The sequence below is a fragment of the Saccopteryx leptura genome, chromosome 8, assembly GCF_036850995.1.
Source record: "Saccopteryx leptura isolate mSacLep1 chromosome 8, mSacLep1_pri_phased_curated, whole genome shotgun sequence".
Classification (NCBI taxonomy): Eukaryota; Metazoa; Chordata; class Mammalia; order Chiroptera; family Emballonuridae; genus Saccopteryx; species Saccopteryx leptura.
In genome coordinates this window covers 6,983,979-7,126,187 of record NC_089510.1, presented here as the reverse complement: position 1 = coordinate 7,126,187, position 142,209 = coordinate 6,983,979, and the positions used below count along the sequence as shown (strand labels likewise).

Genomic DNA, 142,209 nt, shown 5'->3' with positions numbered 1-142,209 from the left:
ATCTTCGTCCGGGGCCTGGACTAGGATGAGCCCCCAGGCATCCCCGCTGCAAACCCACAGGAGACATGCGGTCTCGGGTACCAGCCTCGCACCCCCCGGAATCTGGCAATGGCTGCCTCCTGGAATGTGGCACCTGGTGGCCTCACTTGCCTCCTCCTTACCCAAGTCCCCGCTCTGCCCCCAGCTCCCAGGCCAGCTGCCCCTCTGCCTGGGCCGTAAGCTCAGTGTTCTTCCTCTGATCACCACCTAGAAGCCACGTGCTGGGGCCCCTCCCTCCCGAATGCCCACCCAGCCTCCCCTCTGCCCTCACCCCCCCAAGCCTTGCTCCTCTCTCCCTCAGCTAAGCGGCTAACGTCTGTCCAAGGAATCTATGGCTGAGTTTTAAACAGCCCACAACGAATGCTAAAGCTTAATCAGTAGTCCTAGGCCTCGTTTCAGGAAGACAAAAATCAAAGAAATTGCTAGGCTCTCAAACGACGAAGCCACATTTAGTGACATGCTGCCTCACAGCCCGAGCTGAGTTCTAGCCAAAGCAGATTTTTATCTAAGGGTGGGCTACCCTCTCACACGGCCCTTTCTAGTTGGCTGGTGAACAGCTTAGCTTAGTATTGGTTTAGGTTCCGGACTGAGGATTTCTGGAGCACACGGTGACGTCACAGAGGCACCTGCTAGGGGCTTCCGTCACCCAGAGCCATCCCATCTCCACACCCCCTCTCTTCCTTCCCCACGGACCACGCCCGTGAAGGGCAGGCGTGTGTCGTATCCCACAGTTGTGTTGAAAAGCATGGCTTTTTACTGAAGGTGGCCACATGACTTCGGGGGAACAGGATGACTTATGTCAACAAGGCTCCAGAGAGGTCCTGGTCCTGCAGGCAGGCCCGGGTGGCGGTCCGGCAGGGCTGTCCCTGCTCAGAGGCTCCTGGTCAGCACCGGCCTGGCGGCCCCTGTGGACACCCCGCTCTCCCCCACTCCTCTGGAAGCAGCCCCTGCATCCTGACCACGTTCTCCCCGGCCTCTTCGGACAGCAGAGCAGCACAAAAACACTGCGAGCGGCATCCTCACTGGTCAGGGTGTTGTTTTGTTTAATTTGCATTTATGGTTTAAAGCAGTGGTTCTCAACCTTTCTAATGCCGTGACCCCGCAATAGAGTTCCTCATGTTGTGGTGACCCCAAACCAAAAAATAATTTTGGTGGCTACTTCATAACTGTAATTTTGCTACAGTTATGATTTGGAATGTAAATACCTGATATGCATTATGTATTCTCATTGCTACAAATCAAACATAATTTAAACATAGTGATTAATCACAAAAACAATATTTAATTCTATATTGAGATATATTTATTATTAATTCCAATAAATAACATTTCACCATGGCATAGCATGGGTTTAAATATAACAACAATTGCAAATAAATAACATTTCACCATGGCATAGCATGGGTTTAAATATAACAACAGTAATATAACAGTAAACAACAGTGCAATATTTTGCAACAGCATGCTGCCAAATTCAGTGAGATGGTTGTGGTTGCTTCTTGCTTACCAATTCAGAAATTCTTGGGGCAGTCTTTGCAAGGGCACAGCGAAGATCATTTTCCACAACAAGTCTACTTTGGTATTCAGACTTGATTACCAGCAAGCTGGAAAACCCTGTTTCGCAAAGATATGTTGTTGGAAAAGGAAGAAGGCGCAGCACAGTCTCAGACAGAATAGGATATAACTGTAAACACTTAATCCAGAATTTTGTCAGTGGCATCGTAGAGAAATCTGTTCTCGCTGCATCATTGTTAATTAGGTCAATGAACTCTTCTTGCGCTGTCTCCAGAACATCTTCAACTTTCACTGTGAATGGACTTCTGGCAAGTGCAAATGGGGTGTCAGGTAGATTAGGAAAGTATGATGAAATTTCGTCTGCAAGCATGTGCAAATGTTCTTTCACAGAAGTCGAGCGCCTTAAACAGTCGGCTGTTTTGGCAACTGTGCAACGAGCTAGATGCGCCAAACAATGCTCTGTTATTTCACACTGAAGTCAGATGGTTGTCAAGAGGAAAAGTTTTTTTTTTTTTTTTTTTTGTTGTTGTTTTTTTAATTTTTATTTATTTTACAGAGACAGAGAGTGAGTCAGAGAGAGGGATAGACAGGGACAGACAGACAGGAATGGAGAGAGATGAGAAGCATCAATCATTAGTTTTTCCATTGCGCGTTGCAACACCTTAGTTGTTCATTGATTGCTTTCTCATATGTGCCTTGACCGTGGGCCTTCAGCAGACCGAGTAACCCCTTGCTTGAGCCAGCGACCTTGGGTCCAAGCTGGTGAGCTTTGCTCAAACCAGATGAGTCTACACTCAAGCTGGCGACCTCGGGGTCTCGAACCTGGGTCCTTCCGCATCCCAGTCCAATGCTCTATCCACTGCGCCACCTCCTGGTCAGGCAAGAGGAAAAGTTTTAAAACGTGTCTTTGAGCTTCGTGATGAACTGAAAACATTTTTTAATCAGAAAGCAAGACCGCAATTCGAAGCACTTTTTAGCGATAAAACTGAGCTGCAGAAAATAGCTTACTTGGTGGACATCTTTGTCATCTTGAATGACTTAAATTTATCACTGCAAGGACCAAATGCAACATGCCTTGATTTGTCCGAAAAAGTTAAATCATTCCAAATGAAACTTCAGCTTTGGAAAAATAAATTGGATAAAAATAAAATTTACATGTTTCCTACATTATCTGCCTTCTTTGAGGAACATGACATTGAGCCAGACTTCTATAGGAGGCAGATCTTTTACACTGCAGAATCCGCACAGCAGATTCCTCAGTGTGAGGCCTCTTTCAGTCTATTGGGGGTGGCGGATTCCACCTGTGGAATTTTTCTGCTCTAGGAAAAGTTCTAGCGTGAAAAAAATTAAGCTACATGCTCTATATTTGAGCAGAATCTGCTGCAGCCTCCCATTGACTTGAATAGGAGAGGAAGAAATGTGTCGGAAACTGTCATTTCTCCGCCTCTTATTGAAATCAAAAGGAGGCTGCGGTGGATTGTGTGGTAACCCGAGATTCTCGGGAGCTCTCTTCCACAAAATCCACCGCACTCCCAATGAAATCAATAGGAGGCGGATTCAATGCCGGAAACTGCTGATGATTTCAGCAGTTTCCCCATTCAGAATATGGGAAAATAGTGGGAGATATGGGAGGTAATTATTCATTGGGGAACAGTGTGAACTACATCTTATAGTGGTCTCTTATAGTATAAGACCGATGTAGTTCACACTGTGTAAATGTAGGGTGCTTTGTGTAAGTGTAAGCTGCTTTGTGTACTGTGTAATGGTTACACACAAAGCACCTTACACTTACACAGTATTGTGTGTATGGTGTGTGTACTGTTTTTACATTATTAACCTTTTTTACACCAGCAGGCTGTCTCGCAGGCTCTCCTGGCTCTCCGCCTCTTGCCTCTCTGCCTCCTAGGCTTCTGTCCTCCGGGGCTTGCTGTACCCGCCCACTGATGACGTCAGCAAGCGCTGGACACACGTAATGCGCTGCTATGGACTGTGGAGCATTCCCCCTGCTTTCCCCGCCCCTTAGGCCCTGGACGGATGATGCAATCACGTCTGCGCATGACCGCAGGCATTCAGTTTGGAACGCGCGTCCGTAACGGCGTGGGTTCAAGCTAAATAGCGCTGCTGCAGACGGTAGCGGCTTCTCAGCGGGAAATACATCCTGTTTGTTAATTTGCAGTAATACAAATAAATCATATGGCTTTCTGAATGACAGAGTCACTGTGACACCCGGCCAGCTACCCGGGACACCTTCTCCCTCCTCTTCCAGCAAGCTGCCATCATAGAATTTAACCTTGATGGCCCGTGAGCCCTATCCTCTGTTGCCCTCTAGTGGACAGAAGTGATACAGCAGCCAGCATGGTCCTGAATCCAGAGCTGCCTGGAGCCCTCATTCCAAAAATATAATAAACCCACAGAACAAACCGCCCCTTCCTCCGTGGCGTGGCATTGGAGTCATTATACCAACCGGTGGGACAATGAATGAGTTGTCACACTGTGGTTTTCTACTGTAGAAGTCTGCACTGCAGTAGAATAAGTAGGAGTCCCCGAGCCGTTGGTGAGATAGAAAGCAAGTAGGGATACTCCACGTCACGCAACAAACGTGTCATTCAAAAAAAGGAAAAAGCCCTGGCCGGTTGGCTCAGTGGTAGAGCATCGGCCTGGCGTGCGGAAGTCCCGGGTTCGATCCCCGGCCAGGGCACACAGGAGAAGCGCCCATCTGCTTCTCCACCCCTCCCCCTCTCCTTCCTCTCTGTCTCTCTCTTCCCCTCCCGCAGCCAAGGCTCCATTGGAGCAAAGATGGCCCGGGAGCTAAGGATGGCTCTGTGGCCTCTGCCTCAGGCGCTAGAATGGCTCTGGTTGCAACAGAGCGACACCCCAGATGGGCAGAGCATCCCCCCTGGTGGGCGTGCCGGGTGGATCCTGGTCGGGCACATGTGAGAGTCTGTCTGACTGCCTCCCTGTTTCCAGCTTCAGAAAAATACAAAAAAATAAAAATAAAAAAAGGAAAAAAAGGAAGATTTAGTGGTGTTTTTCTATAATAGACAAGTCTATAAACTTTACTGCCCGAGTTATTCAGGAGACAAGTAGGCGTTCATCCTAAGGAGGCAGATAAATAACGAAATAAAACAGAAAACAGCCTCCACTGAGCAACGCCCCCGGCCTCATGGGCCAGCTCATCCGAGATGTTACCACGCGCACACCTGAGCATGGGGTTTTGTTTTAACAAACAGAGGACTGCGTGCTGCATCTCGCTGCACAACCTGCTGCTGGGCGGAGCTGTTCTGAGGTCACAGCCGGGCGCATGCTTTCTGCCACCAGTTCTCCCGTGCATTTCGGTCACTCAGCGTGTGCGGCAGGCTTTGTGACCCGGCGGTCCAGGCGACCTTACCTGCGGGTCTTGTCTGCAGCCCCCGCTCACCTGAACTTCCCAGCTGGCTTAACTGAGCAAGTGACCCAGCGGAGCAAACCATGTGATCTCCCCACGTGGTGTTTGAGAGAATCAGTCTCAGCTACTGGAGAGGAAAGGACATGAACACTGTCTCGAAGGGAACGGCAGGCATCGTGGTGCCTGTGTAACTGTTTGAGACCCACGACAGGGCTGGATTCCAACTTGTGGCTGTGGCAATCCATCCCTGCGCTAATAAAGACACTTTTCAATTACGTCTCCAGGAAAGTCTTTCCCTAAAAGTGTGGAAGACGTTTAACTCTCAGAGGAAATTTCAGAAGCAACCAAGCTGCACTCCCTTAGAAACCACATGCAACCCTGGGCTTGCACAGTGCGCCCCATGCTGCACACACGGCCGGAAGGGGCCCGCACTGCACACACAGCTGGGAGAGGCTCGGGCTGCACACAGGGTCGGGAGAGCTGCACACAGGGCCGGGAGAGCTGCACACACGGCCGGGAGAGCTGCACACAGGGCCAGGAGAGGCTCGGGCTGCACACAGGGCCAGGAGAGCTGCACACAGGGCCAGGAGAGCTGCACACATGGCCAGGAGAGGCTCGGGCTGCACACAGGGCCGGGAGAGCTGCACACAGGGTCGGGAGAAGCAGCCCTCTTGAGCGAAAGCCCGGCAGGAGGCGTGCAGGGCCGCGCAGCTCGCCCGGATTCCAGGTTAGAGAAACACTGAAAACTTCAGAACAGTCGTTAAGTGAGCGTGATGGGGACGCATTGTTTCCTTGTAATGACTTTAAATGGAAATTGCAATTCAATCACAAATAAAAGTCCACTGTAGACAGCGAGGCGAACCAATCTGTTTCACTCGGATTCCCGGTGATTATCAAATTAGCGGCTCCTCGTTCACCACTAGCTGCGCTCAGTCTCTTTGGATCTAACAGCCCTGAACTGCAGCTTCGCGGGGACGTGACTGGGGCGGGGGTGGGGGTGGGCCGTTCATCAAGCCTGTGTTTTAGCTGTGCTTTTAGCTTTCCTGCTTCTTCCTTTCCACTGCCTGGCTAGGTAAAAGGGGGGGGGGGGAGCATCAGAGGAGTGAGAACTCACACCTGAACTGGTTCTCAAAATTGCACAACACCAGCGGAAGGCCTAACACCCACCTGGCTCCCAGGTGCCTCCCGCTGACCTGTCTCCTAGCCTGCTTCCCTCCTGGGCTCCTCTACAGCCACACCGTCCTGCCCACCGCCTCTCATACCAAGCACGCTCCTGCCTCAGGGCCTTTGCACCTGCTGTTCCTACCTACATCTGCAAGGTGACTGCTCCGCTTCCTTAGGGTCCGAGTGCAGATGTCCCCTCCTTGGAGAGGTTGGTTTTCCCCGGCTGACCCTGGTCTACAGTGGTCCCTCTTACCTCACTGTGCTTTGCTCTTTCTTCCCAAGATATCGGTACATGACCTATTTCTTGTTTTTTGTATGTTTGTTTGTGTTATTGAATGAACCCAACTTCACTCAGGGAATCCTGATGGAGAAGGTCCGGCGCGGGTCGGGTCTGGGGGTACCTGTGTACCTGGGAACACCTGGCACTCCCTATGAAAAGCTCACCGGGAGATTCCAGGGCACATCCGCGTTAAAAAACTTCTGGTTCAATGGATATTACAGCTTTTGGAGTCAGAGGGTCCCGATGAAAATCCCAGCTTGGCAGGCACGGGCAGTACAGCTATCGCTGAGTCAGAAACACGGCAGCAAAACCACCCGCCTCCCGAGGTTGTGCGAGGACAACCTCAGACCGTGGACGGGAGACAACCTCCCACGCTGGAGAACGCAACACAAACATCCGTCATTATTGACTTTTCTAGGCAGACGAACTTCTTCTTAGGGAAAGATGATTTTTTTTTTTAAATAATAAAATGCGGGGGGTTTTCACGAGAACCCCAATCTGTCTGAATCAGATTGTTGGTTTCTGGTAAACTCCAAACTGTACATCCCTTTTTTTTATTCCCAAAGGCAGTGCAAAAGAGAAATGAATAGCATGTATCGATCCGTAGGGAGTGACTTCTCATTCCAGCACACGGCCTAATATTCCCAACCCTCAGAACTGAGAAGAAGCTAGAAATCAGACTAAGTCAGAAGCAAAAGCTCTTCATTTAAAACGTCAGTAACAAATGAACACACGTGTTTATGTGAACAAAACAAGCTCTCCCTGCAGGTCCTTGCTCGGGACCAAGCATTGGCATTTTCCTCGTTAAATGCTCACTGATCAATGTAATATCATTTGGGAAACTCTGAAAATAAAATGATATGGTGGGGCCTGATCAGGAGGTGGTGCAGTGGATAGAGCGTCAGACTGGGATGCGGAGGGCCCAGGTTCGAGACCCCGAGGTCGCCAGCTTGAGCGCGGGCTCATCTGGTTTGAGCAAAGCTCACCAGCTTGGACCCAAGGTTGCTGGCTCGAGCAAGGGGTTACTTGGTCTGCTGAAGGACTTCGGTCAAGGCACATATGAGAAAGCAATCAATGGACAACTAAGGTGTCGCAACGAAAAAATAATGATTGATGCTTCTCATCTCTCTCCGTTTCTGTCTGTCTGTCCCTGTCTATCCCTCTCTCTCCGTCTCTGTAAAAATAAATAAATAAAATGATATGGTGAGGAAAAGTGTAACTTCTATCTGTCTTATACAAAGCCCACCTGATCCTCCCGTTTCTCTCTCGCCTTGTCCGTCCACGAACACGTTGCGCTGACCCCGTCTGCCTCTCTGTCCCGACCTCCCCAGCCCAGCCACACGGACCCAGGCAGACCCTGCTCCAGTGTGGGGTCCAGTTCTGACGTCTGCAATTAACGGGGGAGGGAGAGGGACCGGGGTCCATTCAAAAGAAAGCCACAGAAGAGGGTAGAGGTCGAGAAACAAAGGTTGGGACAAGTTAAAACAGCCAAGGTAATTCTGTTTAGAGGCCAGAGGGTTACAGGGTTAGCCAGCAAGGGTTTTCAAGTATATAAAAGGCCCATGTCTAGAACAGTAATGAGCTGCTCTCCCTACTGAGACAGAACAAGTGAAAACAGACTCCAAATGCAGCATGGGGACTTGGATGTCCCTTTTCCTAACATCATAATTATTTGTAAGGACTTTCTGTATTTGAATGAACCTTTACAGTGGAAAAGTTTTTTTTCATTCATTATCTCCCTTCTGGCTGTAACATTCTGTGATTCTAAAGAAAGTTCTGTTGGAAATGTTAATAATGAAAGGCTGAGTCATATGGTTAAAAAAAAATAAGGACCTTTATCTCCATAAGAAGACGGTGATGTGATGTTGCTCACTCGATGAAGAAAGAACACGCTATCTCTCGTTTCCCTAGGACATCCATTTCACACAGGAAGCGAGACCCAGATGACGTTGGTAACACGCTCAAGGCCACCGAGGGCTAGAAAGAGCCACGCTTCCTCCACGGCACATCCTACAGTTACATCTCAAGAAACTAGGTCTCCTCTAATAAATGAGAAAGGATGAGAAAAATATAATAGTGATCACACATGAACAACCTCTCTCCTCCCCTTTCCACCACTTCTCAACATCGTCCCTCTGTCCTCATATTGCCTAATTGTGGTTTTCTTCTTGTTGGACTTTAAAGGCGCTCGGTGTGGCAGTTTAATGTGACTAACCACTATGAATGAGAACCAGAGTAACTGTCAACACTAAACCGAAAAGACTGTATCTAAAGGGTTTGATAAGAGGAGGTTCTCCCACTTAATTACAGGCCAGCAATCGTCCCTGCACGCCTGGAATCAGGGACACGTACACAGGAATCAGCAAGACTGACGCTGGAAGAAGGTTTGGTTGAGAGCAAGACCTTGGAAATAGCTGCAGGGTCGACTTAACTTATTGCTGCTGTTTCTTCTGGTGCCGCCAGCTCCGTGCCACGTGCTTGGAGCCCCCCCACCCCGTTCCCCTTGTGCTCGCTGCTGCCCCCACCCCCGGGTTCCCTCGTGCTCGCTGCCACTCCCGCCCCTGCCGCCACCCCCCCACCCCTGTTCCCCTTGTGCCCGCAGCCGCCCCCACCCCCAACCCCCGGATTCCCTCATGCTCGCTGCCGCCCCCCCCCCTGGTTCCCTCGTGCTCGCTGTCCCCCCACCCCCGGGTTCCCTCGTGCTCGCTGCCCCCCCGCACCCCCGGGTTCCCTCGTGCTCGCTGCCGCCCCCCCCCCGGTTCCCTCGTGCTCGCTGCCCCCCCCCACCCCCGGGTTCCCTCGTGCTCGCTGCCGCCCCCCCCCCCCCGGTTCCCTCGTGCTCGCTGCCGTCCCCCCCCCCCCCCCCCCCCCCGGTTCCCTCGTGCTCGCAGCCGTCCTGCTCGTCTGCTGGCTGCCGTCTTGCTCTGTGCAGACGCATTGGGTTTCGTCCCGCTGGGTGCTGTCCCACTCGCTGCCGTCCTGCGGGTTCCGTCGTGCTCAGTCCTGTCCCGCAGAGCTCTGTCGTGCTTGGTGCCACCGTGCTCGGTGCTGACACACTTAGAACTGGCTTCAACAGCATAAAAATAGAGGATGAGGACATGGATCCTCTTCTCATGAGTAGAGATGACGCTATTTATCAGGGATTCTGTCGCAGAAACGTGGAGCCAGACAAGCCCAGGGTCAGCGCAGACTCTCCTGCTATGAGAACTTGTCCAAGAAGCGTCATCCCTATAATGAAGGTAAGAATATCAACCCCCGATGTTATTGTAAAAGTTAATTAACCTAAGACGTATGACACAAATAGTTTAGCACATAGTAAGCTTTTGACAAGTGGCAACTATTGCTACCATTAAAATAAGAACAACATCTCCACACCTGTAGCCTTCTCAAACACACACCTCCGTAGTCCAATCAAAGAAACTTAGCTTGAAAGGAGACATCTGCAACCTGGAATACGGTGGCAAAAGCCTTTCGGGAATTGTTTCAGGGATTGTACTTAGTGTCTCCCACAGAGACACAGAGGTGGGGTCATTGTATCCTGAGCAGCCCCCTCCTCACCTCACCTCCTACCACCTGGTCTCCTGGGTCTTCCTCCTGTGGAGAACGCCCACCCACATGTACCACCCTCTGCCCTGCCCAGTTACAGTGTAGCCACGTCCACGCAACTAATCTCTAGTTGGTAGATGAGGTGATATATTTTTTTATTTTTTTATTTATTTTTTTTTTTAGCAAGAGAGGAAGGGAGAAAGAGAGAGACAGGAACATCAACCTGTTCCTGTATGTGCCCTGACCAGGGATCGAACCCACAACCTCCTTGCTTCAGGACGGTGCTCCAACTGAGCTATCTGGCCAGGACAGTAGATGGGATATTTAAAGATACCCAGGAAAACTGGGTCATGGCCAGCCCACACACAACGGCCAGAGCAGCACTAAGCTCCTGACCACCCCACTGCTGAATGGTGGCCGGCCCCTGCCCTGCACACAAACATGGCTAGTGAATTAACATTAGCTTTACTGCCTGTCAAGTATGTGTACAGACCGTCCCAGGAAACGGAGGTCAGTGTCATCCTGGAGGGACCCTCTGATCAGAAGTCATAGTCTCAGGTTTATCAGAGAGATGATACATTCTAAGAACTGCCCGGGACACCCCAGGCTTCTGGCAACATCTACAGCATTCGGGCTGGGGTGACCTGACCTGAAGGTGGCACTTGGATGGTTGGTTTGTCAAGCAGGGGACTGTCCGGAGGACCGATGGCTCCATAAGAGCCTAGCGATGGGATGATGTACCTCGGATACACAGCTAGCGAGTCTACTCTCTGTGGATCACTTCCGGCAGGCGGCAATAAAGATAAAGTGCTTTATAATGTATCCATTCATTTCAATACAGTCAGTAGCGATGTCAGACGGTGGTTCCTATCGGAAAGGACTGAACTGCCTTTGGAAATGTGTTTTCTTACAGGGATTAGTTGGAGAACCAAAATGAGTGGGCAAGAGCTCCCTCCCTCCATTAAGTCATCAGTCAGCCTGGCAGGTGATCCTGACTCGCTCCAGGCAAAAGTGGGAAGTGCAACCGTGGAAACAAATGAGTTCCAGGTGTGCTGGGTCTCTGTGTTGGGTCTCCCTGCGGGCTTCCTCTGGGCTGCATCCAGTATATTTCAAAATGTTTGTAGCAGATCATGCAAACAAACAGGTTTGGAGTTTCTAGAAAGTATCGGATATGCACGGGACCGGCAGCCTGAGGAAGAGAATGTGGTTCCTGAGCTGTCCTCACGGAGGCCTCACAGGTGCCAGCTACGTCCCCTGTTCCAAAGCTGTTTTCCCTTCTCTTTCCCAGAAAAAAAAAAAGAGGGGGCGCCCAGCTGTCTCTCCTGCCTTAAACTCCCGCCCGCCACCATCCGCCACGCGTTCTCTTCTAGGACGGTCCACCGTTAGAGCTAGCTCATCATCTTCCTCCTCCCTCACTCCCCACATTAGCTCCTTTTTGAACTTTCTTGTTTCGTTCATTGAATTAGCATACATTTATTGGAAACCTACTGTGTGCCAGGTACTAAATAAGATAGTTTCTGTCTATGTTCTTTTACCTTCTTGTGAGGAAACAAATACTAACCAGACTAATGGCTAAATACTGACACACTGTCAGTTGCGGCAGGGTACGGGGGTGGAGGGGGAGGAGTGGGCTAGTGAGGGAAGGCGACTCAAACGCGGGTACACTTTAACAGTCGCTACAACTTCATCCCTCCACCTCTGAGTGCCTGCAAGAACTTCCGAGGACGGTAATATTCTCATTTCAACCAGTGTGCTCGTCGAAAATCTCAATGTTGACTCAGTGGTAGAGCATCAGTCCAGGCTGTGGATGTTCCAGGTTTGATTCCCAGTCAGGGCACCCAGGAGAAGTGACCATCTGCTTCTCCTCTCCTTCCTCTCCCTTTTCTCCCCTCCCCCAGCCACTGCTCAATTGGTTCAAGTACATTGGCCCCAGATGCTGAAGATGGCTCTGTGGAGCCTCTACCTCAGACACTAAAAATAGCTCGGTTGTGAGCATGGCCCCAGATGGACAGAGCATCGGCCCCAGATGGGGGTTTCTGGGTGGATCCCATTTGTGGCTCATGTGGGAGTCTATCTCTTCTCCTCTCATTTGGAAAAGAAGAAAGGGAAAGAAAGAGAGAGAGAGAGAGACAGAGAGAGAGAGAGAGGGAGGAAGAAAGAAAAGAAAGAAAGGAAGGGAGGGAGGGAGGGAGGGAGGGGAAGGAAGGGGAGGAAGGGTGGAGGGATGGAGGGGGGAAGGAGGGGAAAGGGGGAGGGGAAATGGAGGAGGAGAGGAGAGGAGAGAAGGAGGAAGGGAGGGGAGAGGGAGAGTGGAAGGGGGAGGGAGGGGGAGAGGGGAGGAGGGAAGGAAGGGAAAGAAAGACCCAATGTTTACTAAGTGGAGAGGGATAGGTAGGGATGAAGATGAAGCCACAGCCAGGCACACAGAGAGCAAGGACGATTAGGACAGAGGGACTGGCAGGTGTGAGGTCTAGAGGTGGGATTATGCTTCTTGTTCCAGGACCGGCCAGGACCCGATCCGTGCGCCTGGAGAAGGGTGGGCACGGTGGGTGAGGGGCAGGCAGGGCACAGTCTCTCGGCTCCTTAGTCCCTTCCAGGTTGGAAACGGCAGTGAAAACGCAGTATCTTCTAGGCGTCCCTCCCTTTCCTCGATCCAGCCATCACTGGGGATCTTTTCCCTTCCAAGTGCTAACCAGGCCCGACCCTGCTTAGCTTCCGAGAGCAGAGGAGATCGGGCGCGTTCAGGGTGGTGTGGCCGTAGACATTGGGGGTCTTCTCTAAAGGATGATTCTCTACACCCGCCCTCTGTGCTCCCCCGCCTCTCACCTGCGTCTGGGCTCTATCCCTTCAGCCTGGGTTACTCAAGAGCCTCCTAACTGGCTTTCCAGCCCCGCAGCTCCTGTGGTCTAACCGCTTTACTCTAAGCTTCCGGATTAATCTTCCCGGAGCATGGCTTTCGTGATGCCTCTCTCTCCCTGTACAAAGATGGCCTAGCATTTCCCCGCAGGCCAAGGCACAGGCCCCTCCGCCCTCACCTCCCCGTCCCTCCCTGCACCCCTCTGGCCAGCGAGCCATCCATCTAGCCATCACTCTCTCTCGGTTCCCACCTTCTCCATGCCGGAGACCACCACCCATTACGCTGTATTCCACAACCTCACTCTCAGCCCTTGAAGTGCGGCCCATGACCCCCGTTAAGCCTCCTCTGAGCAGCCCAGCCCAGACCGGACTGTCTCCTCTCGTGAGCACCCGGTGCACAAAGTCATTGATACCCCCACCTGATGTCGGGCTTCCTGCACGGCAGGACAGAAGGCCCCCTGTTCCTCCCCTCGTCCTGGCTCACTGGTTAGTCTGAACCCAGCGGGGGAAGGAGCAGGCCCTCTCCATCCGGTGCCTCGTCTGAGTGCTGCACACGCACAAGCTGTGACTCACACGATGGGCGAACAGGGAATATTAACAAAGAAGGATTGCGGGTTTGCCTGGCGTTGAACTGGGTGAGAAAAATGACATCAAATGATCCTGTTGTATCTACGAAGCCCTTCCTTTCTCCACAGGCAAAATGGGCTCTTAAGTGCAGGGTCACGTTCCTCTTTCTCGGAGGGACGGTGAGCCCAGCAGCATGGTCACAAAACATCTCATTTGGCCCGGCATGTGGATGTCCCAAGTTTGATACTTGGTCAGGGCACACGGGAGAAGCGCCCATCTGTTTCTCCACCTCTCTCTCCACCTCTTTTCTCTCTCTCTATCTTTCCCTCCTGTATCCAAGGCTCCATTGCAGCAAAAGTTGGCCTGGGCGCTGAGGATGGCTCCATGGCCTCCGCATCAGGTGCTAAAAAAATGGCTCTGGCTGCAACATTGCAAGGGCCCCATATTGGCAGAGCATTTCCCCCTGTCAGGCACATGTGGATGTCTGTCTCTGCCTCCCCTCCTCTCACTAAAAAAGAAAAAAAAAATCTCATTAACATCTCATTTTGCTCACGCCCTACACATCCACTCACTGGCCGTGCGAGCAGGTGTCTCGCGTGTTCATGTTGAGCGCTGGGCGCACCTAACTACAAACTCCCAGGAGTAACCCTGTCGGGGGTAGAACCCAATGTGAGCAGGTGCCCGTCTTCCTGGGCCGACGGTCACCAAAGCTGACACCCCGAGGAGCCCCGTAAGAGTGAGAACACAAAGACCTGTCCCTTAGTCTTGACCAACGTGGCAAGGCGTGGCGACGGCAATGCTCCGCCCACGGGGACAGGGCACACTGGAGCCGATGAAACGCAGGCAAGGTTTAAAAAGCCTGCATGGTTATGGAGAGAATTTAAAATCTCAATCTTAAATAGAAAGCTTTCCAGCAAGAAGCTAAAAAAACTTTTCCCCTTTGGAGGCCTGACGGAACTGAACGGTCCGGACGGTGTTTTATGTGAACTCTTTGAATTTAGCACCTACCGGCTCCTTTGGACTCTTAGCTTTCAAAATAATAATCCTGTTTCTTTCTTTTTTACAGCCAAGTAGTTTTCCACTGTGTACATGTCCTTCAGCTTTCTTATCAACGATGGAGACTCGGGCAGCTTCCAAACCTTGGCCGTTGTAAATAACGCTGCAGTGAACATAGAGGTGCACAGCTGAGTGGGACGGTAACGACTTCCCTTCCACTGCTCTCTCTCTTCCTCTCTTGTCTCTCTAAAAATCAATAAAAATTTAAAAATTTAAAAATTTTAAAATATAAATCAATAAAATTAAGCCCCGGCTGGATAGCGCAATGGGTTGGAGCGTCATCCCAGAGCATGGAGGTTGCTGGTTCGATTCCCCGGTCAGGGCACACACAGGAGCAGCTGGATGTTCCTGTCTCTCTCTTCCTGCCTCTCTCAAATAAAAAAAAATTAAAAAAGGAAAGGAACTTCTTTAAGCTTTTCTGTCTTACCATCTGGGGAACTCACTGTTGAGCTTCTCACCATTTTATCAACTAACGGACAGAAATGGAGACCGTGAGGTGTCATCACGTCCCCAGCCTCCAGAGTTCCATGTGGCTCATGACTGCAGGCGGTCTGTGTGTCGTGAAGGCGGGAAGCATGTCTAGGTCCAAATGTTGAAAGGTTTTTATTAAAACGAGTGCCGCTTGCTTTCAAAAGCGCTGACAAAGAGGCGACGCCACGTGAGGGGGTGACCCCTGAAGACGGGAATGAGGGAGGTCACGAGGAACTCTGGGCTGAGCTGAGCCTGTCTGTGCTCCTTGCCCTCGCTCCGTGACGTACTTCTGAAGTACATACTCTTATCTAATCTGGAGCAAATGGCGCAACTTTAAATCTCTTCCATCAGCCAAGAACAAATTCGTTCTTCAAGAGACATCTTGACCGGATCATCACAGTCCTCTTTCCAGAGAAACACTCAGCAAAAATCTCCTGCACATTGGCAAACACTTTAAAATCAGTCATTCCTCCCCATTGCGTTGCTAGCTCATTGCAGATAGGGATGTTTGTTGAGTCCGGTGGACATGCTGTGTCCCTAATGTCCCCATAGATGTCCAGATCTTTCACTGGGCCAAGGTACACCAAGTGGTTGCATCTAAAATAACTGCTTTGTTAAAAACCAGAGTCATTTACAGGTAGAATGGCTATTTCCTTAGAGCAAAGGAACGAAACCTGTTTCTCACCTGGGCCCACGTACGGTGTTAGCTCTACGGGCCCCCAACGCCATTTCTGAACGTAAGCCGTGTCAGCGTCTAGTGCTGAATGAAGCCGGGCTAATACACTGGCTCTTGTTCACTGGAGTATTAAGTACATTACCATTTAATGAAACGATTTTAACTTCAGCCACACACACACACACACACACACACACACACACACACACACAGTGCCTCTCCATCGACTCCCCAAAGGCAAACAACATAATTAAAAAGAAAAATAACTATGAAGCATCACTCAGTGCAGATGATTTTCACAGGACAGGTTAAATCCCAAAGTCCTGTCTCAGTGAAGGCCACGTGTGATTTTTCCTACAGAGATAAATCCAGACTGGCAAGCACCCTCTGCTCACCCTACCAAATGACCTCAGATGGACACACGGACATTTTCCTTACTACAATGCAATGTACTATAGAGTTAGCTAACATAATTTCACAAACAGTCCTAGTGGTCCATTTCAAAATTATGCTGTGACACATTAGCTTTAAAAAACATATCATGTTCATTGTTTTCTCTTTACAGCAGGCTCGAGTGAAATTATATTGACTTTGGCTTACATGATTAAGGTATAGACACGGAAGTCCTTGATAGAGACCTAACGATCACATTGCCACAGGGAACCGTGTATGAAACACAAACGAATCAAATTTCTCACTCAGTTGTGTGCTATTCGTTACCTTCCACACATACACACACTAGTTTAAACTGACGTCTGTTCTGAACCTTAACTCTGAATCCTTTCATAATACATTTTTTCCAAAGGCCTACTTTGAAAATTCTAAGGTAAAGAAAATTAAAATTTCCCTGGCTAGTTGGTTCCGTGGTAGAGCGTCAGCCCAGCATGTGGACGTCCTGGGTTTGATTCCCGGTCAGGGCACACAGGAGAAGCGACCATCTGCTTCTTCACCCCTCCCCCTTCTCTCTCTCTCCTCTTTCTCTCTCTCTCTCTCTTTCCCTCCTGCAGCCATGGCTCAAATGGTTTGAGCAAGTTGGCCCCAGTCACTGAGGGTGACTCCATGGCCTCGCCTCAGGAGCTGTAATAGCTCAGTTGCCAATCAACAAAACAGCGGCCCCAGATGGGCCGATCATCACCTGGTAAGAGAATTGCCACGTGGATCCCGGTCAGGGCGCATGCAGTAGTCTGTCTCTGCCTCCCCGTCTCTCACTTAATAAAAAATAAATTAGAAAATAAAAATTGACTCCCTAATCAAGCTTTTTAAAAAAATAATAAATTAATATATTTTTAGGCATGTTTCTTAGTGTGATGCTACTTTCTGGGCAATTCTAGCAACTTAACAAATCCATATCCATTCCTCCCAAATCTGACACCTTTGAAAACAGCTCTCCCTCAATAATTTTTTTCTTAAAGCCACAAACATCCATAACTTATTGTCATGTTTCTTGGTAAATATGTTTAATAATCTAATTTTTTTTTTTAAAAATCAGTCTTTTTTCTTTCTTTTTTTTTTTTTTTGCCTGACCAGGCAGTGGCACAGTGGATAGTGTTTCAAACTGGGACATGGAGGACCCAGGTTCAAATCCCTGAAAACCTCGAGGTCCTCAGCTTGAATGCAGACTCATCTGGTTTGAGTAAGGCTCACCAGCTTGAGCCCAAGGTCGTTGGCTTGAGCAAGGGGTCACTCACTGTGCTGTAGCCCCCGGTCAAGGCACATATGAGAAAACAATCAATGAACAACTAAGGAGCCATAAGAAAGAATTAATGCTTCTCATCTCCCTCCCTTTCGGTCTGTCTGTCTCTATCTGTCCCTCTCTCTGTCTCTGTCACCAAAAAATATATAAATAAAAAATAAATAAATCAGTCTTTTTTTTTTTCTTTTTAACCCCTGTCCTAAGAGACCTCAGAGACAGCCTCAGGGGTGTGAATGCCTCTGAGAAGCCTGACCGTGTGAAGCAGGGAACGGGCGGGACTTGGGCACAGACGCGCACGCGTGACAGTGGCAGGAGCTGTACCTGCCCCTCAGTGGGAAGCAGCCGTCCACAGACTTCAGAGCAAACGGCAGTTCATTATCCAGCTTCCCGCGCGGCCTGGACTCACCAGGCAGCTGTTAGGGGAGGACACGCGGGGCTCCGCCCCCACGGAACATCAGCTCCTGTCATTGTTCTGCTCGGCTCTCTTTGGGGAGAAATGCTCAGGGTCTCAGCTTGGTTCAATTCAAATTAGTCCCAGAGCCTTCCCAGAGGGCGTCTCAGCACAGGCTTTATTTCTCCCCCCGGAGCCTGCTTCGCCCTCAGCTCCGCGCGGAGCTCAGCATGCTGCTTGCTGTGGCGCAGGCTCTGCGTTGAGTGCCCCACGTGGGGCACGGCCATTTGAACTTTCTCTTCCCCGTCGTTATTGGGAATTCAACCTGGAGGTCTTCATACTCCAGTGGAAAAGGAAATGCTGCTGCTTTTTAATTCCCTCTCTCTCCCTCTCTCTCTCTCTCTCTCTTTCTTTCTCTCCCTCTCTCTCTCTCTCTCTCTCCACCCACCCATCTCACTTTTTAACTGATACAGAAGACTGTTTCTTCCTGGCACCGAGCAGGTGAGACGTCTGGAGTGTTCTCCGTGGCTGTGGCCAGCGGTCACTGCACGGGCGTGAATCCTAGCAGTGCTGGCTGGTCCCCAGTTTCCCAACCCAGCAGCTTCTGTCTCTAACTTCACCGGGTTCCAGAAGAGCCACAGAAAATGCCGAGAGGAACCAAATTTATTCTTGGCCCCCTAACACCACCTCCCCACCAGTGTGTGCGTGAGGGGGTCACCTCGTGCTCTTTGGGGCCCCGGGCCCCTTTCCTATACAGATGCGGAATCAGCCTCTTTGCACAGTGTCAGTGGTGCCTAAACGACAGGGAGGTCCCCTCCAGGAAAGAAGACGGAAGGGACAGAGCGATAGGGGTCAGGAAGCTGATCAGAAGAGTTGAGAGGAAGATAACTTTTATTTTATTTATTTTATTTTATTCTTTCAGTGAGAGGAGGGGAGGCAGAGAGACAGACTCCCGCATGCCCACTAGGGGGTAATGCTCTGCCCATCTGGGGCCCTTGCTCTGTTGCTCAGAAATGGAGTCATTATTTTTAGTGCCTGAGGCAGAGACCATGAAGCCATCCTCAGCACCCAGGGCCAACTTTGCTGGAACCAATTGAGCCATGGCTGTAGGAAGGGAAGAGAGAGAGAGAGAGAGAAGGGGGAGGGGTGTAGCAGATGGTCACTTATCCTGTGTGCCCTGACCAGGAATCGAACCCAGGACATCCATACACCAGGCGGACGCTCTTCCACTGAGTCAACCGGACAGGGCCACTATTTTTTCTAAAAAGGGAAAACAAAAATGGAAGTACAAAACTGTTTAATATGACCTTCAGTAACTTCATCCCCTCTAGAAAATGTCTGTCTTTAAGTACCCTAAGTTAGCAAGGTCTGACTCTTAAATTTGCAAAGTAAAAAAAAAAAAAGGCACTCGAACAAAACTCTTCTGCATTTGCTGACCGCTCATTGCCATTCACTTCAATCAGCCCACACTGTTCCTGGACGTGTCCAAAGCCCCAGATGAGGCCTTGCTGATTGGGAGCGGTTGGTGACCATGCACATTATATGCAAAGTCATTTTCTGGGGACTTCAAAACTCCAGGACTCTTGTTCCTGCACCTCCGGGAAGAGCTTTTATCGTTCTAGTGTGCAAAATGTTCTCAAGCTGCCTGCAACACCTTCCTGAGATGTGAGCACTCTGAAAAAGAAATTACAAAAATGTATCAATTTTCTTTAACATGTTTCTCTGCAATTTTCAGTTCATCTTGTATTATGTGCAGAAGGGGAATTTATTACCAAATTACTCAAGAGGCATAACTCTTTAGTGTTCTTGGTTTCCTTTAGTGACTTTGCTTTCTTCTAAAAGGGTCTGAATGCCTCTGAAAAGCATGCTGGATAAATTCCCAAGATGCCAGTCTGTGGCCAAAATGCTCAGAGGCGATCGCCCCAGCGGCTTCCTGTTTCCTGAGCCAGAGGGGCAAAGGTGCGGGTGCCTGGATTCCTGGCAAGCGTGCGATTGTCCAGTGTCCGGGCTCTGTCTTCGAGAGAGATGCTGAGGGGACGACGTTAGACTAAGCTGCTTTATGTGGAAAGGACAGAGGTCAGCAGACCTGGAGTCCCTGGTCCAGAAGACAGTGTTTAATCGGTGACTCATAAAAGCTGAAAATGGCAATGTCCTGGAGAGATTATAAGGTGCCGAGACCTGATCCAGGAATAGCTGCTATCGTACCCCTACCAAGTGATGGTATGTTCGAACAGTCTGGGGCAAAGAATCAACTCTGTGAATGTTCTCTGTGTGAAAATAGTCTATACACACATGCACAACTGTGATTCATATCCGACACATGGATAATCTCCACCATATGTGAGGAGCTGCCGTACTCCACTAAGAGAAAGAGCAATAGTCCAGTAGAAAAATGAGCAAAAGATGTGGGAGTAAAAGAAATATATATAAACGGGTAGATAAGACACTCAAGCTCACTATAGTAAGAGAAATGCAAGTCAAAACTGCAGTGACCTGACCAGGCAGTGGCACAGTGGACAGATCATCAGCCTGAATGTCGAGGTCCCAGGTGTGAAACCCTGAGGTCACCGGCTTAAGCTCGGTGTGGGCTTATCCTGCTTGAGCGCGTGGCCACCAGCTTGAACATGGATCAACATGATCTGACGGTCGCTGTCTTGAGCCCAAGGTCGCTGGCTTGAGCAAGGGCTCACTGGCTCGGCTGGAGCCCTCTGGTCAAGGCACATATGAGAAGCAGTCAAACTAAAGTGATGCAACTATATGAGTTGATGCTTCTCATCTCTCTCCCTTCCTGTCTATGTCAGTCTGTCTCTCTGTCTCATTAAAAAAAGCCTACACTGAGATGCAACTTTTCAAATATCTCATAATACCTATATGAGTATAAATTTTTACAATCCCTACAGAAGGAAATTTATTAATCAAAGTAACACATACATACACACACATATATATACATGTATATACATATATGCTTTTACTCACTACCTCAACTTTAGTGATTTTCACATATGCAAAATGTTCTTTATATATGGATACTCACTGCAGAATTATATTTGCTAACAAAAGATGTGGAAAAAAACTAAATACCCACCAAAGGAATCAGGTTAAATAAACTGTAGCATATCCATGCTTTAAAGAACTATGCAGTTGTAATAATAATAATAATAATAATAATAATAATGTAGGTCTTAATGTTCATAATAGAAAGTTCTCCAAACTAAATTAAGAGAAAAAAGAAAAAACAAGACACCCTCAGCAATCCAAGAATAGAGGAGAACTTCCTCAACTTGAACATGAATAATGCAAACAGCTGCACCTAACAGCATACTGAGTGGGGAGAAACTGAAAGCTTTCACACTAAGATCAGAAACAAGAGAAGCATGTCCGTTCTGACCACTGCTTTTCAACATCGTACTAGAAGTCCTAGCTGAAGCAATAAGACAAGAAAGAAAAGAAGAGGCGCACAGATAGGGAAGGAAGAAATAGTCTTTGTTTGAAGATGATGTAATCATCTTTGCAGAAAACCGAGAAAAAGACCCAAAAAACTCCAGAATTAATAAGCAAGCATACTATGGATTTGAATATGAAGTTAATTATACAGAAGTTGATCACTTCACTATACACCATCCATGAACCAGTGGAGCTGGAAATTTAAAAACACACTACTGTTTACATTAGTACCCCCAAAATGATACACTTAATTATAAATCTAACACAGTATGTGCAAGATCTATATGAAGAAAACAACAAAATTCTGGTGAAAGATATCAAAGAAAAGCTAAATAAATGCAGGAACATTTCACAGTCATGAATATATGGAAGAGTCAATAGTGTCAAGATGTCCATTCTTCCTAACATTGTCTATAGATTCACCACACCTCCTCAAAATCCCAGGAAGCTATTTTGTGGAAATTGGCAAACTGGGTATGAAGTTCAGAGGCAGAAGTAAAAGCTAACTCAGTATTAAAAGAGAAGAACAGCGTTGGAGGATTGACACTACCTGACTTCAAGACGTACTGTAAAGCTACAATAATCAAAACAGTATGGTATTGGCAAAAGAATAGACCAACTGATCAATGGAATCAGAACAGAGAGCCTAGAAATAGACCGACATTTAATATAGTTGATTTATCTTTGACAAAGAGGGAAAGGCATTATAATGCAGAAAAAACTCACGTCTGTTCTGAACCTTAACTCTGAATCCTTTCATAATACAATTTTTCCGAAGGCCTACTTTGAAAATTCTAAGGTAAAGAAAATTAAAATTTCCCTGGCTAGTTGGTTCCGTGGTAGAGCGTCAGCCCAGCATGTGGACGTCCTGGGTTTGATTCCCAATCAGGGCACACAGGAGAAGTGACCATCTGCTTCTTCACCCCTCCCCCTTCTCTCTCTCTCTCTCCTCTTTCTCTCTCTCTCTCTCTCTCTCTCTCTCTCTCTTTCCCTCCTGCAGCCATGGCTCAAATGGTTTGAGCAAGTTGCCCCGGTCACTGAGGGTGACTCCATGGGGCTAAAACTACTGGACATCAACATGCAAAAAAAAAAAAATATTCTAGATACAAATCTTGCATTTTTACCAAGCACTAACTCAAAATAAATCATAAACCTAAGTGTAAAATCCAAAACTGTAAAACTCTAACATAGGAGAAAATTTGCATGACCTTGGGTTTGGCAATGACTTTTTAGATAAAACACCAGAGGAACAATCCGTGAAAGAAAGAACTGATAAGCTGGATTTCATTAAAATTAAACCTTCCTGCTCTGTGAAAGGCTCGGTCCAGAGATAAGCCACAGCCTGGGAGAAACTTTTTGCAAAAGACGTATTTGGTAAGGGACTGTTACCCAGAATATACAGAGAACTCTTGAAACCAAACAGTAAGAACACAACAACTCAATAAATGGGCCAAACACCTTAACAGATACCTCAACAAAGAAGATATACAGATGCTAAATAAGAACATGAAAAGATGTTCCACATCATATGTCATCAGAGAAAGGCAAATTAGAACAACATGAGATACACATGTGTTAGCATGGCCAAAATCTGTAACCCTGACAACACCAAACACTGGCGCCTGGCGGGAATGCAAAATGGTACACACACTTTGGAATACAGTTTGGCGATCTCTTACAAAACTAAACACACTTTTACCATATGGTCCAGCAATTGCTCACCTTGCTGTTCACCCAAAGGAATTAACAACTTATATCCATGCCCTGGCCACGTAACTCAGTTGGTGAAAGCGTCGTCCGGAAGCATGGAAATTGCCGGTTCGATCCCCAGTCAGGGCACATACAGATACAGATCAATGTTCTTGCCACTCTCTCCCTCTCTCCTTTCCTCTCTTGCTAAAATCAATAGAGAAGTTTTTTAAAAGAAATAAATAAAAATAAACTTATGGGCCCTGGCCGGTTGGCTCAGCGGTAGAGCGTCGGCCTGGCGTGCGGGGGACCGGGGTTCGATTCCCAGCCAGGGCACATAGGAGAAGCGCCCATTTGCTTCTCCACCCCCCCCTTCCTCTCTGTCTCTCTCTTCCCCTCCTGCAGCCAAGGCTCCACTGGAGCAAAGATGGCCCGGGCATTGGGGATGGCTCCTTGGCCCCTGCCCCAGGCGCTAGAGTGGCTCTGGTCGCGGCAGAGCGACGCCCCAGATGGGCAGAGCGTCGCCCCTGGTGGGCGTGCCAGGTGGATCCCGGTCGGGCGCATGCGGGAGTCTGTCTGACTGTCTCTCCCCATTTCCAGCTTCAGAAAAATAAATAAATAAATAAATAAATAAATAAATAAATAAAATAAACTTATGTCCTTGTAAAAACCAGCACAGGAAAGTGTATATATGGCAACTTTATTCATAACTGCCAAGCTTGGAAGCAAACAAGATGTCTTTCAGTAGGTGAATGGATAATCTGTTGCACACCCCGACAATGGAATATTATTCATTGCTTAAAAGAAATGAGCCATTGAGCCCTGAAAAAAGACACGGAGGAACCTTACGTGCATATTACTAAGGGAAAGAAGTCAGTCTGAAAGTCTACATCCTGGGTGATTCCAACTATAGGACATCCTGCAAAAAGCAGAACTCTGGAGACAGTGGAAGAAGAGGGTTGGGGAGCCCAGGCTGGTTAGCTCCATCGGTTAGAGCATCAGAGCATCATCCCGAAACAACAAGGTTGTGGGTTCAATCCCCGGTCAGGGCACACACAGGAAGCAATCAATGAGTGCACGACTGAGTGGAACAAAAAATGGATGCTTTCCTTCCCCCCTTCCCCTTCTCTCCCTTCCTCTTACTGTCTCTCTCAAAAAAAAAATTAAGCAAACAATAAAAATTTAGTCCTGGATGGCTAGACAGTTCGATGGTTGGAGCTTCCAACCGAATTGCCGAGGTTGCCGGTTCGATCCTCAGTCAGGGCACATACAGGAATCTCCGTGTTCCTGTCTCTCTGTCTCTCTCTCCCTGCCTTTCTCTAACAACAACAACAAATAATGATAATAATAATAACTAAAGTGGGTGAAGGGAGGGGTGAATAGGCAGAGCACAGAGGAATTTTATAGCAGTGGAAACACTTCTGTGTAATACTACAATGATGGACACACGTTATTATATATTCACCTAAACCCATAGAATGTACAGTAAGCATGAACCCCAAGGGAAACGATGGATTTGGGGTGATGACCATGTGCCCGTGCAGGTTCGCTGATTGGAACAGATGTTCCACTGTGGTGAGGGACGCTGACGGTGGGCAGGCTGTGTGTCTGGGTGGGGTGGTGGGGGGCGGACACAGGCTCTATGGGAAGTCTCTGCACTTTCTGTTCAATTTGCTGTGAACCTAAAACTTCCCTAAAAAATAAAGTTTATTAATTTTTTAAAAGGTAGAGTACCAGCTATCGAGATGTTCAGGGGGTAGCATTTGCATAAAATGTATGAAACATGAAAATATGAACAGATCTGTTCATATTTCTTATATTTGCATTAAATGTCTATGTAAATAGCTGTGGGCAGCAGGGCAGGGGTTGGAAGAAGAGTTTCCACTATACGTCTTTTCAATCTCAGAAAGCAAGGGCAGGGTTGTGTGCTCAGGCGCCCCCTTGACCTGGACTTCCTACATGGGAAGCTCCCTTTCCCACAGCAAATCTTCATTTTCTCTCATCCGTCGTCCGAAGAAAATGCTTCTTTGATATTTCAAAGCATTCTCTGGTGAATTGGGCGAAATTGTGTTTTTAAGGAAATCTGTCCTTAAAAACCCAAAAAATGCCACCAGTGTCGGCTCAGCTCTTACTTTGAATGGCCCTGTTACTATTCAGTTTGAAAGTGGGACAAATTTTTTTGGGGGGGAGATAAATGTGGGGTAACAGGTTTGGGTGCCAAACAGTTCCGGGCCCCCATCTGCCTCTGCCACATAATTTCTGAGAGGTTCCCGAGGGCCCGTGTCCTCGCCTGTAGAAAGGGGTACGACTGCCTGCCTTGCTTGGTTTTTGCAAAGATAAAAGCAGTAACACCCCACAGCCCTGCAGTCCCTTTATCAGCTTCCTGAAGCCACTGGCAACACAAGCAAGGAAAGAGGAACATGTGAACAGTCAAGGACAAACGGTCTGAACCTCCCCTCACACCCCCTCCCCTCCCGGAGACACGAGGGGCCGTAGGTCTGCAGAAAGAAAAAAAAAAAAGGAAAAAGAAAAACAATTAGATGCTTTTCACATAAAAGCTGAAGCTGTAAAGGTCTATAAGACACGAAAAAGCCAACCTCGGGGAGCTGGTGACTTGGTGTCTATGAGGTCACGCTACTTTGCCAGCTAATCAGTCCTCTCCCTCCAGCACGTTGTCTGAAGGTCTTTGTCCTCCGGGAGTCGCTCCTTTGCTCCAGCAACACCAGCTGGTGAGGGGAGCTTCTCCACCATGTGTCCTCCCAGGAGTCATTTCAGTGGACGTCCAGCAGCCCTCTGAGACTGAGGTAGAGAGACTGGGGCTGTGGTCAAGCGTCCCGCTTGGGGTCAGGGGTGCCATCAGATGTTGATCTTCACTCTGCTGTTTTCTCCACCCCCCTGACTTCTTTCTTTCCCTCCGTAGCACTGACCGCTAGTCCTCGGTCTCACTCTCTATTGGTGTGTTGTTGGTCTCTGGAAAGCGCACTGGCAGCTAAGGAGGGTAGAGGCTCGCTGCTTTGTCCTCAGTGCTTAGCAACGGGCCCAGCACTGTTGGGTCCCTCAGTAATACTAATTAAATGAATGCACTGTTCAAACATCAGGGTACTTTCCCCTGTCCCACTCTAGTTCTTTCAACTCTATATACTCTCGGCGAAGACTAACGCATTGCACATTGCGGTACCCTAGAAGAAAAGTTTATCTTAGCACAAAATACGCACTGTTATCAGCATTTTCTTCAGCTAAGAAAAAGAAAACTGCCTCATATTTTTAACCAAATAAGTCACGACTAAAGACAGGGTATTAGAAAAAAAAGGGGGAGTCTTTTACTCTAAATTTCATGTCTATATCCAAGACAGAAATCCCAGGCTAATCAACAAGGCACTTCCTAGTATTTACCAAGATCACCCTTTGCTTTGGAAGACAGGTTGATTTATGTCTGATTTCTTTGAGGATTAAAACAGAATTATCCATGTCCAGTGTGCTCTGTCACTGGTTTGCATATAGCAATAGAAAATCATCTGTTAACTGTGTGTGCGGATGTGTCTCAGAGCTTATAAAATAGATCCATCCTTCACAACAAAAGCTTTCGTTTGGGAAACTTCCATCCGGTATGGTCAAGATCACACTTTTTTGTATCTTGATGTTGCAATTAAATATCGTCAGGCTTTTTGGAAGTAAAGAGCCCCGTGTTCTGACCCACTTTGCACAATTTTCAGCCTGGGTCATCAGAAGGTCCCAGTGTGCCGGGCATTGGACCGCACAGCGTACCGTCGGGGGACCACAAGGACCATGTAGTGATGGTCTCTGCCCCCTGGAATTTGCACAGCGAGAGGAAGCAGCACAGATTTACGGACACTCAGGTCCCCGCAGCAAGAACTGTTGACTTTTCATTTGTAATCGGAGAAGCTTGGCAGCAGAAACCTGTTTTCTCAGGGTTTACCAGAACTGAACTAAAGTGGAAAATGTTATTTGCTTTAACGAAACAATTTACTCTTATGCAACCTTAAATTGTGTCAATCAAGCAAATAAAGGAAGAAAGCCTCATTTATAAAACTGGCTGCGTCTGGTTTCACTTCATTGCTTCTGGAGCTCCAAGCGGTGGAGGAAAAAAAAAAAATGAAGATTTTGTTGCTGGGTATTTTTCTATTTTTCTGTAGTACCACAGCCTGGGCAAAAGATAAGCATTATTACATTGGAATTATTGAAACAGCTTGGAACTATGCCCCTGACAATGAGGGAAGGACACTTATTTCAGTTGACACGTAAGTCCCTGTTTTTATTGCTTATAGATCCAATTTATAAGTAATCAATTAAAAAATTAAACCAACACAATGAAATATTGATTTAATTTGTTTTATACAGAAACTGCACTGTGTGGACTTGAAACCCAAAACATTTTAATAAATGCCCTCTAAACTCCTGTTTTGTTTTGTTATTTTGGGTTTTTTTCTTTTGCTAGTCTGCCCTACGCCAACCCCCTTGGCCCTTGGGAACTGTGTGGGGCTTACACCCTCTGGGGTTGTTAGGGTATCTCCCATCAGGGGTCAGTCCTTTTGTTTGTTGATGCAGATATTTGGTTAATTTAAATAATGACCATATAAAATTCTATGCTTATTGTAGAGCATGTACTGATTATTAGTGGTGAGGATAAACATTTTAATCCTTTAAACATCATTTATACAAATCAAATACGAGTTGAACAAATAAGACAGTGCCTACTACTTGTTGGCTGACTGTGGACAGTTGATTGAATTGATCTCTCAGCTTCAGAATCCTACTCTGTAAAAGGAGGAAAATAAGGATACCTACTTAAGGTTGTTTGAAGAGTGGGTGCTAATCGAGCTCTTAATATTCAGTGCTTGGCACATGGTACATGTGCAAAAAGTGTGAGATATCTATTATGATAGCCCCCCAAACTCTGTGTGCTTAACTGTTCTGATGTTTCAGTTGAAAGCCTCTTATTCAAGCAGTGGTTACCACACAGAAAAACAAGGGTGGAATTGTGCACTTGAAACCTGTATCATTTTGTTAACCAGCGTCACCCTAATGAAGTCAATAAAAAAGAAGAACAAGCCAAAGTCTACTTCTCCTTGAAGTTTTTGTAATGCAAGTTTACCTACACTAAGGCCCTCGCTTTTAATGTTAATAAACATTTACCACCACATTGAAATTTTGCATTCCAAGACAATGTTCACTCCATTTTAAAATGTATTCCCATGACCATCAGCTGTTAAGATTGTATCTTTAAAAATAGCTTAACAAGGATGCCAAATTTTATCATTGTTGACTGTTGATGGGCAGATACTATTCTTATTAATTTTATGTATGTTTGAAACTTTTTACAGTAAAAAACAAGTGCATAGATGATAATACTATCTAATTGTTGTTATTAGTTTAGTAATATCTAGCAAGGAAAATTTCTGACCGAAAAACAACTCACTGTAAATAAAACTAATTCATCTTGCAATTATTTTTTTAAACCTAGTTTTGAGGTAGCGTTTTCTTCTTAGGACTATAGAGCATATTTTCACGGTTTCACCAAAACCATTATTTTGTATGGATTCAATATTTTCCCTGATTAAATATCATGTAAATTAGATGCAGTTTTTATTAGGAAACCAGACACATAAAAAAAAAAAAGTCAGACTCATTAGTAATAAAAAAAAAAGTACTGTCTTACTCCATACTCCCAACCACCATCCTTCTGCCATTATTCATGATCAAAAGTCAAATTAGCTTTGCTTTAATAAAGAAATTCCTAATTCTAGAAATTAAGAACAGAACAGGGAGGAAATTTGTTAAGAATTGTTTCTTGGGGGTGGGGGTGGGGATGGTAGGAAAAGAATTTCTTCGTCCTGTCTGTGCAAGGAAGGTTATGCAACATTGTATTGGTTTGATAATCCCCAGTGGCTTCAACAACAACCTAGAGTCACACAAACTCCAGAAGGCACTGTTTCCTCTGTGGTTTTTTTAAGAAATATATCTGAATAGTTCATATTGTCAACAAGAGCTTCAACAATGTTGCCAATATTATGTGGACAGCCAGCAAGGAAACAGGATTAATCCTGCAAACACAATGCCAACACCAAGGGTGAGCCAGGAAGTGAATTTTTCCAGGAGCCTCCGGACAAGCACCCAGCCCACACCTTGTGAAAACTTGAGCAGAGAACCCAGTCATGACCTGCCAGATTTCTGCCCCGCAGGGCTGTGCTGTAACAAATGAGTGTTGTTTTACGCTGCTGTGTAATAATTCGTGATGCAGCAATAGAAAACGCACCTGCTGTGTCTCGATTAGTGAAGCCAGGAATCCAGAAACGTTTCACATCTATTACCCACATTTTAGTAACTGTGTATAAGCATCAACCGAGGTCACTTGAGTGCACTTTGAATTTATGGGAGGGAGGAGCATTATCATTATCTTACTAATGGCAGGATAACATTTTTAAAAATTCCTCTACCATTAAAAATCAAAAACAAAAATACACACTCCTGGATTTGACCCTACTTGAAATGATAGGAGTTGGTTATACAGTTATAGAAATTGGGGGATGGAAAGGAAAGATGTGATTACTGAAAGGGGGACATATCTATTCTAATGAACAGAAAAGAGCATGTTACAGTGGTGGATAGGAAGAACTACAATGAATGTGAATTATTTCTTGGTTCAAAGAACAGCTATAATAGATTCTTTTGATGGAGTGTCTGACTGGCAAACTTCCTGCAAGCTTCCAGTAACTGACCCTTTGTCCCCAAGCTGTGCTCTTGTAATTAAATAGACATTTTCTAGTGACCCTTTGATGGTCATTGGGAGACAGACATTAGCAAACACACCTCCCCCAAAGTGTCACATGATATGAACTATTTCTCAATTTGGTTAAGCCTTTAATTTGTTTCACCTCAAAAGACAAGATGTGAAACATAGTCTGCATATTGCGAGGTATAGAAGAGCTCCACATTTTAAAAACCCTGAGGATACTATGACTTCAGACCGATTATTTGAAAATCATTGTAGACAAAAAAAATCCAAAAGCTTAGGCAACACTCCTTTTATTTCAAGAAATGAGAGAATTTCAGTGTGATAAAAGCATTTTATCAAAGCTGACTCTATCGAAACAGGATGAGACTAAGTGCTTGAAAGCCATGTTCAGTAAGTATAAATACATTATATATTATATAATAGTTGTATATATATATTATAGATAATATAGATAATTGGGACAGATCCCCTGGCAATAGAAGTGTGTATAGGCCCTAGAGACAAGTTTCTCTGGGGTTTAGACGCCCCTGTGAGACTGAGTGGTCCAGGCTCTCCTGCAGGGGCACCCAGCAGCCCTGCTCCTCGGCTCGGCTCCATGCTGAGGTTCAGTCTGATGCCCCATTCACCCCGCCGCAGGCCTGGTCCCTGCCAGCTGGGGAAACAGACCCTGCCATCCCTCTGTCTCACGCTCTCGAGGAATCTCACCACCTCCGGGGCTGCGCAGCTGGGAGCCTTTTCCTTCACCTGGAGCCCCCCTACCCCAGCTCCCACTGAGCCCGGAGCAGCATCAGAGCTCACGGGTGGGGATGACCTTCGTCAACACCATGCCTGAACCCTAGCTCAGATGCTCAGAACCAGGCTCTGTGGGTTTGGAGCTCAAGACCTTATTTTTAATTTTATTTATTTTTTTATTTTTCTTGTATTTTTCTGAAACTAGAAGCAGGGAGGCAGACAGACTCCCGCCTCTACCCGACCGGGATCCACCTGGCATGCCCACCGTGGGCGACGCTCTGCCCACCTGAGGCTGTTGCTCTGTTGCAACCGGAGATGTTCCAGTACCTGGGGCAGAGGCCATGGAGCCATCCTCAGCGCCCGGGCCAACTTTGCTCCAGTGGAGCCTTAGCTGCGGGAGGGGAAGAGAGAGACAGAGAGGAAGGAGGGGGGGAGGGGTGGAGAAGCAGATGGGCGCTTCTCCTGTGTGCCCTGGCCGGGAATCGAACCCGGGACTTCCAGATGCTGGGCCAACGCTGTACCACTGAGCCAACTGGCCAGGGCCAAAACCTGACATTTTATCAAGGTCTTCAGTAAATTCTTATGCACAAGAAACCTTAAGAAAAATTTAAGCTAGAGCCCTAGGTTTTTTAAAAACGAAGTTTTTTTAACTTGGCAGCAATGGAAGCCTGGAGCTCCCAGACTAGCTGTCTTCTCGTCTTGAGGAAAGGAAGGGAAAATACCTCTCACTCCTTCCAATGCCCGTACAGTGGAGGAAACAAGATGATGTTTGTTCCTCAGTCGGGTCATTTAGGGCCCCACAGGGGTTGAGTGGGAAGTGGAAAGGCGTCCGAGGTCCCTGAGACAAAGTGGTCAGTGCACACACACACCCATCTCATCAGCCTGAGTGCCGGCTGTCCCCTGCGGGGACCTTGGCTGACGGCTGTGGACGAGCTTGCCCAAGTCCAGGGCTGAAGTCGGACCCCGCACACCACTGGACGGCACTGCCCACTGAGCTCGTCCCGGCTTCTCTGAAGGACGGTAACTCGAGAATCAGTTCCAAGATTTGAATACCAAACTCACTTTCACTTTCCTTTCTTCTTCTTCTTCTTGTTTTTTTCCCTGGCTACTGTTTACCTTGGTGATATTTTGAATTGAATGTATTGGGGTGACATTGGTTAATAAAATTGTCGTATTTTTCACTCCATAAGATGCACCACCTGACCATAAGACACACCTAGGGTGTTAAAGAGGAAAATAAGAAAAAAAAAATATTCTGAACCAAATGATGTGTTAACATACATATTTAATAAAACACTGTATTTTTCGCTCCATAAGACGCACCTTTTTTCCCCCCAAAAGTGGATGGGAAAATGCCCATGCGTCTTATGGAACGAAAAATACGGTACCTAGATTTCAGGTGTGCAGTTCTTCTTTTTGAAAGATTTTATTTATTGATTTTAGAGAAAGGAGAGAGAGAAAGGGGGAGGAACAGAAAGTATCAACTCACGGTAGTTGCTTCTCGCATGTGCCTTGACCCGGCAAGCCCAGGGTTTTGAACCTGCAACCTCTATATTCCAGGTCGATACTTTATCCGCAGCGCCACCACAGGGGAGGCTCAGGCGCACCGTTCTAGAACACATCATCGCACATTCTGCTGTGTGCTCACCACCTCAGTCATCTCCTTCCATCACCGTTTATCCCCCCTGACCCTCTCCTACCTCCTTCTACCCCCCTTGTACTTCGCTAATATTTTTAGGAAAGTTTTAAGCACCTGTTCACCAGCCACTAATGAGAAGATAAACACTCAATGTTTAGGTATTCTTGGTAGCAAGGGACTTAAAAAGCACAAGGGTAATTTGAATCCAAAGGTAATTTTAAAACCCATACACATGGCACACATCCATTCCCACCGTGGTTTACTGCTATTGAAAGAAAGAAAAGTGATAGAATTAATTTAGCATCATTAATTTATTTTAATCTCAGAAAAATAGATACAGACATCCAAATGTCCAGACTGATTGCTTACAAGCTCAGACTCTTCTAGTAGCTGAGAGAGGGATATCGTCTGTGAGAAATGTTTTCACGGTTCCATCTTCATATTTCACTTTAGTTTTATGACCGAGTCCACAACGCTTCTGCGTCTTCATGTAAAAATCTTGTAGGAAGTACTCCGGTAAGATGCGTGGTATTTCTGCGGACCCTTTGCAGCTGGCTCTCTGCCCCACACCTGCGGTGGGACATCTGTCGTAAACATCACGGGGCCGAATGCCAGCTCCCTTCTTTGTCCTCTGAGGGCCACCACTACAACCACTAGTGTGATGATGGGGCCGGGTCATTCATTTCTCTTTGATTGTCGTGTTACCTTCTCCTTCGCCCCCAGAAGTTTTGGGTTCTGACAGAGTGGCTGCCTGCTCTTCCTCTACAGGGAACAGTCCAATATCTATCTGCAAAACGGCCCTGATCGAATTGGAAGATCGTACAAGAAGGCCCTTTACGTTCAGTACACGGACGCGACCTTTAAGACGATGATTGAGAAACCTGTGTGGCTGGGCTTCCTGGGCCCCGTGATCAAAGCAGAGACTGGAGACACCGTGTACGTTCACTTGAAGAACTCCGCCTCTCGGCCCTACACTTTCCATTCCCACGGGATCGTTTACTACAAGGAGCACGAGGGTAAGCTCAGCTCCGGGGCTATCTGGACTTTCCTCTCACTTTTAATTTTTTTTTTTTCTTTGTATTTTTCTGAAGCTAGAAACGGGGCGAGACAGTCAGACAGATTCCCGCATGCGCGGGACCGGGATCCTCCCGGCACGCCCACCAGGGGGCGACGCTCTGCCCACCAGGGGGCGACGCTCTGCCCACCAGGGGGCGACGCTCTGCCCACCAGGGGGCGATGCTCTGCCCCTCCAGGGCATCGCTCTATTGCGACCAGAGCCACTCTAGCGCCTGGGGCAGAGGCCGAGGAGCCATCCCCAGCGCCCGGGCCATCTTTGCTCCAATGGAGCCTCGGCTGCGGGAGGGGAAGAGAGAGACAGAGAGGAAGGAGAGGGGGAGGGGTGGAGAAGCAGATGGACGCTTCTCCTATGTGCCCTGGCCGGGAATCGAACCCGGGACTTCTGCACGCCAGGCCGACGCTCTACCACTGAGCCAACCGGCCAGGGCCCCTCTCACTTTTATAGGAGGAACACTTCTGAACCTCTAAGGTTATGGACTCCACTCCAACCCGGTGGAGTCCTCTGTGGTTTATCCCTGGAGTGTTTCATTCATAAGTGCTTTGGTTCCTCACAATAACGCTGTCTTCCTCGTGGGTGTGCTTGTGTGTGTGGAGTGTGGAGGTGATGGGATTTCTGGGTGGACACACACCGTGAGAGGCAGTGACAGTGGGACTGCCGTTCCAGTGCCAGCTTCTTCCCAGCCAAGACTCAGAAGAAGGCCAGCGAGCAGCGTGCACGGAGGCCAAGACAAGGCAGACACTCACAAGGGAGAAGCAGGGCTCAAGACGGCGACTGACTTATCCTGGAAGACAGTAAACATACTGTGACCACTGTCACCTCCCATCCCGACTCGGGGTGAACTGTCACGGCTAAGGCGGTCTGGGTACTCTCACACATCTGCCAAAGGATGCATGTGACTGGGTGACCCCAGAGTCACATCTGAGACCCAGTTAACCAAAAGGTCATCTGAATGTGCGACTTGGAAACCTTAGGTTTGGTGACTGTCATCTCGCCCTCAGGTCTTGATGATGATGATAACGATGACAAGAGGTCGGTGTTTTGTTGTGGATAAGAGCAAGGGCTTCAAAATAAACAGATCCAGGTGTGAATGCCACCTTGGTTTTTACTGATGGGTGACCTTGGGCAAGTTACTCAACTTCTCTGTGCTCCAGTTTCCTCATGCGTCAAATAGGGGTAATGAGAGGACACAGTCAGGTCCCTGTACGTGTCAGCTCTGATCATACGCAACGGTGCTGAGGCCATTTTCCCGGGCACTGAAATGATAAGGGTCCAGTCTAAAAATGAAAATGAAAATTAGATTGGATACATTCCTTCTCTTCTTCTTTTTTAAAGACTTAATGGTTTTAGCAAGTGAATGTTTTTTGTTTTTGTTGGGTTTTTTTTGTATTTTCTGAAGTTGGGAACCGGGAGGCAGTCAGACAGACTCCTGCATGTGCCCGACTGGGATCCACCAGGCATGCCCACCAGGGGGCGATGCTCTGCCCGTCTGGGGTGTTGCTCTGTTGTGACCAGAGCCACTCTAGCGCCTGAGGCAGAGGCCATAGAGCCATCCTCAGTGCCTGGGCCAACTTTACTCCAATGGAGCCTTGGCTGTGGGAGGGGAAGAGAGAGACAGAGAGGAAGGAGAGGGGGAGGGGTAGAGAAGCAGATGGGCGCTTCTCCTGTGTGCCCTGGCCGGGAATCAAACCCGGGACTCCTATACACCAGGCCGACGCTCTACCACTAAGCCAACCGGCCAGGGCTGCAAGTGAATATTTTAATCATGTGGTTTGTTTCCTTTTTCTGAACCTAACAATTACATGCATGGTCTAGAGACTGACTACTAGCTTATTTTTCATTACCATTTTACGGTATACTAGTGGATCAATCATTTATAAGGGATAATTACTGTATTGTGGCTATGTTAAAAGAAAAAATCTTTTAGAGATACCTACTTGAGAATTTAGGAATGAAATAATACAATGTCCGGAGTTTGCTTTAAAATAATGAGACGGTGACAGGGCGACAAGAAGGGGTGGGGCACAGATGGACCAAGCCTGGCCGTGGTTGATCCTTGTTGAAGTGGGCAGGTGGGTACATGGGGGTTCCTCCTAGTCCTCTCTCAACCTGGGCTCATGTTTGGAAATTTACAGAATTAAAAGTAAAATAATAATTTAAAAAAAAACCCATGGTTACTTCAGAGGCAAAAATTTGGTATCATATAAAACGCTTCATAGTCTAAGAGAGGACAGCCGTGTTTTCATACTTCCAGACCAGGACCCGAGGAGGACAAAAGTGGTTCTTTCCATTACAACCCAGAAGTCACTATGTTCCTGACGTACCTGTTACTGAAGACTCAGTCAAGTGTGAGAAATCGTGCTGCCCGTTCTCTGTGAAGCTGCCAGACCCTCCAGCCTCTCATTCCTCCCTGCTCCAGCGGGACATCGCTGCGTCCCGAAGGGGGCACATTCTCGATGTCGAATGAGTGTTTACTGGGTCAGTTAGTTACTGTCTCTCTCACGTAGCGTCTGTTCTCTCACGTAGCGTCTGTTCTCTCACGTAAGTTCCAACCAAGTGCAGTCGGGAATTCTATTGCCTGTCGCTTCCTAGGGGCCCTCTACCCTGACAACACCACAGAGCGTCACAGAGCCGATGACAAGGTACGCCCGGGGGAGCAGTACACGTACACGCTGCGCGCTACCCAGGAACAAAGTCCCGCCGAGCAGGATGGCAACTGCGTGACCAGAATCTACCACTCGCACATCGACGCCCCGCGAGATATTGCCTCGGGGCTCATCGGCCCTCTAATACTGTGTAAAAAAGGTACGCTGTCTCATTATCGCCCAGGACATGTGACCAAGAGAAAGAGGCAGGGCAGGCAGCTTTTTCTTTTTTAATTCTTTTTTTTTTTTTTTAAGATTCTATTTGTAGATTTTAGGGCGGCAGAGGGGGGGGGGGGCGGAGCAGAAAGCATCAACTCACAGTAGTTGATGGCCAAGGCAGTTTATTCTTTTTTTTTTTTTTTGTATTTTTCTGAAGCTGGAAACGGGGAGAGACAGTCAGACAGACTCCCGCATGCGCCCGACCGGGATCCACCCGGCACGCCCACCAGGGGCGACGCTCTGCCCACCAGGGGGCGATGCTCTGCACATCCTGGGCGTCGCCATATTGCGACCAGAGCCACTCTAGCGCCTGGGGCAGAGGCCAAGGAGCCATCTCCAGCGCCCGGGCCATCTTTGCTCCAATGGAGCCTTGGCTGCGGGAGGGGAAGAGAGAGACAGAGAGGAAGGAGAAAGGGAGGGGTGGAGAAGCAGATGGGCGCTTCTCCTGTGTGCTCTGGCCAGGAATCGAACCCGGGTCCCCCGCACGCCAGGCCGACGCTCTACCACTGAGCCAACCAGCCAGGGCAGTTTATTCTTTAACTATAAGTTGAGTCTTCTGTGTTGTGACTGAGTAGGTCAGGCAGAGGCAGTGAGTCTAGAAAGAGAGGGAACGAAGAGCAGGGCAGGAGAAGGAGAAGAAGGAGAAGTGGAGCCAGCACTCACACCCATTGCCTGAGCTCAAGGAAATACGCTGTCCCTGGGCTCAGAGGTGCTGCTGTCTCTAACTCCCAGTGCTGCTGAAGACAGGTATGGCTATCCAGTGGGACTCCCTTCGGGGCACCCCATGGGGCTGGATCTGTGGTGGTCTGTTTTGTGTTGGTACATGCAGTATCAGCGTTGGTATTCCTACCATCCTGGAAAAGACAGCCCAGATCAAGAGCTTGAAATCTAAGTCTTACTTGAACCATCATTACTTACCTTCCAAGTCTTGTCTTAGTTTGTGGCCCCACAAACCAGAAGATGTATGCACACAGCGTTGAATTCCAACATCCACGCTTTGCCAAAAAAAGCATTTAACAGTTAGGTGGCTAGTGAACATCCAAATATATGAGTGTCTGCCTAGCTTGGAATGCTGAACACGACACTTCCTAAGTGTTTTTCCAATTCTGTAAAACAGGAGTGACTAGTCCAGATTGGTGGTTTATTAGGAAAATAAATAGTAAAAAAATTTAAAACTATTAATGATGTGTTAAAACACACGCTAAAGACTAAGTTATGCTCAAAAGCAATTTGCATTTCAGATACTCTGGATAAAGAAAAAGAAAAAAATATTGACCAAGAATTTGTGGTGATGTTTTCTGTGGCGGATGAAAACCTCAGCTGGTACCTCGATGACAACATTGAGGCCTACTGCTCTGAACCCGAGAGAGTTGACCGAGACAATGAAGACTTCCAGGAGAGTAACAGGATGTATTGTAAGATCACCAAAGATATGTGAACTCTATCGCACTTTTCTTCATCCATGAACTCTGCTAGGTTTGGTCCCTTGTAGCAATAAGTAGTTTCAGGTCTGTGACTCTGATAACAAATCATACTGGACACGCCACTTCATATTTAGCTAAACAGGTCAATTCAAAACTCTCAGACAGGTAAAGCCAGATTCACCACATTGTTCCCAAACCGTGGTCGAGATTCAACAGCATCCATTATGGATTAATGCGTAGTACGTGTGTTATAGTTCTATATTTACTTATTCTCCAAACTCATTCTAAAAAGCATTTGAGGCAGCTTATAATTATGAAACAAAAAGCTTAAAATTATGCTTCTATTGTAAAGCCTTGACCTAGGTTTAGGGAAATCGTGCTCAACGTTATTTATTTTACACATACATTGTTTTGTATGTTTCAGTTCACTTCATTTCTTCTAGAAATGTTTTCTGTACTGCCTAGGCTTCTCTTTAATTCTCAGAGACCAAATAATGAGCTCAGTAAGGTTTCCTTCCTATCACTCAGAATTTGCAAAATCCCTTTACGCCAACTAGACGGGTAAGTTTTGGGTTTTGGTTATGGGGCTATGCCTCTTCAAAATAACTTTTACTAAGAAAACAGAAGGTACAAAAATAATTGTACTGCCAAAGCAGAAGACTTCTTAACCAAGCACAGGTCTCTGTTTCCAATTTGGGCTTATTCTGGCTGGAAGATCCTCTCTCCGTACTTTAATCCTGCCTCTGTTATGTGTTAACACAAACGTGTTTATAAAAAGATTCTCAAAATTCTAGTCTGAAGAAGTCTGGTTCAGCACCTCGGTGGCACGGGCCGCTTTCCCGGTCTCCCCAGAACCAATCTCCACCTACTTCCAGGATCACCCCGTTTGAACAGTGACCTTAAGTTTCTTCAAAGCGTCTTGGGCCATTTCGTTTCTAAATATTATTAAGTCTTTGTGGCTCTGGTCAGTGGTCCCTACTGCCCTGTCCCTGTACTTTTTCTTTCTCCATATCTCTTCTACTTTTGTCTCCCAATCCTAAAAAAAAACAAAACAAAAAAAACATTTCACTTTACAGTAGAAAAATTCTGATAAAAAGAAATCACCCATACTACCACCAACAACATAATTAATGATCGACGACTAAAGAACCATCGTCTTTTTTCTATTCACTATATGTATGTTGTGTATATATGCACAAATTTGCATTTACAAATAAACACACGTACATACTAAAGTGTACAGTTTATAACAAAAAGAGCAAACGGGCTTCCTCCTCAGTGTTGCGTTCATCTACTAGTACTATGTCGACAAGAATCGTGAAGCTGAATTTAGGTCCAAAATTAAAGAGTGCTGTGACTGATTAGTCATGTCTGCTCTGGGTTTGAGAGGGGGAGGAATAGCAGCATACAAGCCAGGTTTTATCTATCGCTAATTGATCTGTTTCGGTAGAGGTGGCCGTCACTATCCCAGGCACTAATGTCTGTTCGTCGCGATCTCTACGCTTGACTTACAGCTGTGAATGGATACGCTTTTGGAACTCTCCCAGGACTCTCCATGTGTGCAGAGGACAGAGTGAAATGGTATCTTTTTGGTATGGGGAATGAAGTTGACGTGCATGCAGCTTTCTTCCACGGCCAAACACTGACAAACAAGAACTACCGTATTGATACAATCAATCTCTTTCCTGCTACCTTTTCTGATGCTTTAATGGTGGCCCACAGCCCTGGAGAGTGGATGCTTAGCTGTCAGAATCTAAACCATCTGAAAGGTAGGACATCTTTCCCTGAAGTTAGCTGTCAGCTAAAATAAAAAAATAAAAAGAGTCATGTCTCAGTTACATTGCTAATGGAGTCATCATTAAGAATCAGAAACTAAAAAAAAAAAACAAAAAACAAAAAAACCCAAAAAAGTAAAAGCTAAATATCTTTGGAATGATACAAACTTTGAACTGGTAACTTAATTTTTCTCTTATGATTGTATGCATCATGTAACAAAAAAAAGACTAAAAGACTGGAAAGTTTATTAAAGCAATAAAATTTGAAAATATTAATTTTGGGGAAAGAATAATTGTCTTGAAAGCATAATACTGCCCTCAAAGTATAGTACTTTAGTCACTCAGCTTTGTAAAATATGTAAAATACACAATATTGGGAACACCATCATACTTGTATATCGTGCTGAAATTAGCCTGCTTTTTACTTGGTTCTATCCAATAGAGCCAGGTTTGTTTTTTATTTGCACCCACAGCTATTCCTTGGTTTAGCTGATAAATCCCTTCTCCATCCCTTTCCTATAATGTGATCAAACATTCCTAGTTTTGGAAAAATACTAGTTTGTGATATTGGTCCCCCGAGGAAAGGACGTTTAATCTGGATCTTGGGCTATGTTACTTTGACCTTCAAACATAGTCTCACAGAGCAAGTGTGACCTTGGCAGCAGAAGGCCTAGAGCAGCAGGTACACAACCATTGGGTGGGAGAGAGCAAGAATTACCGATGTTCATGCTATTCCATCCGCTCTGCCTCCTCTGCGTCTTCAAATACGGCCGAGCCTCTCTTCTTCACTTACCTGTTAACGTCTCTTTGTTTCTCATCAAAAGACCTCCTAAATGAAAGCCCACAGAAACTTGTCCTATATTTGTATATATTTTTAAAGTGAGAGCAGGAGAGACAGACTCCCATATGCACCGCAACCGAGATCCACCTTGCAACCCCCATCTAGGGCAGATGCTCTGCCCATCTGGGGCCATGCTGGCAACTGAGCTATATTTTTAGCACCTGAGGTGGAGGCTCCATGGAACCATCCTTAGCGCCTGGGGCTGACGTGCTCAAATCAATTGAGCCATGGCTGCAGGAGGGGAAGAGAGAGACAGAGACAGAAGGGGCAGGGGAAGGGTGGAGAAGCAGATGGGCGGCTTCTCCTGTGTGCCCTGATTGGGAATTGAACCTGGGACTTCCAAAGGCAGGGTCAACACTCTACCACTGAGCTAACTGGCCAGGGCCTGGTCCCATATTTTAAAAAATACTGACTAATATCTCTTCTCTATGTTGGTTGTATAGAGAAGTTTAAAAAAAAAAAAAAAAAGACTGCTTGAATTTTCCTGTAGTAGTCATGTATTTAGAGGTGTTGGCTCTAGTCTGTAATCCCGTTTCTAGTAGTCATGTATTTAGAGGTGTTGGCTCTAGTCTGTAATCCCGTTTCTAGCTGTCTATGGCTCCGAGTCCCTTCTGCCTCTCACCGGCCGTGTTTACAAGGCAACGGCAGAGGGACACTCTGGCTCCATTAACAGCTCTTTTCCTGTGTGGTCTGCAGCTGGCTTGCAGGCCTTTTTCCAGGTGCGAGACTGTCACAAGCCCTCATCAGAAGACAGTATTCGCGGGAAGCACGTGAGACACTACTACATCGCCGCCGAGGAAATCACCTGGAACTATGCGCCCTCCGGCACGGACACCTTCACCAAGGACAGGTTGACAGAACCTGGGAGGTAATTCAGAATACAAGGCTATTCCTTGCAAATAGGGCTCCCCTTTAAAAAAATACCATCAGGTGTTCATTTGGAAATGAAAACTTTAATCGGCGCTTTACATTAACTAGTTTGCTGAATGTTTATTAAGGTATTTGGGATGAGTCTAAGCAAACTGGCATTTCTTTTTTTTTGTACTTTTCTGAAGCTGGAAATGGGGAGAGACAGTCAGACAGACTCCCGCATGCGCCCGACCGGGATCCACCCGGCACGCCCACCAGGGGCGATGCTCTGTCCACCAGGGGGCGATGCTCTGCCCCTCCGGGGCGTGGCTCTGCCACAACCAGAGCCACTCTAGTGCCTGGGGCAGAGGCCAAGGAGCCATCCCCAGCGCCCGGGCCATCCTTGCTCCAATGGAGCCTTGGCTGCGGGAGGGGAAGAGAGAGACAGAGAGGAAGGAGGGGGGGTGGGGGTGGAGAAGCAAATGGGCGCTTCTCCTGTGTGCCCTGGCCCGGAATTGAACCCGGGTCCCCCGCACGCCAGGCCGACGCTCTACCGCTGAGCCAACCGGCCAGGGCCGGCATTTCTCTTATGATTAAGGGATGTTGAACATCTTTTCACATGCGTGTTGGCCATTTAGAGAAACGTTTATTCAAGTCCTTTGCTCATTTTTTTTAATTGGGTGGTCGTGTTGCTGTTGAGTTATAAGAATTTGTTATATATTCAGGGGACAGTAAGCCCTTGCCAGGTGTATGCTTTGCAGATACCGTCTCCCATTCTGCAGATGTTGTGGTCACTGTCTTGATCAGGTCCTTTGGTGCACACAAGCTACTCCTTGTGCGGGTCTGGTGACTTCCACAGCCTCCCGGCCATTCTTCCGGGCCCTGCCTTCCTTTCCTGCTCCCATTGTGGACTTTCAAAAAGGTCCACGAGGTTGTGCCACCTCCCTGCTTCAGGTCTCCGCTCCAACACCGCCTCTACCGAGAGGCTTTCTGGGCCGTTCAACTACTTAGAAAGCTTTAGGGGTTTACTCAACAACACACCAGCCAGGAGCTGATCTGGCTCCAGCCAGGGGACTCCTGAAGCAGACACGGAAGGTCCAGGTGGCCTGCTGTCCAAGATGCATGGACTCTTATGTGTGTGTTTGTGTGTGTATGCATAGTGAGAAGAGGAGAGGCAGAGAGACAGACTTGCATATGCACCTGACCAGGGTCTACCAGGCATACCCACCAGGGGATGATGCTTGGCCCCTCTGGGGCGTTGCTCCATTGCAACCAGAGCCATTCTAGCACCTGAGGTGGAGGCCATGGAGCTGTTCTCAGTGCTCCATGGGTCAACTTTGCTCCATTGGAGCCTTGGCTGCAGGAGGGGAAGAGAGAGAGACAAAGAGAAAGAAGAAGGGGAAGGGTGGAGAAGCAGATGGGTGGTTCTCCTGTGTGCCCTGGCTGGGCTGGGAATCAAACCCAGGTTTCCACATGCCGGGCCCGATGCTCTACCACTGAGCCAACTGGCCAGGGCCAGATGCACTGACTCTTAGAAATGCATCTGTGACCCAGAAGGCTCCTAGAAATCACGGATTTGCATTTCGAACTGCTTAAATGGACACCTCAGTCGGATGAGGCTTCTCCAAATCAATATGGCCAAACCTGAACCCATTCTCTTCCCCACAAATCTGAGGGGTGATACTACTTTCTGTGAGTGGTACCACCGTCCATCTACCAAGCCTCAAATCTGAGCTCCAGCCTTGACTCCCTCCCTCCTTCGCATATCCCTTCTTCTTCTCTCATCACATGCTGTCTCACTCGAGCCTAAACACCTCTGGAGGCTGTTCCTCTCCGTCCTGTTTGCCAAGACCTCTGCAGTCATTGCTGCCCCTCCTGCTGGGTCCCCCTACAGCCTGGCATGTCCTGCCATGTCCTCCAGGCAGCAGCCCAAGTGATCCTACCAAGATGTGAATCCTCGCCTGACCAGGCGGTGGCTCAGTGGATAGAGCGTCGGACTGGGACGCGGAGGACCGAGGTTCGAAACCCCGAGGTTGCCAGCTTGAGTGCGGGCTCATCCGCCTTGAATGTGGGCTCACCAGCTTGAGCCCTAGTTCGCTGGCTTGAGCAAGGGGTCACTCCATCTGCTGTAGACCCCTGGTCAAGGCAGATATGAGAGAGCAATCAATGAGAAGCTAAGGAGCTGCGATCAACTGATGCTTCTCATCTCTCTCCCTTCCTGTCTGTCTGTCCCTACCTGTCCCTCTCTCTCTCTCTGTCTCTGTCACACAAAAATAAATAAATAAAAGATGAGACTCCTCAATGCTCCATCTTCCCGAGCTGCTCCCTGCCTTGGGATGGAGCACAGACACCTCCATGAGTGCTTCCTGCCCGTCCCTCACCCCCCGGCTCCTCCACCCTGCCCTGCGCCCTGTGCTGCCGTCCATTGTGTGCAACACGCACAGTCAGTCTCTCCCCCGTCCCTCACCCACCCCCCACTCCTCCACCCTGCCCTGCGCCCTGTGCTGCTGTCCCATTGTGTGCAACACGCACAGTCAGTCTCTCCCCCGAGCCTCCCCACAGACTGTGTCCTGCTTGTGAACACTGCCCCATCCTCCCTACCAAACTCACGTCATCCTTTTTTTATATTTCTCTGAAGCTGGAAACGGGGAGGCAGTCAGACAGACTCCCACATGCGCCTGACCGGGATCCACCCGGCACGCCCACCAGGGGGCGATGCTCTGCCCATCTGGGGCGTCGCTCTGTTGCAACCAGAGCCATTCTAGTGCCTGAGGCAGAGGCCACAGAGCCATCCTCAGCGCCCGGGCCAACTTTGCTCCAATGGAGCCCTGGCTGCGGGAGGGGAAGAGAGAGACAGAGAGGAAGGAGAGGGGGAGGGGTGGAGAAGCAGATGGGTGCTTCTCCTGTGTGCCCCGGCCGGGAATCGAACCCAGGACTCCCGCACACCAGGCCGACGCTCTACCACTGAGCCACGTCATCTTTTTAACAGCACTCTCCCTCTCGATAGTTTTTGAAAATCACGTCCTCTGGAAGCCTTTGGGGCCTCTCTCCACCACGTTCCCCAACGCCAGGAGCACTGCTCCATAACACCCAGGCTAACTCCCTGCGCTTACACAGAAGGGTTCCTGGTCTGTCTTCCTGGGCGGCTGTCAGCTTCACCCGGACAGGGACGGGTCCGGCTTGCTTATGGTTCTGTCATCAGCACAGGGCAGAGGTCCTAGCTTACACCAAGTGTTTCACACCGTTGTCAAATAAAAAAGAGATGAATGGGTGTGAAGTCAGGTGCCTTTCTAAGATTGGATATCTTCATTTGTCACAAGGGAAGAATATTCCTGACTTTGTTGCTTTTCCCTGGAAAGTTTCAGAAAATAAATAAAAGCTCCCGATCGCCTGGTTAGTGCTGACACCCAATAAGCAGCAACTACTGTACTTTTAAGCATTCCGGTCACTTGTTTAAAGATTGGAGTTTAGAACAATTCGTCAGCCATCAGAAGCTGACACGGGCCCTCTTGAAATCCTTTTACTTCACTTTGGAGAAATGAAACTGCTTTGCCAGGGCTCTCTATTCCTTCTCTGCACGGCCTTCTGTGAAGTAGCCTCGTCCCGCCTGCTTCTGTCTGCCTGAAGTGCTGGTAAACCTCAGGGAACAGAGTTTCTCTCTCCGGTTAGCGCCCTGCGGGAACACCTGCTGCCCTTAGCCTTCAGCTCCCGCACTCAACACTCTTCCTTTCGACAGTGACTCAGAGGTGTTCTTCCAACGTGGTCCTACGAGAATTGGAGGCTCGTACAAAAAGCTGGTTTACCGTGAGTACACGGATGCCTCCTTCACCAGCCAAAAGGAGAGGAGCCCCGAAGAGCTGCACCTTGGCATCCTGGGTGAGTGCTTGCAGATGTAACGGACCATGGACCGTGTGCGCTCTGGCCCTGGGCTACACCAGCCTCGGCAAAAACAGGACGTGCAGGTCCTGCAGCGTGACTTCTACATGAAACTAGGGCTGCGGAAGGCCCATCGTCAGTAAGGCATAGCAGCTATTTACATTTCCAAGTGGAAGCTGTCGAGAGTAACGCTTCCTCATTAAAAACCATGCTGGCTTCCATCATGATGTTTTGTTTCTTTGCAGAGGGAAGGGGAGTTGTGTGTTCAGGGGACAGACAGCATTGTAGACGAGGAAGCTTGTAGCCTCTGTTCTTAACTAAAAGATACATTCCTGTAGAAATAAACTCCAGGCTACTGATGAGACAGGCTGGGTTTGTCTCAGTACCTTCTGTAGGCTGCCCTCAGACAGAGCCCAGAGACCTGTCCTTGCTCAGGTAGGATAGCAGAGTGGGTGGATTCAGACTGTCCTCACTCTTCAGCTGTTAGCTGTGTGACCTCAGCTTCCTGTGCCTGTTCCCTTTCTATAAAATGGGAACAATAATAACAGGAATGAATGGGCCTTCCCTCATAAAGTTGTTGTAAGGATTAAATGAGTTAATTCACATGAACACTCAGAAAAACACACAGGAAGCTCTCAATAAATAGCGTTTTACATATTGCATAAAGTACTTTTGTACTATGTATCTATGTTTTCCTCTACATTTGGTGATCATATGAATCTTGGCGATGGGAAATGCACAGGCGTTGTTCTTCACGTCCAAGACAGTTGAATGTACCCCCTTTGGCTGGCTAAGGTTTTACAGCAATCCCTTGATTCTTGAGGTGGCACTCCCCCCAACTCTTGAGATAGCTAACACCCGTCTAGCCACCGGAAGACTAGCATGAACAGAGCATCAACCCTGCGAATAGTTTTTTTGTAGATGTATAGAGATTGTGGACTGACTTGGATAGAAATGCTACCGAATTTTATTAACCCAAAGCTGAATCAGAAAGCCCTGCTCATCTCTCTCCGAGCTCACCCTGTCAAACTGATAATGGACTTTCGAAAACCAGGCTTGGTATCTGCCGCAGACCAGAACGGTGCTCACCGTGGTCCTCGCTACAGAACAAGCCAAAGAAAACAACTGTCTCATGTATTCTGTATGCTGCGTGCCCAGAAGGACATTCTCTCCTTGTCCCTAGGTCCTGTCATCTGGGCAGAGGTGGGAGACACCGTCCGAGTCACCTTCCGTAACAAAGGAGCGCATCCCCTCAGCATCGAGGCAACCGGAGTGAGAGTCAGTAAGAGCAACGAGGGCACGCACTACGCTTCCAGTCACAACCCCCAGAGCGGAGGTGAGTGCGTGCTCTGGCCAGTCTATGCATGACCCCCCCAGTGCACTCACCTGGCCCCCCCGGGGGGGGCGGACGGTGAAGGCAGGCCCCCCAGGCCCACACCCAAGCACACTGCTCAGACACCAGCGGGGAGCAAGGACACCCCTCCTCCCAGCATTTCCAGCTGGGTTATGGAACACTGTCCTGCCTTCATGGGTGGTATTTATTTATTATTCAGTTATTTAAAGTGAGAGGAGGGGAAGCAGAGAGACAGACTCCTCTCCTGCATGCATCCGACTGTGATCCACTCGGCAAGCCCCCTACAGGTAGGATGCTTTGCTCATCTAGGACCGTTGCTCAGCAACTGAGCTATTTTTCCTGCCTGAGGCAGGAGGCTCCACAAGCCATACTCAGCACCTGGGGTCAACTTGGTCAAACCAATTAATGGCTGCCTGAGGGGAAGAGAGAGAGAGAAAGAGAAAGGGGGGGAGTGGTGGAGAAGCAGATGGTTGCTTCTCCTGGGTGCCCTGACCCTGAATTGAACCCAGGACATCCACACACTGGGCCAACATTCTACCACTGAGCCAACCGGCCAGGGCCTATTTGAGTGGTTTCTAAATTTTAAAAAATGTGCTTGCAAAAAAAAAAATGTGCTTGCAGTTACCGTATAAGAATATTGGATGCTCATTTTAGAATATTTGAAAAATATAAAAAGGTATAGCCCAAAGTATTACTCACAGTTCTATAGAGAACTACAATTATGTTTTACATAATTTACCTACTCTTTTATTTGTTTATGTATAATATATATTTAAATATGGTTGAAGTTGTAGTGTATAAATATATATACTTATCATTATAATTGTGTGCCCAGAATTTGTTACCTTAGCATTATAAGCACTTTACAAATATAATTTAAATGATCCACAGTATTCCACCATATGGATGTATTGAGGTGTTTTTATATGTCAAGGCTGACCGGTACAGGCTGGTGGCTTTGCCACCGCTCGCAGAGTGACCGTGGGCAAGTTACTCAGTCTTTCTGGCCTTGGTTTCCCCCAAGTGTAAAATTGGGAGGTTTAAACGGGATTGTCAACAAGCTCTCCTTTAGTTATACAATTATTTTCAGTTCAGTTTTATTCAGTGGAATTTCCACTGGTTGCCTCCTATATCATTGTGTTGTTCTAGCTGATAGAAGTATGGAGTCAATGCTTGCCTTCAAGAAGGTTAAGTTGTATTGGGGTGAGGGGGGGAGGGGATACTCACAATACAACATGAAAGGTGCAAGAGCCGTTCTTAGCGGCTCTGAGAGCGTGAAGAGCCGCCCTGTCCTCGTCCATTCAGGCTGCTACAACTAAATGCTGCAGGCTGGGGGTGGGGGTGGGGGAAAACCACAGAACCTTATTCCTCACAGATCTGAGGCTGGAAGCCCAAAGTCAGACCGTCTTCTGGGTCTCAGACTTCTTATTGTGTGCCCACCTGCTGAAAGGGCTCAGGAACTCTGTGGGGCCTCTTTTATAAAGTCACTAATCCCCTTCCGGAGGGCTCCACCCTCATGAGCTAATCACCTCCTGAAGGACTCACCTTCTAACACCATCCCATTGGGCATCTGGATTCCAACGTGTGAATTTGGGGGAGGGGAGACACAAACTTTCTGGCAGTAGCAGGAGCCAGTCTCAGACAGAGGTTTAGAGGAGGCTTCCTGGAGGAAGTCCCACCCCTCGGTGACCTGACAGGAGCACCAGTAGGATTCTGTTCTAATTCCTAAGGCGCTCAGAAGTGGGTAATCCTAGACTACACCGCATCTGCTCTGTGGCTCACATCGCCACTGTACCAGGTACACGTAATGTCACCAGTGTTATCTTTCTCCAGATGTGCCTCCTTCTTCAGCCTCCCAGGTGGCTCCCAAAGAAACGTTCACCTATGAGTGGACCGTCCCCGAAGAAGTGGGACCCACTTACAAAGACCCTGTCTGTCTAGCTAAGATGTATTATTCTGCTGTGGATCCCACCAAAGATATCTTCACTGGGCTCATCGGGCCGATGAAAATATGCAGGAAAGGAAGTTTACACGAGAATGGGAAACAGGTGAGACGAATGAGGGAGAATGAAAATCATTTCCCAGCCCCTATGAACTATCATTATTATAAGGAGATTTCTGAGTTTTGAGGCAGAGAGGATTCTACACATAATGTTTGCTATATAATTTTTCCAGGCTTATCACATCTGTATTATGCAGAGACTCTCTGACTCACGTGATTGTTCCAAGATGAGCTGGAAGCAACATTTTCCTTGGAATCTGACATTTTTTTGTGATACAATCACACATAAAATATTTACACCTACGTAAAAGAAGTTATTAATGGTAATGTTATTCAGCATTCACTGAGGAGAGTATTGCTTAAAATATTTTTCAGAACTGAGAAAATGACTCTTAGACCTAGAAATAGAAATATCTAGCCCCATTATTGTTTTTATGAACCTTTAATAGATGAGAACTCATTTTAAAATGCCTTCAGTGTAATTATCATGAGCCTAGAATCGTCATAATAATTCCTTAATATAATCAGATTTACAATCAATGTTTACATTTCCCCAATGCCTTTTGTTTTGCATTTGTTTGAATAAGTAAATAACTCACAGTCAGTTGACATATTTCTCCAGAGTTTCTGTTGTTGTTGCGAGAGTCTATTCATCCCGTCCAAGTTTCCCGCGTCCAGATTTTACTGACTGCATTCCTGTGGTATTATTTAACATTTCTCTTTCACTTTCCATTTCTTATAAATCCATGGTTAGATTCCCTGGCTTGATCAGATTCAGGCCAAATTTTTTGTTTGTTGATCTTTGGCAATTACCACTTCACGTGTGGTACTGTGCACTTGTGTCAGGGAATAGATACTACGGAAGTGTCTCTCCACATTCAGCCACGGATAACCATTTCCCAGATGCGCAAACTAGTCGAGTAGCCATTTTATCCACCACTGTGCACTTCTGTCAGGGAATAGATAGTACGGAAGTGTCTCTCCACATTCAGCCACGGATAACCATTTCCCAGATGCACAAACTAGTCGAGTGTTGCACACTAGTAATATTCTGATTCCATCACTCCTTTGTTTATTAGCTAGTCTACTTCTATAAACACAAACTACCCTCAGTGGACTCTGTGCTTACACTGAGGTGTGGATTATATAGGAAAGGAATGACAGGTGTTTAGTTCTTTTTCTTTACAAGTTTTCAAATTAATAGTTTTCCTGAGCATACTTCAAAGGCTCTTGATCATTTCTTGTTAAGCACTTTTGTGACCTTGTGGATTTCAGCATATTTGATGTGCTTTAGTTCATCACCATTGGGCCTACTGGTGCTACATGTAGCCTATTTTTTTGCCACTGGAAGAACTTGTTTAGGTTGACACTTTCATTTTTACATGAACTTAGTAGTCTTTGAAGCTTCTTTGATTTCTAGTATAAAAAACTATTATAGATTTTTTTTCTCCTTTTCCAAGTGAGAGGAGAGGAAATAGAGAGACGGACTTCTGCATGCGCCCCAACTGGGATCCACATGGCAACTCCCATCTGGGACCAATGCTCTGCCTATTTGTGGCCATGCTCATAACCCAGCTATTTTTAGTGCCTGAGGCAGAGGCTCCATGGAGCCATCCTCAGTGCCTGGGCCTATGTGCTTGAACCAGTTGAGCCATGGCTGCAAGAGGTGGAGAGAGAGAGAGAAGGGGAGAAGGAGAGGTGGAGAAGCAGATGGGCACTTCTCCTGTGTGCCCTGACCAAGAATCAAACCCAGGACATCCACATGCTAGGCCGATGCTCTACACTGAGCCAACCGGCCAGGGCCAATTTGTTTTGTCTTAATATTTACTTTTTTATAATTTGACTTTTTAAAATATTTAGATATTTACACTTATTTTTATTTAGTTTTGTTTAAAATAAAAAGCATTCCAGACTCTCAATATGTTTATTTATATTCCATGCGTCATGACGCATTGTGTTCTCATGGACGTTATTTACTAAATATGTGATAATTCATTTTTGTTTCCTTTTTAATAGTTACTTGGATTAAATAAATATGACCTTTTTATATTCCTTTCTTTAAACCTTTGCCCTTTTATTGGTAATTTTAAGTTTTCTTATCATCAGAAAAGGTGACTCATAAACGTTTCACTTTAGTTTTCTCTGTAGGTTAGAATATAAAGTGATTGTAGCATTTCCTATTAGAAACTTCACCCATCTGAAAATGTCTTTTTGTTGTTCTTGGTCTGATACAGGATTTTAATAACAATCTTTTTCTCCTCTAAACCATACATGCTACTCACTCTTTCTCTGATACTTACTGTGGTAGAGAAGTCCCATGATTTCCACTATTATATATTATCATTATGTCTCCTCTTTTATAACTTCTCTCTAAAATCATTGCTATGTGTATATTTTTCATTTTTGAATCTTTTATTTTGGTTTATGGGAGAATTTATTTTTCAGAGAAAGAGACAGAGACAGATAGGAAGGGAGAGAGATAAGAAGTATCAACTCATAGTTGCAGGCCTTTAGTTGTTCATTGAGTGCTTTCTCATATGTGCCTTGACCGAGGGGCTCCAGCAGAGCGAGTAACCCCTTGCTCAAGCCAGTGACCTTGGGCTTCAAGCCAACTGACCTTTGGGCTCAAGCCAGTGGCCATGGGGTCATGTGTATGATCCTACGCTCAATCCGGTGACCCTTCACCTAAGTTGGTGACTCCGTGTTCAAGTTGAGTGAGCCCACATTCAATCTGGCGACCTTGGGGTTTCAAACCTGGGTCCTCATTGTCTCAGGCCAGTGCTCTATCCACTGCGCCACCACAGGTCAGGCTATGGGAGAATTTCTTAAGGTCACCTCCATAGCTGATTTGAGTTTTCTTCAGCATCTAGCCTTCAAGTCTTTACTTCAGTTGGATTTTTAAAATTTGACAATTATGGCTTTGCTCTGAAAACAATCTCAGGGAAAAGACATGCAGTGATCTCTGATGAAATTTTCTCTGCTTTGCAGTAGTGACCGGCTCTAGATGATCTGGATCCTTTGACTGCCTTCTTCTGACCTACTGAACCATTTCATAGACCAGAGAGCATTTCTGCTTGCTTATTTTTCTTTTTTTTTTTTTTGTTTTTTTTTGTTTGTTTGTTTGTTTGTTTTTTGTTGTTGTTTTTTTCTGAAGCTGGAAACGGGGAGAGACAGTCAGACAGACTCCCGCATGCGCCCGACCGGGATCCACCCGGCACGCCCACCAGGGGTGACGCTCTACCCACCAGGGGGCGATGCTTTGCCCCTCCGGGGCGTTGCTCTGCCACGACCAGAGCCACTCTAGCGCCTGGGGCAGAGGCCAAGGAGCCATCCCCAGCCCCCGGGCCATCTTTGCTCCAATGGAGCCTTGGCTGCGGGAGGGGAAGAGAGAAACAGAGAGGAAGGAGGGGGGGCGGGGGTGGAGAAGCAAATGGGTGCTTCTCCTGTGTGCCCTGGCCGGGAATCAAACCCGGGTCCCCCCGCACGCCAGGCCGACGCTCTACCTCTGAGCCAACCGGCCAGGGCCTGCTTGCTTATTTTTCACCTGGGATGGGGGAAGGGGACGAGAATGTTTGTTCAGACACCTGGTTGTGCGGATTCTTGTTCCAAGGCCTCTGGCCTGTGGTTCCTTCCCTCCCCGCATTCCTCCCTCCACCAGGCAAGCCTTGCTTTGCCTCACAGGATCCTCCTCGTGTTCACGAACGTGGATGGCACTTTCCCTGATTTCAGGCACAGACACATGTCCCACCTGTCCCCCACCCCATTTTAACAATGGTTCCGAGTGGGTTCAGGTAGTATTGGCAGAGCTGGCCGGGAAGGTAGGGAGAGGAGACGCAGAACTTGCAGGTGCAGTGAGAGGTTTACGTCATCGTACTGAGCCAGACCCACCACACAGATACTAGCGAACACTCTGGCGGTCAGCGGGCCTTATCCGTGGGCCCCAGTGGACAAAGGAGGATGGAAGTTCGGTCCTTACCCCTCGGGGAGTGTCGTGTCCCCGGGAGCCTTTGTCCTTCATACCCTTTCTTCACCTCTTTGTTCTTGTTTTGATTTGCAGAAAGGCGTAGACAGGGAGTTCTATTTGTTCCCCACAGTCTTTGATGAGAATGAGAGTTTACTCTTGGACGATAATATTAAAACGTTTACAACCACACCTGACCAGGTGGATAAGGAAGACCCAGATTTCCAGGAATCTAACAAGATGCACTGTGAGTATGACCTCGTCCATGAGCTGTCAGGGTACTGCGTCCGACACTGCCAAGGTACTGCGCCCACGAGCTGTCGGGGTACTGTGCCCAATGCTGCCGGGGTACTGCGCCCACGAGCTGTCGGGGTACTGCACCCACGAGCTACCAGGGTACTGCACCCACGAGCTACCAGGGTACTGCGCCCACGAGCTGCCGTGGTACTGCGCCCACGAGCTGCCGGGGTACTGCGCCCACAAGCTGTAGGGTACTGTGTCCATGAACTGCCAGGGTACTGTGCCCACAAGCTGTAGGGTACTGTGTCCATGAACTGCCAGGGTACTGCGCCCATGAGCTGTCAGGGTACTGCGCCCACGAGCTGCCAGGGTACTATGCCAGATGCTGCCAGGGTACTGCACCCACGAGCTGCCAGGGTACTGCACCCACGAGCTGCTGGGGTACTGCACCCACGAGCTGCCGGGGTACTGCACCCACGAGCTGTCAGGGTACTGCGCCCACGAGCTGCCGGGGTACTATGCCAGATGCTGCCAGGGTACTGCTGTGCTGCGCGGAGCACTTTTCGTGATGCCGAAATCCCAATAGCTTAATAATAATCAATCAATGATCCAGTACAATGTGGGGTAATATCTCTGGTGAGTTAATGTATTGGTTAATTCTCATCTCACTTAACTCAGGGTAAAACATACAAATTATGTCGATTAGATGCACAGTCCTTAAAATGCAATCAGCATTGCCCAGGGCTTGTCGGAAGTGCACCCTTTGGGCCCCTACCCTGACCTACTGGATCAGAAACTTCGGGTGTGAGGCCCGCAGTCTGTGTTGGACAGACCCTCGGGGGTCCTGACAGAAGCTCACTTTTGAGAACTACTTGATTAGATGATTTTCTCTTCTGTGGCTGAATAATGGCAGGCTCAGTTTATTATTTAATGTTTAGAAATGGTCTCAGCTCCCAGTAAACTTCAGTGACTCTCACTCTTGACTTCACAACAGAATCCCCTGGGTGCTTTCAAAAACCATTAGAACTGTTTCTTAAATGCTCAGGACAACCCCAGAGGTTTCTATTTAATTGAAACCTAGCATCAGATTTGTTTTTGGTTCCCAGTGTATTTCTAAAATACAGTTAGAGTTATGAGACAATACTCTAATTGTTAAAATATACACACACACACACTAATAGACAACATATGAAATTATTGTAGCGAGAAGAATAAAATGTAAAATTGTGTTACAGATTTTTTTTAGTTGGATTGATATTAATTACATTACTTACAATCTATTTATTTATTATTTTCTTCTTCTTCTTTTTTTTTTACACTTGATCTTAGGCAAAAGGCCAAGAAACGATCTTCTTTTTTTTTTTTAAATGAGAGAAGGGGAGATAGAGAGACAGACTCGCACATGGGCCCCGGCCAGGATTCACCGGGCAACCCCCATCTGGGGCGATGCTCTCCCATCTGGGGCCATGCTCACAACCGAGCTGTTTTTAGTGCTTGAAGTGGAGGCTCCATGGAGCCATCCTCAGCACCCAAAGCTGATGTGCTTGAACCAATCGAGCCCTGGCTGTGGGAGGGAAAGAGAGAGAGAGAGAGAGAGAGAGAGAGAGAAAGGGGAGGGGTGAAGCAGATGGTCACTTCTCCTGTGTGCCCTGACCAGAAATCGATCCCGGGACATCCACAGGCCAGGCTGACACTACCACTAAGCCAACCAGCCAGGACCACCCACAGTCTTTAAAATGTTCCTTTGGATTTTGCATTTTTTGCGTTTTGGAGGAGGCTTTAAAGATACTATCTGTTGAAAACAGCCGTGAAAGAACGCTTCCTGCAAATACTCTGCCTGATGGATTCAAGCTGAATCAGAGAACTTTTCATCTAGAATGACAAACCAGTCGCAGTATCCAGTGCCCGCCCAGGAAGAGCTAGCTGTTCCTACCCCTCTGTTTGGGTGTGCACAGTGTGGCCCTTAGAGAACCGAGCAGCGAGCAGCAGCTGGCTGGGAAGAGCATGAGATTCCCAGGGGCGGAGCTTCGGGCCCTTAGAGCAGCGAGCAGCGGCTGGCTGGGAAGAGCGTGAGATTCCCAGGGGCGGAGCTTCGAGGACCCTGTCCTTGGCTCTGCTCTGTGGCCCGGGCTGCTCAGGAGGGGGCATCCAGGAGTCGCAGAGCCCCTCCTGACACAAGGAGGGTCAGAGAGGCCCGCGTGGTTCTTTTAAAGCTTAAATAAACAGCATTGGCTCTGGCAAGCCTGGGAGGCGGTTGTGTGGTAGGACAGGAGGTAAACCGCACTCACGGTGTTGTCTCCACCTTTCACAGCCATGAACGGATTTATGTACGGGAATCAGCCGGGTCTCAACATGTGCAAAGGAGACTCGATCACGTGGTACCTCTTCAGCGCTGGGAACGAGGCCGACGTGCACGGGATTTACTTTTCCGGCAACACATTCCTGTCGTCGAGAGGAGAAAGGAGGGACACAGCCAACCTCTTCCCCCAGACGAGCCTCACACTCGCCATGCAGCCGGACACTGCAGGTGGGTTTCTTTCAAGTCATGAGACGTCTCTATCGGGTCAATTCCTGGGGTTCTGGGTTAACATCCTGCGTTGGGTGATAAGCTCATCCCCGCTCCAAGCCTCCCAGGACCCCGTCCTTCCCCAGGAAGTGGCCTGGGCCACTGCCAGCTGCAGGCCAGACAGGTCCATGTCCTGTTGTCGGCGGAGGGGAGGGAGTGACAACAGAGGAGACCGGATTTCTCCCATTTCCACAGAGCAGGACCCGTGAGCATGCTTCCTTTGTGTTTTGATCCTTTTAAGGCTAGCTGGCAATCAGACTAGAAAGGGGATGACTCCCTAAAGGTGCTGGTGTCTGAACTTCTCAGCATTTCTTCATCCCCTAGATGTAGTGTTTGCTTGTCAGTTTGTTGCAAGTGAATGAGTATCTTATACCAGAACAATAACCATGCAAATGCAGAGACTCCTGCAGGTCTGGGTCTGATGGAATGAAACAAACTAAGACAAAGTGAAAATATGCTAACTGCCCTCAACCTTTAGGTTATTTTTATTTATTTTTTTCCTTCTTTTCCAAGTGAGAGGAGGGGATATAGAGAGATAGAGTCCCACATATGCCCTGACCAGGATCCACCTGGCAATCTTCATCTAGGGCTATTGCTCTGGCCATCTGGGGCCATGCTTGCAACTGAGCTATTTTTAGCACCTGAGGCAGAGGCCTTACAAAGCCATCCTCAGTGCCTGGGGCCAATGCACTCAAACCAATTGAGCCATGGCTGAGGGGAGGGGTGGAGAAACAGATGTTCACTTCTCCTGTGTGCCCTGACTAGGAATTGAACCCAGGACATCCACATACCGGGCTGACTCTCTATCACTGAGCCAACTGGCCAGGGCCAGCTTCAGGCTTTATTTGGTTCATTACGTGTCACTAAAATGGTAGACAGGTCCAATGTCTCCTTTTCCTTCACTCATTAGATAAGTGTAAATATATACCCATAAACAAAAGGTGTCTGCCTTCATACGGCTGATAAGGATCCTGAAGAAAAATAGGCAGGAGAAGGGTCCGGTGACAGTTGTGGGGAGCTGGGAAAGGATTCTCGAAGGAGGTGACAATTAAAGAGAGGTTTGAATGAGATGGGTGCAAGGGCCAGGTGTATGCTCTGGAAAGAAATGTTCTGGCCAGAGGAAGCAGCAGATGCAAAGGGCCTGGGGCACACACAGCCTGGACCTGTGGTTGGAGCAGATAGAGGGGGTGGGCAACAGGGTCAGAGGTGTGAAAGGCCAGCTCATCTAAGCCAGGCCACAGCAAGGACTTGGATGTTGATCCTGAGTGACATGTGGGGAGCCACCGAGGGCATGGAGCGAATAAGGTGTGACACGCTTTCTTGTTCACCTTTCAAGGGACTTTTGATGTTGAGTGCCTCACCACCGACCACTACACGGGTGGCATGAAGCAGAAGTACACTGTGCACCAGTGCAAGCAGCTGCCGGAGAACCCGTACCTGTACCTCGGAGAGAGGACCTACCACATCGCGGCGGTGGAGGTGGAGTGGGATTACTCCCCGAGCCGGCAGTGGGAGAGGGCGCTGCATCGTTTGCAGGAGCTGAAGTAAGTCTCCAGACTCCGCTTCTCAACTCTTTCGTTTTCTTTCCAAGAAGGAAGAGTTAAGTTAAACTGCAGTAAAACAGTTGCGTTAAAACAGTAACAACAAGCTCTGGCCCGTTGGCTCAGTGGTAGAGCATCGGCCTGGCGTGCAGGAGTCCCGGGTTCGATTCCCGGCCAGGGCACATCTGCTTCTCCACCCCTCTCCCTCTCCTTCCTCTCTGTCTCTCTCTTCCCCTCCCGCAGCCAAGGCTCCATTGGAGCAAAGTTGGCCTGGGTGCTGGGGATGGCTCTGTGGCCTCTGCCTCAGGTGCTAGAATGGCTCTGGTTGCAACAGAGTGACGCCCGGGATGGGCAGAGCATCACCCCCTGGTGGGCATGCCGGGTGGATCCTGGTCGGGCGCATGCGGGAGTCTGTCTGACTGCCTCCCCATTTCCAGCTTCAGAAAAATACAAAAAACAAAAAACAAAAAAACAAAGAAACAAAAAACCCCAGTAACAACAAAGTGTTTCCTAGGAATCCTCATTACTGTCTGCTTCTCTCAAAGGAAAATTTCCATGTATCTCGTGATTCTGTGTGGTCACTCATGTTTCTTTCTTTACTATTGGACTGTCTTCTCACATTCATGTGCCCTTACTTGTCATGGATTTTCTCTTTTTCTTCTCCTTCTCCCCCTCCTCCTCCTCTTCCCCCTGGTCCTCCTCCTCTTCCCCCTGGTCCTCCTCCCCCTCCTCCTCTTCCTCCTCCTCTTCCTTCTCTCCCCTCCCCCTCCCCTTCCCCTCCCCCTCCTCCTTCCCCTCCTCCTCCAAGAGAGGAGCGGAGAGGAGATAGAGAGACAGACTCCCACATGCACCCTGACCAGGATTCTCCCGGCAACCCCCATCTGGGGCCGATGCTCTACCTATCTGGGGCATGCTCACAACTGAGCTATTTTTAGTGCCTGAGGTGGGTACCCCACGAAGCCATCCTCAGCATATGGTGCCAACATGCTCAACTCAATTGAGCCATAGCTGCAGGAGGGAGAGAGAGAGAAGGGGATGAGAGGAAAGGTGGAGAAGCAGATGGTCACTTCTCCTGTGTGCCTGGACTGAGAATCGAACCCAGGACATCCACACACTGGGCAGATGGTCTACCAGTGAGCCAACCAGCCAGGGCCTTGTCATTGATTTTCAAACTTACACCAAAATTAATGCCTCGATTCAGAGCTAAAATATTATTTTCTTTACCAACTACTTGCCGTTTGTTTATCTTTTCTCCAAAGATTTTGTCATTAGGCTAGTAATCAGTTATTTTGCATTCTTAAAAACTATTATGTGTGAAAGAAAAATTTAAATTCTTGAGAGTGGTATAGGAGATACAGTCTCTGCCTTCCCAAAACTTACAGGAAAATGCAATTCAAAACCACCCATAACAAGTGCATGATGGGAATTAAAAAATAAGGTCAGTGTGAACAGATGTAAGTGAAGGGTGGTGGTTGGAGCTTTGGAAGCATTCTGTTTAGAGCAGCGTCCCCTACACTTGTCGTTAGCCCTGGTGTCCTATCCCCAGCACCCTCGTTCCGTCCTCTCCTACACCATGCGCCAGCTCTTTGCGGATGTGATTTAAGAGATCAGGGTGGGCGTGTGTTCAGATCGGGGACGCACAGCGTGGCCGGTAGCCGGTAGCTAAGCAATGGTTTGACTGCGACGATACGATCTGTGACATAAAGGAGTGCCAGGTTGCTTCAGTGATTGGGGTAAAACCGTCCAAAGGCTGCCGGAACCATTAGGAGTCCACAGAAACTTGAGGTGAAGGAAACATCTAGAAAAGCATGCCTGTTCCAGTCCCTATAGGCCAGGAACGTTGTAGCATCCAGAGGACAGCTCATTGGTGAAATCTGGACCTCGATTCCACTTTAGAGCTATAAATAAACTTGAGGTTGCCCTGGCTGGACCGCTCCGTTGGTTAGAGCATTGTTGGAAGCATAGAGGTTGCTGATTCGATCCCCAGTTAGGGCACATACAGGAACAGATTGATGTCCCTGTCTCTCTCTTGCTCGCTCTCTCTCTCTGCCTCTCTCTAAAATCAATAAAACAAACAGATACACAAAACACCCATTAGGGATGACCTCCTGTAGTGTGTCGTCTTAGGGGAGAGGAGGCTGAGGCTCCGACAGGCAGCGGCAGCTGGAGGTCCTGGCAGTGGCTGGGCTGAGTGGGCCGGGGTCACAGGACCACCACTGGGGAGGTGTCCTTCCTGCCCCCGTGTCTGTTTTCAGTCCTCTTCTTCCCTGCTAGGAGGGGAGAGCGGTCTGAAAAACGAGCATAGTGACTTCAAATAAGAACTGCATGTTTATTTAAAATGTAAAACTTTTTTGTTTGTTTGTTTGTATTTTTTTTTTCCAAAGCTGGAAACAGGGAGGCAGTCAGACAGACTCCTGCATGCGCCCAACCGGGATCCACCCGGCATGCCCACCAGGGGGCGACGCTCTGCCCATCTGGGGCGTTGCTCTGCCACAATCAGAGCCATTCTAGCACCTGAGGCAGAGGCCACAGAGCCATCCTCAGCGCCCGGGCAAACTTTGCTCCAATGGAGCCTCGGCTGCGGGAGGGGAAGAGAGAGACAGAGAGGAAGGAGAGGGGGAGGGGTGGAGAAGCAGATGGGCGCTTCTCCTGTGTGCCCTGGCCGGGAATCGAACCCGGGACTCCTGCACGCCAGGCCGACGCTCTACCACTGATCCAACCTGCCAGGGCCTAAAATGTAAAACTCAACGTCCACTTTCATTAAGACAAATACTAACTTGAGATGCGTGCGTGTGTGCGTGTGTGTGTTCTTTTTTACAGTGTTTCGGACAATGCCTTTTTAGACAAGGGAGAATTTTACATAGGCTCGAAGTACAAGAAGGTCGTGTACCGGCAGTTCACTGACAGCACGTTCCGCGTCCCGGTGCAGAGAACAGCAGAAGAGCAACACCTGGGCATTCTAGGTACCTGACCCCGGTTCCGTGGGTGTGGGGTAGTGACCCGCTGCCGCATGCAGGGACAGTCCCGGGCCAGGGCTTTGATTTTCTCGGTTCACGTATCAAAGACCCTCAAATAAAAATAGGAGGGTTCTTCTTGTTGTTCGATAGATGCTGTTTGCTTCATGAGTCACTTAATAAAGCCAATTTGATCTTCAAAAAAATAAAAAGCTATTTAATGTAAATGAGAAGCCTACGAATAGGGCAGAATAAAATATTTATTTGTGTCAGAAACAATATATTATCCCATATACTAATGAAAGTGTATATATTTGGTGTTTATCGAACTGATGTTTATAGTTTTGGTGAAATTCCTAGAAATGGTTTTCTAATGAATTTCTTAACAAAATTGTCCATTATTCTTTCATCCCTCCAAAAAAATAAAAAGCTATTTACTTTTAAAATTAAGATGTACATGGTTAACTCCAAGAAAAAGAAATGTACATATAGATAAGAAAATAAGGAAAGAGAAAAATGTTATTGTGCACAAGGTGGGGGGGGGGAGTTTCCTACAATTTTTCAGGAACTTTTTTTTTAATATATCAAATTTAATGGGGTGACACTGATCAATGAGAGTACATAGGTTTCAGGTAAACGTCTCTGTAGCATTTGAACCGCTTGATTCTGTTGTGTGCCATCACCCAAAGTCACATCATTTTCCGTCATCGAATGTTTGTCCCTCATTACTCCCCTTGCCCCCTGGATCGGAAGAATCAACATAGTTAAAATGGCCGTATTACTCAGGAGTTGATTTAAGACAGAAAAGTCTCAGAACTTGTCCCGACACTGGTCCTGGGAATTTCCTAGAAAATCATCAGGTGCAGGCGACCCCACCTCCCCCCCCCCCCACTGTGTTCGCACACTTAACAGAGTTCCTTGGGGCTCAGTCATCCTCAGCCTCCAGAGAAAGACTTCCCCGAGGGAGAACGGGAGAACGCAGTGTCGCTGGGCCACAAAGATTCTCCTAGGGCGAGGAGAAATGGTAGCCGCTCGCCCTTTCAAGGGGCCGGCGTGCCTGCCTGTACCAATGCACACTCGGCAAAGTCTGGAAGGCCAAAGGCTCAGAAAGGAGAGCAGGTGCTGCAGGCGGACTCCTGGTCAGCCGTGGGTCACCGCTGACTCCGGCTCACTGAGGCCATTACGCTGCAGGGGGCGCATTCAGGCTCCCATCCCCCACGGGACGCTAGATGAGCCACACAGCATCTAGAGGCAGGCATGACCGGTCTGTGTGTCCTGGATCCTCCAGAACCAGGTGTAAACCTGAGTGCTACAGCGTGAAGCCCCAGGGCGGGGTGGGGGGTCTGACTCCTGCCTCACTCAATGCTGAGAAAGTTCCCCCACCTGTGCGGTTGTGACTGAGTCACAAGTCCCAGTGTGACAGGCATCACACCCGCTCTTCCTTTTCCCTCCCGCCAGGTCCACAGCTTCATGCGGATGTTGGAGACAAAGTTACTATTATCTTTAAAAACATGGCCACGAGGCCCTACTCAATCCACGCCCACGGGGTGAAGACAGAGAGTGCTACAGTGACTCCGACTTTACCAGGTACTGGGCTGGGGGCTGGGGGGTGGGGGTGGACAGTTGTACTGTAGGTTTCGCAGGTTTTGTGGCTTTTTCACACATGGCTGCTAGCAGAAAAGGTATTCCTCTGAAAGGAGTGTGACCTGAGAAAGTAAAGGAGGTGGTCCAGAGGGGACACAGGGCGGAGCATCTGCGTGTGCGTGTGCGTGTGCATGTGCGTGTGTGTGTGTGTGTGTGTGTGTGTGTGTGTGTGACTTCACGCTTCCACAGCACTGGGAGGGAAACCGCAGCCAGTGCTGGAGGAGCACCACCGTGCCAGGTGAGTCTGCAGAGATGATCTCGGCCCCCGGGGGGCATTCCCCACCCAGAACGTGGCTGGAGGTCTCCACACCAGCGCCTGAAGACAGGACCCCGAGGGTGGGGGGAGGGGGGCACTGCTAGAGGTTTTAAATTTCTGGTCTGCTCCGCCATCTGGCATGTGCTGAGAACTCGGTCCACGTGTCACGGAGGAGAAGCTGAAATCGTTTAAACTACAGGGTGGGGCCCTGGCCGGTTGGCTCAGCGGTAAAGTGTCGGCCTGGCGTGCGGGGGACCCGGGATAGATTTCCAGCCAAGGCACATAGGAGAAGCGCCCATTTGCTTCTCCTCCCCCTCTCCTTCCTCTCTGTCTCTCTCTTCCCCTCCCGCAGCCAAGGCTCCATTGGAGCAAAGATGGCCCGGGCGCTGGGGATGGCTCCTTGGCCTCTGCCTCAGGCGCTAGAGTGGCTCTGGTCACGGCAGAGCGACACCCCGGAGGGGCAGAGCATCGCCCCCTGGTGGGCAGAGTGTCGCCCCTGGTGGGCGTGCCGGGTGGATCCCAGTCGGGCGCATGCAGGAGTCTATCTGACTGTCTCTCCCCGTTTCCAGCTTCAGAAAAATACAAAAACAACAACAACAACAAAAAAAAAAAACTACAGGGTGGGCTTCCATCTGCTGGCAGCACAGCTGGCTTCCGGGAAGGGGCCCTTTCTCAAGTCATCGAACACGAGTTCCCAAACAGGAGGCGGGGCAGAAGTAGGTCTGCAGTTGTTCCTGTGGGAAATAACACAGTAACAAATAATAATACATGAATTAGCTGTGTTTGTGCATACTCACAACTGGAAAAGCCTACTGTCCCACCCTGGATATCAAGTGAGAAAAAAAATTAAAGTTGCTCTTGTTGACTCAGGGGGATAGAAATGAGAAGTCCAGCTCTCACGATCCTCACAGCCTCCCTAAGGAGATCATAAATGTAAAATGTTGTTACAGAACACGCTGTGAAGAAAAATTGGATGCAGCTGAGAGAGCCTAAGGGACAGTGGTAAACTATTTAAGGGAGGGGGGTCAGGAGGGCTTCTTGGAGGAGGTGCCGCTGGTGAAGTCACCTGTGTGATGAGAAGGAACGGGAAGCTGGTCGGGCAGAGCATTCTAGGTCCCGAGCCGGGAGGGGACACAGGGCTTGTCAGGAGCAGCAGGGAGACCAGAGGCAGGAGCAGAGCAAACGGGGAGGCTGAAGAGAGAAGTTGGGGGGAGGGCATAGCCGGCCACCAAGGGACAGAGCGGGACCTCACAGGCCGCGGTCAGGACCTTCGAGTTTATTCTAAAAACCCACATGAGGTGTGAGCTGGAGGGTGTTGATCCTGTGAACACATCTTAAAGGACTGTCCCGGCTGGCGTGTGGGTCAGCGCCTGCAGGGGACAAGAGTAGAAGTGGGGATCAGCTAGGGGCTGTGGCAATGAGCTGGGTAAAAAACAAGGAAGACTCGGACCGGGATAGAAACCACTCAAGAGGGGGCGTCAGGGGATGTCAGGGAAAGTGGAGGCATCAGGACAGCTCCGAGGTTGGGGGCCGGAGCACTCGGTCACACAGCAGGATGTGGGGGGGCTGGAGGAGGAATGCCATCGTTCAGCTCATTGAGTAAGAGGACAGCCTGCCCTGTGGTGGCGCAGCGGATAAAGCACCGACCTGGAACGCCGAGGTTGCTGGTTCAAAACCCCAGGCTTGCCCGGTCACGGCACATGCTGACGCTTCCTGCTCCTCCCCCCTTCTCTCTGTCTCTCTTTCTCTCTTCTCTAAAAAGAATAAATAAAGGCTTAAAAAATAAGTATATAGAGGTAAAGAGACAGATGTCGGGTGTTAAAATCTACGCTTTATTCTCAGTGACATGTTTTGCTTAGGAAAAGCGTGGGGACACGGGGGCAGGTCCGACAAGGGCTTGGGGGAACCAGAGCCGTGTCCCCTAAGACCCTGCTGAGGTCCACAGACATGGAGGAGGCGGGGCGCGGCGGGGCTGAAGGCCAAGGCCCCGTGGGCAGCTGCTGCGCAGGGAGCCCTGAGGTCAGGCTGGGGAAGAGCCCGGCGCAAACAGCAGGGCAAAGGCCTCTCTCCGCCAGACAGGAGGGCGGAGCCACGGCCGCCTTCCAAGAGTCAAGGTCCAGGGTATGGTTCTGGGGGTGACACGATCTGTGATCAAATGGTGTACATTATGACAGCACAGGAGAAGCTGGGGGGGAGGTCAGTGACCCGTGGGCTCCAGGCCCAGTGGCCCTCCCGCCGGTGTTGTGCAATCTCTGGTTACTGTAACAAAGGAGAACGGGCAGGTGCTGGGAAGCCCAGGGCCCGGCCCCAGGCGGTCCAGCCCGCAAGGTGCCAGCTGGCACTGTGGGGGATGTCCCTGGAGGGTCGACTAGAACAGAGAAACCCACTTCGAGCTAATTAGAGATCCGGTGCAAAGCTTCTTCAGGTTGTGGTGCTGGAATCACCATGGAAACCAGTCTAGGAGGAGCTCGGTGCCCTACAGGCATAGGGGAGCCCCAGGCCCAGGCTGCAGGTGTCTGCGGAGAAACCAGACTTAGTCCCCAGGCAGCCAGACAGAGGACGAGGGTGGGCTCACAGCAGACTCCCTCACCGAGGAGGTTAGGGGGAGCTCTCCATGCTGACTAATTCTAAGTCAACCGCTGGGTGGATCTCACCCAGGAGGTTAGGGGGAGCTCTCCATGCTGACTAATTCTAAGTCAACCGCTGGGGTGGATCTCACCCAGGAGGTTAGGGGGAGCTCTCCATGCTGACTAATTCTAAGTCAACCGCTCCGGGTGGATGGTCTTGAACATGAGTTACCTAAGGTGAGGCAAGAGAAGGGTGACAAAGTCGGGCAAGTCCAAGGTGGCAAGCTCTGCCTGGGTGGGTGAGATGGAGGGAGGCGCCCCTTGCTTCTGAATCTTGCTTGCACGGACCCGGTGTGCGTCCAGAGTGTCCCGACAGGGGCGACCTTAGGTTCTGGCCACCCGCGGGGGTAAGGGAGGTTTCTTTGTTTGGCTTCCGGCACCTGTTCAAGCCTCTGGGCCCAGTCTGACCCGGCCGGGTCCCGTGGTCTCTGGGAGCTATGAGGAGGCTTGCTGTCACCTCCTGAAAGCCACACAAGCGAGGAGGGAGAACACTGTTAGGCTCTGGGTTCGGGGTCGGACCGACCGTGGCGCCGTCTGGGCCTGGCAAGGCTGCACGTGCACCGAGTCCCACTCGTTCGCCGCGACAAAGAAGATGGAAAAGCATATCTTACAGTTTGCCTAACCCTGAATCTGAGAATAATTTTGGTTACCACTCGTTTTTAAATCTAACATCCTTCACATTTCCAGGTTTGGGGTTACTCGTGATCAAGACTTAGCAAGCATGTGTATATGTAGATACACATGTATACGTGTGTGTGTGTGTGTGTGTGTGTGTGTGTGTGTGTGTGTGTACTGCTCACACTGTGTACTGGAGGGGACCAGGGAACGTGCAGATACTCCAGTACTTTCAGCCTTTTGTATAGTGCATGTTCACCAGTGAAATCAAAGTTGGTTTTGCATCTCATTTGCATAATCAAACAACTTTCTTTGACTTGTCATTTGCTTTTCTGATATTCTTGTTTAATAAAAAAATAATCAGGCCCTGGCCAGTTGGCTCAGTGGTAGAGTGTCGGCCTGGCGTGCAGGGGACCCGGGTTTGATTCCCGGCCAGGGCACACAGGAGAAGCGCCCATCTGCTTCTCCACCCCTCCCCCTCTCCTTCCTTTCTGTCTCTTCCCCTCCCGCAGCCGAGGCTCCATTGGAGCAAAGATGGCCCGGGCGCTGGGGATGGCTCCTTGGCCTCTGCCCTAGGCGCTAAAGTGGCTCTGGTCACAACAGAGCGATGCCCCGGAGGGGCAGAGCATTGCCCCCTGGTGGGCAGAACGTCGCCCCTGGTGGGCGTGCCGGGTGGATCCCGGTCGGGCGCATGCGGGAGTCTGTCTGACTGTCTCTCCCCATTTCCAGCTTCGGGAAAGAAAAAAAAATCAAATGCTTCTTTTTTGTAATTGCTTCATACTCATGTTGAAATATCCCCTAATTTTTGTGAGAAGTAAATAGATGTGTATGTACACAAATGTAACCAGATACATTCATGCTCGATTAATTTAGGTGAAACGCGCACTTACCTATGGGAAATCCCAGAAAGGTCTGGTGCTGGAAGCGAGGACTCCCCCTGCATTCCCTGGGCCTACTATTCAACTGTGGATCAAGTTAAGGTAAGCCGGAAGTCGTGGTGTGTGTTCTGTGAAAAGTCCCAAAACAGACACACAACTGAAGGAAGCTGGAGTCAGAATTTTCCTGTGGTCCAGTTCTACGGTAAACGCCCCGGAAAAGTCAGCTGCCCTGCAATTCACTTTGGTTTCTTTCTTTTCTTTCCTTTCCTTTCCTTTCTTTTTCTTTTTCTTTCTATTTATTTATTTAGGTTTGTTTTTAAGCCGCTCTGTGGCCACTGACATGGGCAATGCAGCTCTGAGTGTTAGAACGGCATTTTATTCCCCTTTCGTATCAAACCACATTAAACACAGAGATCTGAGGAACTGGGTTTCAGAGCTCTGTTATTACACGGAAACGAAAGCGCTGATCTCAAACCCGTCCATCACGGCGAAACCAGGGCTGCTGTTGATTGAGTATTTCAAAGCCACAGAACACTCAGCGGTGACAGATCAGAACGGGTCCCCACCTTCTTCTGTGGAATTAAATCTCTAGTCCAAATCTTCCTCCTGAGTTCCAGACTGACCCCATCAATACACCTGCTGACTAAACATCTCCACCCGCAAGACCTGCAGGCCCTGGAATCTCAGTAACTCTCAAATGGAAAGTGACACCTCCCTCTGCCTCCTCCTGTACTTCCTGTTGGAATAACACCATAAGCACCAAATCTACTCCGTTGTTCAAGCCAGATCCCTCACCCCCAGCTCACCCAGGGAATTCACCCACCGACACAGATCTCAGCCCAGGGCCTCTCTCCATCTCCATAGAGCAGGTCCTTGCAATTGGCCTCAACTACTGCCAGGGCCTCCTAGTCTCCAGGCTCTCCTCACTGCAAGCCCTCCTTCATTCCACCAGGATGACTGGTCTAAAATGCAAATATGCTGCCATTCCATGTACAGTATTTCTTTCATTTTTGTTTTGTCCTTTTAAGTGAGAGGAGGGGAGGCAGACAGACTCCCGCATGCACCCAGGATCCACCTGGCAAGCCCTCATTACTGGGGGATGCTCTGCCCATCTGGGGACGTTGCTTGGAAACTGAGCTATTTTTAGCACCTAAAGTAGAAGCTCCAGGGAGTCATCCTCAGCATCCAGGGCCAACTTGCTCAAAGCAATTGAGCCATGGCTGCTGGAGGAGAAGAGATAGAGAGAAAGAGAAGCAGGTGGTCTCTTCTCCTGTGTGCCCTGACTGGGAATCAAACCCAAGACATCCACATGCCGGGGCTGACGTTCTACCACTGAGCCAACCTGCCAGGGCCCATGTACAATTTTTAAAATGCTCCCTATGTCCACAAAATAATCTAAAATTCCTTAACATAATACAGCTCAAGGGTCCTTCAAGACCTAATCTGCCTCTACTAATGTGCAGCCAAACCGAACTTCCCACGGATTTCAGTCAATTGTGGTCTTCCTCCTCCATGTTCGTGGCACTGTTCATACCTCCGTCACAGCCAGTGGGTCATTCCTTCTATCCCTCTCTTTTTCCTGCTGGACTGGGTTCCTGCAAGGCAGGCACGTTAATCCGCTTCATCTCTGGATTTTCAGTGACCGGCATGGTGCTTGGCTTATGGAAGAGGCAAACCAGCATGGTCCATGTGGGGGTCCTCTTACGCTGCCGCTCATTGGCTGAGCCAGTGCACCCACACAACCCCCCTGCAGCTCACCATTGCTCCAGTTAACAGCTTCCCGTGGGAGGTTGCTGACTCGACGGCACCGCATTAGCAGAGTTTACTGCCTGACTCAGTCTTCCCAAAATTCCTGAGGTTGTGGGCAATCAGGTCCCCGTTCTCAGAAATCCCGACCTGTAACCCAAGGATGATGTACGTTTCTGCTTGTTTTCAGGATCTCTATAGTGGGTTAATTGGCCCACTAATTGTTTGTCGGACACATTACCTGAAAGTATTCAATCCCGTGAAGAAACTGGAATTCTCCCTTCTGTTTTTAGTTTTTGATGAGAATGAATCTTGGTACTTAGATGACAACATCAAAACATACTCTGAGCACCCTGAGAGAGTAAACAAAGACAGTGATGAATTCATAGAAAGCAATAAAATGCATGGTATGATACCCTATTCCAAAACCTTTCCTTTCCCCCTTTCCTGCTTTTTTTTTTAAGAGAGAGAAAGGGAGAGAGTGAGACAGACTCCCGCATGCGGCCTGACCAGGATCCACCCAGCAACCCCTGTGTAGGGCCAATACTCAAATCAACTGAGCTATTTTTAGTGCCTGGGGCTGACGTTTGGAACAGCTGAGCTATCCTCAGTGCCCACGGCCAACAATCAGTTGAGCCACTGACTGTGGGAGGGGAAGAGGGAGAGAAGGGGGAAAGAAGGGGAAGAGAAGGGGACGAGAAGCGGATGGTCACTTCTCTTATGTGCCCTGAGTGGGAATCAAACTCGGGACATCCATAGGCCAGGCTGATACTGAGCCAACCGACCAGGGCCCCCCTTTCCTACTTTCAAATAAAATGACTTTGGAGAGATGATTCACAGGCTTCATTTTATAATGAACCATGCCCAACCTCACTCTGTGAGTTCTGTTCAGATTCTGTTCAAAGCAGAAAAGGGGCTGTATTCAAAATGATCAGCTTCTCTCCCAGTTCTAAAGTCTCATTCCCTTTTAACTAAATGCACAATCAGAACCAAGGCTTTTGGTGGAAAAGCAGTGTGACGCGACTGACCTTACAGTACTCATCTCCCTCGTGTCGCAAGATAACGTCTGTTGCCCGGAATAAGATGCCGTTCCTTCTAGACATCCCATTTTCTGTGGAAGCGTGGTTGGTTTCAGATCTCCCGAACACTAACAGGAATCCTGTGCTTCCCCCAGCAATTAACCTTCTAGACATCTCATTTTCTGTGGAAGCGTGGTTGGTTTCAGATCTCCCGAACACTAACAGGAATCCTGTGCTTCCCCCAGCAATTAACGGAAGAATGTTTGGGAACCTGCACGGCCTCACCATGCACGTGGGAGATGAAGTCAACTGGTACCTGATGGGAATGGGCAACGAGATCGACTTGCACTCGGTGCATTTCCACGGCCACAGCTTCCGATACCAGGTAAGAGCCACGCGCGGGTGTTCTTCTCGCTCTATCTGAAGGTGTTTTCATGCAAATGAAAAGACTTCCTCAGAGAGACTGAGGAGAAACTGAACGTTCCGAGAGAGGAATATAATATAAATACATTTCCTCGGGGTGGCACACGGCAGTGCCCGTTGCCATGGCCGACCCTGGTGACTGCCGGAGCTCTCTTCCTGGGATTTGCCATCTTGACTGGTCGTCCACGGAGTGCTGCTCACACACTCCTGGGCGAGGCATTGGAGTAGAAGGAAGCGTTGGCAGACGGTAGGAACAGTCGCATAATGGCGGGTCAGAGCAGAGAGAAGACATGCTTATCAGTGTTGCTTGTTCTGAACTCTGGGTCTTACATGGCCCGAAGCGAAGCAGAACACCCGTTGGGGCCCGAACACCCGTAGGTACCTCGATCTCAGTCCTCCGACCTCTCACGCCGTGCTGATTTCAGCGGAAGTCAACGGCCCCTTCGCAGATGCTTCTCACCTACCTTTGAGTTAAAGTAGGAAATTCAGAAACCACCAGAAAAGGCCTTGTTGTTCCCTGTATCGTGGTGTACCTGGACGTCCCGTTCTCGGCAGACCTGCCAGCCTGCCCCTAACAGAAGTACGGCCAGTGGCTGTGTGTCTGGGCAGGACGGGGCGCGAACAGCCCCGGGTTCCGCCTTCCCGTGGGTCTCCTTTTCTGCTCCCTCAGCGCCCTCCCTGCCCTCGAGTCCCACAGGGCGGGTGCAGCAGCAGGGATGTGAGGGCTGCGACGGGGCCACAGCTCAGCTCCCTGAGTGACGCAAGTGCTCTGGCAGAAAGGCCGGGTTGACGTGTCAGCGGCACCGGCGGTCCTGAGTGATGGACGTTGATAGCATCTTTCCTTCGCGCTCACCTGGTGGCCCAGGACGCCAACAGTTCATGGACCCCACGCCTCCCTGTTTGTATTCAACATCGAAATATAAGGGGGCTCTTTTATTTTTTTTTTAAATAGATCAATTTTTAAAAATAGATCCTTTTTTTTTTTTTTTTTTTTTTTTTTTTTACAGAGACAGAGTCAGAGAGAGGGATAGTAGACAGGGATGGAGAGATGAGAAGTATCAATCATCAGTTTTTCGTTGCGCATTGTGACAACACCTTAGTTGTTCATTGATTGCTTTCTCATGTGTGCCTTGACCATGGGGCTACAGCAGACCGAGTAACCCCTTGCTCAAGCCAGCAACCTTGGGTCCAAGCTGGTGAGCTTTTGCTCAAACCAGATGAGTCCGCACTCAAGCTGGCGACCTCGTGGTCTCGAACCTGGCATCCCAGTCCGACGCTCTATCCACTGCGCCACTGCCTGGTCAGGCAATCCATTTTTCTTTTTCTTCTTTTTTTTTTATTTTTCTGAAGTTGGAAACGGGGAGGCAGTCAGACAGACTCCTGCATGCGCCCAACCAGGATCCACCCGGCATGCCCACCAGGGGGCGACGCTCTGCCCACCAGGGGGCGATGCTCTGCCCCTCCAGGGCGTCGCTCTGTTGCAACCAGAGCCACTCCAGCACCTGGGGCAGAGGCCAAGGAGCCATCCCCAGCGCCCGGGCCATCTTTGCTCCAATGGAGCCTCGGCTGCTGGAGGGGAAGAGAGAGACAGAGAGGAAGGAGAGGGGGAGGGGTGGAGAAGCAGATGGACGCTTCTCCTGTGTGCCCTGGCCGGGAATCGAACTCGGGACTCCTGCATGCCAGGCCGACGCTCTACCACTGAGCCAACCGGCCAGGGCCACGATCCATTTTTCTTATATATCCCTGAGCTGTCCAATGAAAAATCATCTGAATGAATTCTCACAAATAATCAACATTATACACACACAAAAATATATTTTTTTGTCATTTTCAAATTAAGCACAGGGGCGTCTATAGTTCCGATGTCTTTGACATTTTCCCTGGGACATACCAAACCCTGGAAATGTTGCCAAAAACACCTGGAACCTGGTTACTGCACTGCCACGTGACTGACCACATTCACGCGGGAATGGAAACTACTTACACCGTTCTGCCAAATAAAGGTGAGTATCCAGTCGGTAATTCTAGAAGGCGCACACTGCGAGTATAATTAAGATAGACGCAGTCCTTTGCCTAAATACTTCCCCCAAGATGAAGCGTTTGTGAATTTGCTGTTCTTTTTTCCTTCTCTATCTCTGAACAGGACTTTAAAAAAATTTTTTTAATTCTAAATGGTATGGGATAGTGCTTTTCTGACAGTTGGTTCTGAAAAACAGCACCAGTACTCTCTAAGCTAGTACAAACTGACACCAATTAGATGCGCTATAATTATACTTAAAATGGATATAAGAGCTGCCTTGTTACATTTATAAAGAAACTAACCATGGTTTACAGACACATTTAATTTCTTTCTTAAAAGAAAACTTTTTTTTTTCTACATTGTACCCTGATACACCAAAAGCACCCTCGCCTGCAAAAAAAAAAAAATCCCCAAATAATCAATATAACTTCAAACAAGCAACCAGGCAGAACAGTGTCCTTCTCGTTCTGGAGGGGAGGGTGTGTTCTTGAGCACTGTCTGTGAGACCGTCTCAGTCTGAGTGGGCTGCTATAGCGAGATGCTTGCCTGAGGAGCTTAGAAAGGACAGATACTTATTCTCACTGGGACTGAGGCTGTTAGCCCGGGATCAGGGTCCCGGCGTGGTTGAGTGAGGGCACTTTTCTGGGTTGCAGACTTCTTGTCTTGTCCTCTATGGCAAAAAGGGCAAGCTAGCTCTCCGGAGTCTCTTTAACAAGGGGACACAGCCCACGCACGGGGGCTGCACCCTCATGACCTAATCACTTCCCATAGGCACCCCTCCCTAACACTATCATCTTAGGCATTAGGTTTTCTTTTTTCATTCATTTTTTTTTTCATTTTAGTTAGAGGAGGGGAGGCAGAGAGAGACTCCTGCATGCTCCCCAACCGGGATCCAACCGGCATGCCCACCAGGGGGCGATACTCTGCCCATCTGGGGCATTGCTTTTGTTGCAACTGGAGCCATTCTAGCGCCTGAGGCGGAGGCCATGGAGCCATCCTCAGTGCCCGGGGCCAACTCTGCTCCAATGGAGCCTTGACTGAGGGAGGAGAAGAGAGAAAGAGAGAGACAAAGGAGAGGGGGAAGGGTGGAGAAGCCGATGGGCACTTCTCCTGTGTACCCTGACCAGGAATTGAACCCAGGACATCCATATGCCAGGCTGACTCTCTATCACTTAGCTAACTGGCCAAGGCTCTTTTTTTTTTTTTTTTTAATTTATTTTTCTGAAGCTGGAAACGGGGAGAGACAGTCAGACAGACTCCCGCATGTGCCTGACCGGGATCCACCCGGCACGCCCACCAGGGGCGACGCTCTGCCCACCAGGGGGTGATGCTCTGCCCCTCCGGGGCGTCGCTCTGTCGCGACCAGAGCCACTCCAGCACCTGGGGCAGAGGCCAAGGAGCCATCCCCAGCGCCCGGGCCATCTTTGCTCCAATGGAGCCTTGGCTGTGGGAGGGGAAGAGAGAGACAGAGAGGAAGGAGAGGGGGAGGGGTGGAGAAGCAGATGGGCGCCTCTCCTGTGTGCCCTGGCCAGGAATCGAACCCGGGACTTCTGCACGCCAGGCCGACGCTCTACTACTGAGCCAACTGGCCAGGGCCTCTTTTTTTTTAATATAAGTGAGAGGAGGGGAGGCAGAAATACAGACTCCCACATGCACCTTGACCGAGATCCACCCGGCAAGGTCACCAGGGGGCGATGCTCTGCCCATCTGGGGCGCTGCTCCTTTGGTCAGCAACTGAGTTATTTTTAGTGCCTGAGGCCAGGCCAGGGAGCCATCCTCGGTGCCAGCAGCCAACTCACTCAAGCCAATCAAGCCATGGCTGTGGGACGGGAGAAAGAGAGAGAGAGAAAGAGAGAGGGGGGAAGGGGAAGGGTGGAAAAGCCGATGGGTGCTTCTCCTGTGTGCCCTGACCAGGAACAAACCCAGAACACCCACATGCTGGCTGACGTTCTACCACTGAGCCAGTCAGCTAGTGCCAAGGGTTTTCAACATATAAAAATTAGGGGGTGCGGGGAGGGGATGCAGGAGTGACATCAACATTCAGATCATAGCACAGATCCAGGAAAAAATAGAACAAATTCCCTGCTCCCCCCACCCCAGCAACACTCCCTCCCTCACAGGCAGGCAGACAGACAGACACACACACACACCAGAATCAAAACACAGGAAAGGCAGTGTTTATCCTTCTGTGGATCAACACTGACATAATGTATCGTGTGCAGTGAAACTCCTGCTCTGTGGTTGCAGGCTGGCGGGCGTGGCTCTTTCCCCGCTCTCCCCAGAGCCCAGAATTGTTGCAATCGGCCTCGGTGGTGGCAAATCCAACACGGGGCAATTAATGTAGAGTCAACAATTCCTTGTGTTTCTTTCTAAAAACAGACACAAAGGAAACATTTAAATAGAAGAAAATAGAGAAGTCACTGATAGATCAACCATGAGTGCAGATGAAAAGTTTTCATTTCTCTCGGGTCTTAGATCAACTCCTTGTCCCGTGAAAAACTACTTCTATCAAAAAGCCTTTATCACAAGGACAGGGACTGGAGCACCAACCCGAAACACCCAAGGACTCAAAACAGGCAAAGTTAACCCGGGTTTCACGCCAGGAACCGCTGAGCCAGGTGAAGGGTCAAACTTGAGAAAGAAAGCCTCAGTCTGCACAGAACATCATGAGCACACACATTTAATGCCCCTCCAAGGGGTGGTCCCGCTCAGAAAAAGAACTTAAGGGCGGGAGGACAGAGAGGGAGGGAGTTCGGGCACGCAAGTAGGCAGCGTGCACTCGCAGGGGTCGTCCAACTTTTTATAAAAACGGCCCACTTTTGCAGTGCTGGTCTACCTGGTCCCTACCGCCCACTAGTGGGCGGTACAGCTTTCATGATGGGCCAATCGCGGCGCTGTTTGGTTGCACGGTAGGGACCAGGTTGACCAGCACTGCAAAAGTGGGCGGTTTTTATAAAAAGTTTGACAACCCCTGGGGGCACTGCCCCAGGCTGGTCCTCCCAGACGCTGAGGCTCCTTCGCCCCAGGAGCCCGGACCAGGGGGTGGCTGCGTGCTGGGTTTTCAGAAAGGGGAGATTGTTTTAAAAAGCCATAGAGAAAATTGTGGAACAAATAGAAAATGGCAAGGAAAAAGAAAAAAAAAAATATTGGAAAAAAAGGTTCAAGAGAAATTTGGCATTTACAAAGAAAAACAGGTACGTTGTGGTAGGGCTGAAAGCAGCAGTCGTGAATAAAAAAAAAGAGTTTATATACAGAAAAACGGGGAGTGGCAGCTATCAGTCTGAATTATCTGCAGATAAATTTGATAAGGCCTCACACAAGTCCACATCAATCCTGAATCCGAGAATAGTTCCTTCCTACTGTGACATAGACAGGCGAGCACTTGAGGTTGGAGGGATTTTTTGAAATATTATGCACCGGGAGACACACAGTTTCCTCTACCAACCAAACGAAAACAAAGCCGTCATCCTTAGTAAAACGCTTCATTTCTCCAACCAGAGGAAGCGTAAGAAAGACCTCCTATGACAACTTTTTAAAAAGCTGTTTATTTAGACTCCGATATTCTTTTTTTTTTTTTTTTTGTATTTTTCCAAAGCTGGAAACGGGGAGAGACAGTCAGACAGACTCCCGCATGCGCCCGACCGGGATCCACCCGGCACGCCCACCAGGGGGGGATGCTCTGCCCCTCCGGGGCGTTGCTCTGTTGGGACCAGAGCCACTCTAGCGCCTGGGGCAGAGGCCAGGGAGCCATCCCCAGCACCCGGGCCATCTTTGCTCCAATGGAGCCTTGGCTGCGGGAGGGGAAAAGAGACAGAGAGGAAGGAGGGGGGGTGGAGAAGCAAATGGGCGCCTCTCCTATGTGCCCTGGCCAGGAATTGAACCCGGGTCCCCCGCACGCCAGGCCGACGCTCTACCGCTGAGCCAACCGGCCAGGGCTTAGACTCCGATATTCTTATGACACTCACAACCTTTTGAAGCACAGAACAGAAAGCTTGCTTAGCTCTACGTTCCTTACAGGCAGGGACGAGGTATTCTTTCTTCCAGTAAAGACCAAACCCAGTGCCGTGTTCCACTTGGTAAATAGACTGCTCACATAAATTAGCGGATATTTCAAAATGACTATGAAGTGATAAAAAAAAGCATTTGATTTATTATTATTATTAAACATCAGAAAAACAAACAAGTCAAAGAAAGTGGTTCGATGATGCAAATGAGATGCAAAGCCAACTTTGATTTCATTGGTGAAAATGCACCCTACAAAAGGCTGAAAGTACTGGAGTATCTGCCCGTTCCCCAATCCCCTCATTTTTGTGAGCAGTGTATCTAACCACCTATTCATTCAATGAAAGGGAATTTTACACACTTCCTTTGGACATCAGGTCAGACTTACAGAACAGTACTCGAGAATCCCACATGCCCTTCCTGCAGCTCCCCTGGGCACTGCATTTTGCACAAGTGACACTGGCTTTTTTTCATCTCCCCCCATCTCCCTCTTTCCACATACACCTTATACATATATGTGTGTGTAGTAAAAATACATTGTAAGCCCTGGCTGGTTGGCTCAGCGGTAGAGCGTCGGCCTGGCGTGCGGGGGACCCAGGTTCGATTCCTGGCCAGGGCACATAGGAGAGGCGCCCATTTGCTTCTCCACCCCACCCCCTCCTTCCTCTCTGTCTCTCTCTTCCCCTCCCGCAGCCAAGGCTCCATTGGAGCAAAGATGGCCCGGGCGCTGGGGATGGCTCCTTGGCCTCTGCCTCAGGCGATAGAGTGGCTCTGGTCGCGGCACAGCGACGCTCCGGAGGGGCAGAGCATCGCCCCCTGGTGGACAGAGCGTCGCCCCTGGTGGGCGTGCCAGGTGGATCCCGGTTGGGCACATGCAGAGTCTGTCTGACTGTCTCTCCCCGTTTCCAGCTTCAGAAAAATACAAAAAAAAAAAAATACATTGTAAATATGCTCGTGTTTCCTAAAAACAAGGACGTTCTTGTACATAAAGAAAATACAGCTGTCAAAATCAGGAAGTTAAAAAATCATCCAACACTACAGACCCTTTCAAATTCCAACCGTTCTAATCGTGTTCCTCATAGAAAAAACTCTGCTCACGCTCCGAGTCCGGCTGGCATGGCCTCTCGGTCTCCTTAGTCTGATTAGTTCCCTTGGCCTTGGCCTTCCACAACTTGGGCATTTTTAAAGAATACCGGGCACCTGCCCTGTAGAATGTACTGCGGTGTGGACTTGTCTAATGTTTCCTCGTGATTAGAGTCAGACGGTGCGTTTTTTGGCAAGACACACACAGACATGATACTGCTTTTCTCAGTACACGTGTCAAGAGGCGCATGATGTTGATGTGTTGTTCCCTGCCTGGTCATGTTAACTTCGAGCATTTGTCTGCCAGGTTTCTGCAGTGTCATGTTACTGTTTTTCCCTCTATAATTAATAAGGATCGGTGGTGGTGGTGGGGAGTAGTTTTCTTTTAAACAAAGCAGTACTGAAATGAAAGATGTGTTTCTAAACATACAACAAGCAGAAAAATATAAATGAATCAATAAAATATTTTGAAAAATTAGAATGCGTTTCGAGCATCATGCACTAATTTTTTAAATCATATGATATATAATACTATTTTTAATAATGGTTTCAAAATTTCTTTTTCTATAGAGACCACGTCTGGCCGAAAGAAATAAATTGGTGATAAGTGAAAAAAAAAAACCCAATTAAACAGAACATTTACATTGGAATGGCTATATGCATTAAAAAAAAGAATGAAAACACACTTTGGTGCATTTGTGGGGAAACTGTGTTAAACTGTTTCACATGCAAAGATCAGCAGACTATTACCCATGTTGACTCTAATATACTAGGTAATATGTTGATAGACATAGGCCATTCATATCACCATCATTGGGGCTTACAAAACTATTTTTAAAAAAAGTCTATGACCAGACGTTGTCCCGGGTGGGTCCTCAGAGGATTGCTACTAAGATTCATTGAAATGTTTCCAATCATTGGGTTCCCCTCCATCGCTCTGATGGGCTGCTGACACCATTCCAAATGAACCAGTGGACAGAGTGGTACAGAAAGTAAAATTTAAAATAATATATAGTGAATTAATAAATAACAAAATAAAAATAAAAAGATTCCAAATCTGGTAGGAACCCTGGAAAAAAAACAGTCGAAAGGGCACGAACTGGAGAAATGCAGAGTTAAGAAACAATTCCACAGACTAAATCCCAACGTTTTCATCGGGGAAAACGTTTCCCGATAGAGTCGTGCCAGGTGCCAGGTGAGCAGCCTCTTCCCAGCCTCACCGAAAGTCCAAACACACTGTCAGTGAGCCGAACTGGGACTCAACACTGTTTAATACGGGGATTAAGAAAGAAGACATAGTTGTGAATGCAATGATCTATTCCTTTATTTTCACATATACTCGAGCTACAAGAGCAAGAATACACATCCACAAATAAAGAAACAAGGCTTTGGCGGAAAAGCATGCATTCACCAGATCACATCCACAGCCCCAGAGGAAGAAGAGAGTTCACTTGGTCAACTTCTACTCCACTTGATTCAGAGAGAAACACAGCATGTGTTTTAAACGTTAACAAAAAATAAAGTTTGCAGTCTTTCACTGTGGGAAAACATGAACCTCTTACTCAAAGAAAGCTGTTTCAAAAAGTGGCCCAATAGAAAAACAACAACAACTGGAAAACTCAAGAAAATCAAATTATGGACCATGTGCTGTGACATTCTTTCACACGCAACTTGCAAAATGGTTCTTTGTGTTCCTGGGATGAAAAAGATAATGGTCATGTCTCCAACAGCAGCAGTAAATAGATGTTTCTTGAAATAAGACCCAGTCTCTTCCTTTAAAAACAGATGCCTTCTGCCCGACCAGGTGGTGGCGCAGTAGATAGAGCGTCGGACTGGGATGCAGAAGACCCAGGTTCGAGACCCCGAGGTCGCCAGCTTGAGTGTGGGCTCATCTGGTTTGAGCAAGGCTCACCAGCTTGGACCCAAGGTCACTGGCTCAAGCAAGGGGTTACTCGGTCTGCTGTAGCCCCACGATCAATGCACATATGAGAAAACAATCAACGAACCACTAAGGTGCCACAACAAAAAACTGATGATTGAAGCTTCTCATCTCTCTCCGTTCCTGTCTATCTGTCCCTATCTATCCTTCTCGCTGACTCTCTCTCTCTGTCTTAGTTTAAAAAACAAACAAACAAACAAACAGATGCCTCCTTTGGGGAAGTTCTTAGGCCTTGTCACTGTTGTACAGTCTGGACAGTGAAATAGGTTCGGGTGATGAACGCCGCGACACCGTAGGAAGGACCGCAACCAGAAAGCGTCAGCGGTGTACGCACACATTCTGTATGAAAATCCTTTCTATTTTTACCTGGCGTTCAAATTTTTAAAATTCAGTCTCAGATGCTATTGTACTAGCTTTCTTTTCCATTGATTTCTGAGAGAGAAACAGGGAGGGAGGGAGTCTGAAGCACCAGCGTCTTGTTCCACTTAGCTGTCCCATCTCCTCCTGCACACATTGGTCGCTTCTCGTACGTGTCCTGACCGGAGGTCGATGCCCGCTGATTTTCAAATGATACCTTCAAGTCAATGATTTCTTTTGACTGCAGTAAAGAAGATAGGGCAAGAAAAACGCCACGGTGCCGTCTTCCGGAAGGACATTCAAGAAATCCCTCAGTTCCAGGTCCACGGCCACCACGGACAGTGTTTCTGTTTGCAAGAAAGAGGAACTGAGTTAGAGCTACATGTATTTCATCCAATTCTCTTATCACTCAACCAGCTAGAAGTTCATTCAGGTAACAAAATAATATAACTACAAAAGGAAAAAAATTCTCATAAGTTCACATAATACTTCCTACTTATTATTCCTTCTAGAATCTTTTGAAGTTTATTTTCTGTTAAGCCCCATGAAATTTGGGCTTACTATTTCATTGCTATATTATTACAATTTTTTTTCAACAAAATTCTGTTTTATAGAGAAAAAATACCATCATTTCAATACTGTTTTTAATGGCGGAACTATATTGCAACCAATTAATCGAGACTGTTTGCTAGGACGGCAAATACTGTTAATTGTTGGATAACATTTTCCTAAGTCAGTTCCTCTGTGAGATTTTCATGTGATTAATGAACACAAAGCCGTTTTCATGACCAAACTTTTGTTCCCTCAAACTGCAAAATAATGAGCTCCAGTGAACATTTTAAACAGTAAGGAATTTAGCAAACACTTTTGAAAAGATACTATATAACTCGAAGAGGATTGCTTCCTTTTAAGTGCTGCCCCCTGCTGGGAAGAGAAGGGCTGTTCCCCAGTAAACACCCTTGAGAGTCACTCCCTGAGTGACCCTAGCGTGTCCACCACTACTAACTCGACTTGATAAAGCTGCTCGGCTGTGCGTGCGTCCGCCCAATGTTACCCATCCAATATTCAGCAACCTAAACTGCCCTTCACACAAATGAGCGGCACCCCCTTGTTGCTAAAAGCTCATGAGTAGAGCAGTAGTGATTTACAGGAAGGATCCCTCGCTCTGGAATCAGACAGACTTGGGCAGAGGTAAGACTCTTTAACTTCAGAAAATCATTTAACTTCCTGAGTCCTATCTTCCTCATCTATAATGTCGTGTTCCATCTGCTAGCTTCCAGAGCCCTTTGAGAATTAAACACAAGGACGCACATTTAACATCAGAGAAACATTAACAATAACTAACTCGTTTGTAACACCCATGTAAAAAACATGAATCACCAATGCTTCCCTACCAAACCAGTTTACTTAGCCCAGATGGGGAGCCTCTTAGTAGTATCCTCCATAGAAAAGAACCTGGTTGGGGCCAGTGCACAGGAGTTAAGAGAGCCAACAAGTCCTGGCACTGCCCGGTTCTCTCCTGCCAACCAGTGTGGGGCTAATACAGACTATAACTCCCAGAAAATGGGCAGTATCTTAATCCTTAGAGTTCCTTAAATCCTCCAGGATGCCTAGGAAATGTTGTTTAAGTATTGAAAACACTTATTTCTGGCTGGTTGGGACTTTAAAGGATTACTTTTTAAACTGCTTTACGTTTTTATACTTGACTCGGTCATGAGAATGTGTAATAAGAAGCACAGTTCACGATGAGAAAACCAGTACCGAGTATTTCCTTGAAACAAACAAGCCAACAGAAACCCCAGATTCGGCGGCTCTGCATGATGCCAGGGTTCTCAGCCAGTATGCTGTTGCCCCCCAAGGGACATCTAACAATGTCTGGAGACATTTCTGTTTGTCATAACTGGGACAGTGCCATTGGTATTATGTGTATAGAGGCCAGAGATGCTGTTCAACATCCTCAAATGTACAGGACACACACACTTTTGGGTCCAGAATGTCAATAGTGCCAAGGTTGAGAAACACTGCTGAGTCGAGACAAGAATTCCAAGCTCCTAAACATATTACGTCCCTGAGCTCTATTCCTAACCCTACGGTCTTGCAATCCTAACATTTTACTCCCGAGTTACCCCTGGCCTTCTCGCCAGTCCCAGGATGTTACAGACACTGCCTTGCCTCGGCTCACTCCGTAAGCAGAAGATCTGGAACTCAGTTCCAGTTCTCCAGGCTCCATCCCCGCTCGCGGCTGACAGAAGGACGTCCCTTGAAAGGAGACTCCAAAACCTCAGAAACATTGATATGTAAAGACACATGTAGCCCCATGTTCATTGCAGCACTGTTCACAGTGGCCAGGACATGGAAACAACCAAAAAGCCCTTCAATAGAAGACTGGATAAAGAAGATGTGGCACATATGCACTATGGAATACTACTCAGCCATAAGAAATGATGACATCAGATCATTTACAACAAAATGGTGGGATCTTGATAACATTATACGGAGTGAAATAAGTAAATCAGAAAAAAACAAGAACTACATGATTGCATACATTGGTGGAACATAAAAACGAGACTAAGAGACATGGACAAGAGTGTGGTGGTTACCAGGGGTGGGGGGAGGGAAGATGCAGGAGGGAGGGAGGGAGGGAGAGAGTTAGGGGGAGGGGGAGGGGCACAGAGAACTAGATAGAGGGTGACAGAGGACAATCTGACTCTGGGCGAGGGGTATGCATCATAATTTAATGACAAGATAACCTAGACATGTTTTCTTTGAATATATGTACCCTGATTTATTAATGTCATCCCATTAACATTAATAAAAATTTATTAAAAAAAAAAAAAAAAAAAGAAAGGAGACCCATAGTCACTCAGACTCTCCCTTCGGAATGAAGCCGTAGTTACAGAACGCCTTCCAGGCGAGGCACTCTGCTGGTTGGGGGTGCAGACTGGAAGGTGACTGGAGCACTGACCAGCTCTCCCAGTACCGCAGTCTAATGCACCCACGTGTGTGCACAGACACAGACGTATTTCGAAGATACAAAAAATGGCACATGTGGAGGAATGATCACGGGTAAGTGAGGCGTGCGGAGTCTGGGGAGGTGGATCAGAAAAGTATGGAGAGAAGAAAACAGGCAGCAAGCTCTGGGACATTTCTCACAGCGATATTGTTTCTGAGACATCGCCTTGGGCAACAAAAGAAAGGGAAACAAAAAAGGCAAATGGAACTACAGCAAACTAAACAGTTTTTTTGCACAAGAAAGAGAGCTGCCAACAAGATGAAAAGACAACCCACTGGGACAGAGAACGTATTTGCCAATAATAATCTGATAAGGGGTTAATATAAAATTCTTAGAGTAGTTATAAAACTCAACACCAAAAACACAAGTAATACAAATAAAAAATGGGCAAAGGACCCGAATAGACACTTCTCCAAAGAGGACATACAGATGCCACTAGACATATGAAAAGATGCTTAATGTTACTAATCATCAGAGAAATGCAAATTAAAACCACAATGAGATGAACACCTTACACCTGTCAGAATGGCCATCATGAATGAATCAGAGGATGTGGAGGAAAGGGAACCCTCCTGCACTGCTTGTGGGAATGCAGACGGGTGCAGCCACGGTGGAAGATAGTCTGGAGTTACCTCCAAGAATTAAAAATGGAGCTGCCTTATGATCCAGTGATTTCACTTCTGGGAAGATATCCAAAGAATCCTGAAACATGAATTTCAAAGAATCTATGCGCCCCTATGTTCACTGTAGTGTTACTTACAATGGCCGAGATCAGGAAGCAGCCCAAGTGCCCATCAGTAGATGAGTGGATAAAAAAGCTGTGGGCCATCTACACAGTGGAATACTACACAGCCATAAAAAGGAAGGAAATCTTACCTTCTGCTACAGTATGGATGGACCTGGGGGTTATTATTATGCTGAGTGAACTAAGCCAGTCAGAGCAAGACAAGTACCATATGGTTTCACTCATATGTGGAATCTAACAAACAAAATAAATGAGCAAATGAAATAGAGACCAACTCAGAGAGAGAGGAGGGAAGATAAATGGTGACAGAAGGAGAACTGGGGTGATGAACACACGATACAATACGGATGATATATTGTACAACTGTGCACCTGCAACCTATATCATTTTATTCATCAGTGTCACCCCAATAAATTCAATAAAAAATACAGACAAGCCCTGGCTGGTGGTGCAGTGACTAGAGCACCATCCCAGAGCAGTGATGTTGCCTGTTTGAGCCCAGGATCACTGGCTCGACCCCAAGGTCACCGGTTCAAGCCCCAGTCAGGGAATGTATGAGAAGCAATCGATGGGTGCCCAAAGTGGAACAACAAGTTGATGTTTCTTTGTTTCGCTTTCTCTCGCCCTTCTTCTCTCTCAAAACTTTTTGAGTACCCTAACGATGTGACTGAGGTACGAAGACGTGGGCCATCTCACTGGAGAATGAAACCAAAAATGACTCAAGGAGATGGGAAAAAAGTTAGTCTCAAGTCACCTCCTCCCCATCATGAATAGGAATCTGTAGAGAAACACCTGCCAGTGGCCACTGGCTCTGCCTAACATCTTATAACTCAATGACCTCTGCTGGGAAATCCAGTTCTCACACTATCAATTTCTAATGTATTATGCATACTGACATCAGTATAACCACACCTCTGTCTTCAGGCCAAGAAATAACTAGTGATGTTATTAACACAGAAGAGTCAACAACTTGATAACCATACATCTCTCAAGATTTCCAAATGATTGTGAACTATAAAAATTCAAATAACTACCAATGCCATAAAATACTGCATAGTTGAAAGACAACTTTTAGATCCTTGAGAACCTTATCATTCCTAAATACTTGCTTACAATTAGGACTAGTAATGAGAATCCTCTTAATTTCCTACATGAAGTAATAAATTAAGCACGAAGATCTGTAATAAAAATGTAATTGTTCTAATGAAAAATCAAAATTTTAAATTACTGAGGTTGTGAGTTTCCACGGCTGTGATAACTTGTTAAGTATGTGAAGAGATGAACTTAAAAGCATCAGCTCCATAGCTGGAAGAAATGAACGAATCATCAAACATGATGGGGGACATGGGGATGTTGAGAAGAAGCTCTCCAGACGATTCTAAGAGCCTCTTCACCTCACTGAGGAGCTCATGAAGAAAACACAGAAAGCAGCCTGACCAGGTGGTGGCGCAGTGGAGAGAGCGTCAACCGGGGACTCTGAGGACCCAGGTTCAAAACCCCGAGGTCGCCGGCTTGAGCATGGCGTCACTGACTGGAGTGTGGATCACAGACATGACCCCATGGACGCTGGCTTGAGCCCAAAGGTCGCTGACTTGAGCTCAAAATTGCTGGCTTGGCTGGAGCCCCCTCCAATGAAGGCATATATGAAAAACCAATCACTGAACAGCTAAACTGTTACAACAACAAGTTGATGCTTCTTATCTTTCTCCCTTCCTGTCTGCCCCACCCCCTCTCTCAAACAAACAAACAAACAAAAAACAGAGAAAAAAATTATGAAAACTAAAACTAAGACACAATTAAATTTATATTCAAGCAAAAATGATCGCTACCTTTCAAGGATGACAGGTAAAGTTGATACTTCTCTCCTCCACATTTTATTCTCTGACAAAGTTCAGGCAGTAGCTTTTTCCACCACAAAGTCTATCTTAGGAAAAAATGAGTAAGTGTTAAGTTTGGTGCATTTTACATTAAGATTTCTAACAAGAATAAGAAGTCCATGCAGGGAAGTGCAGGGCAAAAATACCTCACTACAGTTAAGGCGACAAACTTTGTTATAACAGAAATTCTATGAGCTGGCAGTGTTCTGCTTAAATTATAAAAGATTTGTAGCTTGAAAATCTAATAATATGTATGTGGTGCATATGTACACAGCTATTTGCAAGAAGAAACATACCCTAGATCATCTCTTAGGTGGCAGGGAGGGAGGGAGGGAGGGAGGGAGGGAGGGAGGGAGGGAGGGAGGGAAGGAAAGGAAGGATTAAAGCCTAAAACCCTAATTTCTAAACTAAAGACCATGTAGCACAAAAATATTTACCCATCGTCATTATGTTTCCCAAATCTTCAGGTGAGAGCCCACCTCATCTTCAAATGAGAGATTTTTTAATGGAGATAACCTACCATCACCATACACTGTAAGAGCCTCAAATACTACTCAAAACACACAACACGGGCCCTGGCTGGTTGGCTCAGTGGTAGAGCATCAGCTGGCATGTGGAAGTCCCAGGTTCGGTTCCCGGCCAGGGCACATAGGAGAAGCCTGCTTCTCTACCCTTCCCTCTCTCCTTTCTCTCTCTCTCTCTTCCCCTCCCGCAGCCGAGGCTCCATTAGAGCAAAGTTGGCCCGGGCGCTGAGGATAGCTCTATGGCCTCTGCCTCAGGAGCCAGAATGGCTCTGGTTGCAACAGAGCAACACCCCAGATGGGCAGAGCATCGCCCCCTGGTGGACATGCTGGGTGGATCCCGGTCAGGAGCACGCAGGAATCGGTCTGACTTTGTAAAAATACAAAACAAAACAAAACAAAACAAAGAACCATACAATATGTTAAATATTATATGTGTGCTCTTCTGACCCGCGCAGTCCTGTGTAGCTGGATTGGAGTAATTTGTCCTCATTTTGCACAAGAGGCAGCAAGATGACCAAGTCTGGTTATCACTGATCAAGCCTGAAACACGCAATCTGAAGAGCATACCCGGTTCTCGTCCTTGAGTTCGTGGCTGGCGTAGGGGATGACCGCTTCCGGGCACCTGTCCAGCAGCGTGTCTATGCACTGCTCGTACTCCTTCAAGCGCGTCCGACACAGGACCTGGATGCTGAGGCCGGCGGCCGTGTCTTCGGAGAGCGGTTCCAAGAACGGAACCGCGGAAGCGATGTCAAATGAAGGGCCACAGAGAAGAGACTAGCAACAGAAAAGTGAAGCGTTATGGAAGGAGGCACCCACAAATCTAAGTACAAAATACAGAGCACAATTTATTAAAGAAGACTATAAACCTCGCTTGCCAAAAAACAAAAACAAAAATAATGCCAATTTTATAGCATATGCATCTGGTGTTAACTTTAAGTGAAGTATTAAATAATATTCAAACCACCTCTAGTTTAAAGGATAACAATCTGTTTCACATAACACGATTCTCTCTGCTTTGGGTAGACGGCATTTTAAAACTAAGGGGACTGCTTCAGGACTCTCCTAAGGAAAGAATCAACAGTGTGGGTACAGCTTGATGTCCAATGACATTCACTCCAAGAGTCTTTACAATATTGGAAAACTAGAAGCAACCTAAATGTTACCCAAAAACGGGCTGAGTCAACTATGGTACATTTGTATGAAGGAATATTATACAGCTGTCAAAATTGTTTTCAAAGGCTACTTAGTGACATGATAAAATGAGTAAAATAATTTCAATAGTAAACCACCTTCAGAAGCTGCCCAGCTGTGGAAATCCACATGGGGGCACACACAGGGGCGCCTTAGGAGGGCACAGAGCCCGAGACAGGGCCCCTCAATGAGCGGCGGACAAAGCCCCCTCGCTTCCTAATTCCTGTGTGTTCCCACTTGTTTCTATTTCCCATTATTTCGAAACCTGTTATTTCTAAAGTTTCTACAATAAGCATGCGCTGCACTACACACATAACCAAAAAGAATACTTAACACTCGAGAACTAAAGCAATGGTTAAGAACCAAATGATTTGTTTCGATACCATTTGCCGCAAGCTGATTCACAAAGTGGGCTCAGTATTCAGAATGGTGACCAGTATTTTCCTTTTAAGCATTTTAGCTATAAATATACTTGACTCTTAGCCATCCAGATCTGAGGTGCACAGGTCCACTCTCTCTACATGCCGATGTTTTCAACTGACCCGCACAGTTCAAACCGAGTTGTTTAACTCGCAGCTGGCTCTTATGTGCTGAGAGCTGACTTACATTATATGTGAGTTGTCCCCTCTGCAGGCCAGGGGTGCCCTTCGCCCCCACGACGTCCAAGGGTCAACTGTACTACTCTTGACTCTCCCACCAGAATAACCTCCATTTCCCCTTTCGTCTGGATAAAGGTGAGATGGTCAAATACCGACTTTCTTCTTCCTGCATCTTTTTTTTGCTACAGCTTCTCGGGCTCTTGGGAGGACATGGAATGTGAACTATCTCTTCACGGTCGGCGTGATTGTTTTATTCCAAACTTCTACCAAGGAATGGCTAAGAAAATAAGGTCGGTCCCTTTACTTCCCGTGAGTTTAATAATCATCTTAGTCTGAATAATTTCCTGACAGTGAGATAGCAAACATGACATAAGGGGACCCTCTGCCCCTCAGATGATCTCCCGACATAAAAGAAAACAGATTATTTCTGTACTCAACTTTTGATTAATGGAGACAGCGGACCGGGTAGGCGGGAGCAAGGCATGGGTAACCCGAACTATGTAGTTAAAGCTTCGTACAAAGTGTAACCGGTTACCCGTGAACTTTTCCTTAGTTTTATCGATATTATCAGAATTTATAAGTAAGAAACACCAGACAACACATATATTAGTAAATAAAAAGTCCAAAGGTTACTATTACCTTTTTTTTTTTATTAAGTGGAGGCAGGGAGGTAGAGACAGACTCCCACATGCGCCTCGACCGGGATCCACCCGGCAAGGCCCCTACCAGGCAATGCTCTGCCCTCGGGGCTGCTGCTCCGTTGCTCAGCAACTGAGCTATTTTAGTGCCAAAAGCAAGGCTATAGAGCCCTCCTCAGTGCCCAGGGCCAACTTTGCTCGAACCATTCGAGCCATGGCTGCAGGAGAGGAAGGGGGGGGGAATGGAGAAGCAGATGGTCACTTCTGTGGGCCCTGTCTGGGAATCAAACCTGGGACATCCAGATACCAGGCCAATGCTCTACTGCTGAGCCAACCAGCCAGGAGCAACCACTACTCTTTAAATGACTCTGAATGCTGTCTGTGTCTTAGCAGACGGCTCCACTTTCTCAGTTCTGAATGCTGTCTGTGTCTTAGCAGACGGCTCCACTTTCTCAGCACTGGCCTCCAGCATGAGCACTGCCGACCCCTGCTCCGGTCGAGCCCCCTTGCCCGCAGCCTACGCTGCAGTGAACGGAGCACTCCGGCTTCTCCGCCCGCACAGCCGCTGCGGCTCTGAGGAGGGGGCGGGTGAGGGGGTGGCGAGGGCCCGTGACAGTTCTGGGAAAGGGCAGGGCATTTAACAGTCACTGTGCCATTTCAAACAGCAGCTTTTTGACACGTAGATGATTTCTATATTGTTTTTATTTCAACTTTTGCACAAATGTGGTTCCTGTTGACAGTGGCTGAGAACAAGAGACTCACATCAAACCTGTGTGGTGGGGTGGGGGTGGGGTCACAGCATTTTGAAAAAGTGGAGATGGATTTGAACTTCTCCACTCCTCTAGGTGAGAAGCATGTAAAATCTGTTTTGTTTTGTTTTTTGTATTTTTCCGAAGTGAGAAGCGGGGAGGCAGACAGAGTCTTGCATGCACCTGACCAGGATCCACCCAGCATGCCCACCAGAGGGTGATGCTCTGCCCATCTGGGGCGTTGCTCTGTTGCGGCTGCAGCCATTCTAGCACCTGAGGTAGAGGCCACAGAGCCATCCTCAGCTCCCGGACCAAGTTTGCTCCAATGGAGCCTTGGCTGTGGGAGGGGAAGAAAGAGACAGAGAGGAAGGAGAGGGGGAGGGGTGGAGAAGCAGATGGGCGCTTCTCCTGTGTGCCCTGGCCAGGGATTGAACCCGGGACTTCCACATACCAGGCTGATGCTCTACAGCTGAGCAAACCAACCGGCCAGGGCTAAATCTTTTTGTTTTTTTTTTTTTACAGAGACTGAGTGAGAGTCAGAGAGAGGGATAGATAGGGACAGACAGACAGGAAGAGAGAGAGATGAGAAGCATCAATTATCAGTTTTTCATTGCACATTGCGACACCTTAGTTGTTCATTGATTGCTTTCTCATACGTGCCTTGACCGCAGGCCTTCAGCAGACCGAGTAACCCCTTGCTCAAGCCAGCAACCTTGGGTTCAAGCTGGTAAGCCTTGCTCAAACCAGATGCACCCATGCTTAAGCTGGCAACCTTGGGGTCTTGAACCTGGGTCCTCCACATCCCAGTCCGATGCTCTATCCACTGTGCCACTGCCTGGTCAAGCTCTTTTTGTTTCTTGAGGGTCATTTTGTTCTTAATGATTAAGATGAATTGACCCACAGACCATCTAGAAAGAGCTATTATCATTAGGAGAATGCTTTAGGGAACTTTCTCGGCTGACTACATTTTTCTATCCTTTAATACCGTGATGGTGAACCTTTTTATAAAAACCACCCACTTTTGTAGTGCTAGTCAACCTGGTCCCTCCCGCCCCCTAGTGGGCGTTCCAGCTCTCATGGCGGGCCAATCGCGGCTCTGTTTGGTTGCTCCGCCAACCGCCCAGGGTGGGTTTCCACAAGCAATAACCACACTGACAGCCGTTCCAGGTGTTTAATCAGGGGCTGCAAACTCAAAAATGTCAAGAGGCCTGGGCAGCTGGGTGGGGGGAACAGGGACACTGCACCCTCAGTGTGCAGACCCGGAAGACGCAGAGACAAGAACGGTGGCAGGGGTGACAGCGCCCAGAGGGGAGCCACTGGTCCGTTCAGGCAGCAAGGGCCCAGGGTTGCCAGTTCTGCCAAATTTTTCAAGAGGCACTCGAAACTCAGAATGCTTCATTTAAAAAATGTCCATTTTTATCATTTGGTCGATACAGTGGACAGGCCAAACAAAACAGATCCAGGGTTCTGGCTGGTCATTGGACCACTGAACTACATAAAATAAAATCATATCCACAGGTAGCCCAGCCCGATCCACCCAACCGAATTCAAAATTAAACCTCAGTTCTCATTTCCACTCAAAACACTGTCCCAGATATTCTTACAGGATGATCTACATTCTCTGCTCATACTACTTTTTTTGTTGTTGTTAAAAAAGTCCTTTTGGGAGCCAGGTGAGCTGGCTGCTTGGACCTCTTGCCTCTTACACAGAAGGGAGTGGCTGGCCACGTGACCTTTGCACTCACTCATGTACTGGTCACGCCCCCCCCCCCCCCCCCCCCCCCCGCCACGTGAGCAGGACAGAGCAGGACCCTTCTGGAGCGCCTGAGCACGCCCACCTGGGGACTGTCCCGCAAGGTCGTAACTCGAGATGGACAGAACACCTGACCTCCTACCCTATTCACAGCCTGCGTTTAATTAGGATATGTAGAGTCACCAAAAAATGAGTCATTTTTAGTTACCTGTAATTTGGAGAGATCGTCTGTGTAATTTTTGTCAGCTAAGGAATCGGATGATAGTAAGACATTAACCCATGGATAGATTAGGCCATAATGACTGCAGGCGTTTATCTAAAATATAAAAGAAATGAACATAAACAAAATTCAACAAGACAAGACGTTCTTCATCCGTTCCAGAAAGAGCAAGCAATCGGTAATCCCAGCGGCGTTGCAGAACGAAGTAGACACTTTCTTGGGAACGGGAAAAGCGGTCTTTTAGGATCTATTCCCCTGGGAAAAGTTTCAGCCTTCCTGCTTCTCGGTGAACAGATCAGCACTAAATACTTCCTCATACCTTAAAATATTCAAAGGAGGTACTTTCCAGCAAAAAAAGAAAAGAAAGAAAGAAAGCAACAGTACTTTTAAGCTAATACTCAAAAAGTTAACAGTACTACTACTAGAAGGAATTTTTTTATTTCTACCACCTTCCTTGGGAAACAAATCCGCTCCTGTAAATGCTCAAGGCAGTTCCCACAGAGCAGCGCTGTGTGAAGAAGCTGGTGGCTCTCCGGGCAAGCTGGGGCCCCCTGAGAGCCGGGGGGTGGACGGAGCAGGGCAGACAGGCTGGCAGCAGTGGGGAGGGCTCCATCAGGCCCAGAGCCGCTGACGGGACAGGGTGGTCTGAGACATCTGTGTTCGTGTTCCCCTTCCTGACCGCCCCGAGGAAGCCCCTTCCCTCAGGCGAGGGCTGCTGATGTCCCACTGCCAGTCAGTAACACAGGAGCAGCGTGGGCACGCTTCGGAATATCAAGTTTTTTAAAGCGTGTGCAGCTTCACTCATGGACAAGTTTTTGTCTTTGCTTGTTTTAAGCGAGAGGAGGAGGAGAGGGAGAGAGACAGGCTCCCGCATGAGAGAGAGAGAGAAAGAGACGGGTTCCCACATGCACCCCGACTGGGATCCACCTAGCAACTCCAGTTTGGGGCCAGTGCTTGGACCAACCAAGCTGTCCTCCACAGCTGGGGCTTGACACTCAAGACCAACTGAGCCACTGGCTGCCAGAGGGGAAAAGGGAGAGAAAGGGGGGGGGGGGGAGCAGAGAAGCAGATGGTTGCTTCTCCTGTGTGCCCTGACCGGGAAGTGAACCCAGGATGTCTGCACTCCCGGCCAACATCCACTGAGCGAACCGGCCGGGGCTAAAAAGTTTGTAAGTGTATTTTTAACTCCTGATTTTAAAAAAAAGATATCTGATCATATAAATTAGGTTTGACTCAAAGCCATGAAAAAGAGGAAGGTACCTTACTGTAACGTGTAACAGATCATCCCGTGCTCTTACCAGGTCCTTCGACGTTCGCAGCGGCGTGGTGTCCGGGGGCTGCCTGGTCGACAGCCTCCAGGTGTACTGGGACGTGAGCTTGGAGAAGAGGCCCTGCAGGAGCACCTCCGGGACACGCGCCGCCAGCTGGGCTTCCCAGAAGTCCACCAGGAGCTGCGGGGCCGCGCCTCCATCCTGCCCGCAGAGCACCTGGGACACAGCGGAACGAGCCCCAGCCCCCGATGGACAGACAGCACGGCTCACGGTACCGCTGTCTGAGCAGCAAGCACTCCGCCGTGTGGCCACGCCCTTAGTAAGTCAGGAGCGTGAGTGCCACGGAGAAGCCGGCGTAGGCGTTTTAACAGGAAACCGGTTCTACCTTGCGTGAATGGAACTTCTCTAGATGTATTCTTTTCATCTATACTTGTATACATCAGTTATGTCTAAGTTTGTTTGGTTTTTTTCAATAAACAAATGAAAACTCACTTCTCTTATTCTACTCCATGCCCCCCCCCCCGCCCGCCTGCCATCACCACCACCACCAATTTCATCAGGACATCCAGAACAATGGACGTTTTCAAAGTGACAGACCTTAAAGAAGGAATCTGCTTCTTCAATGCCGATCCTGTTGTTCTTCTGCAAGCCCAGGACGGCACCGACCAGCAAGCCGGGCTGAGTCTCCTTCAAGTGAACGGCAAGCTCGGTTGGAACTATCTGTCCCTTCTGCTGAATCAACAGCCGAGGTTCAAGAATAAAGCCACATACCAACTTCATCTTAAGATTAAAAACAAAAAAAAATAGGAATAAAATGTACTTTGTATGACATCTTGGAAATACATGCTAGTACAGTCAACATGAATAATTAATTAAGCTACTAATAACCTCAACCTTTTTCTTTTAACGACAAAGATCAGTCCTTACTCTAAGAAGGACATCCTTGTTAACCGTCTTCATGGAAGTTACTAATATTTAATTCAGCATCAAGATGCCCTGTTTTTAGAGAGAGCTTTACATTTCACAATACTATTAAGCTTTCCCAAAATTATGGGAAGAAAGTTCATCTTTCTAGAATGCCACTCTTCCAAGCAGAGGACAGCTCAATGATGACTTGTTTTTCCCGTCATGACAAAATATCATTTGTCCCGCAATAAAGCACGCCTGCTCTTCTCGTTTTGGAAACTGAAGTCACACTGCGGGCCTGTGACCACCGTCGGGCAGTAACACAGCAGTGCAGGGCGTGTGACCACCGTCGGGCAGTAACACAACAGGGCAGGGCGTGTGACCACCGTCGGGCAGTAACACAACAGGGCAGGGCGTGTGACCACCGTCGGGCAGTAACACAACAGCGCAGGGCGTGTGACCACCGTCGGGCAGTAACACAACAGTGCAGGGCGTGTGACCACCGTCGGGCAGTAGTAACACAACAGCGCAGGGCGTGTGACCACCGTCGGGCAGTAACACAACAGTGCAGGGCGTGTGACCACCGTCGGGCAGTAACACAACAGAGCAGGGCGTGTGACCACCGTCGGGCAGTAACACAACAGTGCAGGGCGTGTGACCACCGTCGGGCAGTAGTAACACAACAGTGCAGGGCGTGTGACCACCGTCGGGCAGTAACACAACAGAGCAGGGCGTGTGACCACCGTCGGGCAGTAACACAACAGTGCAGGGCCTGTGACCACCGTCGGGCAGTAACACAACAGTGCAGGGCGTGTGACCACCGTCGGGCAGTAACACAACAGTGCAGGGCCTGTGACCACCGTCGGGCAGTAACACAACAGTGCAGGGCGTGTGACCACCGTCGGGCAGTAACACAACAGTGCAGGGCGTGTGACCACCGTCGGGCAGTAACACAACAGTGCAGGGCGTGTGACCACCGTCGGGCAGTAACACAACAGTGCAGGGCGTGTGACCACCGTCGGGCAGTAACACAGCAGTGCAGGGCGTGTGACCTCCGTCGGGCAGTAACACAGCAGTGCAGGGCGTGTGACCACCGTCGGGCAGTAACACAGCAGCGCAGGGCGTGTGACCACCGTCGGGCAGTAACACAACAGTGCAGGGCGTGTGACCACCGTCGGGCAGTAACACAACAGTGCAGGGCGTGTGACCACCGTCGGGCAGTAACACAGCAGCGCAGGGCGTGTGACCACCGTCGGGCAGTAACACAGCAGTGCAGGGCGTGTGACCTCCGTCGGGCAGTAACACAACAGTGCAGGGCGTGTGACCACCGTCGGGCAGTAACACAGCAGCGCAGGGCGTGTGACCACCGTCGGGCAGTAACACAGCAGCGCAGGGCGTGTGACCACCGTCGGGCAGTAACACAGCAGTGCAGGGCGTGTGACCACCGTCGGGCAGTAACACAGCAGTGCAGGGCGTGTGACCACCGTCGGGCAGTAACACAGCAGCGCAGGGCGTGTGACCACCGTCGGGCAGTAACACAGCAGCGCAGGGCGTGTGACCACAGTCGGGCAGTAACACAACAGCGCAGGGCGTGTGACCACCGTCGGGCAGTAACACAGCAGTGCAGGGCGTGTGACCACCGTCGGGCAGTAACACAGCAGCGCAGGGCGTGTGACCACCGTCGGGCAGTAACACAGCAGTGCAGGGCGTGTGACCACCGTCGGGCAGTAACACAACAGGGCAGGGCGTGTGACCACCGTCGGGCAGTAACACAACAGCGCAGGGCGTGTGACCACCGTCGGGCAGTAACACAACAGCGCAGGGCGTGTGACCACCGTCGGGCAGTAACACAACAGCGCAGGGCGTGTGACCACCGTCGGGCAGTAACACAACAGCGCAGGGCCTGTGACCACCGTCGGGCAGTAACACAACAGCGCAGGGCCTGTGACCACCGTCGGGCAGTAACACAACAGAGCAGGGCGTGTGACCACCGTCGGGCAGTAACACAACAGAGCAGGGCGTGTGACCACCGTCGGGCAGTAACACAACAGTGCAGGGCGTGTGACCACCGTCGGGCAGTAACACAACAGTGCAGGGCGTGTGACCACCGTCGGGCAGTAACACAACAGGGCAGGGCCTGTGACCACCGTCGGGCAGTAACACAACAGTGCAGGGCCTGTGACCACCGTCGGGCAGTAACACAACAGAGCAGGAGTGCGGGATCGGCGCCCGACGGCCTGCTCTCGGTCTGGGCTCACCGGCCCCCAGCAGCGCGGTCCTGAACAAGTTTCTTCACCTCTCCTCGCCTTCCTTCCCTCGCCGGCAGCATCTACCTTACAGCACTGTCGCAACGATTAAATCGGGGAACGTATGCCAGGGGCCCTGACTACCCCTGGGACATACCGAGTTCTCGACTCATGTCACCCCTTCATTTCTTCCCCCAGCAATGAACATCTTTGCCTCATGCCCCTTTTCTTTGCTACACCATTCAGATGCCCAACCCTCCACCCAGTCCTTGGTGATCTCCCTAAGAGCAGGCTGTTGCTGCAGCCCCTGGACTCCCGGGGTCCCCGTGCCTCGCCTGCTGTACTGGAAAGCACTTCCCGCTCCCGGTGGGCAGACGGTGCCCTTCTGCCGACCTCCCAGTGGGCAGGCCGTGCCCTCAGCCGACCTCCCAGGGGGCAGGCCCTGCCCTCCTGCCGACCGTCGGCTCGGGAGGGCTCTGTGCTCCCCGTGCTCTGAGCCCACCTGACACTCAGCTGAAAGGGCTCTGGACACCCACTGCTGCCTTTTATCATTTTCCTTTTTCATTCGCGAAACCCACAGCCCACGCACGTCCACTCTGGATCACTTCCCTTCTAATATCAAACTGATTTGTTTATTTTTTTTTTACAACTAAGAACAAAATGAGCTAGACAGAAGCCAGAGGAAAGCTGACCACCTGAGGACTACCGGGCCCCTGTTCAGGCTGCTGCTGGAACAAGGCAGAGCCCGTACCTCCGGGTGGCTTTCCATTTCCCTTCTGTACATGTCACGGTCTCCCATTCTCAGAGCCATCGCTGCCTTGGTCAGTGTGACTAAGACTGACGAGAACCCGGAAGTGTCCAGTGTCCGTAGGTAGCTCAGGGCGGTGTGAGGGTCGATGCTCCTCATGGCAGGGCTGCAGAGGACGTGGGGCAGCTGCTTCGGCTCGGCCGCGTGGAACATCTGGGCCACCTTCTCGGCCAAGTCCTTCGGGGGAGCGTGGACGAGCAGTAAGAGGTCCGCCAGCCAACAGGGAGCAACAGAATCAGGAATAAAAAAGAAAGGGAAGAAGCCAAGATAACAACCTTCCAGTTAAAATAAAATGAAAGCATTACGTTTCAATGGACAAAGACAGAGTTGGTCCTGGCAGGTTCGCTCAGTGGTAAAGCTTCAGCCCGGTGGTATGGAAGTCCCAGGTTTGATTCTCAGTCAGGGCACACAGGAGAAGCACCCATCTGCTTCTCCACTCCTCCTCCTCCCCCTTCTCTCTCTCTCTCTCTCTCTCTCTCCACCTCCCACAGACATGGCTCAACTGATTTGAGCACATCAGCCCAGGCACTGAGGATGGCTCCCGGGAGCCTCCACTTCAGGTGCTAAAAATAGCTGGGTTGCAAGTATGGTCCCAGATGGGCAGAGCATCCAGACAGGGGGTTGCTGGATTTGTCCCAGCTCAGGGTGCATGTGGGAGTCTGTCTCTCTATCTCCCATCCTCTCAATTTGGAAAAGGAAAAAAAACTAGACAGAATTAATGGTGGTGATAATATAGAAATCTCAGATGACCTGCAGTAATCTTTTTGACAAGTTAAAATGAAAATGAAGCAGTGAAAATATGTACCAAATTGTGGCCAGCACTTCTAACGTTTGTTGTTGGGTTTTTTTTTTTAAGTGAGAGAAGGGAATACAGAGAGTCAGACCCCCACATGCGCCCCGACCAGGATCCACCTGGCAACCCCCGTCTGGGGCCGAGGCTTGATTCAAACGAGCTAGCTGTCTTCAGCACCTGGGGTCATTGCTACAACCGAGCAAATGTCTGTGGGAGGAGAAGAGAGCGAGAAGGGGGGAGAGGGAGGAGGAGAGAAGCAGATGGTTGCTTCTCATGTGTGCCCTGAATGGACATCGAGCCCGGGACGTCCACATGCCAGGCTAATAATGCTCTATCCACTGAGCCAGCCAGGTAGGCCCAGCACTTCTAATTCTAACAAGTGTTCAGAAGAAGAAAATAAATATTGGATTAAGTTAATCCAATAAATACTGGAAAAGTCCATTATAAAAAATTATATAGCTTAGTACAAAATATACTTCTTATTGGGGGTAATTTAGGATAAAATTTCATTTCTCTCAAAATCTTAAAACACTTGGTATCACACTAACTTTGCATATCTGTATTCATCTCTTTTTTAAAATAAAACACAACGGGCTCAAAATAATTCTTAATGATGTGTTCCGGTCACCAGGCCAGGCTATTGTAAGCGATGCTTTGGACATGTAGAGTGGGTGACCGGGCCCATGGAGGGGGCTGCCCATGAGGAAGGGGGGCTGCCCACGAGGAGGGGGGCTGCCCACGAGGAGGGGGGCTGCCCACGAGGAGGGAGGCAGGCCCACGTTCTGCGTCACTCCCCTGAGGACGAGCAGCTGGTACGCTGGGCAGGTCACTCAATCACAGTGGACCGCATCACCCCGTCCATATAATGAGAAAGAACGAGAAGATGATTATAAGTTCCGTTCCAAGCTGTAATTCCACAAGTATTAAAGAAGAAAGGGGCGCACTGGTTACCTTTTTTTAGGAAAAGAAACGATAAACTGCTCACCAAAATGGGGATATTTCAAAGTGAATAGGAAGCGATTAAATATCCCCTCTGTTTTATGAGTGGCATATTATCAAAGAAACATATTTGGAAGTTGGCTTCGAAACAGTGTGACCTAAAATAAACAGCTGACACGAACAGTTAACAACAACAACAACAAAAAAGATGAGCCGTAATAGAAAACTATATGCACTTCACTTAATTCTTCATCCAGGTTTTCGTAGAGAGAATGGCTAACGTAAAAGATCAGTCCCCTCTCGTATCTCTGCGATCCGTCCTCAGCGGCCCAGTCCACTCGAGCCAGAACTTCGGCCATAGACAGACCGGACATCTTGTAGTAGGGCAGGGCCAGGTGGGACTCCTGGGTGTCAAGCCTGAAGGAAGGGAAGCAGAGAAGCCTCAGACCTGCCATCTGTAAACCAGGACAGCGATCACATCTGATAATAAAAACGGAGCATGCTCTCCAGATGACATTAAATCTTAAACACTTCCTCCTGTCCTTAGTAAAGCTGAAATGAACTCTTAGGTCTCATTCTGCGAAGTCATTCTACTTAACATAGCTCTTTCTCCTTGCTCATGGTAAAAATAGAAAAAAAAATTCATTAAGTGAATTTCATTTTCATAACGTGGCTCCAAAAGAATGTTTACATGGAAGGAACGTCTGTTATATTAATTTATAATCATTCCCACGGGTCAAGTAAGCCTTTGAAACAATCATATACAAAACAATGTGTCAACGTCGTCCTCGGAAATAAAAATCACCGTTTGTGCCTTTCCTTTTCTGACATCATAGAAGCACTGACGACTCAGATGAAAACCCCAGACCGTCCAGTGGGCATGTCTCCCTTAGAGCCAACGGGGAATAAACTAGTAACACAGCTATCTCGGGGATCTTCGCTGGTCATGCTCCCCCCCCCCTCCATCGTCCCCACCACATCCTCACCTCAAGGCATGAAGAGAAACTTCAGATTCACACAGTATAAGTGGTGGGAGACTCATGAGTGGAAGACGCACTGCTCCTTTAATGAACTGTACCTACCTGAAGGCGGGCACACTCCCCTGCGAGTCTCTGAGCTTGGCACAATACCTGGCACCCAGCACGTGCTCAGCAAACGCGCGCGCAATAAATAAATAAGTGAATGAGCCGCCTCCCCTCACTGGACCCCTACCGAGCCGGGACCAATCAGAGACAGAAAAGCTAGCAAGGTGGACACCCGCAGCTCAGGACGTCTTGTCTAACAAGCCTCCATGAAGCACCACCCACCTGCTGTAGCAGTCCCCAAGGTGCCCACAGCTGTCCTTGAACGCTTCCAGAAGCTCTGCCTCCTCTCCCGGGTCCAGCTCGGCGTCCAGCAGGGCGGCGCGCACGAGCAGGTGGGCCTCGCTCAGCAGGTGGATGCAGCTCTGGGTCTTTGTGGTCTTGTACGCGGTGCTGTACTCCACCTAGAGCAGAACCGGTGTTGCGGTACGAGGACTCCTAAAAGCTCCCCAGTGCTTACGACTGTCTGTGTATTCTGTGAGGCAAGTTAATATGTGGACACGCTAAGTCCTAAGAAATAAAAAGTGGTCATTAACCATTCTGACCACGCCAAGCTTAAGGGTCCCCGCCCCACAACCGCCCCGAATCTGTGAGCCGGTTTTGCACACACACTTGTACAAAAACAGCGCTCGTCGTTAGAGAAGGGACACAGGATGCTGTAATATAATACTAACAACAGTGCCAACTTGGCAATAAAGCTAGTGAGCATGGCTGAAATGTTAGCTTTGTTTTAAAAAAGCTCTATGCTTTAAGTCTTTTGTGGAGTCAGACTGAGTACCCCTTCTTTTAGTCTCCGTTGGTGAATTCAGATTCTGCATCTATTTCTGTAAATGCACTGGGGCTGATAAAAACAGTCACTGGCTCTCTGAGCTGACCTGTGTTCTCGGTAGGCAGATCGCCTGGTCCTAGCGGAAGTCTGAGAGTCTCCACTAAGCAGAACTACAAAGAGCAGAGCTGCTGCACTTACTGGTAGTAAGGTGCCAGGGACACATCCGGCAACACCTTGACCAGACTGATCAAAATTAACCCGGCGGAGAGAGGCAGATGGCTCTCCTGCACCTCGTGCTGCCACTGCCCCCCAAAAAACACACTCCACACCACTGCGTCCACGCAGTATTCTGGCCAAGAGGAGTATCTAAGCTAAGCATGAAAGAAGTTTAAAAGGTGGAAAGGGGAAAGCATATTTTTGAAAAATGTGTATATCATAAAAAGCAAAGAAAGGCTGTGACCTGTTCCAGACTGAAGGAGGCTGCAGACACGGCAAGTCCACGCCCTGATGCCAGAGTGGACCCTGGCGGGAGTGGGGCAGTCTACCAGACCAGGACGGGGTCAAGTGTCAAAAACTGAATGTGAACCACAGATGGGCTGTGTCGATGTCAAATTCCGCAGCATGTGACCGCCCTGGGGCTATATGCAAATACCCTGATTCTCAGGAAACAGACACTGAGGTATTCAGCCTTAGAGTATGACCCATGCCATTTGTTTTCCAAAGGACCAGGACATAACGTGTGTGTTTGTGTGTAGAAAGTGCAAGAGTGCAAAGAGAGAGAGGCAGGGAGGGAGGGAGAAAGAGAAGAAGGGCGGAAGAGAAGGAGAGAAGGAGAGAAGGAGAGAGGGGCGGAGGGGGAGAGGGGGAGGAAAAGAGGAAGGAAGAGAGGAAGGGAGGGAGAAAGAGAAGAAGGGAAGAAGAGAAGGAGAGAAGGATAGAAGGAGAGAGGGGGAGGGGGGAGGGGGGAGGAAAAGAGGAAGAAAGAGAGGAAGGGAGGGAGAAAGGGAAGGAGAAAGAGGAGAAAAGGAGGGAAAAAGGGAGGGAGGGAGGTAGAAAGGAAGAAAGGGAGGAAGGGAGGGAGAAAGGGAAAGAGGGAGGAGGGAGAGAGAGGGAGAGAGGCAAAAGGGGTTATGTGTTGACCGAGAGTAAACCTGTGTGGGCATACAGGGTTTAATTGTACTGTTCTTATTCTTGCAACTTTTCTGTAGGTTGGAAATCAATTAGTTCAAAATAAAGAGTTTTTTAAAAATGCCAGGGATGAGCTGGCGCCTGTCACTTTTAGAAAAGGAGCAAGAATGCCCACCCAGGGCCCTACTCACAGGACCACGCTCTAGACGCTGCAGGGCCCAGGGACACCTGCTGATGTTTCAGACCCACCGAGTGGAACAGGATAAATGATCTAAGGTTTCTCTCAGCTCCATGTCCTGGCTCTCTCTGCTAGGGATCAAAGTAAAGGTCAAAGGCTATTTATATCCAGACTGCTCAATCAATCCTTGTGGAAGGACGGTAGGAATAGAGTCTCATTTTAGTGAAGGGAATTTCTCCTGCCTCCTCAGATGCCAGGAGCTGGGAAGACGTAGTAAGACACCCCCCCCCCTCGCCCCCCGGCAGACAGAGCGCTGGTCTGGGCGGGATGCTGAACGTAAGGTCATTTGGGGGCATCCGCTCCACTCTGTATCTCCATAGGTAAGAATGAGAAGTCGGAGAGAAGTACCATTTCTCTGTACAGCTGCACTGGCGAGATGGTATTCACAATATACAAACTCCACCCAGCCTCAGCTGCAGGGGGCGTTCTCTGCTTGTTAGTGCCGGTACCTTGTCTGGAACTAAAAGCAAAACAAAGGACAAGAACTGTGAGAGAAGACATGTTATTAATTCATAAACGGCCACTTGAAATGGCAAATAGGAATACTTGACACCTAGAAGAACATAACCATGAAATCACTTTCATTTAGTATTTCCTTCAGTAATAACTGTCCAGTCGAGCTTCACAGAGTATTATCTGGTCACAATGCCACCCACGCAGGCCATGGCTTTGAAGAGTCTAGAACTCAGGAACTGGTACGACCATCCCCAGTTCCGATCCACCCCTCCGGCAGTCTCCCTCAGGCAGAAAGCTCACAGGTCAGGCAGGAGCCCTCACAGGGAAGAGAGGCTGGGCCGTGGGCAGCCCTGTGCCCGGGGTCCCTCCTGCGCGTGGCCTTCGTGAGTCCCGCAGACGCTGCGACAGAGCAGGGATCCCGACACGCCCGCTGGTGGGACGCGTGGGATACACATGGGACACACATGGAACACACACGGGACACACACAGGACACACACAGGACACACACGGAACACACGCGGAACACACACGGGACACACACAGAACTGCAAGTCTGCCCACAGCACGGTGCTCGCTCCTGCTTTCACCACGTGGTCCACACACACTTTGTAACATAGACCTTGGACCAAACAAATTTTCAAATAAACCAGAATTTTTAAAAAACCTTTTAAAAGACCTAATACTTGACAGATGTCAAATGTGCAAGATGACAAGTTGCTTTCCCCCTCGTGGGAAGCTTTTGAGACCAGATGGACCGCTCTGCGCGCTGTCTACAGGATCACCTAACCGAGTCAGCCTCCTTGTCCGATCGGTGGGACAAGGATAGGCACGAGCAATTCAAAAAGCAAAACTCACATTAAAAAGAAAAACCAAAGTCCAGCCTGACATACGTTACGTCTCTTCCTCCAAAACAGGCTTCTTAACGTCCTTCAGTTTTCCACAGAGAGGTGTTCAAATTAGGGCACATTCCCTACCAATGAGCTCACAGTACAGAAAACATCAAGCTTGGCCCTGGCCGGTTGGCTCAGTGGTAGAGCGTCGGCCTGGTGTGCAGGAGTCCCAGGTTCGATTCCTGGCCAGGGTACACAGGAGAAGCGCCCATCTGCTTCTCCACCCCTCCCCCTCTCCTTCCTCTCTGTCTCTCCCTTCCCCTCCCGCAGCCAAGGCTCCATTGGAGCAAAGATGGCCCGGGCGCTGGGGATGGCTCTGTGGCCTCTGCCTCAGGCGCTAGCATGGCTCTGGATGCAACAGAGAGACGCCCCAGAGGGGCAGAACATCGCCCCCTGGTGGGCATGCTGGGTAGATCCCAGTGGGGCGCATGCGGGAGTCTGTCTGACTGCCTCCCCGTTTCCAGCTTCAGAAAAATGAAAAAAAATAAATAAAAAATAAACATCAAGCAGAAGAGACAGCTAGTCGGAAATCAAGCCTTCGGTTCTAAACAACGCGGACGCAGGGAACAGAAGTGTCAGCCAGGGGGTCAGGGCCACCCAACTGCAATTCCATGTTAAGGTAGATCAGCACATCTCTATAGATCATAAATGTGATTCAAAGCAAGAAATAAATACAGTGTTAATTTCTTTTGGATTGAAATTCCAGAAAATAATCTTTGAATAAAAAGCGCAACCACTGAAAGGTCCCCAGAAGAAAAACACGTAGCAAGAGGTCAGTTAGTTTGGGTTAGCCCTGGCGGCCCCGTCTTTCCCGCTCATTACACAGGAAAGCACACCCTTCGTAGCTTCTTCGTTAAAATACCAGATTTTTATTGAAACTATTTTATAATTCATATTCTCTTAAAGGTTCCCAGGTCAACTATAAAGGCTATTACAGACATCATTAAGACCTTATCGTCTATCTCTGGGAAAAGAACACCATAGAAAAGCCTCCTCACAATTCAAAGTTTTGATTAAAAAAAAATAATAACCATTAAAGCAGGGGTCCCCCAACTACGGCCCGCGGGCCGCATGCGGTCCCCTGAAGCCATTTATCCGGCCCCCGCCGCACTTCTGGAAGGGGCACCTCTTTCATTGGTGGTCAGTGAGACGAGCATTGTTCCCAATGAAATACTGGTCAGTTTGTTTATTTAAATCTACTTGTTCTTTATTTTAAATATTATATTTGTTCCCGTTTTGTTTTTTTACTTTAAAATAAGATATGTGCAGTGTGCATAGGAATTTGTTCATAGTTTTTTTTATAGTCCGGCCCTCCAATGGTCTGGGGGACAGTGAACTGGCCCCCTGTGTAAAAAGTTTGGGGACCCCTGCATTAAAGTAAGATACACAGGAAATACACCACATAACAATTCAGTCCGGGGACCGTGGCGGGAGTACCGGGGGCAGGGGGTGCTTACAGGAGCCGCCTGGGGGACTCTCTTCTGTCTGGAAGAGGCTCCGGGTCCGCCTTGGTCAGAAGGATGATGTGGTCCTTAAAGTGGCAGATGGCCTTCAAGCCTATGAAAAGCTGCATTCTTAGAGCACAGACGTCCATGCTGACAGGCGGGCAAGCCTAGGAAAGGAGAAAATCACAGATATAACCAAGGAATAAAGGAACGTGAACTTTAATCTTCAAAAATCCATCTGTTTATCTGATAAAGTCTCTCTCCTGCTCCAGCCCCACCATTTAAAAAACCCCTCAAATTCCTATTCCTAATCAGAGTGAGGAGGAGGATATCCGAGCTAAACTTATGAAACCAACTATTTCATATGTGCCTGCCAGAGAGCTACTCTTTCTGAACGAGGTCTGAAAGTGGGTGACCGTGAGGCCCCTCACGGTTGTGGGGACTCCCCAGGGCTCCCGGAGGGCTGCCACCCAGGGAAACCCCACTACCGGTGGGCTGGCTTGGGGGGACGCCCAAATGGAGTGTCTGGACAAAAGGAGATACTGCAGAAGGACATTCCACTGCACAGAGAGATACACAGAATCTGGGTAGACAGCTGTGCAGGACAGAAATGCCTGAGTGTTCAGACGGCCCCTGGCTCTTAGGTCCTACAGGGCTGACAGGCGGGGGTACGGCAGGTGCACTGAGGGAAGCAGCCCCCGTCCCTGCAGGGGGCACCAAGTCAGCTCTCTGGGTGCTCACACCACGACGCTGCCAGGCCCAGGCCTGCTCCTCCTAACACTGCCACCATTCAGAGGTCATCTTCCTCGTCCCTTTGTACACCATGCCTGGAGCACTTCTACCTGTCTTTTCTTTTGTCTTTTCCAAGTGAGAGGAGGTGAGACAGAGAGACAGACTCCTGCATGAGCCTGGACTGGGATCCACCTGACAACCCCTGTCTGGGGCGATGCCCTGCCCATCTGGGGCCATCCATGCTAACAACCGAGCTATTTTTAGCACCTGAGGTGGAGGCTCAACAGAGCCATCCTCAGCACGCAGGGCCGATGTGCTAGAATCAATCAAGCCACGGCTTCGGGAGAGGAAGAGAGAGAGAGAGACTGAGAAGGGGGAGGGGTGGAGAAGCAGAGGGCGTTTCTCCTGTGTGCCCTGACTGGAAACTGAACGCGGGATGTCCACATGCCGGGCCAACCCTCTACCACTGAGCCCACCGGCCAGGGCCTACATTTTCATTGCTAAGAATAGACAGCTGGTCCTGGCTGGAGCTAAGGAGCAGGAACCTCAGAGGAAGGGGAGAGAAAGGTCCGGGCATGGTGGGCCAGACTCCGAGGCTGTGCGATCTTCCTCCGACCGCAGCTCCCAGAGCCCGAGTCCCAAGTGGGGCCTGACGACCGTGCACTCCCGTGGGCGGCACCCAGGACGTCGCAGGGAAGGGGGCCTCGAGGAAAGGCCATCCCCACCTTCCCTCTGGGCCACGTTCAAGGACGGGGGTCGGGGCAGCATCCTCTCCAGCTACCCGCCTCTCCTCCCTCCTCCCTCCTCCCTCCTCCCTCCCCTCCCTGGTTCCCTCCTGGCTGTGAGTCTCTGAGACGACCTGACGTTAAGGTTTATTTTTTTTATTTTTATTTTTTATTTTTTTTGTATTTTTCTGAAGCTGGAAACGGGGAGAGACAGTCAGACAGACTCCCGCATGCGCCCGACTGGGATCCACCCAGCACGCCCACCAGGGGCGACGCTCTGCCCACCAGGGGGCGATGCTCTGCCCCTCCGGGGCGTCGCTCTGTTACGACCAGAGCCACTCTAGCGCCTGGGGCAGAGGCCAAGGAGCCATCCCCAGCGCCTGGGCCATCTTTGCTCCAATGGAGCCTTGGCTGCGGGAGGGGAAGAGAGAGACAGAGAGGAAGGAGAGGGGGAGGGGTGGAGAAGCAGATGGGCGCTTCTCCTGTGTGCCCTGGCCGGGAATCGAACCCGGGACTTCTGCACGCCAGGCCGACGCTCTACTACTGAGCCAACCCCTCAATCCGCTACATACCCCTCCCTCCACCAGCACCACCTGGGTAAGCCTGGGTCTCTCTGAGGGCTCCTGCTTGCTTTTAAAGGCACAGTGTGGGGAGAAGAAAGGGACAAAAAGCCATCAGCATGCGGTGTCTACTAGGGAAATAACCTTTATTGTTAAAATAATCCCCGGAAGAGGCTCCGTGTGTAACGGAACCACAGACGGAAGGACAAGGGGAGCTGTGACTCTGGCCTCCCTGAGGCTGCAGGTGGCAGTCACCCTGGTCAGCAGCAAGGAGGATACTGGCAGGTGACCGCGGAAAAGGAGACCGACACCTCAGGGCCTGTAAGATGCTACCACACAGCCTCATCCGGGCGACAGTGACGATGGTAGGGTAGCCCGGCCACAGCGAGCACGTCAGAGGGCTGCTTAGTGGCGTGACCATCACCACTGAACACTTCTTCTTCCAGGAAGAGGCGTTCTGCGTACCTTTGTTTGCGACAGACATAAACTCACTTGTGAAATTTGGGGGTTTCCTGCAGCCTGTATCTTCACAACATGCATCCACTCAAGTAGCGTTTATGTCAGAGGTGAAGTATCATGTGACGACTATTAAAACGATCGGTATTTATTTATTTTAGATTTTATCTAGTCTGACCAGGCGGTGGCGCAGTGAATAGAGCGTCGGATTGGGATGCAGAGGACCCAGGTTCAAGACCCCGAGGTTGCCAGCTTGAGCACCAAAAAACATTTGCTTTGAGCAAAAGCTCACCAGCTTGGACCCAAGGTAGCTGGCTTGAGCAAGGGGTTACTCGGTCTGCTGAAGGCCCGCGGTCAAGGCACATATGAGAAAGCAATCAATGAACAACTAAGGTGTTGCAATGCGCAATGAAAAACTAATGATTGATGCTTCTCATCTCTCTCCATTCCTGTCTGTCTGTCCCTGTCTATCCCTCTCTCTGACTCTCTGTCTCAGGAAAAAAAAAAAAAAGAAAAGATTTTATCTATTTACTTCTGAGAGAGGAAAGAGAAAGAAAGAAGAGGAGGAGCAAGAGGCATCAACTCCCATATGTGCCTTGACCAGGCAAGCCCAGGGTTTTGAACCCGCGACCTCAGCGTTCCAGGTGGACGCTTTATCCACTGCAGCACCACAGGTTAGGCCGATCAGTATTTTTTAAGCACAGAAATTCAAGGTCAGAAAATACAGAATTTCACCATAAACTGCCTGTGTTTATTTTGTGGTCAAGAGCTTTTCAGAGACTAAGCATCCTAAAAATGAGGTTATTGATCTAACATCTCCATTAACTCTTAGGTTTAGTCTACAGAAACACAAGGAGTTGCTGAAAGCTTGTAAAAGAACAAAAGAATTTACAGGCAGACCTGATAACAATGTAAAGAAATTATTTTAATGCACTTAATTCAGTTTTGTGTTTTCGAATATACTCATTTCTGAACTGCTTCATTAATACCTATAAATAATTGCCACCAATATTCCGTTAAAAAAATAAAGTGGTAGTTTACTGTGGTTGGGAGGTTCTCTCTGAAGCTACAGGATACACGTTCTCTACGAAACTCTTAAAACTACGCACGATCCCCCCAAATTGTAAGTGAAATGTTTTCAAGATAATCTTAAATACTGTCATCTAAACCATGAATCGAAACAGGCTTGCTATTTTACATTCAAAAGTTCTCTTCCAATGAACAGGACCCCAAGACCTGAGCTGGCCCCTCGCTCGGGCCCGAGAGCGAGTCTGCCGGCATTCACACGTCCCTCTGCGGCCCTGCGGCGGTGTTGGCGCCGTCACCAGCCAGTTCTGACCTTCAGGGTGGAGTCCACGTAGGGGTCCTCCTCACGGGCCGCCGCCGCGCTGCACCGCACCGTGAAGCACTGCAGGTTGTTACTGGGAAGAGGAGAGAGGGCTCTGAGCACGGCGGACGCCCACGCCGCATGCCCACAGCGGGGAGAAGACGCAAGTGTTTGTCGAGTGCTTCTCACCAAGGAGAGCACCTCGGAACCTGAGAGAGTGGTTTTTAAAACATAACCGGCCTGACCAGGCGGTGGCGCAGTGGATAGAGCGTCGGACTGGGATGCAGAGGACCCAGGTTCAAGACCCCGAGGTCGCCAGCTTCAGTGCGGGCTCATCTGGTTTGAGGAAAAAGCCCACAAGCCTGAACCCAAGGTTGCTGGCTCGAGCAAGGGGTTACTCAGTCTGCTGAAGGCCCACGGTCAAGGCACATATGAGAAAGCAATCAATGAACAACTAAGGTGTTGCAACGCGCAATGAAGAACTAATGATTGATGCTTCTCATCTCTCTCCATTCCTGTCTGTCTGTCCCTGTCTATCCCTCTCTCTGACTCACTCTCCATCTCTGTAAAAAAAAAAAAAAAAAGAAATTAAAAAAAAAAACAAAAACTATTGAATCGTAACCTCTAGGGGCTGAATCCAGACCCGTGTGCTTCTACAGAGTCCTACGCGTGCCCCTGGCACACTCCTGGTTGAGACCGTGGGTCGGGTCAATGCCCTCACTTGACAGATAAATGTTGCGCCCGGGATCAGTCCAAGGTACAGAGAGCTCACTATCAAAGCCAAATTAGAACCTGAATTCTCTTGGCCTGACCTGTGGTGGCGCAGTGGATAAAGCATCAACCTGGAAATGCTGAGGTCGCCGGTTCGAAACCCTGGGCTTGCCTAGTCAAGGCACATATGGGAGTTGATGCTTCCATCTCCTCCCCCCTTCTCTCTCTCTGTCTCTCTCTCTTCTCTCTCTCTCCTCTCTAAAATGAATAAATAAAATAAAAATTAAAAAAAAAAAAAAGAACCTGAATTCTTGACTGTCACCTCTGTCCCAATCATCTTGGGACACAGCTGAGCTTGGATGGTGCTGGACGTCACCCAACGCCCTTAGACGATGCACACACGGACCCAGTGTGGGACACCAGAGACTGTCCGGCGGGACCTTCGGAGTGACCGACTCCAGCAGACTGTCTTACAGACAGGGGTATGGAAGGTTCGTGACTGGTGCAGGCCTCCCGGGAGAACACAGCCCCGGCAGGTGGGGGTTCCTCCCCCCTCCCCCCTCACTCCTCCCCCTCCGTCTCCTCCCCCACCCCCGGCTGCTCCTGCTCGGTGTGACAGCCTCAGGACCCCGCAGTCACACACCATCGACGTCCACTGACTGGTGGGTAAGTCAACACTGTAATATCGACATGAAAAACAGGGAACTCAGGGGCCTGGGCCGGTTAGCTCAGTCTGTTCAGAGCAGAGTCCCAAAACAACAAGTTTGCAGGTTCAATCCCTGGTCAGAGCAAACACAGGAAGCAATCAACGAATGCACAACTGAGTGGAGCAACAAATAAATGCTTCCCTTCCCCACCTCTCTCTCTCCCTTCTTCTCTCTGTCTTGTAATAAATAAATAAATAAATAAATAAATAAATAAATAAATAAATAAATAAAAATATTAAGCCCTGGCTAGGCCAGATAACTCTGTTGGTTAGAGCGTCATCCTAGAGTGTGGAGGCCGCCAGTTTGATTCCCTGGTCAGGGCACAGACAGGAACAGCTCAAGCTTCCTGACTCTTTCTCTCTCCCTGCCTCTCTCATAAAAAAACAAAACAAAACAAAACTCAAAAAATGTTAACTTAGACCCGATCAGGCGATGGCGCAGTGGATCGAGCATTGGACTGGGATGCAGAGGACCCAGGTTTGAAACCCTGAGGCCGCTGGCCTGAGTGTGGGCTCATCTGGCTTGAGCACAGGGTTGCTGGCTTGAAGGCCAGGTTCACGGGCTTGAGCAAGGGGTCACTCACTCTGCTGTAGCCGCTGGTCCAGGCACATATGAGAAAGCAATCAATGAACAACTAAGATGCCACAGCAAAGAATTTATGCTTCTCATCTCTCTTCCTGTGTGTCTGTCCCTATCTATCCCTCTCTCTGTGTCTCTATCTCTATCCAAAAAAAGAAAAAGTAAAAAATAAGTTAACTTAGGCCTGACTGGTTGTGGTGCAGTGGATAGTGTTGACCTGAGACACTAATGACCCAGGTTCAAAACCCCAAGGTCACTGGCTTGAGCGCGGGTTGACCTGCTTGAGCATGGGATCTTCAAAATGATCCCATGGTCACTGCCTTGAGCCCAATGCTCACAAGCTTGAGCCCAAAGGTTGCAGGCTAGAAGTCCAAGGCTGCTGACTTGTGCCATGGTCACTGGCTTGAGCAAAGGGTCACTGGCTCGGCTGCAGTCCCCAAGTCAAGGCACATAAGACAAAGCAATCAATAAACAACTAAAAGTGATGCAACTATGAGTTGATCCTTCTCATCTCTCTCTCTCTCTCTCTCTCTCTCTCTCTCTCTCTCACACACACACACACACACACACACACACTTTAAAAAAATACAGTTAACTGAAAAACTGCTACAAAACCTATCTTGTAATGAACGCTCAGCAATAATTTTTAAATTCAAAATGTGGGAGAAGTAAATGAACTCTGTTATAAAACAAAAGGCTAAAGCAAATCTGACAATAATCTTAATATCAAAGAAATACTCCCTTTTTTTTACTTATTTTCTTTTTAGAGAGAGGTAGAGAGAGAGACAAGAACATTGAGCCATTCCTGTATGTGCCCTGACCAGGGATCGAACCAGCAACACCCGTGGTTCAGGACAGTGCTCCAACCAACCAAGATAATCCGGCCAGGGCTAGACCTACTCCTGTCACAAGAAAGGTGCTGTTTTCTGACACGTGCCCTGGCGGCAGGCGCTGCACAGTGGAGCTAAGAGGCATCGTTCAAGGCTCTCTGTCTGTGCGCTGGGGCTTCCGCTTCAGTCTCCGCCCGCTGCCGTCTCCCCCCATTTCCACGCAGGTCGAGGACACACCCTCCAAAGCCACGAGAACAGAACAGCACCTCCTCTCAGGCACGTGGAGCGGACTGAAGTCACTGGAAGGGGCTTTGAGACGCTGAGGAGCAGCACAGCCCCCGGTCGACGGGCCCGAGTGACAGGTGAGAGCAGCCACGACCAGGAAGGTCTAACGCAGGCAGCTAGTGACCGTCGGGGTCCGGACGTGCAGGCTGGCCCCTCTGACTCACCTCCACCCCTGTGCCCAGGCTGCTGGCTGTGCCGGGACACGGAGGGGCAGTGTAACAGAGGAAGGGAACGGGAATGTGCCGGCCTGGGAAGGGGCCCCGGGTACAGGCTATGTGAAGCAGCAAGTTGGTAAACAGTGGACATATAATCCACTTCTGTAAAAAAAAAAACACAGCTTATGTACTGTTTAAAAAAAAAAAAAGTCATATGAGGCCCTGGCCAGTTGGCTCAATGGGAGAGAGTGTCAGCCTGGTGTGTGGAAGTCCCGGGTTCGAATCCTGGTCAGGGCACACAGGAGAAGTGTCCATCTGCTTCTCCCCCTCTCCCCCTCCCCCTTTCTCTGCCTCTCTCTCTCTTCTCCTCCTGTAGCCATGCCTCAACTGGTTCGAGTGCACTGGCCCTGGGTACTGAGGATGGCTTCATGGAGCCTCTGCCTCAGGTGCTAGAAATAGAAAGAGCTGGGTTGCCAGCACGGCCCCATATGAGCAGAGCATCGGCCCCAGAGGGGGGTTGCCAGGTAGATCCTGGTGGGGGCGCATGTGAGAGTCTGCCTCTCTATCTCCCCTCCTCTCACTTGGAAAAGAAGAAGAAAAAAAGAACCTAAGAAAATTCCTTAGTTTAATTTCCAAAGCCCTGAGCTACATTTCAGCTTCTTCCTATCTAAGGAACCGCTAGACAGTTTCGGAAATGGAGACCTGCTACCTCCACAAAGTTCGCTTAAGAAACACACACCAGCACTTCCCCTCACCGGAGAGTGGAAGGGGGGAGCACCGCACCAGAAGTGGGCCTCAAATGCCCAGGGGGGCCTGCGCTGTGTGAAATACACCCTGGCAGCTGCTGGAGTCTAAGGATGCCACTCAGCTGGGGGGAAAAAATCACTGTCCTTTTAGAAAGTAATTTACTTAATGATACAATTAATTACCAGTTGCTCCTGCAAAACCCTCTGACACAGGCTTTGTTTATAGTCTCCCCTCCATCCCCTCCTCCATCCCCCCCATCACCCTTCTCCTCCATCGCCATCCATCAAACTCTGTCTTTCAGGCCTCTGTCCAGACACACAAATCTTTCCCACGTGACTCAGGCAGAGGTCGCTTCTCTCCGCCCAGTGCCCACACCGTCCTCACGAAGTCGTCAGGCGTCTTTCCCAGCCCTCCCCGTGTCTGTACCCTCCCTCCGCGTCTCTGGCCCCCTGAAGTTGTTGCTGTAGAAAGCGGGTGGTGTGCCTCCTTCACGGCTGCTCGGTCACAGGGCCCGACGCAAGCGCCTTGCACATCATCTAAGCCCTCCCCCAATAAAAAAAACCAAACCAGGAAATAGAACCCAAAGCATCACTTAGTGCTGAGATGAAAGGCAGTGAGGTCCCAGTCCTGCTCAGGGCCCCAGCTGACATGCCCACACACCAGGGTAAGGCAACCCCGAAGACATCTGCCCCCAACCAGCAGCATGACCTTGACCAAGCTCAACCTCTGGACTGTCTCCTCATCTGTACCAACCCGAGGGTACAACCAGATAGTCTGTCTGGCGCCTTCACAGTCTAAACAGTACGAAGCAGTCCAACTCATACAGAAAGGTCCAAACAGCAGTGAAAAAGTATCAGGAAAGAACCCCGAGTCTCCCTGACCGACCCCACTGCCCTTCTGTGAGAACTCCCAGGAACACCTTCCCTCACGAAGAGCCTCCCTCTTTCCCACAAAGATCCCCGTCCAGTCCAAGACGATAATAAAACGAAAGCACAGCCGGAATCTAAACCGCTGGCGTGAAAAGCGCAGGTGTGGGCCGTCAACAGACAGATGTAGGCAGGAAATCGACGGTGCCGGGTGCCGGTTCCCACAGTCCTCCTGGGGGGCTTTGGACGGCGCCTCAAGAATTGACGGGAAAAGAAGCGACTCCAGAGGCCAGCAGGCGACACCATCGCCTACCTTGTGATGACGTGCAGGAACTGCGGCGTGAGCACCGCCTGCTGAGACCTCTCGGGGTACTGGTACACCGACAGCAGCTCCACCGACTTGACCACCAGGTAGAGGTAGCCCGCATGAGGCAGCGAGAAGAAGCAGAAGAGACTCAGCAGCTCCTTGTCCCGAGACCGGGTCCTCCTCTCGGACGGAAGAGAACCTGTAAGAGAAACAGAGACGCCGATGTAAAACCAGTTAATGAAGGGAAAGCGGTATCTTGACCTTTCCAGGGAAAAACGTCTATCAAAGAGTTTGTTCAGAGAGCGTTGCTCTTTATAGAAGAATGCCATCAAAAAAACGAAAAGGGAGTGATGTAAGTAGAATAGCACTGTGTTGTGGCTTGTAATAAAGGAGCAGATCGAGGTGGGGATCACTAGTAGCTATGCACATCACAAAAAAGAGTCACAGGTACTGCGCACCCTTTAGCAGAGCTCAATGCTACTTGTGTCACCTAATAGGTAGTGACAATAACGAGCCGAACAAGACTAAGTCGAGGCTAGCTCCGTCCACAGAAATGTAATCTGAGCCACACATGTGTTTTCAAGTAATCACATGCACAGAAGTAAAGACAGGCAAATTTTTACTATGTTGTATTAAAATCAACACAACCAAAATAATATGACTGTTTCAACAAACAATCCACAAAAACTTAATGAGATATTTTATTCTTTTTTTTTTTCTTTTTTTGGTAGTTAAGTCTCCAAGATCTAGCGAATTTACATTTACAGTACATTTCAATCTAGACCAGTCACATGTGAGGTGCTCCATGGCCACACGCGACTAATGGCTACCCTACTGGAAAGTGCAGCTTTAGACAGAATAGCCAAATCACAGGGAAAAGCGGGGGGGGGGGGGGGGGGGGGGGAGGGCGGGGGGGGCAGAGGAAGGCGTTAAGTGACAACATGGGGAGTCAATGAGCAAAACTCAGATCGTGAGAAGTTCCACAGTGTTAGTCCGTTCTCCGGCTAAAGAAACTGCAAAGAAAAGACAAAGAGAGAGGGAGAGCCTACATATTAAAATAGACTTGAAGGACACAGCGACCAGTTGCAACGTGTGAATTACTCAGGGCCTTTTGTTAGAGGCTGTTCTCCCCAGGGAGCACTCACTTCAGGGTGTAACTGGATAGTCCTTCTTCTGATTTGATTAATAGCTGTCCACCTCCCCCAGGAGCCTACAGCCTCCCTGACTGCAAGCACTTCGCCTACATTGCTTCCTGTTGCTTCCCTGGTATCCAGCACTGTCCCCAGCATGGGAGGAACTCAAAAAGCATAGGTTCTAAATTTCTACCTCTCTCTGGGCAACATCCGAAACTGTCAAACAGGCCAGGACTAAGCACAGTACCCAGTGCCGACCGTCAGTTTTCTTTGCTGGTTAGATTCCTGGAAAGTTTTTCAAAAAGACAGCTGCCCAGGCTCCATAACTGACTAATTTAAGTCAGAATGTCCAGTATGTAGAGCCTAAGCATTACTACTTTTTTTTTTTTTCTTAAGTGAATAGCGGGGAGGCAGAGAGAGAGACTCCTGCATGCACCCCCAACCAGGATCCGCCCAGCAAGCCCCCCTATAAGGTGATCATCTGCCCATCTGGGGCACTTACTCCATTACCAAGCTACTTTAGCACCTGAGGCGGAGGCCATGGAGCCGTCCTCAGTTCCCCAGGCCAACTTTGCTCCAACCGAGCCATGGCTGTGGAAGGGGAAGAGAGAGACAGAGAGAGAGGGGGAAGGGTGGAGAAGCAGATGAGCGCTTCTCCTTGTGAGCCCTGACCGGGTATCAAACCCGGGACTTCCACATACCGGACTGATGCTCTACCGCTGAGCCAACCAGCCAGGGCTGGGCATTACTATTTTTAAAAGCAGCCCAGCAAACCCAGTGAGCAGCAAGGCTGAACACCACTGCTCTAAGTGAGTCTCCCCTCAATCCACCCTCTCCCCCCTTGCTCACGGGCTGCTATAAGGCGTCAGCAGGACACCCAGCTGGAGCCCAGGCAAGGGCAGCAATTGCAGGGCTCTGACTGCCCTTTTTTGGATCTAGTGACCATTTTTCAAAAGGGGAAATGGCTCAGTGGTAGAGCGTCGGCCTGGCGTGCATGAGTCCCGGGTTCGATTCCCGGCCAGGGCACACAGGAGAAGCGCCCATCTGCTTCTCCACCCCTCCCCCTCTCCTTCCTCTCTGTCTCTCTCTTCCCCTCCCACAGCGAGGCTCCACTGGAGCAAAGATGGCCCGGGCGCTGGGGATGGCTCCTTGGCCTCTGCCCCAAGCGCTAGAGTGGCTCTGGTCACAACAGAGCGACGCCCTGGAGGGGCAGAGCATTACGCCCTGGTGGGCAGAGTGTCGCCCCCTGGTGGGCGTGCCGGGTGGATCCCGGTCAGGCGCATGCGGGAGTCTGTCTGACTGTCTCTCCCCGTTTCCAGCTTCAGAAAAATACAAAAAAAAAAAAAAAAAGGGGGAAATGGCTTTTGCCTGTCACGTCCTCTCTGTGGCTTCTCCTAGCAGACACAACTTCCCTTCTCAGCGCTGACGGGGACTTGGTGCGGACTTGTCCAAGGCTACAGGGACACTCACAGAGGAACCTAACCTGTCACCACGTCAGCCGACCCTGCCCCCGCCAGAGCCTTTTCCACTCGTGGCGCTGGGTCACGGGCACACCTACCTGTCTGGTAAATGGGGAGCAGCTGAAGCGAATGCAGTTTTATGTCATCAGAGAAGGCATAGGACGAAATATCCGGAGCGAAACGTCTGTGAGTTTAAACAGACAGAGAGGGAGAGAGGTCTCATTTCCGTGCACGTGAAGCAGTTCAATCACCAGTAAATGCCGGCGAGCAGAAAGCTCTCTAATACCTGTACAGCAGATGCTGAACACGGGAATATTTCCTTTTCTCCCCGTCTAATCCCGTGGACTCCAGTGTCACCGACAGCCCAGACTGTTCGCTCTTCTCACCCAGGAGTTCCGTGGGCTTCTGGCAGAAAACAAAGTCATCTGACTCGAGCTGCAAAGGTTCATTACTGATGCCTTAAAAAATAACATGGAAGAAAAATGAATAACTCCAAATACCACTTGAATGAAAATCAGATTTCAGGACCTCCCCCACCAATGAGACAGAGCGGTTTTCGTTTTACTTATTTATACACACACGCATCTCGCGTGTTAAACAAGGCGTTGTGGTTTCAAAGTCTTAGCACTTGGTTGCTTCGTCCTCACAACTGCTCAATGGGACTCGTTACCAACCCCATTTTACACATGAGGAAACTGAGACTCAGAGATGGTACTCCGAGCCTAAGGGCATGCAACGAGTAAATACAAGAACTGAAACTGGAAACTCCGCATAGAGCCGGTTTCATTATTTCTTTCTTTTCTTTTTTTTTCTTTTTTTTTAACAGGGATAGAGAGAGAGTCAGAGAGAGGGACAGACAGGGACAGACAGACAGGAACAGAGAGAGATGAGAAGCATCAATCATCAGTTTTTCGTTGTGACACCTTAGTTGTTCATTGATTGCTTTCTCATATGTGCCTTGACTGCGGGCCTTCAGCAGACCGAGTAACCCCTTGTTTGAGCCAGCAACCTTGGGTTCAAGCTGGTGAGCCTTGCCCAAACCAGATGAACCCACGCTCAAGCTGTCGACCTCAGGGTCTCAACGCTCTATCCACTGCGCCACCGCCTGGTCAGGCTGTTTCATTATTTATACGGACAAATAGTATTACTAAAATACATTTGCGCACTACGGAATAAGACCCAGGCAGCCAGATCACAGGCCCAAATCCCGCATTTTAGAAACAAATCTACAAGTAGCGTGGCTTGGCAGCCCAGAGCACTGCAGGTGGCTGGAATTAAGGGTTTTGGCCACACCGAAAACAAGAAAGCAACCTGGTCAGTTAGTTACCTTCTCCCTGTTTCCCTGGACTGTTGGTCTTATGTGGGTGGCGGTGGACACTCTCTCCGTGGTTAGGGTTTGACTCCAGTTTCAGGATTAAAACTTCTAAGTCTGACACGACAGCCACATAGTCAGCACAGAAAGAAATTTCCACAGGAGTGATGTTATGTATGTGTATAATTAAAGAACGCTCAAAGTCCAACGATGAGAACTCTTCATTAACGACCTGATACTTCAAGCTGAATAAGACTAACTTATTTGCGCAGCCAACAAGAAGGTCTCCTTTCACGGGACAACAGGACATGCACAAGGGGGCCTCAGAGAGCGGCATTTCGATAATAGACATCTGGTCTCGGAAGGTCTCTTGGAAGGGGGCCTGCGCGTTATGTCCAACCATTCGGATACACACTCGTGAGTTTTCGGTTCTCTTGTTTCTCCAGTTCACATAAGCACGCAGAAACTTAGCTTTGTTCTTCTCTTCGATTGCTACCAAATAGTCTCCTGAGAAGGAAATGAGATTATACTGAGGATTCGTCATTAGAAAGAACCACTTACCTTGCGTCATGAAAAAGAACCGTTAATGAATTCTAACGGGGATGGTAGCATAAAAGATCGAGTACAACAAAACCCAAAGGAACCAAGTCTTAGGCATATTTTTAACTGACAGCATTTAGGTTCTGAAATACAATCTCTCTCCACTTAATGTCTTCAGATACCATTAATTATTCATGTACAATAGCTTACTTAGAAATTTTACATTTTATTCCTATTTATAGGAGCTCTAAGTGTTTATAGGAGCTCTGAAGCTACCACTCCAACAAAACTCTCCTGACAAAGAATTCAGTAGTATCTGCATGATGTTAAAATTAGGTATAAATTAAAAAACTCTGGCCCTGGCCAGTTGTCTCAGCCGATAGATGTTGGCCTGGCATATGGACATCCCGGGTTCGATTCTCGGTCAGGGCACACATGAGAAGCGACCTTCTGCTTCTTCCCCTGCCTCTCCCCCCTTCTCTCTCTCTTTCTCTCCGGCAGCCAGTGGCTTGACTGGTTCAAGCATCAGCCCCAGGCACTGAGGATAACTTAGTTGGTCCGAGTGGGTTTGACTTTAGCACTAAAAATAGCTTGGTTGATTTGAGCATCGGCCACAGACAGGGGTTGCCAGGGGGATCCCAATCTGGGCGCATGCAGGAGTCTGTCTCACTATTTCCCCTTCTCTCACTTACAACAAAACAAAACAAAAACAAAACGGAAAATGTTTACTGCTTGAGTAAGAAGCCTGCAAAGCATTTACAGGAAGTATATACAGTATACATGGCTGACATAAGATTCATTCTATTTTTACAAGGGGAGATTTGCCACAGAGGAAGATTCTGGGTACTTAGAGCGTGAATCCTCACATCTAAGTTACTGTGAGTGGGAGGAAAAATACCAAAAAGAAAAGGCTGAGACATGGAAGACAAGTTATCAGCATTTCCGCATAGCTAGGAGCTCGCTATGTGTAGACAAACAGAAGCTGCCCCCAGGAGTTTAAGTGTAAGGGAGGCCTGAAAGGGACCCCTAAGCAACATGACCCAGGCTAGCGCATTCCACATGACTCCTGAACTTCCTTCCAGACGGCAACTGGATTACACAAACACATCTTTGTTTTTCAAGGCCTCGTCAATGAGGTCACCATCCTGTTCGCAAGCAGCCAGTATGGCTGCAGGTCAGTGGTTCTCAATCCTGGCAGCCCAGAGGACTAACGCGGGTTCTCTGGGTCGCGGTCCTGGCATTGCTATTTTTTAAAGCTCTGCGGGGAAATCTTAAGCACCAGCAGTGTCATCCACTGTCTCTAGAATCTCCACTATTGACAGGCAAGAAAGAGTGAAGTTGACACAATGCCTGCCCCTTCCATTTCTAGAATAAACGTCCATTTGGAAGAATGGGACAGATCATGGAAACAGTGCATCTCTCTCTCTCTCTCTCTCTCTCTCTCTCTCTCTCTCTCATATACACACTAAAGTTGAGACTGCTGAGAGTTTGCCACTCAACGCCCTCTCCTGTGCCTAAAAGGGGAGGGGAAAACTACCAGTATGGGGAAATGCTTAAAAAAGATTTCATAAGAAATCCCGAAATCAGAATCTTCTGCTAAAAGAGAACTTACAGAGCTAATAAATGGTTTCCAAACTGGTCTGTGGACCAGTCCTGGCCTCTGTTGATGTCTCCACTTCTCAAAAAGAAAAACTACTAACACTGCAGTAAGCTGGTCAGAAAGCAAAGACGTCCAACATTTGGGGCTGGTTTTCCTTTTATAAATAATGGTGACAGTAAATAGAAGGGCTCCTCATTTTAAAAAAATATATGATCTTCAGTTGAAAAGAATGAACAGATACTATGTATGGTAGCCCCATAGTTTTTTTAACTGATCTGCAAAATCCTAGTGTCTGGAAATCACTAATCTTCTGATTCAACGTTTGTTTTGTTTTAAATAGAAACTTAGACCCAACGTTTCTATGCACTCACAACCAACCAGTGGCACAGAAGGGGCTGGAGGGAGATCTTCCATCCTCCGGTTCCAGGTCTCCACTTCATTAATAGGCACTTCAGCCCCAGCCACCGGGCAGGGAGGTCCCCACCACTGTGGGGGGGGGGGTGCAACTCACACCTTTATACCCTCTTGAAAAGTAGGAATCAAAGTCGAAGCATTACTTATGAGGTGGTTAAAAGAATTCTATGGTGAATCCTTTTGTACTCTGAAAAAGTACCTATTATTAAATGTTGGAGTTTCCTACAACAGGGATACACACACCCACATGGAACCCCTTGGGACACTTCACTTTCCTGGTGGCAACATTGTAGTGGATGCCGCTCCAGCTACTTGGGGTTGGGCGTGGGGTTGCGCAGAGGGTGGTGGTGGGGATGGGTTATAAGACCCAAGCTCCACGCACGTAGCTATTTAATCAGCATATAACGTGAACTTTCTAAAATCGACAGAGGGTAAAGGTAGAGACTTAGAGGGTAAAGGTAGAGACATAAAAGGGTTGGTTTGGCCATGAGTTGGTCGAACTATTGAAGCTGGGAGTTCAGGACACTATTCTTCCTACTTCTGTAGGTGTTTAACCTTTTCTCTACTAAAAGGTTTTTGTTTACTTTGTTGCTTTTTAAAGCGTCTGGGTTGTGTGCCACCCAGCCATCCGCACGGGGGCCTTGCTGCCTAGGGGCGTGCATGGAGGAGGAGCCCGCAGCATCCTGGGCCCTGCACCAGCTCCCGGCGGTGGTTGCCAGGACAACCGCTCAGCGGAGCGCAGGTTGACTGAGCAGCTGGCCGGGGGAAGACCGGCCCGCAGTTCCCGGAAGCACGGAGCCCCCACCATCACCAGCTGCCGTTGGGGGCGCGCGGTCCGCTGGGAGGAAGTCCCAGGCGGGGGCCAGGCGCCCCGACCCCTCGTGACTCACCGGCCTCGCTGTAGACCAGGCGCAGCACCCGGCCCAGCGTGGAGAAGGCGCACCGCGGCTGGCACAGCTCCTGGCCCGCCACCGCGAACGCCTCCACCTTGCAGCCCGCCGCCACAAACAGTGCATCGGAGCCCCCGCCGCAGAACCGCTCGGGCTCCAGTTTGCAGGGCACCACCTGCTGCGACCCGAACGGGTGCAGGTTGTACAACTGCACCATCCCGATGACCTGCTGCGGCCCGTCCGGGCGCCGGGGGACCCTCGCCGGCTACGGAGGTGGGACCACTTCCGCGACCCGGTACACACTGCCCAGTCACGTGAGCGTGGGCCGGGCCCGCCCGCGGCTCCGCTTCTTAAAGAGGCAGCTGCGGGGCGAGGCCGCAGTCCAGGAACAGGTCACGCCCGCTGGGCGCCGCCCTGGGTCCCCTGGCACTCAGCCGCCCAGTCCTGGCCACGCAACACGCTCAGCGTTGGCAGGCGGAGGCCCTGCTGTGTCCTGTTCACCTTACCGCTTGGGGCCAGGCGAGATGTGTAAGCGCTGGAGTGCCTTTTAATACTTGATCACCTGCTCTGCACCATTCGTACTTGCTTCCGGGGGCATCACGCATGTCCCCCCAAATAGCCGCGACCCCCTGGAGGACAGGGCTGCAAAAACTGAAGCTTGACGCACACAGCTTGGTTCGAGACTAAACGCACCCAAGAAAAGAGTTGCTCAGAAATACTTTAAATTCTAAAATGGTTTAGTTGGAAAGAGCAGTGCCTAGAAAATGTTTGGCAAAAAAGCTTTTGCTGAATGAAAGAATTGTAGACGTTATCTAGTGAACTCCATGAGCCCCAGAGAAGAAAAAGACGAAGGGCCAGAAACTCACTGGCTCTCAGTCCTAAAACTGTCCTGCAATTTACACCCTGTATCTATTTCTGACATCTACGGTGTCTCAGAGTTCCCAGTTACACCCTTCCCCCCCCCTTTTTAAACAAATTTAGAGGAAGCAGGTACTGTGACTACTCTCCGTAGTTCATCCAGAAAATATGTATATCTGTATAGATTGAGGGGTGTTGCTTTTGGCCAGGAACACAACTGATAAAGAGCAGAATTTCCTTCCGTCTGTTTCCAGTCAAGCCGCCCTCAGGAGCCCTTTCTTTCAAGAATTTACGAAGTTGGTGCACTTGCACTGAAGTTAAACTCTGCATCTATGTCCTGTGCCCTCCTGATGAATAAAGTACCCCTAAGCCATATCCTTCTTACCTTCATCCAACCAATAGGGACTCCAGGAGACAACAGGTCCATCGAATTCAGTGAAGCAGAGGCCCTGGCCGGTTGGCTCAGCAGTAGAGCGTCGGCCTGGCGTGCGGGGGACCCGGGTTCGATTCCCGACCAGGGCACATAGGAGAAGCGCCCATTTGCTTCTCCACCCCCACCCCCTCCTTCCTCTCTGTCTCTCTCTTCCCCTCCCGCAGCCAAGGCTCCATTGGAGCAAAGATGGCCCGGGCACTGGGGATGGCTCTGTGGCCTCTGCCCCAGGCGCTAGAGTGGCTCTGGTCGCGGCAGGGCTCGCCCCCTGGTGGGCGTGCCGGGTGGATCCCGGTCGGGCGCATGCGGGAGTCTGACTGTCTCTCCCCGTTTCCAGCTTCAGAAAAAAAAAAAAAAAAAAATTTCAGTGAAGCAGAGATGCCATGGAGCGGGTGGCTGGGGCCAGCCAGGCAAGGCTGAAAACTCACAGAAAGCTCCTGTAGAGAAAAGCTGGCCTCCCTGGCCGACAGCTGGGCTGAATAGAGCTTCGTCCTGAAGCACAGGGGTTGCCACTTACTTGAGGGCACTACGGTCATACAGCAACGTTCCCGTTTCTCTCCCTTCCTCTCTTGCTTAAATCATTAAATAAAAGAAAAACAACCGGCCTAACTGCCCATACTCATTTGTTTTAGATATCATACTCATGAACAACCCCTTTCTTCACTTAAAATACCTGCCATATTGTCCTTCTTTATTAAATTTATTTTCTATTTTTTGTATTTTCCCGAAGTTAGAGAGGCAGGGAGGCAAAGTCCGACAGACTCTCGCGAGCGACCGACCAGGATCCACCCGGCGTGCCCATCTGGGGTATTGCTCTTGGACTCATTCTAGCACCTCAGGCAGAGGCCATGGAGCCATCCTCAGCGCCCGGGGCCAACTTTGCTCCAATGGAGCCTTGGCTGCGGGAGGGGAAGAGAGAGACAGAGAGGAAGGAGAGGGGGAGGGGAAGGGTGTAGATGCAGATGGGCACTTCTCCTGTGTGCCCTTGGTGGGAATGGAACCCAGGACTTCCACACGCTGGGCCAACGCTCTACTGCTGAGCCAAACGGCCAGGGCCCTTATTAGTTATTTGTAACAAAATTGTAAATTTTGATTTGTAAATTTTAGTATCAAAATTGTAAATTTGATCAAAATTGTAAATTAAAATTTCAAAAACTATGTACTTGGCTGTCAGGGAGCTCCCACAATCACATAGGGGCTTTCCCAGGGTGAGGCTTATCCTCTGCACTTTGGACGTGCTGACCCCTGTGATCCCCCAGATGTGGGAGACTGGACTGCAGCATCTGTAACAGTGGGAGACTGCGTTCGTGCTCTCCCCACAGAGAAAAAACATTTTCAAAACTAAAAGTGCAATTTCATGGTAATTTAACCTGCAATTAAAAAGTCTGTTTAGGAGAGAGAGAGGTTACGATTTGCTCATAGCCTGGACCCCCAATCCCTTCTAGAGACTGCCACCTCTCCCTTACTATACGGCAGAGGTCCCCAAACTTTTTACACAGGGGGCCAGTTCACTGTCCCTCAGACCATGGGAGGGCCGGACTATAAAAAAAACTATGAACAAATCCCTATGCACACTGCACATATCTTATTTTAAAGTAAAAAAACAAGATGGGAACAAATACAATATTTAAAATAAAGAACAAGTAAATTTAAATCAACAAACTGACCAGTATTTCAATGGGAACTATGGGCCTGCTTTTGGCTAATGAGATGGTCAATGTCCGGTTCCATATTTGTCACTGCTAGCCGTGACAAGTGATGCAAGTGTGCGGTGCCACCACATACAGCATCCGCATCCTGTGCTCCCCTCACTGACCACCAATGAAAGAGGTGCCCCTTTTAGAAGTGTGGCAGGGGCCGGATAAATGGCCTCAGGGGGCTGCATGCAGTTTGGGGACCCCTGCTATACGAGTTCCTGTCATTAGCTCATCTAAGAGTCTCAGGAAACAGACGTGTCAGCCAAGAGAAGGTGGGCGATGTGCCTAGTTCCATGTTTGTCAGGAGCTGTGAGCAGGCTGCCCACTTGCATTCCTGGACCAAAGCAGGGGCAGCAGTGGGTCCCTCCCTACCTTCCTCCCTCCCTCCCTTCCTTTCTTCTTTCCTTCCTCCCTCTGTCCCTCCTTTTCCCTCCCTCTCTCCCTTCCTCCCTCCCTCCCTCCCTCCTCCCTTCCTTCCTTCCCCCCTCTCTCCTTTCTTCCTCCCTCCCTCCCTCCTCCCTTCCTCCCTCTCTTCCTTTCTTCTTTCCTCCCTCCCTCCCTCCTTCCATCTTTCCTTCCTTCCCTCCTCCCTCCCTTCCTCCCTCTTTCCTTACTTTCCTCCCTCCCTTCCTCTTTCCTTCCTCCTTCCTTTTTCCTTTCTTCCTCCCTCCCTTCTCCCTCCCACCTTCCTCCCTTTCTCCTTCTCTCCTTCCTTCCTTCCTTCCTTCCTTCTTTCCTTCCTTCCTTCCTTCCTTCCTTCCTCCACCCTTCCTTCCCTCCCTCCATTCCTCCTCCTCTTCCCTCCTTCTCTTCCTTTTTTCCTCCCTCCCTCCTTCCCTCCCTCCCTCCTTTTTTTTATAGAGAGAACAGAAACAGAGAGAGAAAGATGCTAATTCATGAGTGGATTCACGAAAAGGTATAGACGATGGAATATTAGTCAGCTTTCACAAAGAATGAAATGTTACCATTTGTAACAGTATGGATGGAGCTAGGTATTAGTCTGAGTCAGTGGTCGGCAAACCGAGGCTGGCGAGCCACATGCCCACTCAACTCCTGCATGAAATCGCCTGCCTCCCCTGCACTGCTATCCTGCCAAGCGTCTCCTGTCACCTGACCTGCCTACACCCCCCCTCCCTGCCCACCAGCACGTGGTGTTTTGTGGTAGAGCGGCACCCAAGGGGCCAAAGAGCCTCGGTTTGCCAACCACTGCCCCAGAGAAAGAAGCAGAAGGTATTTTGTGGTTCCCAACCTCTCTGGGCCTTGTTTTCCCCACCTGAAAAATGAAGAATATGAAAGCTGAGGCTGAAAGCTGATTACCTTGGAAAGGAGAGGGGAAAGGGGAGGGGGGAAGGGGAAAGGGAGAAGGGGAGGGGGAAAGGGGAGGGGAAAAAGGGAGGAGGAGGGGAAAGGGGAGGAGGAGGGGAAAGGGGAGCCATGAGTGCACTCAACTCATGCCAGAATCCCACATGCCTCTTACATCCCCCACCCCACCCCACTCTCCCCCACCCCCGCGCTACCTGCACTCCCCACGTGGTATTTTGTGGAAGAGCCACATTCAAGGGGCCAAAGAGCCGCATGTGGCTCTCCAGCTGGGGTTTGTTGACCACTGGTCTAAGTGAAATAAGTTAGAGAAAGACAAATATAATAGTATTTCACTTATATGTCGAATCTAAAGTACAAAATAAACGAACGAACAAAACTGAAACAGACTCCTAGCGACAGAGAATAGACTGACAGTTGCCAGACGGGAGGGTTGGGGGGGGGGGGGCGGGTTAAAAAGGTGAAGGGATTAAGTACAAACTGCAGTTACAGAACAGTCAGGGGGATGTCAAGTACAGCCTGGGACTACAGTCAATGACACTGTAGTAACTATGTGCGGTACCAGGGGGCCACTTTGTAAAGTATATGATTGACCACTATGCTGCACACCTGAAACTAATACGTACAAAGTAATATTGAATGTGAACCGTATTTGAAGAATAAAAAATGTCGGAGAATAACCTATCAAATAAAGTTGTTCTAAGCAAAACAAAACAAAACACCTCACACATACTTGCAATTACTGGCTTTGTGCTGCTTTTGTTATGACAGTGTATTTCTAATTTTTTTTTTTTTTTTCATTTTTCAGAAGCTGGAAATGGGGAGGCAGTCAGATAGACTCCCGCATGCGCCCGACCGGGATCCACCCGGCATGCCCACCAGGTGGCAATGTTCTGCCCCTCTGGGGCATTGCTCTGTTGCATCCAGAGCCATCCTAGCGCCTGAGGCAGAGGCCACAGAGCCATCCCCAGCGCCTGGGCCATCTTTGCTCCAATGGAGCCTCGGCTGCAGGAGGGGAAGAGAGAGACAGAGAGGAAGGAGAGAGGGAGGGGTGGAGAAGCTGATGGGTGCCTCTCCTGTGTACCCTGGCCGGGAATCGAACCCGGGACTCCTGCACGCCAGGCCGACGCTCTACCGCTGAGCCAACCGGCCAGGGCTCTAAATATTTTTAAGAAAGGATTTATTCTAGAGAAAAATCACATGGTAAAAACTGGAAGGTTGACAAAATGCTTGAAGTGACCTCCTTGTTTGTGGGCCAGAGTAGTGCTGGTCAAGGTAATACATAAATAGGGTATCTGACTGAAAATAATCCCATTTTGTAAAATCTTTCAAGTGAGCCTTTTCATTATAATTATTTATACTCACAAAAATTAGGGAATATTTCAAAATGCGTATGAAGCTATAAAATATGCCCTCATTTTTATGAGCAGTATATATCTTAAACCAAACAGACATCTCACACTAAATCGGGTTCACAAACCTCATGCAGACCAGAACTTCCTAAAGAGCTTATTAAACTGCCTCTTGCTGTCCCTCTTGCCCAGCATTTCTGATTCCGTAAGTCTAGGGGGAGTCAGAGAAACTGCTCTTTCTAACGAATTCCCAGGAGAGAACTAAGGCTGCTATCTCCCGACCAAACTCAGAACCATTCTCTAAACTGTTTGGGTGGGTGAACCTGAAATCTTATTAAGGCAAACAATCAGTTGCAGTGGTAACCACCTCATGAAATAGTTTTAAAAATAGCTTTCTTATTTTTTTTTATCAATATTCTTCTTTTTTTAAATTATTTTTTTATTCATTTTTAGAGAGGAGAGAGAGAGAGACAGAGAGGGATAGAGAGGAGAGAGAGAAGAGGGGAGGAGCTGGAAGCATCAACTCCCATATGTGCCTTGACCAGGCAAGCCCAGGGTTTCGAACCGGCAACCTCAGCATTTCCAGGTTGACGCTATATCCACTGCGCCACCACAGGTCAGGCCAGCTTTCTTATTTTTAATACAGTGTACCATCCACAATACAGTTCAATTTGACATCAGAATAAATCAATGCACAAGTCAATAGTCATTGACTTTGGAAGCGTGCCGAGAGAATTAAGACGTGATTGTCAAGGTGACGTGCTTTCTAATCCCACCTTTATGACTAACTGTGATCTTGGTGCCAGGTTTCAATCTCCCTTGACCTGAGTTTCCACATCGGCAAACCGAGGGGAGCAAGCAGGATGATCCCCAAGGTGTCGTCTACCTCTGAAAGTACCTGATGATTCTTTGATGCTACTGCGTGCGAGCCAGTGTGCTGAGTGGAGTAGGAGAATGTGAAACGGAGGTTGCTCCTTAGCTGATGAGATAGCTGCATCCCTCAGCTCACCAGCCCGAGCCCAAGGGAAATCTGAAATAAGCGTGCCTCAGGATTCCGTCCCGGCAGAGTGATGCTGGGTGGGCAAACCTTCTCTTCCCTGAGTCTCAGGCTAAGGGAGTGTGAACTCATTCTCTAATATTAAGAATATCTTGAACAGAAGAAACCTCTCCATCCTTTTCTTTCCTCTTTCCTTCCATTTCTTTTTTCTTTCCTTTTTTGATAAATATTTACTGAGCCCCTGGTAACACAGATGGAAATGCCCTGAGTAAACTCAGGTCAAAGAGCCTGAGACCAAAGCGTATCAGCTGAACAAGTTACTTGACCTCACCAGGCCTGTTTCTTCACCTGCAATATTGTCACGATGAGCCCCGTACGAAATAATACACATAAAGCTTTTAGTGAAGGCCGGGCCACACAGTGAGAAAATAAATATTAGATCCCCGTATCTCCCCAGAGTGGACAGCGTTACGTGGTGCTGAAAACCCAAGTAATTAAAGAACAAACCACGGCCAGAAATGCAGGCCTTGGAGAGGAGAGCAGGGAATGAGGGAGGGACGGAGAATGGATCCGAACAGGACTGGGGAGAGCATAGACCACACAGGGAGAAAGGGGGAATGTTCCTGTTTTCGGATTAGGAAGTAGAACAGCATAGTGACTAAGAGTTTGTGTCCTGGGAAACACACTCCCTGGATTAGAACCTTGGTTCTGAAATTTACTAGCTGTGTTCTGCGATGCTGGGCAATTATTTAACCATCCCGTGTCACAGTTTCCTCCTTATAAAATGGAAACAGTGATAGCCTCTAGCTTCTTTTTTTTTTTTTTTTTTTTTTTTTTTTGTATTTTTTCTGAAGCTGGAAACGGGGAGAGACAGACAGACTCCCGCATGCGCCCGACCGGGATCCACCCGGCACGCCCACCAGGGGCTACGCTCTGCCCACCAGGGGGCGATGCTCTGCCCCTCCGGGGCGTCGCTCTGCCGCGACCAGAGCCACTCTAGCGCCTGGGGCAGAGGCCAAGGAGACATCCCCAGCGCCCGGGCCTTGCTCCAATGGAGCCTTGCTGCGGGAGGGGAAGAGAGAGACAGAGAGGAAGGAGAGGGGGAGGGGTGGAGAAGCAGATGGGCGCTTCTCCTATGTGCCCTGGCTGGGAATCGAACCCGGGTCCCCCGCACGCCAGGCCGACGCTCTACTGCTGAGCCAACCAGCCAGGGCGCCTCTAGCTTCTTATTTGGAAGAATAAACCAGCTAAAACCTGTTAAGGGTAGGACATGCCTGGTGCATTAGAAGAGCTTCGTAATTAGCCTGACCAGGCAGTGGCGCAGTGGATAGAGCATCGGACTGGGATGCGGAGTACTCAGGTTCGAGACCCCGAGGTCGCCAGCTTGAGCGCGAGCTCATCTGGCTTAAGCAAAAGCCCACCAGCTTGAACCCAAGGTTGCTGGCTCCACCAAGGGGTTACTCGGTCTGCTGAAGGCCCACGGTCAAGGCACATAAGAGAAAGCAATCAATGAACAACTAAGGTGTTGCAACGCGCAATGAAAAACTAATGATTGATGCTTTTCATCTCTCTCCGTTCCTGTCTGTCTGTCCCTGTCTATCCCTTTCTCTGACTCACTCTCTGTCTGTGTAAAAAATAAATAAATAAATAAATAAATTTAAAGAAAGAAGGAAAAAAAAAGAAGAGCTTCATAAGTAAAAGCCGCTGTGATCATTTTTCAACCTAACTCCCTGGATCCTCCAGTGAGGCCCTTGTTCCTGGGAAAAGTAAGTGGCACGTTGTCATCTTGAGTGGGAGCTGCATCAAGCATGCTCCTAAATTCTTTTTTTTTTTTTTTTTAGATTTTATTTATTCATTTTAGAGAGAGGAGAGACAGGGAGAAGGAAGAGAGAAGTGGGAGAAGCAGGAAGCATCAACTCCCAATGTGCCTCGACCGGGCAAGCCCAGGGTTTTGGACCCACGCCCTCAGCAGTCCAGGTTGATGCTCTGTCCACTGCGCCCCCACAGGCCAGGCCTCAAGCTCCTAGAAATGCTCCCCTGGGGACTTCGCTTTTCCCCTGTGAAACTGACACATACGAAGTTCAGATCAGGTTCCTTTGTTAAAACTGAGAAGTGGGCTTCAGCCTGCAGTTCCCAAGTTTTGCTGCAAGTTAGAATCATGAGGAGGGGGGGCTTTTAAAAGGACTGATGCCCATATGGCACCCTTAGCAGTGAAATAAGAATGTCTGGATACAGTGGCCAGGCATTAGCGTCTTTTAAGGGTCCTGACAAATCTGGGGACCCACTGGCTCAGCAGACTCTCTTCCCTTCTGTGTTGAGGGTGTTGAATAAATTGAAGCTTTATATCTGGGACAGTTTCTTTCTTTTTTTTTAAGTAATGTGTATAAAACCGTGAAAGTAACAAGGCGGTCCTAAAGTAAAATGCTTTTCGGACTGTCAGTAGTGACCTCTGGTGGTGCAAGAACCTATAATAACCTGATTTTCCTGCAGGAAACGCTGTTGACACAGGGAAAAGGGTCAGCGAGCCCCTCCTCTGCCCCGCGCCCTCCATGGCACACATACACCATCCAGAAAGGGAAACTGAGGCCTAAAAGAGGAAGTGGACCAAGATCACAAAAGGACCCTTGACAGCCGACAGCCGGGGAACCGGAACTAGCCTGGTCTCCAACTTCCTCTTCCTGTCTGGGGGCCTTCCCCCACAGTGGTCTCCCCTTCTCAGCCCCCCGTAGTGAGCACCCCCAGTGTGCACCAGTAGCTTCTGGTCCTCCTCCTAGCTCCTAACCACGACCTGGATTCCTGCAGGTCCTAACACGGCCGTCACTGACCCGAGCGGGAAGTGTCCCGGGGGACTGAGGTCTCCCCTCCCCCCTGCCTTCCGGCTGGTTGTCCCCTGTGCCCTAGAAGGTCAAGGTTGGATTGCCGACTAGAGAAATCTGGCCCACTGGGCCTCCTGGTTAAGGAGCACCGCCTCCATCTTACAAGCGAAGGGAGGAAGGCCCCATGAAAGGGACTGGGTGGCCCATCCTTCTTGTCACACTCCTTCCCTCTGTCCTGAATCCGAGAGGTTTCCTGGCAAGTGGGGAAACTGAGGCCCAGGTACAGAGCTGTCCCCGTCCAGGCAGGCTTCTGAGAGCCCAGTGCTGGCCTGTCTCACCGGCACTGTCCCGGCACTGGGGGTGGGAGTGACATGCTCAGTAGGATGTAAGGATGAACGTGCCAGAGGACAAGGGAGAAGTGTGGGATGTAGGGTCTGAAGGAAGACACTGGGATGCCGGTGTGGGAGGGGCGAGGCCCAGGACTTCGGGACTAGCGGGTGGGGTGGGGTGGAGCGGATTCTAGCACGAGGACTCGTGGAGGGGAGCCCCTGAAGCAGAAGTGGGGGGCACTGAAGACTGCAGCTCAGGAGCAAGGGAGACTGCAGCCCCGCTTGGGTGGCTTCCTCGGAAACACACCGGGAGAGGCCAGCCACTCCACCGCCCCGCCTCGCCTAACGGAGCAGACGCCCCAGGGCCACCGCAGGCATGACTTCCACCATCCTGGACCTCTGGGCACCAAAAGGCCTGCCCAGCCAGTGTGAGCTGAAGACCTGGGCCAGAGAGACCTGCCCCCTCCCAATTCCTCCACGTCTTATAACTTCTAATGACATCGTGATCTGATGAGTTGTGGCAAATATAAACGTAATGTGCCCAATCGTCCTCCTTTAGTGAGGACAGTCCTTCTTTTGTAAGTTCCATCCTCCCTCAAAAAGTGTCCTCCTACATGTCCTCCTTTTTGATATTGGAAGACTTCTCTGTAAATGTCCATATTCGATCAATGCAGAGTCAATCCAATGCATGTGATGTGATGTATTTGTATCTAAATGAGTACTTTTTTCTTACAGTTATTATTAAAAATAAGTAGGCATGTAAGCATAATGACAATATAAAATATTACAAATGTTTTTATCATGCATTTATATTATAGTGTATTATTGTTGCAATGAATAAAATGTTTACGATATTGTTTTCTTCAATTTATTTTTGTCCTTTTCATGGTAAAAAAGTTGGTCACCTTAATAAACGAGGCTTCCCAAATACCTCGGTTAATCTCTCTCTCTGCACATCTCTTTAGAGAAAAGTGTCCTGATAGCTGGTGAAGCCCCCTGCCCCCCGGCTTTCAGGGAAACACAGCGCTGGATGAACAACATGGTTTCCCACAGGATTCTGTGACTGTTAACAGGCTCCAACTCCGCATGCCCAACTCTGCAGGCACGCTGCCCACCAGAGCCTGGAACTGGATATCCCGCAAAGTAGGCAGGCACGTGCTGTCACCCCCCAGGCTTGGATTCTTGCAGCCAAATGCGGGTGGGAGAGCTATTACTCCTCCCTCTGCCTCTTAATCAAGGGTGTCTCTGGGCTTCCTGAGGATAGGATTTATTTCTTCCAGAGGTTACACCAGGGGTCCCCAAACTACAGCCCCACGGGCCGCATGCAGCCCCCTGAGGCCACTTCCGGAAGGGGCACCTCTTTCATTGGTGGTCAGTGAGAGGAGCACATTGACCATCTCATTAGCCAAAAGCAGGTCCATAGTTCCCATTGAAATACTGGTCAGTTTGTTGATTTAAATTTCCTTGTTTTTTATTTTAAATATTGTATTTGTTCCCGTTTTGTTTTTTTACTTTAAAATAAGATATGTGCAGTGTGCATAGGGATTTGTTCATAGTTTTTTTTTATAGTCCGGCCCTGCAACGGTCTGAAGGACAGTGAACTGGCCCCCCGTGTAAAAAGTTTGGGGACGCCTGGGTTACACCCTGGGAAGGGCTAACAAGCAAACTGACAAAACAGCCTGGGTCGAAGGGTCTGTGTTTTCCTTGCTGCGTTCTACAAGAGCTTGTGGGTGGGGGAGGTTTTCTTAGCAGGATCAGTATGTAGAAGCCTCGCGAGGGATATGGCCAAGGCCAAGGTCCCTGGGGAGGTGTTGTCCACAGGCGTAGAAAACAGAGCAGAGTTAATCAGTAGAACGTTGTTATTTTGTGAGGAGAGAGGTGAGGTTGAGGAGGGTGAGGACCACCTAAAGCAGGATTGAGAAATGGAGACGTCATCCCCAGGGCAGAGTGTAGATATTAGTGATAGGTAAAACGGTTCCTCAGCCACCATCTTTCTTAAGAACAATGCAGGCCTGAAGGAGGCGGAAGGACTGGCTTACTCAGTAATCCAGCTCAGACCTCCGTTGCACCTGGATGCTGAGAAGGGACGATTGGATCAGGGTACAGACAATTTTAAGAAACTGTGGCGCCACACCCAACCACAAACAGAAGTTTTCTTGCAGCTGCCTTTCCCCAAGTCCCTTCGACGAATCCATATAACCCCTGCCCCATCCCTCCCTCGGGCTAACACCCTTTGCTGGTCTCAGCCTGCCTGCACCCAGGCGCTTTTAAAATAAAATGTCCTTGTGGAACACTCTAGCAGGCGTCCCCAAACTACGGCCCGAGGGCCGCATGCAGCCCCCTGAGGCCATTTACCCGCCCCCCCACCGCACTTCCGGAAGGGCCACCTCTTTCATTGGTGGCCAGTGAAAGGACCACTGTATGTGGCGGCCCTCCAACGGTCTGAGGGACAGTGAACTGGCCCTCTGTGTAAAAAGTTTGGGGACCCCTGCTAGCCTCATGTTTTTGGTTCAGCCCAGATTTCTGCCTTTCAGGGGTAGTCAACCTTTTTATGAAAACCGCCCACTTTTGCAGTGCTGGTCAACCTGGTTCCTCCCACCCACTCGTGGGCGTTCCAGCTTTCATGATGGGCAGTAGCAGAGCAACCAAATGGCCCCAAGATTGGCCCACCATGAATGCTGGAACGCCCACTAGTGGGCGGGAGGAACCCCGTTGACCAGCACTGCAAAAGTGGGCGGTTTTTCTAAAAAGATTGACAACCCCTGCTAGGCAATAGCGTTCCCTGCTCTGTATCAGGTTTTAGAACAATTTGATTCCATTGTGAAGCTGATTTGTAGCAGTCAAGAATTCATGGCGAGAAATTATAGTGGTCTGGGCTAGAGTAGGAGCAGTGGAGGGGGATATTATGGCAAAGAGCAATCTTTAGGAGATAGGCAGGAAAAAGAGTGGTTCCTGGTTGCCTGGGGATGCTGGATTGCTTTAGCCCCCCACCCCCACCCCCACCCCCGCCCACCCCGTGGGTATGGTGGTGCCATTGTCTTCATAAAGTAATTCGTACCCACATGCCTGATTACTGTTATACAATGATGTCCTTATCTATAAATAATCTCCGTCCAAAAAAATAAACTGAAAGAGACACCTCGCCATCCATACAGGAGGCATGTGGAACACATCATTTGCAACATATTGATAAACGGGAAAATGTTCACGCAAATGCACGTGTTAGATGGGGAGAGCGCAAAGAGTCAAACTAGGAGCGAAGCTCACACTTCCCCTGACACACCGCCGGGTCTGTTCCTTTTCACTGACACCCTTGGGTAGTAACCTAACCTCTCTTGGTTGAGTTTCTGAAAGGTAACTGCTTAGGCAGTGTGCTTGTAATGAAGATGTGACATTTAAGTATAACCCTTGCCCAGGCCAGTTCGCTCAGTGGTAGAGTATCGTATCGGCCCAGCGTGTGGAAGTCCTGAGTTTGATTCCCGGTCAGGGCCCACAGGAGAAGCGCCCATCTGCTTCTCTACCCCTCCCCCTCTCCTTCCTCTTTATCTTTGTCTTCCCCTCCCGCAGCCAAGGCTCCATTGGAGCAAAGTTGGCCCCGGGTACTGAAGACGGTTCCATGGCCTCCACCTCAGGTGCTAGAATGGCTCCTGTTGCAACCGAGCGACACCCCAAATGGGCAGAGCATTGCCCCCTGGTGGGCATGCTGGGTGGATCCCAGTTGGGTGCATGCGGGAGTCTGTCTCTCTGCCTCCCTGCTTCTCACTTCAGAAAAATACACACACACAAAAAAAGTATGACCCTTAAGTACTAAAGCATTTTTATTGTTTGTCTTTGGGTGATGGCACTGGGAGAAAAGAGATGCTGAGTAAGGAGAGAGGAACCCTGCACGATAATTTAAAGTGAAGTAGATGCCCTGGCCGGTTGGCTCAGTGGTAGAGCGTCAGCCTGGCATGCAGGAGTCCCGGGTTCGATTCCCGGCCAGGGCACACAGGAGAAGCACTCATCTGCTTCTCCACCCCTCCCCCTCTCCTTCTTCTCTGTCTCTCTCTTCCCCTCCCGCAGCCAAGCTCCATTGGAGCAAAGATGGCCCGGGCACTGAGGATGGCTCTGTGGCCTCTGCCTCAGGCGCTAGGATGGCTCTGGATGCAACACAGCGACGCCCCAGAGGGACAGAGCATCGCCCCCTGGTGGGCATGCCGGGTGGATCCCTGTTGGGCGCATGCGGGAGTCTGTCTGCCTCCCTGTTTCCAGCTTCAGAAAAATGAAAAAAATAAATAAATAAAAAAAAAATAAAGTGAAGTAGAGAGAAACATTGAAGCTTGCTGTGGTAGTCTTCTTGTTTTGTTTTGGATTTTTGTTTCATATTTTAGTTATAGTTTGTTTGGGGCAGAGACAATACCCGTTAAGGAAGATTCTTGCTCAGTGTAGCATAGATTGTAAAGGACTACTGGGACGGCTGGTGGACAGCAAGACAACCCCTTGACTAATTAACGTTTAAAAAAAGCATATCAAGGCTTCATGTTTAGAAAATATTAATCCTCTTGTTACTTTTGTAGGCCACCTCAGATTCTATATTGAATTCTATATTCTTTCTGCATTTTGATGGATGAAATATCATTTGTTCTATACAGTTTTGCATTAGACATCTTTTTAACCAAAATAAACACTCTGTTATCTTTAGAATGGTCTTCATCTCTGTGACCTGCTCCCCCACCAGCTTTGAAGACTCCTGCGAAACACCCGTTGAAATCCACTCATCTGTGCCCTCCAGCTTAGTTGTGACCTTGTCCATGAAGCCTCTGAATACCTTTCCCCTAGTTTCCAGGACACAGTGTTTATCTCTCTTCCTCTATTCTGTTCTCTCCCCTGCAGTTTAGTGATCTGTATCTCTTTCTGTACACCTTCCTGCTTTATAAGCCATGCAAGACATGCATTCTTTTCTTTTGTATATTGAGAGGCCATATATTACCCATATTTTATATTGACTTAATGGCCATGTACTATTCATTTTTTTTTTCTTTTCTTTTTTTTCTTTTAAAGCTGGAAACGGGGAGAGACAGTCAGACAGACTCCCACATGCGCCCGACGGGGATCCACCCGGCACGCCCACCAGGGGCTACGCTCTGCCCACCAGGGGGCGATGCTCTGCCCCTCTGGGGCGTTGCTCTGCCGCAACCAGAGCCACTCCAGCGCCTGGGGCAGAGGCCAAGGAGCCATCCCCAGCGCCCGGGCCACCTTTGCTTCAATGGAGCCTTGGCTGTGGGAGGGGAAGAGAGAGACAGAGAGGAAGTAGGGGGGGGGGTGGAGACGCAAATGGGCGCTTCTCCTATGTGCCCTGGCCGGGAATCGAACCCGGGTCCCCCGCACGCCAGGCCGACGCTCTACCGCTGAGCCAACCGGCCAGGGCCTCTTTGTAGTTTTTAAAACTTCCTAAAGAACCATTTAAAATGGCAAGTTTAATCTTAATTTTAGAGTTAGCATAGGTATGGTTGTAGGATGCATTAGTCTGGTGAATTGTAAGAATACTAAAAATTGATTTGCTAATACAATATAGTTTAAACATTAAAAATTGTTTTTGATAATATCGAAAGTACATTTTAGAGTTGAAGTTTTGGCCTTTGAATTCCCTCGCAATAGAGGAGGCAGAAAAATACACTGCTCACAAAAATGAGGGGCCAGGGACCGTGCAGAAAGGCCAGTCCCTTCAGCGTTTTGTACAGCGCATTTTCACCAACGAAGTAAAAGTTGGTTTTGCATGTCATTTGCATAATCAAGCCACTTTCTTTGACTTGTCATTTGCTTTTCTGATGTTCTTGTTGACTAAAAAAGAAAAAAAAATCAAATGCTTTTTTTTTAATTGCTTCATATTCATTTTGAAATATCCCCTAATGTTTCTGAGCCCTATATTTACCAATCCTTTTATATTTATTAAAATAGGAAGAACTTTGGCTATGGCTGTGTCAAGAACCCTAAATAATTCCGTGGTCCAGGGCAGTGCTTCCCTGAAGCTGGGAAAGGATCCTGAGCAGGAAGCAAAAAAAGGGGCTGGTTCCCTGCAGGCCTGATGCTTCCGTGACTCTGGTCTCCTGCCACGTAGGAGCGCTCAGTGAGCCAGGGCCACACGGAGGAGGACAGGCTTATCTCCTGGGAAAGGCCTGTGTAATCTGGAACACCAGGGATATCTCTGAGCGGGAGTAGGGGCCCCAGGGCCTCCTGGTTCTTGATGAAACAACTCTGTCTGTCCCAAGGCCGAGTATCTGGGAAAATGACCGGCTCTGGAAACAGTGTTGCTCTGCTATGTGGGAATAACCCTACTGGTGAGTAACAGAAAGTGTCTCCATCAACAAACAGTCTTCCTTGTTACGTGCCAGAGGACTCATCGGATAAAAACGTCATTTCAACAGTAATAGGAATAATAGGAATGAGAGCATCATTGACTGCTTGCCTCAAGCCAGCCACTTGATCTTCATTATATTTAAGAAGAATTTTATTTGGCATTTGTTCTACGTTACTTACTGCCTCTGTTCTACCAGCTGTGGTTTGTACCCGGGGAAGCTGCCCCTGAATTAGGTGGAGGTCCTAGTTAAGTGTGAGAAACTTCCATTGTAAATAATTTAGTCACAGGAGATTTTATCTTCTATCATTTCCTTTGCCTTGTCTTTATTTTAAAAAACAGTTCAGAAATAATATTATATCAATGTTAATTTCCTGATTTTGATCATTGTGCTGTGATTAGGAACAGTGTTAAAATAAATGGTGTCAAAATGAGGAAACTTTTTGCATGGCTTTTTGCAAAGTTTTCTGTAAGTTAATTAAAACCAGAAAGTTGGAAAACTTTATAATCTCCTTACCGAAATTTATATCTTTTATTTTCTCATAGCAAAATCATACTACACGTTTGCTATAGAGAACACTTTACATGTATATAAGCAAAAAAAAAAAACCCCAGAAAATGAAAATCCCCTAATTCAGCCAGCTACAGGTATCTGCTGTAAACATCTAGTCTAAATGTATTGAGCTGGATGTGGATGCGGATGTAGAGTAGGTATTAATTTCAGTCAGCGAGTCTATTTGCAAAGATAGAATTTAATATTTTATTGAAATAATGTGTCTTAAACCTTCAAGTTGCCTAATGGGAAGTAACTTAATATAGCCACTTCCCAGTACTGCAGTCCTTTTAAGATTTAAAGTCAATTAAATTCAGGTTTCCAGTTCAGCCTTCTTTTTCTTACCCTGGAGGGAGTGATGGCTGTGTCACCCTTGAGGCACCAGCCTCTTGCTTCTGCTCACTCTCACTAGAACCCTGAACTACTGAAGCCCCCCCCCCCATATACAGTGCTGGAGACTGCCTGGGGACTTCCTTAGGCTTTGGCCAGGCTACCGTGGGATCCCTTCACTGAGTCACCTGACTAGCCTTTCTTCCTTTAAGTGCCCGGGCACATTTCTGGTCTCTGAGGCTCTCTTTCTGAGATCTGCAGGATTTTGAGGTCACTCTCCAAAAAAAAACGAGACACAGCTTCCGTTTCTTGTGGGATCTCCAGAATCTTGGCTAGGCTATGTGTCATCTGTCCTTTGTGCTGCTTGGCCCGATGTCTTGGCATTTCAGGACCTTTCCCTAAAATCCACTTGGAGATTTACTCTGTGAAAATTCCCCTTCTTCATTGAGCGTCGTCTCTGTGTTCTTCAGAGTGAAGGAAGCAAACAAACTAGCTCTTCCAGCATCCTGTGTTCTTCCAGAATCTACTAGTTATGGCGTACACTGGGAGGTTTTTGTATTGAAGGCAGACTTTTGGAAATTCAAATACTTTATGTATTTTGCTTATGGCCAAGAGCTTCAAAACTCTATTTTGTGAGTCAACTATAAAACTTTTTTTTTGAGACAGCTGTGAAAATTTGATAATGGACTATTAGAAGATACTAGGGATTGATTTATTATTAATTTTGTTGGATGTGAAAATATGCAAAGTTTTTAGAGAAGAAAGTGGAGGCTGTTATAGACAGGAATGGGAGGCAGGGGACAGATGATAAGGAGACATACATACCGTTCTTTCATTTTGTGCTCACAGCAGCGAACAGGGGAGAGACACGATTAATTTGTGTACAGTGGGGGAGAATGAGAAAGAGTGTTTGGGATGGCAGGTGGTGGCTGGAGGAATGTTTTAGTCTTTCCCCACCATCAGCACTCATATTGAAATCGATCTGTGAACCCCATTGGTTCTCTTCATTTCATCACCTCCCCATATTCCAGGCCACCAACAGGACTTACCTGGACACACTGTTTCCTAATTATCACCTAAGCGGTCTTTCCCCTTCTGTTCCTGTTTCCTACCCATTCTCCACAGAACTGCCAGAATGCCTTTTGTAAAACCTAATTCAGACGGTCAACCTCCTGCTTAACACCTTCAGTGGCTTTCTACTGCACGTAGTGCAGGGGTCCCCAAACTACGGCCCCTGGGCCGCATGCAGCCCCCCGAGGCCATTTATCCTCCCCCCCCCCCTCTGCACTTCTGGAAGGGGCACCTCTTTCATTGGTGGTCAGTGAGAGGAGCATAGTTCCCATTGAAATACTGGTCAGTTTGTTGATTTAAATTTACTTGTTCTTTATTTTAAATATTGTATTTGTTCCTGTTTTGTTTTTTTACTTTAAAATAAGATATGTGCAGTGTACGTAGGGATTTGTTCATAGTTTTTTTTATAGTCCGGCCCTCCAGCGGTCTGAGGGACAGTGAACTGGCCCCCTGTGTAAAATGTTTGGGGACCCCTGACGTAGTGGAATGCAAACTCTGCCGTAGGCCCTCGGTTTCTGTGTACTCGGCGGTCATCCACCTCCCGCCCTCCGGGTGCCTCTCTTCTCCTCACACACCCATTCAACACACACCTCGCTCTCTGGTTCCCCTTGTCTTTTTTCAGTTACAAATGTTCATTCTCAGAATACACTATCTACTGGGATAGCCTTGTTGTAACATTTTAATCAAACTAGTACAAACTGCACCCATACTTTTGTGTGTGACAGAGACAGAGAGAGGGACAGATAGGGACAGACAGACAGGAAGGGAGAGAGATGAGAAGGATCAATTCTTCGTTACGGCACCTTAGTTGCTCATTGATTGCTTTCTCATATGTGCCTTGACCTGGAGGTCTACAGCAGAGCAAGCGATCCCTTGCTCAAGCCAGCGACCTTGGGTCCAAGCTGGTGAGCCTTGCTCAAACCAGATGAGCCCGTGCTCAAGCTGTCAACCTTGGGGTTTTGAACCTGGGTCCTCCGCATCCCAATCTGACGCTTTATCCACTGCGCATCTGCCTGGTCAGGCTAAACTGTACCCATTTTAAAAATAAAAAAAGGATGATTCAGTGAAAAGAGTGTTCAACAGCTAGATCTGGGATGTAAAATAGTGACAAGATAGACAAAATTGCTGACTTTAAATAGCAAATTTTTATCAATAGCTTAGTTCGATCTGGATTCTTTTACGATGGGACAGGAATGGTTATTACACATAGGTCTCAGGTCTCGCATTTTCACGTTGGAATTTCATCTTTCAATCTAATAAGCACAGCTTTATTAATTTTACACTCAAATAGTTTTTAATCTGGGCATTTTCTGGCATATATTTCAAGACCTTATTTAGAGTCTGCCAAAAATGGAACTCTATTGCCATATTTGCCTCCTAATACTTACAGAGGAGAGTAAAATAATTTAAAATAGTTTGAATGTGGAGCCCTGGCCGGTTGGCTCAGCGGTAGAGCGTCGGCCTAGCATGCGGAGGACCCGGGTTCGATTCCCGGCCAGGGCACACAGGAGAAGCGCCCATTTGCTTCTCCACCCCTCCGCCACGCTTTCCTCTCTGTCTCTCTCTTCCCCTCCCGCAGCCAAGGCTCCATTGGAGCAAAGATGGCCCGGGCGCTGGGGATGGCTCTGTGGCCTCTGCCTCAGGCACTAGAGTGGCTCTGGTCGCAACATGGCGACGTCCCGGAGGGGCAGAGCATCGCCCCCTGGTGGGCGTGCCGGGTGGATCCCGGTCGGGCGCATGCGGGAGTCTGTCTGACTGTCTCTCCCCGTTTCCAGCTTCAGAAAAATGAAAAAAAAAAAATAGTTTGAATGCCTCTTCATCTTCTGTTTAGTAAAACAAAGGAAAAAATTGCTGCCCAATTGATTTCTCATTCCACTACTGGTTCCTGTTTACAGATGACAAGAGGGAAGAAAATGAACAAATGCCTCTTGAAAAAATGGTTTCATAGGCAACCGCCAGGAAACAGCACGGCCAGTAGCTTCAGGTTCTGAGGGAGAACCGTGTGGAATGAAGAAAATAAACTGAAGAGAAAGGATGGGTGGCATCAGGAGGCCTGTGCAAGCTGATGGCAAGACAGAGCGAAACAGCCCTGGGGTTGCTGGATTCTATAGTCATATACTAATAAGGAAGTCTCTGATACAGTCACACATCTCCAAGGCAACCCGAGAATTCTCCCAAGTGCAGAAACCCTCCACCCAGCATAACTGAAATCAACCAACATCTGAACAAACAAGGGGTGAGAGAAAGGACATGTAAATGAACTTAAGCAAGCAGTGAAGTGGGGGATGGGATGAGGGCAAATACTCGGCTTCATAGCCAATATGGAGGTGTGTGCCTGTCTGTGTGGGGGGGTAGCCTTTAGCAACCTAACCAAGCAAGTATGGTGGGTGCTGGCAGCCTGTCAGCTTACGACCAGTTCCCCCACACCTCTGTCCTCCAAAAATCTAAACTGCAAGGATCCTGTTGGCTTGCGGTCCCCAACAGACAGCTTTCACACTCTGATGAGCAATGAGCGAAGTGTAAAATGGATCACTCTGTGAAGGGCCAGTGTCAATAGGGATCACATTCACAACTACATTTCCCCTTTGATATTGCAATTCTCTTTTGCAAGTTGGGGGGGGCGGTAAAGAGATCACTGCCAGCACAGAGCTCCCAGGGAGGGGGTGTGTGTGGGGAGGGTGTGTGCGGGGAGGGCGTGTGTGGGGGAGGGTGTGTGCGGGGAGGGGGTGTGTGCAGGGAGGGGGTGTGTGTGAGAGGGGGTGTGTGTGGGGAGGGTGTGTGCGGGGAGGGGGTATGTGCGGGGAGGGGGTGTGTGTGGGGAGGGATGTGGGGAGGGGATGTGTGGGGAGGGGGTGTGTGGGGGTGTGTGTGGGGAGGGGGCGTGTGTGTGGGGGTGTGTGGGGAGGGTGCGTGTGTGGGGAGGGGGTGTGTGTGTGGGGAGGGTGCGTGTGTGGGGAGGGGGTGTGTGTGTGTGGGGAGGGCGTGTGTGGGGAGGGGGTGTGTGTGTGGGGAGGGTGCGTGTGTGGGGAGGGGGCGTGTGTGGGGAGGGGGTGTGTGTGTGGGGAGGGTGCGTGTGTGGGGAGGGGGCGTGTGTGGGGAGGGTGTGTGTGTGTGGGGAGGGCGTGTGTGGGGAGGGTGCGTGTGTGGGGAGGGAGGGTGTGTGTGTGGGGAGGGCGTGTGTGGGGAGGGGGTGTGTGTGTGGGGAGGGCATGTGTGGGGAGGGTGCGTGTGTGGGGAGGGTGCGTGTGTGGGGAGGGGGCGTGTGTGGGGAGGGTGCGTGTGTGGGGAGGGGGCGTGTGTGGGGAGGGCGTGTGTGGGGAGGGTGTGTGTGTGGGGAGGGTGCGTGTGTGGGGAGGGGGCGTGTGTGGGGAGGGCGTGTGTGGGGAGGGTGTGTGTGTGTGGGGAGGGCGTGTGTGTGGGGAGGGTGTGTGTGTGGGGAGGGTGCGTGTGTGGGGAGGGGGCGTGTGTGGGGAGGGTGCGTGTGTGGGGAGGGGGCGTGTGTGGGGAGGGAGCGTGTGTGGGGAGGGTGTGTGTGTGTGGGGAGGGCGTGTGTGGGGAGGGAGGGTGCGTGTGTGGGGAGGGTGCGTGTGTGGGGAGGGTGCGTGTGTGGGGAGGGAGGGTGTGTGTGTGGGGAGGGCGTGTGTGGGGAGGGGGTGTGTGTGTGGGGAGGGCATGTGTGGGGAGGGTGCGTGTGTGGGGGAGGGTGCGTGTGTGGGGAGGGTGCGTGTGTGGGGAGGGGGCGTGTGTGGGGAGGGTGCGTGTGTGGGGAGGGGGGCGTGTGTGGGGGGGGGGGCGTGTGTGGGGAGGGGGCGTGTGTGGGGAGGGTGCGTGTGTGGGGAGGGGGCGTGTGTGGGGAGGGTGCGTGTGTGGGGAGGGGGGCGTGTGTGGGGAGGGCGTGTGTGGGGAGGGGGTGTGTGTGTGGGGAGGGCATGTGTGGGGAGGGTGCGTGTGTGGGGAGGGTGCGTGTGTGGGGAGGGCATGTGTGGGGAGGGTGCGTGTGTGGGGAGGGGGCGTGTGTGGGGAGGGGGCGTGTGTGGGGAGGGTGCGTGTGTGGGGAGGGGGCGTGTGTGGGGAGGGTGCGTGTGTGGGGGGGGGGCGTGTGTGGGGAGGGCGTGTGTGGGGAGGGTGTGTGTGTGTGGGGAGGGCGTGTGTGGGGAGGGAGGGTGCGTGTGTGGGGAGGGTGTGTGTGTGGGGAGGGCGTGTGTGGGGAGGGTGCGTGTGTGGGGAGGGTGTGTGTGTGGGGAGGGCGTGTGTGGGGAGGGTGCGTGTGTGGGGAGGGGGTGTGTGTGGGGAGGGGGCGTGTGTGGGGAGGGTGTGTGTGTGTGGGGAGGGCGTGTGTGGGGAGGGTGCGTGTGTGGGGAGGGGGTGTGTGTGGGGAGGGAGCGTGTGTGGGGAGGGGGCGTGTGTGTGGGGAGGGGGCGTGTGTGGGGAGGGAGCGTGTGTGGGGAGGGTGTGTGTGTGTGGGGAGGGGGTGTGTGTGGGGAGGGAGCGTGTGTGGGGAGGGGGCGTGTGTGTGGGGAGGGCGTGTGTGGGGAGGGTGTGTGTGTGTGGGGAGGGCGTGTGTGGGGAGGGTGTGTGTGTGTGGGGAGGGCGTGTGTGGGGAGGGGGCGTGTGTGTGAGAGGGGGTGTGTGGGGAGGGTGTGTGTGTGTGGGGAGGGTGTGTGTGGGGAGGGGGCGTGTGTGGGGAGGGTGCGTGTGTGGGGAGGGGGCGTGTGTGGGGAGGGTGTGTGTGGGGAGGGTGTGTGTGGGGAGGGGGCGTGTGTGGGGAGGGTGTGTGTGTGGGGAGGGGGCGTGGGGGAGGGGTGTGTGGGGAGGGTGTGTGTGTGGGGAGGGTGTGTGTGTGGGGAGGGGGCGTGGGGGAGGGGTGTGTGGGGAGGGTGTGTGTGTGGGGAGGGTGTGTGTGTGGGGAGGGTGTGTGTGTGGGGGGGCTTTCAACCCTCCTGCCGCTGCTGCACCAGCATAGAGACTGCTGAGTGGCGGAGCCCCCAGGCGGAGGGACGGGCCCTGCCAGCCTCCCCGCTGTGTCTGAGCTTAAGGCTCCAAGGCCGAGAGGGAAGCAGGCTTCCCGCAGGGGCGGCTGGAGCCTAGAGGGAAACGGGGCGTGCGCCCACCGCTTTGAGCGATCACCGACAGTCCACTGCGCTGTCCCCGCAGTGGATGGCTCCCTTCTACCAGCGAGAAACATTTTCCTTAAGAAAAAGAGAAGAAAAGATGGAGGCCCTGGCCAGTAGTCCACCCACCTTACACCAAGGAGACAGGTTCGACCCGGGTCTGGGCACATACAAGAACCCACCCTGATGCATAAATAAGTGGGGCAGCAAATGGATGTCGCCCTCCTCCTCTAAAATCAACAACAAACACCTTAATAAAAAGTGCGTGTGAGAGGGAGAGGGAGGGGTGCTCCTTAAGCCCGAGTAAGGCTGGGTCTCTTCTGGACTCAGTGCCTCCCGGTCAGGCACCGGGGGTGAGGCTGTCTTGAAGGCACCGCACAGGGTCAACCGCAGGGAACGCCGTGACCCGGCGGGTAAGTGGCGGGGTTCAGCAGCGGGAGGCCCCGTTCCAGGGAACCACAGAGGAGAAAGCTAGAGGCGGGGCGGGGGCGGGGCCTGAGGACGGCGCTGAGGCTCCGGGCTTGCGGGGGACAGCGGCGGCACGGGGAGTCGTTTCCCCTCA

At 49.3% G+C, this 142,209-nt stretch overlaps 2 protein-coding genes and 1 non-coding gene across 5 annotated transcripts; 2 read left to right on the top strand and 1 right to left on the bottom strand.

Moving 5' to 3' along the window:
* Window positions 1-26,692: 26,692 nt before the first annotated feature.
* Window positions 26,693-90,902, top strand: CP (ceruloplasmin). Of its 3 annotated transcripts, none has more exons than XM_066347735.1 (20): window positions 26,693-27,034; window positions 32,669-32,916; window positions 35,568-35,780; window positions 37,081-37,254; window positions 38,778-39,032; window positions 40,576-40,747; window positions 44,465-44,604; window positions 45,788-45,940; window positions 47,810-48,006; window positions 52,018-52,168; window positions 54,473-54,688; window positions 56,064-56,271; window positions 59,089-59,231; window positions 60,681-60,809; window positions 65,238-65,344; window positions 67,179-67,395; window positions 68,253-68,392; window positions 70,271-70,433; window positions 85,969-86,070; window positions 90,442-90,902. In XM_066347735.1, exons 1-19 carry the CDS (start codon window positions 26,889-26,891, stop codon window positions 86,067-86,069), a joined length of 3,273 nt encoding a protein of 1,090 aa, XP_066203832.1. In that variant the 5' UTR covers window positions 26,693-26,888; the 3' UTR covers window position 86,070; window positions 90,442-90,902. The 3 variants fall into 3 exon arrangements, with proteins under 3 accessions (XP_066203832.1, XP_066203831.1, XP_066203833.1); XM_066347734.1 differs by having other exon boundaries at window positions 26,696-27,034; window positions 47,792-48,006; XM_066347736.1 differs by lacking the exons at window positions 85,969-86,070; window positions 90,442-90,902 and adding an exon at window positions 76,106-76,220 and having other exon boundaries at window positions 26,704-27,034; window positions 47,792-48,006.
* HPS3 (HPS3 biogenesis of lysosomal organelles complex 2 subunit 1) lies at window positions 76,844-118,740 on the bottom strand. Its single transcript, XM_066347740.1, has 17 exons — window positions 118,450-118,740; window positions 115,021-115,512; window positions 113,980-114,151; window positions 113,792-113,877; window positions 111,107-111,299; window positions 105,926-106,007; window positions 102,126-102,280; window positions 99,669-99,780; window positions 97,411-97,589; window positions 96,340-96,520; window positions 94,315-94,548; window positions 91,009-91,191; window positions 90,439-90,627; window positions 89,129-89,236; window positions 84,558-84,764; window positions 83,419-83,509; window positions 76,844-78,178 (listed from the first exon to the last, which is right to left on the bottom strand). Exons 1-17 carry the CDS (start codon window positions 118,664-118,666, stop codon window positions 78,051-78,053), a joined length of 3,009 nt encoding a protein of 1,002 aa, XP_066203837.1. The 5' UTR covers window positions 118,667-118,740; the 3' UTR covers window positions 76,844-78,050.
* A 2,152-nt stretch (window positions 118,741-120,892) lies between these two features.
* On the top strand, window positions 120,893-121,057 carry LOC136380166 (U1 spliceosomal RNA). The gene has a single exon (XR_010746860.1). It is a non-coding gene; the product is annotated as a U1 spliceosomal RNA (small nuclear RNA).
* The last annotated feature ends 21,152 nt before the right edge of the window (window positions 121,058-142,209 follow it).

Excerpts from the sequence above, each read along its gene's own strand:
- CP (XM_066347734.1), top strand. The coding sequence starts at position 26,889 with ATGAAGATTTTGTTGCTGGGTATTTTTCTATTTTTCTGTAGTACCACA. Across the intron at positions 45,941-47,791 it reads TCACAACCCCCAGAGCGGAG|ATGTGCCTCCTTCTTCAGCC; the intron begins GTGAGTGCGTGC and ends ATCTTTCTCCAG. Across the intron at positions 70,434-85,968 it reads CACCGTTCTGCCAAATAAAG|CTTCTCGGGCTCTTGGGAGG; the intron begins GTGAGTATCCAG and ends TTTTTGCTACAG.
- HPS3 (XM_066347740.1), bottom strand. The coding sequence starts at position 118,666 with ATGGTGCAGTTGTACAACCTGCACCCGTTCGGGTCGCAGCAGGTGGTG. Across the intron at positions 115,513-118,449 it reads CCTGGTCTACAGCGAGGCCG|GAGACTATTTGGTAGCAATC; the intron begins GTGAGTCACGAG and ends TTTCCTTCTCAG. Across the intron at positions 111,300-113,791 it reads GCTCCCCATTTACCAGACAG|GTTCTCTTCCGTCCGAGAGG; the intron begins GTAGGTGTGCCC and ends TTTCTCTTACAG.